Raw genomic sequence first — 144,179 nt, forward strand, 5'->3', positions numbered from 1 at the left:
CTTGTACCAGACTGAACCAGACCACCTCACCCTCCCCTGATCCAGACCCCCCCTTACCCTCCCCCTCCCCTGTCCCAGACTGTCCCAGACCCCCCTCACCCTCCCCTGTCACAGACTGACCCAGACTCCTCCCTCACCCTCCCCTGACCCAGACCCCACCTCTCCCTCCCTTGTCCCAAACTGACCCAGACCACCCCCCTCACCCTCCTCTGTCCCAGACTGGCCCAGACCCCCTCACCCTCCCCTGTCCCAGACTGTCCCAGACCCCCCCCCACCCCCTCAGCCCCTCACCGTCCCCTGTCCCAGACTGACCCAGACACCCCCTCACCCTTCCCTGTCCCAGACTGACCCAGACCGCACCCCACACCATCCCCTGTCCCAGACTGACCCAGCCCCCCCCCTCACCCTCCCCTGACCGAGACGCCCTCACCCTCCCCTGTCCCAGAGTGACCCAGGCCACTCTCACCCTTCCCTGACCCAGACCCACCTCACCCTCCCCTGTCCCAGACTGAACCAGAACCCCCTCACCTACCCCTGACCCAGACCCCTCCGCCCCTGTCCCAGACTGACGCTGATCCCCCCCTCGCCCTCCCTTGTCCCAGACTGAACCAGACCCCCTCACCTCCCCTGACCCAGACCCCCCCTCACCCTCCCCCTCCCCTGTCCCAGACTGACCGAGACCACCCCGCTCACCCTCCCCTGTCACAGACTGACCCAGACTCCTCCCACACCCTCCCCTGACCCAGACCACACCTCTCCCTCCCTTGTCCCAAACTGTACCAGACCACCCCCCTCACCCTCCCCTGTCCCAGACTGACCCAGACCCCCTCACCCTCCCCTGTCCCAGATTTTCCCGACCCCCCCCCCAACCCCCACCCCTCAGCCCCTCACCATCCCCGGTCCCAGACTGACCCAGACCGCCCCTCGCCCTCCCCTGTACCAGACTGATCCAGACCACCTCTCGCCCTCCCCTGTCCCAGACTGACCCAGACCCCCCTCACACTTCCTTGACCCAGACCCCCATCACCCTTCCCTGTCCCAGACTGACCCAGACCACACCCTCACCCTCCCCTAAACCAAACTGACCCAGACCGCACCCCACACCATCCCCTGTCCCAGACTGACCCAGCCACCCCTCACAACTTCCCCTGTCCCAGACTGACCCAGAACCCCCTCCCCCTCCCCTGTCCCAGACTGACCCAGAATCCTTCCTCTCTCTCCCCTGTCCCAGACTGACCCAGACCACCCCCCTCACCCTCCCCTGTCCCAGACTGACCCTGACCTCCTCAACCTTCCCTGTCCCAGACTTATCCAGACCCCCACCCCCTCACCCTTCACTGACCCAGACCCCCTCACCCCTTCACCGTCCCCTGTCCCAGACTGAAGCAGACCCTCCTCTGTCCCAGACTGACCCAGACCACCCCCCTCAGCCTTCCCTGTCCCAGACTGGGACACGGGAGGGTGAGGGGCGTTCAGTCCAGGACAGGGGAGGGAGTGGGGGGGTCTGGGTCAGGGAAGGGTGAGAGGGGTCTGGGTCAGTCTGGGACAGGGGAGGGGGAGGGTGGTCTGAGTCAGTCTGGGACACGGGAGGATGAGGGGGGGTCAGTCCAGGACAGGTGCGGGAGAGGGGCGGTCTGGGTCAGGGAAGGGTGAGAGAGGCCTGGGTCAGTCTGGGACAGGGGAGGTTGAGGGGGGTCTGGGTCAGTCTGGGACAGGGGAGGGTGAGAGGGTGGGGTGTCAGTCTGGGACAGGGGAGGGTGAGGGGTTCTGGGTCCCAGACCCCCCCTCACCCTTCACTGTCCCAGACTGTCCCAGAACCTCCCCCCTCAGCCCCTCACCGTCCCCTGTCCCAGACTGACCCAGACCCCCCCTCACCCTCCCCAGTCCCAGACTGATCCAGACACCCCCTCACCATCACCTGTCCCAGACTGGCCCAGACCCCCCTCACCCTCCCGTGTCCCAGACTGATCCAGACACCCCTCATACTTCCTTGACCCAGAACCCCATCACACTCCCCTGTCCCAGACTGACCCAGACCCCACCCTCACCTAAACTAAACTGACCCAGACCGCACCCCACACCCTCCCCTGTCCCAGACTGACCCAAACCCCCGCCCCCTCACCCTTCACTGTCCCAGACTGACCCAGACCCCCTCACCCCTTCACCGTCTCCTGTCCCAGACTGACGCAGACCCCCCTCCTCACCCTCCCCTGTCCCAGATTGACCCAGACCACCTCGCACCATCCCCTGTCCCAGACCCCCCTCACCCCCCCTGACCCAGACCTACCCAGAGCCCCCTCACCATCCCCTGTCCCAGACTGACCCAGAACCCCTGTCATCCTCGTCTGTCCCAGACTGACCCAGACCCTACCTCAGTCTCCCCTGTCCCAGACTGACCCAGACCCCCCCTCCTCATCCTCCGCTGTCCCAGACTGAACCAGAACCCCCCTCACCCTCGACTGACCCAGACCCCAGCTCACCCTTCCCTGTCCCAGACTGACCCAGAAACCCTCGTCCTCCCCTGTCCCAGACTGACCCAGACCCCCCTCTCACTTCCTTGACCCAGACCCCCATCACCCTCCCTTGTCCCAGACTGACCCAGACCACACCCTCACCCTCCCCTAAACCAAACTGACCCGGACCGCACCCCACACCATCTCCTGTCCCAGACCCACCTCACCCTCCCCTGTCCCAGACTGACCCAGAACCCCCTCACCTACCCCTGACCCAGACCACTCCGCCCCTGTCCCAGACTGACGCTGACCCCCCCGCGCCCTCCCCTGTCCTAGACTGACCCAGACCCTAACTCATTCTCCCCTGTCCCAAACTGACCCAGACCACCCCCCTCACCCTCCCTTGTCCCAGACTGAACCAGACCCCCCTCACGCTCCCCTGACCCAGACTGACCGAGACCACCCCGCTCACCCTCTCCTTTCCCAGACTGACACAGACCACCCCCGTCACCCTCACCCTCCCCTGTCCCAGACCCCCCTCACCCTCCCTTGTCCCAAACTGACCCAGACCACCACCCTCACTCTCCCCTGTCCCAGACTGACCCAGACCCCCTCACCCTCCCCTGTCCCAGACTGTCCCAGAACCCCCCCCACCCCCTCAGCCCCTCACCGTCCCCTGTCCCAGACTGACCCAGACCACTCCTCGCCCTCCCCTGTACCAGACTGATCCAGAACCCCCTCACCATCCCCTGTCCCAGACTGACCCAGCCCCCCCCCCACCCTCCCCTGTCCCAGACTGACCCAGAATCTTTCCTCTCTCTCCCCTGTCCCAGACTGATCCAGACCACCCCCCTCACCGTCCCCTGTCCCAGACTGAAGCAGACCCTCCCCTGTCCCAGACTGACTCAGACCACCCTCCTCCTCCCCTGTCCCAAACTGACCCAGACCAACCCCCTCACCCTCCCCTGTCCCAGACTGACCCAGACCCCACCTCACCCTTCACTGTCCCAGACCCACTCACCGTCCCCTGTCCCAGACTGACCCAGACCCCCCCTCACCCTCCCCTGTCCCAGACTGATCCAGACACCCCTTCACCATCACCTGTCCCAGACTGACCCAGACCCCCCCCTCACCCTCCCCCTCACCCTCCCCTGTCCCAGACTGACCCAGACCCCCCTCACCCTCCCCTGTCCCAGACTGACCCGGACCCCCCTCACACTTCCTTGACCCAGATCTCCATCACACTCCCGTGTCCCAGACTGACCCAGACCCCACCCTCACCTAAACCAAACTGACCCAGACCGCACCCCACACCATCCCCTGTCCCAGACTGACCCAGAGCCCCTCACCCTCCCCTGTCCCAGATTGACCCAGAACCCCATCCCCCTCCCCTGTCCCAGACTGACCCAGACCGCCCCCCCTCACCCTCCCCTGTCCTCCCCTCACCCTCCCCTGTCCCAGATTGACCCAGACCACCTTGCACCATCCCCTGTCCCAGACCCCCCTCACCCCCCCCTGTCCCAGACTGACCCAGAGCCCCCTCACCATCCCCTGTCCCAGAATGATCCAGAACCCCTCTCACCCTCCCCTGTCCCAGACTGACCCAGACCCTACCTCACTCTCCCCTGTCCCAGACTGACCCAGAACCCCCCTCACCCTCCCCTGTCCCAGACTGACCCAAACTTTCCCACTCACCCTTCCCTGTCCCAGACTGACCCAGACCCCCTCCCCTCACCCTCCCCTGTCCCAGACTGACCCAGACCCCCCCCCCTCATCCTCCGCTGTCCTAGACTGAACCAGAACCCCCCTCACCCTCCCCTGACCCAGACTGAACCAGACCCCCCTCACACTCCCCTGTCCCAGACTGACCCAGACCCCACCTCACTCTCCGCTGTCCCAGACTTACCCAGACCTCCCTCACCCTCCCCTGTCCCAGACTGACCCCCCCACCTTTCCCTGTCCCAGAATGACCCCTCCCCTCACCCTCCCCTGTCCCAGACTGAACCAAACCTCCTCCGAGATCGAACAAATTTTCGTTTAATAGCCGAATGTCTTAACCAATTGCACCACAGACACATACTGAATTATCCTCAAATCCACATGCTGAAAGAAGATATGATCGAGCTACAACTCAGATCATAGTGAGCAAGATAGCAGCTGTCCATATCTGTTTATTTATTCCAATTAACTTAGCATTCATTGTGGGAATGTGCATCATCATCACCATCATAGGCAGTCCCTGGAAACGAGGATGACTTGCTTCCACGCTGAAAAGGGAACATGCTAATGGTTGGTGTAAGAAAATGCGTTAAATAAATTGACCAGAACTCCCGTCTTCCGCTATTAGAATGGTTCATCAACCAATCAACATGGTATCAGGTTTACTCACAAATGTTGGAATCTTCCCATGAGTTATTTTGTTACTGTATTTATTCTGCACTGTAGAGATCAGATATACACATGCTTGCTTCACTGGATGCCCTGGGAACCAGTCATTCTAGAGCCCAGACCAATGATGGGACGTTGCTCTTTCTGCTCGAAATGGAGTTCAGTAACACACGGACTGGCAACAGCGAACCACAGAACTGCATTGGAGCCTCGACCCATCCTGCTCTGTCTGGGTCTCAGTATCACACTGGGTGATAGAGTAACATACCACAGGTGGGGATGGAGCCTGGGCTTTCCCTAATCTGTGTGGCACTCATAGCACACCGCGTGCAATAAAATAACATACATAAGGATGAGGAATGAACCTGAACACATTGTGTTGTGTGGGTCTCAGTACCACACTGGGTGAGATGTGCAAACTCTCCACACAAGCTGAGCCCCTGGGACGGAGCCAGCAGCTGCCTTCCTGCAATAACAGACAGGGAGGAGAGACTGAGGTTGTCGTTTCACATTTTGAAGCTGATCTATCAGGTGATTCCTCAGCTGTGAATCCCCCAGCAGAGAATTCATGGAGTGTTTGATATACATGAGATTCACCATCAGTATGGGAAAATCTCTCCTTGATTCGTGACTCTTGTCTCTCTTCAGCATCTCGCTGCGAAAGACTGAACTTGATATAATTTCAACTTGGCTCGAGGTCAGTGCGGCTTTGGCCCGTCTCCCCTTCATAACACATCAGTGCCGAGAAAACAAGAGAGAATTTTGCTGACATTTTGTGTTCTATAACTTTTCTGTCCAGCACCATGAGCTCTCCCCTGGTGAGCCAGCTTTGTATCTTTATGAACACGTCAGCAGAACTTTAACACAACCTGAACTCCGAGATCTGGTCGGGACACATTGCCCCGAAGTGAGGACTGGGTGGAAGGGACAATGCCTCCCGGCGTTCGATAAAAGAACGTTTTGGTTCGTTTGCTGTCAGGCCGAAATAGCTCAATTGGGAGAGTGTTCGATTGTCCCTAGTTCAATCCCGGGTTTCGGCGGTTTCGGCAGTTTCTGGTCATTTTGTGTTCCCTACATTTTAAAGGGAGAGGCTCGTTTTGCATCTAGAATGTGCTTGAATGAGGTGCTGTTCAGTGGTGATAACTTTTAGACTGAATTGTGTTGGAATCATGAGCTCTTTTTCTGTGACTTTCTATTTACACTCTGCCCAGTTTTGTACATGAACACTGATCAATGTTTAGACGATGTGATGTATTCAATGTTTGCGCAGTAACTCTGTCACCCAATGTGAGCTGGAAACACTGGGTTGGTATGCATCTATAATACACTTTGAGGCCGTTTAACTTAGTTGGTTAGATTGCGGTGCTAATAATGGCAAGGTCACGCTTTCAATCTGGGCAGGGCCATTGGAATGTGTTATATATGCAATCCTTGCAACCAGCGTTCTACTGCCACCAGTGGACACATCCGTTGCAGTCCTAAGGGATCCCAGCATCCCTTGGGAGCACTGCATATAAACAGGTCTCCCATGCTGTGCCAGCACTCTGGAATCAGAAAAACGAGACTAAGATCACACTTACTCAAGTCTACAGTACTCAGTCACTTTTCTTTATTTGAGACATAAAAACTGGCGATGAGTAATAGTTAATGAACCATCACGTGAAAATGCAGAGAACTGTTGGTATCCTGGAGAAATTCTCAGAAGGTGATGATTGGGAAGCCTTCATGGAGCGACTCGACCAATACTTCGTTGCCAACGAGTTGGAAAGGAATGAGAACACAGCGAAACGAAGGATAATCCTCCTCACCGTCTGTGGGGCAGCACCTCATGGCCTCATGAAGAATCTTCTTGTTCTGGTGAAACCAGCAACCAAAAAGTATGAAGAACTGAGTACGCTGGTCTGGAAGCACCTAAATTCGAAGGAAAGCGTTCTGAAGACAAGGTTTTATACATGTCAACGGTCTGAAGGACAGGAAGTGGCGAGTGACGTCGCCGAACTAAGGCGCCTTGCAGGACATTGCGAATTCAGTGGATTCCTGGAGCAAATGCAAAGAGACATTTTTGTGTTTGGCATTGGCCATGAGGTTATCCTTCACAAACCATTGCCTGTTGAAACACCGAACCTGAGCAAAGCCATAACGATAGCCCAGGCATTTATGTCCACCAGCGTTAACACCAAACAACTTTTGCAACATAAAGGTGCATCGGCCAGTACTGTACATAAAGTAACACCATTTTCAGGCAGGAATGCATATGTCAGAACGTACACGCCTGTAGCCTGCACGACGGCAGATGACTCAGAGTCTGCCATCAAGTGTGAATGTAAGGCAATTAACTCCTTGTTGGCACTGCGGAGGTGATCATCGAGCCCATCAATGCTGCTTCAAACACTATGCGTGCAAAGGCTGTGGAACAATGGGACACCTCCAGCGAATGTGCAAACGAGCTGCAAACCCTGCAAACCATCACGGTGCAGAGGAAGACTGATCCATGGCAGATCAAAGTGAACTAGAGACTCAAACCGAGGAGGCAGAAGTGTACAGGATACATACCTTCACTACAAAATGTCCACCAATCATGGAAAAGTTGAACTTAATGGAATTCCAGTATCCATGGAATTGGACACAGGTGCTAGTCAGACTATCATGAGCAAAAAGGCCTTCGAGAGGCTGTGGTGCAACAAGGCACAAAGGCCCAAGCTGAGCCATATTCATACCAAGCTGAGAACTTACACTAAAGAGCTGATCCCTGTAATTGGCAGTGCAGCAGTAAAAGTCTCCTATGATGGAGCGGTGCATGAACTACTCCTATGGATTGTACCAGGAGGTGGTCCCGCACTGTTTGGCAAAAGCTGGCTGTGAAAAATCCACTGGATCAGGGACAACATGCGAGCGCTTTCATCCATCGACGATGCCTCATGTGCCCATGTTTTGAACAAGTTCCCATCATTGTTTGAGCCAGGCATCGTAAATTTCTCTGGGGCCCAGGTGCAAATCCATTTGGTCCCGGTACATGACCCATCCACCACAAGGCACCTGTGGCACATTACATGATGCGAGAGAAAGTGGAGATCGAGCTGGATAGGCTGCAACGAGAATGCATTATCATGCCAACTGAGATCAACGAGTGGGCCAGTCCGATTATTTCGGTTCTCAAGGGCGATGGCATGGTCAGAATCTGTAGGGACTAGAAAGTAACAATTAACCATTTTTCGCTGCAGGACCAGTACCCGCTACCAAAGGCAGATGACCTATTTGCAACGCTGGCAGGAGGGAACTTGATCACCAAGTTGGACCTGACCTCGGCCTACATGACGCAGGAGCTGGCAGAATCTTCGAAAGGCCTCACCTGCATCAACATGCACAAAGATCTGTTCATCTACAATAGATGCCTATTTGGGATTTGATCAGCCGTGGTGATTTTTCAAAGGAACATGAAGTGTCTGCTAATATCGGTTATACGCACCGTGGTTTTCCAGGACGACATATTGATCACATGTCGGGACACCATCGAACACTTGAATAACCTGGAGAAGGTTCTAAGTCAGCTAGATCGCGTGAGACTCAGGTTGAAATGCTCAAAGTATGTTTTCCTGGCGCCAGAGTTCGAGTTCGTGGGGAGAAGAATCACGGCAGACTGCATCAGACCCACCGATGCCAAGGCGGAGGCCAACAAGAATGCACCAAGACCACAGAATGTGATGGAGCAGCGGTCATTCCTGGGACTCAATTATTTTGGTCATTTCCTACCCAGTTTAAGCACTTTGCTAGAATCTCTACTTGTGTTGCTACACAAGGGAGATGACTGGGTTTGGGGGAAATCACAAGAGATGTCTTTTGAGTGTCCCAGGGTAAGGGGGAGCTGAGGTTGAATGTCCTCGGGAGGGTCGAGAGGAGCTGAGGTTGAGTGTCCCGGGGGGAGAGGGAGCTGAAGGGGATTGTCCCGGGAGGAGAGGGAGCTGAGGGTGAGTGTCCCGGGGGGAGAGGGAGCTGAGGGTGAGTGTCCCGGGGGGGGAGAGGGAGCTGAAGGGGATTGTCCCGGGGGGAGAGGGAGCTGAGGGTGAGTGTCCCGTGGGGAGAGGGAGCTGAGGGTGAGTGTCCCGTGGGGAGAGGGAGCTGAGGGTGAGTGTCCCGTGGGGAGAGGGAGCTGAGGGTGAGTGTCTCATGGGGAGAGGGAGCTGAGGGTGAGTGTCCCGTGGGAAGAGGGAGCTGAGGGTGAGTGTCCTGTGGGGAGAGGGAGCTGAGGGTGAGTGTCCCAGGGGGAGAGGGAGCTGAGGGTGAGTGTCCCGGGGGGAGAGGGAGCTGAGGGTGAGTGTCCTGGGCGGCAAGGGAGCTGAGGGTGAGTGTCCCGGGGGGAGAGGGAGCTGAGGGTGTGTGTCCCGGGGGGAGAGGGAGCTGAGGGTGAGTGTCCCGGGGGGGAGAGGGAGCTGAGGGTGTGTGTCCCGGGGGGAGAGGGAGCTGAGGGTGAGTGTCACAGGGGCAGAGGAGATGGAGCTGAGCATGAGTGTCCCGCCGCATGTGGGGGATGTGGGTCGAGTGAGCTAAGGGTGAGTGTCCCTGGGGGTGGAGAGAGGGGGCTGAGGGTGAATGTCCTGGGGAGAGAGGGAGCTGAGAGTGAGTGTCCCAGGGGAGAAGGAGCTGAGGGTGAGTGTCCCATATTACTTTTAATAATAAAATCACACATTCATGTACAGCACCAGCGGAAAAGACAGAGTACAAACACAGCATCAGGTTTACACTTTGTATCAGTGTCTCCATATTACGCTCAGTAACAGTGCCACACCTTCACATATTGCACCAGAGAGAAACAGAGACATTATCAGTTTACACTTTCAACAGTGTTTCCACATCACGCTAAATAACAGTATCCCGCCTGTCGAGGAAATATTTAGCTTAAATTAACTCAGGCGGAGACTTTCAGAAGTGCACTTCGAGAGAAAGAATTTATTTTAAAAAGCAAGATATCTTGGAGAGCCTGCTTGGACCGTACCAAGGCAAAAACTCTGCCGTACAGGCAAATTGTCCCTATCTTTGTACAGAAATTGAATACAGAAATATAAAAGGAATCTTATTCATTAGTCCCGCGAGTACAAAGGTTGTCTCGGGAGGTACACACTCTATCTATCCTTGCATAGTTTCTCTCTGTTCACAGTCTGATAAGCAAAGACAAAAGGAGACTCCCTTTTAATACCAGATGGTCATTTAATTGCATCTCTAAGTTTCAAGGCTAAAAAAGCGTGGCTATTTTTCTAGTCCTATTATTATTTCTTTAAGCATAGCAAAAACTGAATTTAACCCTTCCCTTTTCCATAAGCCATAGATTCATAGATCCTTTCTTCCACAATTCCCTCCTTGTTGATCTTTTTATTGTTTTAGATCAACACAATTTCCTGTATTCTCTTCTTGAGCAAAAGGGGGTGTATACCCTTCAGGATAGGGTCGCATTTGGAGATAATCGTCTTCATCTAAGCAACTTAACCTCCCTTTCATGCATACACCTTTTCTTTCTATTAATTACAGGGGGTAAGGGTTCAATCTTGTGCATAGACAGATATTTTTCTACATTTTGCCACTGCCCAAAGGTATAAGTTCTTTTTACTTCAGGATCATACAGGGTGTAGACTCTTCTCACGCATTTATTAATTGGGGGTTTATACAAAATTCCATCCAGATAGACAGGTTTATATCCTGTCACACAGATCTCATTCTGTCCTATTTCCGTTATATCAGTGTCATTTGTTAGCTTTAATTCCCATTTACATACTCCAATGGAGTGCTGCAGTGAGCATGGTTCGTGTATGGCGGTCTGATAGGGACATACCATTCCGAATGGCCACCTAGCACATCCCCTCTGGTGATGTGTCATATTCGTCTCATCGACCCAATCTCCTTTAAATTCTGGGTACCAGAAGTTCTGTCCAAACAGCTGGGGCATTACTTGGAACTGACACCAAATTTCTTTTCCTGTTATACTTACTATCTCTCCAGTAACGTTACATCCTTTTGAATTACAACTGGTATATCTTTTTTGAGGGCTAATGGTTAAATTAAGAAGCTTATCTCTTTTGTTAATTTCCAGCAACCTTTTCCATGTGTTAGCATGGAAGGATAATATCTTCCTTTCTAACTTGGCTCTTAATAGCTGTCTGATCATTTCTTTAAACAGGCAATGGGTGTACTTGTTTACTCTCTCTTGTTCTTTCATTAGGTTCTCTATTTCCTTCTCTATCCCTTCATTCTGTTGCCAGGTCATTTCATTTATGACGTAACCTGATATCTGTAATTGCTGTAATCCTTCATCCCAAGCATTTCTGATCTTTATATCTTCCCCTACCAGTCCTCCGACGGCCTGGATTTTATTTTGTAGGGCCTCAATATCCATAGTGTTTAATGCTCCTATTCCTGCTCCCACTCCACCTAACACAGTCTCTAATACATCCCGTTTCTTTCTTTGGGGTCTTTCTTTTTCAAAAGATACCTTAACACTGGTTGTGTGGCAACCATCTTCTTTCTTTGGGGGATATTTAATTCGTATTGTTAGATTTAATACACCTGGGGATCTTATCACTGGGATGCAAGTGGTCAGTATCCTTTTTAGATGTCCCGGGTCCCGGTCTTCTGGGTGGTCGGATTCTTTTACTGACCATTTTACCACAAATGGGTCTCCTCCATTCATGCACAACATCCGCTGCCCTTCTACCATACTTGTATATGAATAACGGAGGAAGTCTTTTCTCCCTTCCGGTCCTCCTATGTACCCCCATCTCTTGTTTTTCCCTGTGCTCCCGGTACACTTCATCCACACATCGGCCTGGTTTTCTATGAACAACTGATACCCTTTCCCCAATATAAATTGAAACTCCCCTCTTTCTTCCTTCATTCTACATGCCTCACATTTCCCTTCCATACTCTTCCTTCTTTTAGGACTTCTTCTTCCTGCCGGGAGTTCCCTGTCGCTAAAATGATCAGTATACCTAACGTCCATTTATAATTCTTCCAAGAGTCCCTTCCCATCTTCCCTTTCTTGTTTGTTTCTATACAACTCTTGAATTAAGTCATTACAATAACAACACGTTCACACGATAGTAACAGCGACCCAAATAATAAAGGCCCAAACTGGCACACAAATGAGCTCTGACATCCGTCCGTGAATTTTGGGCAATATTTTCAAGTCCAAATTTAGTACAAGAGCAGGTAAAGTTCTTCAGCGAGAAGATGGCTGTTTTCTTAGTCGGGCGACCGTAGTATGTCCTGGTTCAATGCCTTTTCCTTCGGCTGTAATTCGTCGGGGAAATAATATTTACAGCGGGTCGCATGCACCCAGTTCGGGTGCTTTTCCAACTTTAAAGCGGTTCGTGTTGTGAGAATTATCTGATACGGTCCTTTCCACCTAGGAGAAAAAGATTCTTTATTTAATGTTTTTACTAACACTTGATCTCCAGGTCTGAAAGGGTGCATATTTCCTTCCGACGGGGGCACCTGTGTCTGCTTTATTTGTTCATGCAGACTTCTTGCTATTTCACACATGGCCTGAGCATACTTTAGTGATTTGTCATCATTCCAAATTAATGCTATTTTTTCATCTGCCAGTGGTGGTTTTACGCCAGTAGGCATTAGTCTTCCCAATAAGGCTTCATGTGGTGTTAAATCAGTGTTTCGGTTTTTCTGGTTTCTCATTGTATACAATACTAATGGTAAGGCTTCTGGCCACTTCAGTCCAGTCTCCTGACATACCTTGGTAAGGGTAGATTTTATTATCCCATTTACTCTTTCTACCATTCCCGAGGACTGTGGCTGATATGGTATATGTAACTTCCACTGGAACCCTAACGCTTCTGCAAGGTTTTGCACTATTTTTTCGGTGAAGTGGGTTCCCCTGTCACTGTTGATTCCCATAGGTATCCCATATCTTGGTACTATTTCTTTAAATAGAATTTTTACTACTGTTCGGGCATCGTCTTTCCAAGTGGCGTACGCTTCTACCCACCTTGTGAACATGTCTACTATGACTAATAGATACTTAAGACCTGATACTGGAGGCATGTGGACAAAGTCAATTTGCAAATTTTCAAAGGGCATACTTGGTTGGGGTAGATGATCATATCCAGCAGGTGTTTTACCTCTGTTATTTTGTTGACAAATTTGGCATATCCTAGCAACTTTCTCAATTACTACTGTTATTCCTGGTGCATACCACTGTGCATTAATAGCATGTATCATCCCTCCTTTGCCCATGTGTGCTAGGCGAGACAGGGGCAAAAATAGAGATCTAGGGCAAACAGTTCGCCCATCAGGGTGATACCAAATGTCGTTTTTAGAAAACAACCCTGGTTTTCCCAAGTTCTTCCTTCCTGCATGGTAACTTGTTGTTGGGCTGTTTTAAGTTGTTGGATGTCAAGTACCTGTGGAGGGGAGACTGAGACTGCTTGAAGGCAGTCTGCCGGTGCCGAAGCGGCCTGTTTGGCTGCCTCGTCAGCCCTCCTATTTCCTACTGATACTTCATCCTCACCGGTTGTGTGAGCTGCACATTTGATAATGGCTACCATACTTGGCAACTGAATGGCAGCTAATAGATTAAGCACCAGTTGAGAGTGCTTAATATGCTTTCCACCAGAGGTGATAAAGCCTCTGTTTTTCCACAGTTGTCCAAAATCATGGACCACACCGAATGCATATCTAGAATCAGTATAGATATTAGCAGTATGATCTTTAGCTATTATACAAGCTCGAGTGAGGGCAAACAATTCAGCAGCCTGAGCCGAGGTTCCAGGAGGCAGGGCGAATGCTTCAACAGTTTCGTGGGGGTTTACAATAGCATAGCCTGCCAAAAACAAATCATCCGACGGCCTATGTGATGATCCATTCGTGTGGAGAATAAGATCAGGATTTTCCATGGGCTCTGTGAGCAAATCTGGTCTTGGTAAGGTGGCTACTTCCACCATTAACAGACAATCATGCTGGTCTGGATCCTCTACTTCTTTAGTAGGAAGAAAGGTGGCTGGGTTCACTACCGGTGCACATCGAAAGGTATAGTTAGGGTGTGACAGCAGTAATACTTCATAACCTGTTCTTCGAGACGCTGTAAAGTGTTGTGTGGCAGCTGAATTAAAAAGTAATAACACAGCATGGGCTGTAATGACAGTACATGGATGATCCAAAACAATTTCCCCCTCCATGTTCTTGGGTTAGTACTACTGTTGCAAATCCTTCTTTCTCATTCACATGCATCTGAAAAGGTTTACCATAATTCAGAAGTCCCAACGCCGGAGCATTAGTAATGGCTTTCTTTAACTGTTTAAATGCCTCCTCTCTCTCTGGGCACCACTCCACCTTGGGTGGGGCATTATTCAGGGCAGCTGATCTTAGGACCGCATCCCATTCTCGATCAGGGATCCATTCTTTCTGGTCCTAACTGCCTCTGCCCTCGAGATATGTGAAAACCCAGGTACTGGACTTGAGTCTGACAAAATTGTAACTTTGGTAACGACACTCGGTGCCCTCTTTCACATAGGTGCTGTAACAGTTTTAGGGAGTCTTGCATGCACCTGTATCCGTGGCTAGAAGCCACAAGCAAATCGTCCGCATACTGCAGCAGTACAGACTGGTCCGATAATGAACAGTCTTCGAGGTCTCTTTTTACTGCTGCTGCATATACTGCGGGGCTTTCGGTGTATCCTTGGGGCAACCTGGTCCATGTGTACTGCTGCTTCTTGTGGGTGAAAGCAAACAGATACTGACTCTCTTGATTTAACGGGATAGAGAAAAAAGCTGAACACAGGTCTATTACAGTAAAGACAGTTGCTGTTGGTGGGATAGCAGATAGTATAATGTTGGTGTCCGGTACCACAGGGGTAATAGGGACTACTATCTTATTAATAGCTCTCAGATCTTGCACAAATCTCCATTCATTCGGCCTATTAACCTTTGGTATGGGCAGTATCGGAGTGTTACACGGGCTCTGTGTCTTTTCTAAAACTCCTTGTTCCAACAATGCAGAAATGACTGGCTCTATCCCATTTTCTGCCTCTGGAGGCAGTCTGTACTGCCTAATGCTTGATAACACGGCGTTCTTTATCAATTGTACCCGATGGGGTACTGCAGAATGTACCTTCCCAACATGATTCTTATGCTTTGCCCAAAGTTCCGAAGATACTTGATTCAATGCCATTGGCAGCTTAGGGTTTGGTTGTTCCGGGGGTTGCTGTTTTTCAAAAGTGGAGGCATGATTTTTACCTTTCCACTGGAGAATCCCCCTGTTGTGGGTGATAAAGTCTATCTGAACATTTTGCAATTTTATTACTGCCCAAGGTTGATAGCCGTGTTGCTGTTTTTCTCTTTCTATTCCTACAATCATCGGACCCATATCTTTAGGTTTCGCTGGCGGTTTTACAGCCAAGGTCAGATGGGGTGTCGAGTTCGCTTCTCTAAACCGCTGTTGCTGTAAGGGTGTCAAATCGATGGCTACCCCCAATCCTTCTGGTCCAAAATAAATGCGGGGCGTAGCTTCTACTATTTCTTCTTTATCTAAAAAGGATTGTACCAAACACTGGTAAGTTTCAGCTTTTTGGCGAGTGTACCAGGCTGTACAGTGAAGCTGAACTGCCTCAAAGCTTGTCAAAATTATATACATCAATTCTTCAGTATTAGAGTCAAATTTAGCTTTTAAGTTTTGTATAACTTCATGTATCAAGGGGGAATAGAAGTTGCCAATCAATTGCCAACAATAGAGGGCAGCCTTTTCTTTGTTATCCTCCCTTTCCTCTTCTTTAATCCCATTAAAGAACTGATGAATATTATTTGGAGGGAGCTCCATGTACATTCCTTCCTTTGTGCAATAAATTGTGGCTCCTAGTTTGCACAAAGTCTGTCTTCCCAATAAAGGGAGCGGTGTCGTTTTAGAGACTATCAAAGTCTCATCATTAACTGATTGTCCTTCAATTATCAATTTGGTAGGTTCAGATAAAAATTATTTCATGGGGATACCGGCCACACCCATACTTAAGACGGTGGTGTTGCTTACAGGTAATCCCACAGAGGATGGTACAGAAGACATAGTAGCACCGGTATCCACCAGGAACTTCACATAAGTGTCTCCTACTTTTACTACTGCCAGAGGGTTTTCTTCTATGTCTGCCGATAAGCGGAGGGCTGGCGCCTATACCACTAAGCCTCAGGGGCATCCCTATGCTGATTATTCTGTGCCTGTCCTCGTCCCTTTTGCTGATTTACTGACCTGCTGTTTTAGCCTTATTTTCCTTATAGGTAAATAGTCCCTCTCTATCCATGTTAGCCAGTACTGTAACTGTCTCTTTCCAACTTTTTCCTTGCCAGTCCAAAACCTTTATTTTGTATGTTCTTGCTTATTGTGGCAACATACAATTTAACAAGGTTTGCACTGCCAAAGGTTCATCTTTTACCCCTTGCCAAGAGGACCCATATGCTGCCTGCAGTAATAATTTCACATCTCCGGGGAGGGGGTTATAAATGGTACAGGTTTGCTCAAGCCAGTTGTGAAAGGCTACTGGCTTCTTAGCAGGATTAGGGGCGGCTGATATTTTTTTTTAAAAACAATTCTCCATATAATCTTTATCCCAAGTGGGGTCCCCTGTCCCATTTTTGGTGGTCTGTCTCCATTCCTCAATTAAGGACAATTTAAAACTTCCTCCATATGGCCAATCCCCATCAGACCAACCGTACAAATCGCTACTAAACGTTACCGCGTATCTGTCGTCTACTGTTTCTTTAATTACAGTTTCCGCCAGCGAGCCGGGCGGCACAATGGGATCTCCTACCTTCTCTCGTTGCTTTACTACCTTACGGATTCTTTTCTCGGTCTTAGGATGTACTTTCATTCTTTCAGTTGAGAGGTCGTCCTTCTTTCCTTTTCTAGGAACTGGGCGCGAGCGCCCTGCTCGACTAGAGCCGTTTCCCATTCTTCCGGGTGCAACGTCTCGCGATCTTTTCTGAAATGAGAGTTAGGACAATTCTACAAAATATACAATAATTTACAAAGCGCTCACCGGTGTTCTCTTTTCTGCTCAGCTCGGGGTCTCCTTTTGCCTTTTTGTTATTTTAGCTTCTTAGCGGTAGCTACCCTATGCCTCACCCCCTCGGGGATCTCGGCGGCCCGTCCCCCTTTCAGCTAGGACGGCCTAGGCACCTTCCTCCTTTCAGCTAGGAAGGTCCTTAAAATTCCTCTTTTCTCTTTAAAAGTTAAATTTAGTTCTTTTGGATCTCGTTTTTTTTTAAGAGATCCTGCCGGACTACGCCAGAATCTGTCGAGGAAATATTTAGCTTAAATTAACTCAGTCGGAGACTTTCAGAACTGCACTTCGAGAGAAAGAATTTATTTTAAAAAGCAAGATATCTTGGAGAGCCTGCTTGGACCGTACCAAGGCAAAAACTCTGCCGTACAGGCAAATTGTCCCTATCTTTATACAGAAATTGAATACAGAAATATAAAAGGAATCTTATTCATTAGTCCCGCGAGTACAAAGGTCGTCTCGGGAGGTACACACTCTATCTATCCTTGCATAGTTTCTCTCTGTTCACAGTCTGATAAGCAAAGGCAAAAGGAGACTCCCTTTTAATACCAGATGGTCATTTAATTGCATCTCTAAGTTTCAAGGCTAAAAAAGCGTGGCTATTTTTCTAGTCCTATTATTTCTTTAAGCATAGCAAAAACTGAATTTAACCCTTCCCTTTTCCATAAGCCATAGATTCATAGATCCTTTCTTCCACACCGCCTGTCAACCAGTACAAGAGAGAGCGGATAGCAACAGAGAGAGGGGAGAGGGCTGAGCGAGGGACAGGAGCGTGCGAGGCTGGGCGGTGAGACACAGAAAGACATGCACAGTATCAGTTCCAGACTGACCTGTGAAGTCCCGATTTATCCTGAAAGTTCCCATTGGAGAGACAGAAGATGCAGTCTCCTCTCTCACTGATATTGTACCAGAGATAGACACATTATTAATCCCACACTGCGGGACAGTGTCAGAGAGAGAGAGATACAACGGCCCACATTTAACCCTGGCTTGCCCGTTGTAATCTCTGTAATCCTGCAGCTCAGGGCCGTTCGGTATTAGTCTCAGTGACCGAGTGTTTTACTCCAATTAAACTGATCTCGGACTGTTTCTGTCAGATATTAACTCCTGCACGGTCCCAGCAAACACTCCCACTCCCTCGTCCCTCCGATATTTTTCCAGGATTGCTTTGTGAAGACGGGCTCATGGAGAGAAACACCCTGCACGGAATGATCCTATATTGAGCATCTCCAAGGGACAATGCTCCCAGCTTTAATCATTCTCTGTCCTTTCCCCCCAGGCCCAGTTCCTTTGCTCAGATTCTGGGGAAAGTGCACTTTGAGTTTTACATTCTGAATTAGTGCAGAGAGCTGCGCATGTGCGGGTAAGCCCCGCCCCCTATGTCGATTTCCAGAAGCAGAAGAGAACATGCGCCCTCCCCTCCCCCAGCCCTGCCTGTGATCGCCATTCACTCAGTGAGCGGAAGAAGATGGTTTAAAACAGCCGGGAACGGAGACACCGCGGCCCCGGGGTAAGGTAGCGAGCAGCAGCCTCCTTACAGCAGCGCAGCGCTTTGGGAGTTTGTGCACAGATGGGCTCAGAGATCGGCATTGAGTCCGGGGGGAGTTCAGGGGGAGTCGGGGGCTGTGTGTAAGGGGCAGAGTGGATCAAGAACCAGTGTCAGTGCGTAGTGTGAGTGGGGGAAGGGAGAGGCCATTCTCGGGCTGTGTGTTACAGTGGGTAAGGGAGACAGAATGGGCAGAATCTGCTATTTACAATCATTGCTGCTTTCTCTCTCCAAACCAGTAGTGAACCTTCCTGGTTTAGTTCTGTCCGGAGCTGTGTGTAAGAGGCAGTGAAACAGGAACTAGTTCCTGAACATGATGTGAGTGGGGGAAGGGAGAGGCCATTCTCGGGCTGTGTGTGGACAGTGTCAGGTAACAGAGAAAGTAAATCACCTCGCTCTTTCAAATCATTGCTGCTTTTTCCCCCCAACTAGTAGTGAATGATCCTGATTCAGTTCCAATCTCACCGTGTCTGTTGTTCTTGGGCAGTGAGCAGTGGGAACACAGCCTGACAGTGAGGATGTGGGGAGTTTCACAAAGTGCATCTATTGCAGGCAGCAGGAGAGGAGTGTGGGAGGGGAAGGGGGCTGATGTTCGTTGCCTTACCCCGGGGCCACGGCATCTCCATTTCTGGCTCTTTTAAACCATCTTCTTCCGCTCACTGAGTGAGTAGAAACATAGAAAATAGCCTGCTGTAAGGAGGCTGCAGGAGTAGGCCATGCCGTCCTTCGAGCCTGCACCGCCGTTCAATAAGATCATAGCTGATCATTCACCTCAGTACCCTTTCCTGCTTTCTCTCTGTACCCCGTGATCCCTTTAGCCGTAAGGGCCATATCTAACTCCCTATTGACTATATCCAATGAACTGACATCAACAACTCTCTGTGGTCGGGAATTCCGCAGGTTAACAAATCTCTGAGTGAAGAAGTTTCTCCTCATCTCAGTCTGAAATGGCTTACCCCTTATCCTTGTCCTCTGGTTCTGGGCTTCCCCAACATCGGGAACATTCTTGCTGCATCTAACCTGTCTAGTGCCATCAGAATTTTATATGTTTCCATGAGATCCCCTCTGATCCTTTTAAACTCCAGTGAATACAGACCCAGTCGACCCAGTCTCTCCTCATATGTCAGTGCTGGCGATCACAGGCAGAGCTGGGGGAGGGGAGGGTGCATGCACTCCTCTGCTCACTGCGAATTGATTCAAGGGGCGGGGCTGAACCGCGCATGCGCAGCTCTCTGCAATAATTCAGCCTGCAAAAATCAAACTGCACTTTTCCCAGAATTTGAGCAAAGGAACTGGGCCTGGCCAGGGGGCGGCATGGGGAAGGACAAAGAATGATTACATCCTAGGATCTTAAAGAAGTGGCTGTAGGGATAGTGGATACATTGGTTGTAATTTAGCAAAATTGCCTGGATTCTGGGGCAGTCCTAAGAGATTGAAAAACTGGAAATGTAAAGGCCCTATTTTAAAAAGGAGGCAGACAAAAAGCAGGAAACTGTAGACCAGTTAGCCTAATTTCTGTCATTGGGAAAATGCTGGAGTCCATTATTAAGGAAGCAGTAGTGGGACATTTGGAAAAGCATAATTCAATCCAGCAAAGTCAGCATGGTGTAATGAAAGGGAAACATGTTTGCCAAATTTGTTTTTTGAGGATGTAACGAGCAGGGTGGATAAGTGGGATCCAGTGGATGTGGTGTATTTGGATTATTTCCAGAAGGCATTCGATAAGGTGCCACATAAAAGGTTACTGCACAAGGTAAAAGCTCATGAGCTTGGGGGTAATCTATTAGCTTGGAGAGAGGATTGGCTAAATAACAGAAAACAGAGAGTCGGGATAAATGGATCATTTTCTGGTTGGCAAACAGTGACAGTGGGGTGCCGCAGGGATCAGCGCTGGGTCCTCAACTATTTATAATCGATATTAATGAATTCAATGAAGGGACCGAGTGTAATGTAGCCAAGTTTACTGATACAAAGATGGGTGTGAGAGCAAACTATGAAAAGGACACAATTAATCTGCAAAAGGATAAAGACAGGCTAAGTGAATGGGCAAAAATTTGGCAGGTGGAGTAAATTGTGGGAAAATGTGAGGTTATTCATTTTGGCAGAAATAATAAAAAAATTAATTATAATTTATATGGAGAAAAATGGCAAAGTTTTGCAGTAAAGAGAGACTTGGGCATCCTTGTGCATGAGACAAAAAGTTATTATGCAGGTAAAGCAAGTATTCTGGAAGGCAAATGGAATGTTGGCCTTTATTGCAAGGGGGATAGAGTATAAAAACAGAGAAATCCTGCGACAACTGTACAGGGTATTGGTGAGGTCACACCTGGAGTACTGCATTCAGTTTTGGTCTCCGTATTTAAGGAAAAATAGACTTGAATTGGAGACTGTTCAGAGCATGTTCACTAGATTGATTCCGGATATGAGGGGGATGACTTATGAGGAAAGGTTGAGGAGGTTGGGCCTATACACATTGGAGTTCAGAAAAATAAGAGGTGATCTTATTGAAATAAGATAATGAGGGGCTCGACAGGTGGATGCAGCGAGGATATTTCCACTCGTAGGGGAAACTAAAACTAGGGGACATAGTCTTAGAATAAGGGAACTCCCATTAAAAACTGATATGAGGAGAAATTTCTTCTGAGTCTTGTAAATCTATGGAATTCTCTGCACAGAGCGCTATGGAGGCTGGGTCATTGAATATAATTTAGGGCAGAGATAGACAGATTTTTGAGTGACAAGGGAGTAAAGGGTTATGGGGAGCTGGCAGGGAAGTGGAGCTGAGTCCATGAGATTAGCCATGATCTTATTGAATGGTGGAGCAGACTCGAGGGGCCACATGGCCTACTCCTGCTCCTATTTCTTCTGTTAACTGAACCCAATCAGAGTCGGCACCTTCAGTGGATAATGTAGAGGGGAACCAGAGAGTGCGGAATTGAACCCAGCCAGTGTCAGCAACTTCAGGGGAGGGGAACCAGTGAGTGTAGAACTGAACCCAGTGAGTGTAGAACTGAACCCAGTCAGAGTCAGCACCTTCAGGGGAGGGGAACCAGTGAGTGTGGAACTGAACACAGCCACTGTTAGTGATGAAAATTAGGAGGTGAGGACAAGCTGTGTTCAGACAAGCGACGTGTTTGAATTTCAGGACAGGGAGGTGAACAATATATGAGGTGGGGATTTTCAGATTTGCAGGAACAAGAGAGGAAATAATATTCCATAGAATCTAGAATTGTCTGTTCTGAATTTCTGTCCTGGACTTGCAGTAATGATTTTTGTAAACTCCTTTTCCAGGGCATTCGAATGGTAGGATTTGCAGACGGGGAACTCAAACAAAACATCACATCAAGCTCTGACAGAATCACTCAACTCCTCAGGACCTGAATATCATCAGCCTTTGAATGTAGAAGGTGAAAAGTTTGTCTGTTCTGTCTGTGGGAACAGATTTCAAACATCAGTGTGACTGGAAAAGCACCGAGACACACACACCCGAGTGAGAGTGTTCCAGTGCACAGACTGTGGAAAGAGCTTTAAGCAGTTTCACAGCCTGAAAAAACATCGTAAGATTGACAGCGGGAAACATAGAAAATAGGTGCAGGAGTAGGCCATTCGGCCCTTCTAGCCTGCACCGTATACGTGTTCTGTGTGTGGACGTGGCATCAACTGACCATCCAACCTGGAGAGACACAAGGACACCTGCACCATGGAGAAACTGGTGGAATGTGGGGACTGTGGGAAGGGCTTCAATTCCCCCTCTGAGCTGGAAGTTCATCGGCGCAGTCACACTGGGGAGAGGCCATTCACCTGCTCTGAGTGTGGGAAGGGATTCAGTTTTTCAACCAGCCTGCTGCTACACCAGCGAGTTCACACTGGGGAGAGGCCATTCATCTGCTCTGAGTGTGGGAAGGGATTCACTCTTTCATCCCGTCTATTGGAACACCAGCGAGTTCACACTGGGGAGAGGCCGTACACCTGCTCTGAGTGTGGGAAGGGATTCAGTCGGTCATCTAACCTGCAGGATCACCAGCGAGTTCACACTGGGGAGAGGCCATTCACCTGCTCTGAGTGTGGGAAGGGATTCACTCGATCAACCCACCTTGTAACACACCAGCAAGTTCACACTGGGGAGAGGCCATTCACCTGCTCTCAGTGTGGGAAGGGATTCTCTACCTCATCCCACCTTCGAATTCACCAGCGAGTTCACACTGGGGATAGGCCGTTCATCTGCTCTGAGTGTGGGAAGGGATTTATTACCTCATCCCACCTGCTGCTACACCAGCGAGTTCACACTGGGGAGAGGCCATTCACCTGCTCTGAGTGTGGGAAGGGATTCACTGTGTCATCTCGTCTGTTGGACCACCAGCGAGTTCACACTGGGGAGAGGCCGTTCACCTGCTCGGAGTGTGGGATGAGATTCACTGTATCGTCCAGTCTACTGTCCCACCAGCGAGTTCACACTGGGGAGAGGCCGTTCACCTGCTCCGTGTGTGGGAAGGGATTCACTCATTCATCCAACCTGCTGACACACCAGCGAGTTCACAAGTGACTGCAGGTTTTGGATTCTGCTGTTATCCCAGACTGAATCGTGTCTATTCTGACAGTTGGGCTTTCTTTCCGCTCATATTGATTCCCCCAATAACTGGGCTAGAGTTAAATATTCTGCATATTTGACCAATTATTCAACGGGAAAAGGGTGAGTTAAAAAATAATGCTGATTGTGTTTGCATCCATAATTCACCTTTTAAAAAATCATAAGAAATAGGAGCAGGAGTGGGCCATTGGCCACTCAAACGTGTTCTGCCATTTAATAAGATCATGGCTGATCTGATCATGAGCATAGCTCCACTTTCCTGCCCGCTCCCCATAACCCTTCACTCCCTTATCGTACAAAAATCTGGCTACCTCCACCTTAAATATATTCAATGACCCAGGCTCCACAGCTCCCTGGGGTAGAGAATTCCAAGGATAATCTGAGAGAAGAAATTTCTCCTCATCTCAGTTCTGAATTGGAAACCGCTTATTCCTAAACTGTTCCCCCAGGTCTAGATTCCCTATGAGTGGAAACATCCTCTCTGCATCTAACTTGTCGAGCCCCCTCAGTATCATATGTTTCAATACGATCATCTCTTCTTATTCTAAACTCCAATGAGTATAGGCCCAACCTGCTCAACTTTTCTTCATGTCAACTCCTCCATCTCAGGAATCAAACTAGTGAAGCTTCTATGTACTGTCTCCAATGCAAGTATATCCCTCCTTAAAAAAGATCAAAATTGGATGCAGTACTCGAGGTGTGGTCTCAGAAATACCCTGTGCAGTTGTAGCAGGACTTCTCTGCTTTTATACTCCATCCCCCTTTCAATAAAGGCCAACATTTATTTTGCCTTTATAATTATTGCTGTACCTGCATATTAACTTTTTGTGTTTCATGCACAAGGACATCCAGGTCGCTCTGTACTTCAGCATTTTGTAATATTTCTCCTTTTAAATAAGATTTTATTTTTATTTTTCCTGCCAAAGTGGATAACCTCACACTTTTCCACATTATACTCCATCTTCCAAATGTTTGCACACTCACTTAGCCTGTCTACATCCCTTTCCAGATTCTTTGTGCCCTCCTCACAACTTGCTTTCCCACCAATCTTTGTATCATCAGAAAACTTGGCTACATCACACTCTGTCCCTTCATCCAAGGCATCAATATAGATTGTAAATAGTTGAGATCCAGCACCGACCCCTGCAGCAACCCCCTAGTTGCTGTTTGACAACCGGAAAATGACCCATTTGTCCGACTCTGTTGTCTGTTAGTTAGCCCACCCTCTATCCATGCTAATATATTACCCATGACCACTTAAGCTCTTAACTTGTGCAGTAACCTGTTACGTGACACCTTATCAAATGCCTTCTGGAAATCCAAATACACCACATCCACTTGTTCCTCCTTATACACCCTGCTCATTATATCCTCAAAAGAACTCCAGCAAATTTGTCAAACATGATTTACCTTTCATACAGCCAAGCTGGCTCTTCTTGTCTGTATTATGCTTTTCCTTGGAGAAGCCCCCAGACCCCAGAGCTTTGGCCCACAGACCCTGGGACACTGGTTCATCACATAGTGGGGTTGATCCCTCTGCCCCCCGCCCCCAGACCCTCCAGCTTTGGCTGACAGAACCGGACATTGAGTCTCCACATGGGGGAGTGATCCCCCTGCACCTCCCCTGCAGACCCCAGGGTTTTGGCCGACAGACCTGGGACGTTGGGTTTCCACACGGGGAAACCGATCCCTCTGCTCCCCAGACACGCGAGAGTCCCCTCACCCTCCCCTGTCCCAGACTTCCCCAGACACCCCTCACCCTCCCCTGTCCCAGACTGACCCAGACACCCCTCATCCTCCCCTGTCCCAGACACCCCTCACCCTCCCCTGTCCCAGACTGATCCAGACACCCCTCACCCTCCCCTGTCCCAGACTGACCCAGACCTCCCTCACTGTTGAAGAAAGCAATCCATGTCCTAGGTTAAAGGAAGGGTTAAGTTCGCTTTTGCTGATTCTGTAGAATTCACGGAGCTAGAGAAAATTACCGAAACTTATCTGCCTCAATGAACAGAATGTTGTATATACATGACTATCTGGTGTTTACCGAAACTTATCTGCTTCAATGAACAGAATGTTGTATATACATGACTATCTGGTGTTTACCGAAACTTATCAGCCTCAAAGAACAGAATGTTGTATATACATGACTGTCTGGTCTTTGCATGAGTTTCCAGATACCTTGTTTATCAGCATAGGGACAGAGAGAAACTATGCAAGAAACAGATAAAGTGTGCCTACCGGGGTGAACTTTGTACTCACAGTTTCGTATGAATAATGCTCATGTATAATAGATACAATGACCTTTGTACTCATGAAATGTATGAATAATGTTTATGTGTGGCGAGTTGCAGATAAAATTCCTGTTTCAACTGTATAAAGATAGAGCGAATTTGCCTGTAAAATTCAGAGTTCTGCCTTGGTGTGGACTAAGCAGGCTCTCCGAGATATCTCGTTAGTTTTAGAAATAAAATTCTCTCGAAGCGCAACTCTGAACGCCTCCACCTGAGTTAATTTAACTTAGAAATTTCCTCAACAGTTTCTGGCGTAGTCGGCAGGATCTCTGATAACGAGATCCAAAAGAACTAAATTTAACTTTTAAAGAGAAAAGAGGAATTTTAAAGTACCTTCCTAGCTGAAAGGAGGAAGGTGCCTGGGCAGTCCTAGTTAAAAAGAAGGACGAGCCGCCAAAAATCCCCAGGGGAGGGGTTGAAGCATAAGGTAGCTACCGTAAAGAAGCTAAAGTAACGAAAAGGCAAAAGGAGACCCTGAGCTGAGCAGAAAAGAGAACACCGGTGAGCGCTTTGTAAAATACTGTATATTTTGTAGGCGTGTCCTAAACTCTCATTTCAGAAAGGATCGTGGGACATAACACCCGGATGAATGGGAAACGGCTCTAGTCGAGCAGGGCGCTCGTGCCCAGCTCCTAGAAAAGGAAAGAAAGACGATCCCTCGACTGAAAAAATGAAATTAGATCCTCAAACCGAGAAGAGAATCCGTAAGGTAGTAAAGCAACGAGAGAAGGTAGGAGATCCCATTGTGCCGCCCGGCTCGCCGGCGGACACTGTAATTAAAGAAACAGGAGACGACAGATACGCGGTAACGTTTAGCAGCGATTTGTATGGTTGGTCTGATGGGGATTGGCCATATGGAGGAAGTTTTAAGTTATCCTTGATAGAGGAATGGAGAAAAGTAACCAAAGAAGGAGGGGGAGATCCTACTTGGGATAAGGACTACATGGAAAACTGTTTTAAAAAAAAAAAATGGACAGAGGTTGCCAAAAGGCATCAACCCCCCAAAAGTAAACCAAAAGAAAAAGGAAAAGGTGAAAAACCTCCCTCTTACAGCCCTCCGGGTTTTCCTATCCCCTCAGCACCAGCAGTAGGACTTTACCCCCGTATAGAACCCCCAAAACAAGATAGTTGGCAGGAAATTATAGAAATAATCGCTGCCCATAGAAATCAAGCTCCGAGGGAACTAGCAGCCCCTCCGGATCAGCCACCTAATGGAGGACCCGGTGGAGGAGATCCGGGAGCATCAGGATCAGGGGAAGCCGAAGCAGTAGAGGGAGGGGTAGCAAACCAGGACACAGGGATGAGAGGTCCTCACCAAACAAGGCAACAAACGGCAAAAGAAGCCGACGACTCTACTTCCCAAACCCCTGTCGGCCAAAGTCCTAGGATAATGGTAGGAACTACAGCAGTCCTGAAACCCTGGTCTCCCGGAGAAGCCAGAGATATGATCTTGGCCGCCCCGAATCCGGTAAAAAGACCAATAGCTTTTCACAACTGGCTTGAGCAGACATGTACAATTTACAATCCACTCCCAGGAGATGTTAACTTATTATTGCAAGCGGCCTATGGGTCTTCCTGGCAGGGGGTAAAAGATATGTTCCCTATACTCGCCGGCGAAAACAGAGATTGGCGAAAAAATGATGAGGAAGAAGGAAATAAGTCCCGGGAACATTGGTTGCAACACAGGGGCAAGGATGCCATATTAAAGGGAGCTAAAAAGCACGGAGATATAGGGGAAGTCACCCGCTGCTTGCAGAAGGCGGAAGAATCAATGATAGACTTCGCAGGCAGATGGAGAAATAGTTGGGACGAACATGCAGGAATACCAATGGATCAAAATGAACCTTTGGCAGTACAAACCTTGTTAAATTGTATGTTGCCACAACACGCGAGAACCTATAAAATAAAGGTTTTGGACTGACAAGGAAAAAGTTGGAAAGAGACAATTACAGTACGAGCTAATATGGATAGGGAGGGACTATTCACCTATAAAGACAATAAGGCCAAAACGACAGGTCAATACTATCAGCAAAAAGAAAGAGGGTACACACAGAATAATAAAGGAGGGTTTGGGGGACAAGGACGTGGAAGGGGAAGAGGACAGTGGCCCCAACGAAATCGATCCCAAGATGAGTGTAGAAATTGCGGAAGAAAAGGGCATTGGGCTCGTGATTGCAAGTGCCCCCCGAAACAGGGTGGGGGATTGAAAGGGGGTTTCCCCGAACCTCCACCTCCCTTGGCCCCTCAGTTTTCATTCTCTAACCCCAACCCGCACCAATCAGCATAGGGATGCCCCGGAGGCTTAGTGGTACAAGCGGCAGCCCTCCGCTTATCAGCAGACATAGAAGAAAACCCTCTAGCAGTAGTAAAAGTGGGAAACACTTATGTGAAGTTCCTGGTGGATACTGGTGCTACGATGTCTTCTGTACCACCCTCTGTGGGATTACCCGTGAGCAACACCACCGTCTTAAGTATGGGCGTGGCCGGTATCCCCATGAAAGAATTTTTATCTGAACCTACCAGATTGATCATTGAAGGACAACAAGTTAATGACGAGGCTTTGATAGTCTCTAAAACAACACCTGTCCCTTTATTGGGAAGGCAGACTTTATGCAAACTAGGTGCCACAATTTATTGTACACAGGAGGGAATGTTCATGGAACTCACACCTAATAAAATCCATCAGTTCCTCAAGGGGATTGAGGGAGAAAAGAGGGAAGATAACGAAGAAAAGGCTACCCTCTATTATTGGCAGTTGAATGGCAACTCCTATTCCCCTTTGATACATGAAATTATCCAAAACTTAAAAACTAAATTCGACTCTAATACCGAAGAATTGATGTATATAATTTTGACAAGCTTTGAGGCAGTTCAGCTTCACTGTACAACCTGGTACACTCGACAAAAAGCTGAAACTTACCAGTGCTTAATACAGCCCTTTCTAAATAATAGAAGCTACACCCTGCATTTATTTCGGACCAGAAGGATTGGGGGTAGCCATCGATTTGACACCCTTACAGCAGAAGCGGTTTAAAGAAGAGAACCCGACACCCCATCTGACATTGGCTGTAAAACCGCCAGCGAAACCCAAAGATATGGGTCCGATGATTGTAGAAATTGAAAAGGAGAAACAACAACCAGGCTATCGACCTTGGGCAGTAATAGAATTACAGAATGTTCAGATAGAATTCATCACCCGCACCAGGGGGATTCTCTGGTGGAAAGGTAAAAGTTATGCCTCCACTTTAAAAAAAAACAGCAACCCCCGGAACAACCAAGCCCTAAGCTGCCAATGACATTGAATCAAGTATCTTCGGAACTTTGGGCAAAACATAAGAATCATGTTGGGCAAGTACACTCTGCAGTACCCCATCGGGTACAATTGATAAAGAACGCCGTGTTACCAAGCATTAAGCAGTACAGACGGCCTCCAGAGGCAGAAGATGGGATAAAGCCAGTCATTTCTGCATTGTTGGAACAAGGAGTTCTAGAAAAGACACAGAGCCCGTGTAACACTCCGATACTGCCCATACCAAAGGTTAATAGGCCGAATGAGTGGAGATTTGTGCAAGATCTGAGAGCTTTAACAAGATAGTAGTCCCTATCACCCCTGTGGTGCTGGACACCAACATTATACTATCTGCTATCCCACCAACAGCAACTGTCTTTACGGTGGTAGATCTGTGTTCAGCCTTTTTCTCCATCCCACTAAGTCAGGAGAGTCAGTACCTGTTTGCCTTCACCTACAAGAAACAGCAGTACACCTGGACCAGGTTGCCCCAAGGGTATACAGAAAGCCCCGCCGTATATGCAGCAGCAGTAAAGAGAGACCTCGAAGACTACCTTATCAGACCAGTCCGTACTGCTGCAGTATGCGGACGACTTGCTTGTGGCTTCCAGCCACGGATATAGGTGTATGCAAGACTCCCTGAAACTATTACAACAACTGTGTGAAAGAGGGCACTGAGTGTCGTTACAAAAGTTACAATTTTATCAGACTCGAGTCCAGTACCTGGGTTTTATCATATCTCATGAGCAAAGGCAGCTAGGACCAGAAAGAATTCAGATAATTCAAAGTGCCACCATACCTAAGAAGGATATCTTGTCATTTTTGGGGATGGTTGGGTACTGTAGACAATGGATCCCTGATTATCGGGAATGGGATGCAGTCCTAAGATCAGCTGCTCTAAATGATGCCCCACCCAAGGTGGAATGGACCCCTGAGAGAGAAGAAGCATTTAAACAGTTAAAGAAAGCGATCACTAATGCCCCGGCGTTGGGACTTCCGAATTATGGAAAACCTTTTCAAATGTATGTGAATAAAAAAAGAAGGATTTGTAACAGCCGTACTGACCCAAGAACACGGTGGGGGAAATAGACCAGTGGCTTATTATTCGGTTTTGCTGCCTCCAGTAGTAAGGGGAATGCCAGCATATCTACGTGCTGTAGCTGCTACCGCGGTGATGGTGGAGAAGTCGGTACCTATTGTTTTGGACAATCCATGTACTGTCATAACAGCCCACACTGTGTTATTACTGTTGAATTCCGCTGCCACACAACACTTTACAGCATCTAGAAGAACAGGTTATGAAGTATTACTACTGTCACACCCTAATTACACCTTTCGGCGCGCACCGGTAGTAAACCCAGCCACTTTCCTTCCTACTACTGATATAGAAGATCCAGACCAGCATGATTGTCTATTAACAGTGCAAGTAGCCACCTTACCAAGACCAGACTTGCTCACAGAACCTACGGACAATCCTGATCTCATTCTGTATACAGATGGATCATCGTACAGGCCGTCAGATGATTTACTTTTGGCAGGCTATGCAATTGTAAACCCCCATGAAACGGTTGAAGCATTTGCCCTGCCTCCCGGAACCTCGGCTCAGGCTGCTGAATTGTTTGCCCTCACTGGAGCTTGTATAATAGCTAAAGATCAAACTGCTAATATCTATACTGATTCTAGGTATGCATTTGGTGTGGTCCATGATTTTGGGCAACTATGGAAAAACAGAGGCTTTATCACCTCTGGAGGAAAGCATATTAAGCACTCTCAACTGGTGCTTAATCTATTAGATGCCATTCAGTTGCCAAGTAAGGTAGCCGTTATCAAATGTGCAGCTCACACAACCGGTGAGGATGAAGTATCAGTAGGAAATAGGAGGGCTGACGAGGCAGCCAAACAGGCCGCTTCGGCACAGGCAAACTGCCTTCAAGCAGTCTCAGTCTCCCTTCCACAGACACTTGACATCCAACAACTTAAAACAGCCCAACAACAAGTTACTATGCAGGAAAGAAAACCAGGGTTGTTTTCTGAGAAACGACATTTGGTATCACCCTGATGGGCGAACTGTTTGCCCTAGATCTCTATTCTTGCCCCTGTCTCGCCTAGCACACGGTCAGGCTCACATGGGCAAAGGAGGGATGATGCATGCTATTAATGCACAGTGGTATGCACCAGGAATAACAGTAGTAATTGAGAAAGTTGCTAGAACATGCCAAATTTGTCAACAAAATAACAGGTAAAACACCTGCTGAATATGATCATCTACCCGAACCTAGTATGCCCTTTGAAAATTTGCAAATTGATTTTGTCCACATGCCTCCAGTATCATGTTTTAAGTACCTATTGGTGATAATAGACATGTTCACAAGGTGGGTAGAAGCATACGCCATGAAGAGAGACGATGCCCGAACAGTAGTAAAGATTCTATTTAAAGAAATAGTACCAAGATATGGGATACCTATGGGAATCAATAGTGACAGGGGAACACACTTCACAGGAAAGATAGTGCAAAATCTTGCAGAAGCATTAGGTTTCCAGTGGAAGTTACATATACCATATCAACCACAGTCCTCGGGAATGGTAGAGAGAGCGAATGGGATAATAAAATCTACCCTCACCAAGGTATGTCAGGAAACAGGATTAAAATGGCCAGATGCCTTACCATTGGTACTGTATACAATGAGAAACCAAAGAAACCGAAATACTGGTTTGACACCACATGAAGCCTTGTTGGGAAGACCAATGCCTAATGGCGTAAAACCACCATTGTTGGCTGAAAAAATAGCATTAATTTGGAATGATGAAAAATCACTAAAGTATTCTCAGGCCATGTGTGAAATAGCAAGGAGTCTGCATGAACAAATAAAGCAGACACAGGTGCCCCCGTCGGAAGGAAATATGCACCCTTTTAGGCCTGGAGATCAAGTGTTGGTAAAAACATTAAATAAAGAATCCTTTTCTCCTAGGTGGAAAGGACCGTATCAGATAATTCTCACAACACGAACCGCTTTGAAGTTGGAAAAGCATCCAAATTGGGTGCATGCAACCCGTTGTAAATATTATTTTCCTGACGAAATACAGACAAAAGAAAAGGCATTGAAGCAGGACGTACTACGATTGCCTGACTGAGAAAAAGGCCATCTTCTCGCTGAAGAACTGTACCTGCTCTTGTATTAAATATTTGGACTTGAAAGTACTGCCCAAAAGTTCAGGAACGGATTGTAACGACTTAATTCAAGAGTGGTATAGAAACAAACAAGAAAGGGAAGATGGGAAGGGACTCTTGGAAAAATTATAAATGGATGTTAGGTATACTGATCATTTTAGCGACAGGGAACTCCCGGCAGGAGGAAGAGGTCCTAAAAGAAGGAAGAGTATGGAAGGGAAATATGGTATGGGAAAGCAGTAATAGTGCAAGGTGGCAAGGCAATTTTATATGCCCAGTAGGCCAAAGTTGTAAAGTAGGGAATTTTACGGCACGATGTGAGGCATGCGGAATGAAGGAAGAAAGAGGGGAATTCCAGTTTATATTGGGGAAAGGGTATCAGTTGTTCATAGAATACCAGGCCGATGTGTGGATGAAGTGTACCCGGAGCACAGGAAAAAACAAGAGATGGGGGTACATAGGAGGGCCAGATGAGAGAAAAGACTTCCTCCGTTATTCATTTACAAGTATGTTAGATGGGCAGCGGATGTTATGCATGAATGGAGGAGACCCATTTGTGGTAAAATGGTCAGTAAAAGAATCCGGCCACCCAGAAGACCGGGACCCGGGACATCTAAAAAGGATACTGACCACTTGCATCCCAGTGATAAGATCCCCAGGTGTATTAAATCTAACAATACGAATTAAATATCCCCCAAAGAAAGAAGATGGTTGCCACACAACCAGTGTTAAGGTATCTTTTGAAAAAGAAAGACCCAAAAGGAAGAAACGGGATGTATTAGAGACTGTGTTAGGTGGAGTGGGAGCAGGAATAGGAGCATTAAACACTATGGATATTGAGGCCCTACAAAATAAAATCCAGGCCGTCGGAGGACTGGTAGGGGAAGATATAAAGATCAGAAATGCCTGGGATGAAGGATTACAGCAATTACAGATATCAGGTTACGTCATAAATGAAATAACCTGGGAACAGAATGAAGGGATAGAGAAGGAAATAGAGAACCTATTGAAAGAACAACAGGGAGTAAACAAGTACACCCATTGCCTGTTTAAAGAAATGACCAGACAGCTATTAAGAGCCGAGTTAGAAAGGAAGATATTATCCTTCCATGCTAACACATGGGAAAGGTTGCTGGAAATTAACAAAAGGGATAAGCTTCTTAATTTAACCATTAACCCTCAAAAAAGATATACCAGTTGTAATTCAAAAGGATGTAACGTTACTATGGAGATAGTAAGTAAGACACGAAAAGAAATTTGGTGTCAGTTCCAAGTAATGCCCCAGCTGTTTGGACAGAACTTCTGGTACCCAGAATTTAAAGGAGATTGGGTCGATGAGAAGAATATGACACATCACCAGAGGGGATGTGCTAGGTGGCCATTTGGAATGGTATGTCCCTATCAGACCGCCATACACGAACCATGCTCACTGCAGCACTCCATTGGAGTATGTAAATGGGAATTAAAGCCAACAAATGACACTGAAATTGCAGAAATGAAATCTGTGTGACAGGAAGCAAATCTGTCTATCTGGATGGAATTCTATATAGGCCCCCCATTAATACATGCATGAGAGGAGTATACACCTTGTATGACCCTGAAGAAAAAAGAACTTATACCTTTGGGCAGTGGCAAAATGTAGAAAAATACCTGTGTGTGCATAGGATTGACCCCCCACCCCCTATAATTAATTTGACCAGACTGCACAATTTGATACGTAATGACAAGCAAATTGAGGAAGCTCTGTCTAAACGAGGCAGAGACATCCACCAATTCAGAATCGAAATGGCTTACAGGAAGGGACAACTAGTAAGAATCACAGATGAAGTCACCTCCTTAACAGTACACCACTGGTGGGATGTGTTTTACGGATGGTCCCCCAGAGCCTCAGCCGTATTGAAACTGGCCATACACCCCATAGTAATCTTGGGTGCAGTTATGCTTGCGTTGTTGATAATCATTTGTGCAATGTGGATGAAATTGAAAATATTAATTGGTCAAGTAATGGACCTAGTATCCCTCGTGGAAAGAAAAAGTGTGTTCATAAAAGAAAGGTTAAATCGCATAGTAGAAAATATAGATGATTACGACGAGGAAAAATGCCTTGAAATGCGACCCTACCCTGAAGGGTATGAACCCCCTTTTAAACATGAAAAGAATATGAAACCGTGTTGATCTGGAAAAGATCAACAAGGAGGGAGTTGTAGAAGAAAACAATCCATGTCCTAGGTTAAAGGAAGGGTTAAGTTCGCTTTTGCTGATTCTGTAGAATTCACGGAGCTAGAGAAAATTACCGAAACTTATCAGCCTCAAAGAACAGAATGTTGTATATACATGACTATCTGGTGTTTACCGAAACTTATCAGCCTCAAAGAACAGAATGTTGTATATACATGACTGTCTGGTCTTTGCATGAGTTTCCAGATACCTTGTTTATCAGCATAGGGACAGAGAGAAACTATGCAAGAAACAGATAAAGTGTGCCTACCGGGGTGAACTTTGTACTCACAGTTTCGTATGAATAATGCTCATGTATCATAGATACAGTGTTTATGTGTGGCGAGTTGCAGATAAAATTCCTGTTTCAACTGTATAAAGATAAAGCGAAGTTGCTTGTAAAATTCTAAGTTCTGCCTTGGTGTGGACTAAGCAGGCTCTCCGAGATATCTTGTTAGTTTTAGAAATAAACTTCTCTTGAAGCGCAACTCTGAACGCCTCCGCCTGAGTTAATTTAACTTAGAAATTTCCTCAACACCGACCCCCCCTCACCCTCCCCTGACCCAGACTGACCCAGACTCCCACTTCTCCCACCCCTGTCCCAGAATTACCCAGACTCCCACTTCTCCCTCCCCTGACCCAGACCCCCCTCACCCTCCCCTGTCCCAGACTTACCCAGACCCCCCCTTCTCCCACCCCTGTCCCAGACTTACCCAGACTCCCACTTCTCCCACCCCTGACCCAGACTTACCCAGACTCCCACTTCTCCCACCCCTGACCCAGACCCCACCTCACCCTCCCCTGTCCCAGACTGACCCAGACTCCCACTTCTCCCACCCCTGACCCAGACTGACCCAGACTCCCACTTCTCCCACCCCTGACCCAGACTCCCACTTCTCCCACCCCTGACCCAGACTGACCCAGACCCCACCTCACCCTCCCCTGACCCATCTCCCACTTCTCCCACCCCTGACCCAGACTGACCCAGACTCCCACTTCTCCCTCCCCTGTCCCAGACTGACCCAGACTCCCACTTCTCCCTCCCCTGACCCAGACTCCCACTTCTCCCTCCCCTGTCCCAGACTGACCCAGACCCCACCTCACCCTCCCCTGTCCCAGACTTACCCAGACTCCCACTTCTCCCTCCCCTGACCCAGACCCCCCCTTCACCCTCCCCTGTCCCAGACTTACCCAGACTCCCACTTCTCCCTCCCCTGACCCAGACCCCCCCTCACTCTCCCCTGTCCCAGACTGACCCAGACCCCCCCTCACCCTCCCCTGTCCCAGACTGACCCAGACCCCCCCTCACCCTCCCCTGTCCCAGACTGACCCAGACTCCCCCCTCACCATCCCCTGTCCGGGACTGACCCTCCCCTGTCCCAGATTGAACCCCCCCCCCCCTCACCCTCCCCTGTCCCAGACTGAACCACCCACCTCACCCTCCCCTGTCCCAGACTGACCCCCTGCCCTCAGCTTCCCCTATCCCAGACTGACACAGACTCCCCCACCCCCTCACCGTCCCCTGTCCCAGACTGACCCAGAACCCCCCTCACCGTCCCCTGACCAGACCACCCCTCACCCTCCCCTGTCAGAGACTGACCCTGACCCCCCCTCTCATCTTCACTGTCCCAGACCCCCCCCCTCACCCTCCCTTGTCCCAGACTGACCCAGACACCACCTCACCATCCCTTGTCCCAGACTGACCCAGATCCAACCTCCCCTGTCACAGACTGACCCCCCACCCCCTCACCCTCCCCTGTCCCAGACTGAACCCATACCCCCTCACCCTCCCCTGTCCCAGACATGACCCAGACCCCCCTCACGCTCTCCTGTCCCAGACTGACCCAGACCCCACTCACCCTCCTCTGTCCCAGACTGACCCAGAACCCCACTCACCCTCCCCTGTCCCAGACTGACCCAGACCCCCTCACTCTCCCCTGTCCCATACTGACCCAGACACCGCATCCCCACCCCCACCTCTGTCCCAGACTGACCCCCACATCACCCTCCCCTGTCCCAGACTGACCCCTCCCTCACTCTCCCCTGTCCCAGACTGACCCCCCACTTACCCTCCCATGTCCCAGACTGACCCAGACACTACCTCTCCCTCCCCTGTCACAGACTGACCAAGACCCCCCCTCACCCTCCCCTGACGCAGACCCCCCCCCATCACCCTTCACTGTCCCAGACTCAGCCGGACCCACCCTCACACTCCCCTGTCCCAAACTGACCCAGACCACCCCTCATCACTCTTCCCCTGTCCCAGACTGACCCAGAGCCCCCCCTCACCCTCCCCTGTCCGAGACTGATCTAGACCTCCCCTTCTTACCCACCCCTGTCCCAGACTGACACACCCCCCTCAACCTCCCCTGTCCCAAACTGACCCAGACTCCCCCCTCTCCCTTCACTGTCCCAGACTGACCCAGACCCCCCCCTCACTCTCCCCTGTCCCAGACTGACACAGAACCCTCCTCACCCTCCGCTGTCCCAGACTGACCCAGACAGCGCACCCCCACCCCCTGCCCTGTCCCAGACTGACCGAGACTCACCCCTCACCCTCCCCTGTCCCAGACTGACCCAGACCCCCCCCTCACTCTCCACTGTCCCAGACTGAACCGCCCCCCTCACCCTCCACTGACCCAGACCCATCTCTCACTCCCCTGTCCCAGACTGACGCAGACACCCACCTCACCCGACCCTGTCCCAGAGTGACCCAAAAACAGCCCTCACCCTCCCCTGTCCCCACCCCTCACCCTCCCCTGTCCCAGGCTGACCCAGACCCCCCTATCCCTCCCCTGTCCCAGGCTGACACAGACCCCTCTCTCCCTCCCCTGTCCCAGACTGACACAGACACCTCCTTCCCTGTCCCAGACTGATGCACACCCCCCCCTCAACCTCCCCTGACCCAGAGAGCCCTCACCCTTCCCTGACCCAGACAGACCCAGACCCCCCCCTCACCCTTCACTGACCCAGACCTCCCCACGCTCTCACCGTCCCCTGTCCCATACTGACCCAGAACCCCCTCACCCTCCCCTGTCCAAGACTGACCCAGACCCCTCCTCCCCTGTCCCAGGCTGACGCAGACACCCCCTCATCCTCCCCGTCCCAGACTGACCCAGACCCTACCTCACCCTCCCCTGTCACAGACTGACCAAGACCCCCCCTCACCCTCCCCTGTCCCAGATTGATCCAGACCCCTCCTCCCCTGTCCCAGACTGACGCAGACCTCCCCTCAGCCTCCCCTGTCCCAGACTGACCCAGACCCCTCTCACTCTGCCCTGTCCCAGACTGACCCAGACACCGCTCCCCCACCCCTGTCCGAGACTGACCCCCCCCCCCCTCCCACACACTCCCCTGTCCCAGACTGACGCCCCCCCTCACTCTCCCCTGTCCCAGACTGACCCAGTCTCCCCCCTCACCCTTCACTGACCCAGACCCACCCATCCCCTCACCCTCCACTATCCCAGACTGAACCCCCCCTCACCCTCCCGTGTCCCAGACTGACCCAGAACCCCCTCTCCCTCACCTGTCCCAGACTGACCCAAACCACCCCCCTCACCGTCCCCTGTCCCAGACTGACCCACACCCACCCTCACCCTCCCCTGTCCCAGACTGACCCAGACTACCCCTCCTCACCCTCCCCTGTCCCAGACTGACCCAGACCACCCCCTCAGCCTCCACTGTCCCAGACTGAACCCCCGCTCACCCTCATGTGTCGCAGACTGACCCAGACCCCCCTAACCGTCCCCTGTCCCAGACTGACCCAGACCCCCCCCTCACCCTCCCCCTCACCCTCCCCTGTCCCAGACTGATCCAGGCCCACCGTCACCCTCCCCTGTCCCACACTGACCCAGACGCCCCCACCCCCTCACATTCCCCTGTCCCAGACTCACCCGGACCCACCCTCACAATCCCCTGTCCCAAACTGACCAAGACCACCCCTCATCACCCTCCCCTATCCCAGACTGACCCAGACCCCCCCCCTCTCCCTCCCATGTCCTAGACTGACCCAGACACGCACCCCCACCCCCTGCCCTGTCCCAGTCTTACCCAGACCGCACTCACCCTCCCCTGTCCCCCCATCCTCACCCTCTCCTGTCCCAGGCTGACACAGATCCCCCTCTCCCTCCCCTGTACCAGACTGACCCAGACCCCCCTCACCATCCCCTGTCCCAGACTGACCCAGAACCCCCCTCACCCTCCCCTGTCCCAGACTGACACAGACCCCCCCTCACCCTCCCCTGTCCCAGACTGACCCCCCCCCTCACCCTCCCCTGTCCCAGACTGACCCAGACCCACCTCACCCTTCCCTGACCCAGACTGACCCCCCGCCCTCAGCCTCCCCTATCCCAGACTGACACAGACTCCCCCACCCCCTCACCGTCCCCTGTCCCAGACTGACCCAGACCCCCCCTCAAACTCCCCTGTCCCAGACTGACCCAGAGACCCCTCACCCTTCCCTGACCCAGAGACCCCCTCACACTCCCCTGTCCCAGACAGACCCAGACCCCCCCTCACCTTCACTGACCCAGACCACCCCACGCACTCACCCTCCCCTGTCCCAGACTGACCCAGACCCCTCCTCCTGTGGAAGAAAGTAACCAGCCGCTTTCACAGTATAAGAAGGGGTTAAATTCCTTTCTGTAAATTGAGTTTGCTTCTTTGCTGAGACAGCAGAATCCAGCAAAGCCAGAAAATACTTAATGTTCCTTAAATTACAGAAAAGAACAGATAACATGAAGGCTGTACATCTGGTATTTGTATATGATAAGATACCCCCATGGCCTGGAGGCAGACAGATTTCTCAACTATGCAGGAACTGATAAGAGGGGCTTTTCATAATGATCTTGCTGACCCTCAGAAGAAATGATAAATGTCCCCGAATAGATAAAGTCATGCTTTTCGAACTGACCTTTGTGCCCTGTTTAGAATTAGTAATGTTTATGAATAATGAGGTTATCAATTGTATGAGATAAAATTCCTTTGTTTCTGTATAAAGATAGAATGAGTTTTCTGTAGAATTCAGAGTATTGCCTTGGTAACGACCAAGCAGCTCTCCGAGATATCTCGCGTGTAAAATAAAGAATCTCTTGAAGCAAGACTCTGAAATCTCCGCTTGAGTTAATTTAACTTAGAAATTTCCTCGACACCTCCCCTGTCCCAGGCTGACGCAGACACCCTCTCATCCTCCCCTGTTCCAGATTTACCCAAACCCCCCCCTCACCCTCCCCTGTCCCAGACTGAACCCCCCCTCACCCTCCCGTGTCCCAGACTGACCCAGACAACCCCTCTCACCGTCCCCTGTCCCAGACTGACCCAGACCCACCCTCATCCTCCCCTGTCCCAGACTGACCCAGACCACCCCTCCTCACCCTCCCCTGTCCCAGACTGACCCAGACCACCCTCTCAGCATCCACTGCCCCAGACTGAAACCCCCCTCACCCTCACGTGTCCCAGTCCCCCCTAACCGTCCCCTGACCCAGACTCCCCCCTCACCCTCCCCTGTCCCAGACTGACCCAGACGCCCCCACCCCCTCACATTCCCCTGTCCCAGACTCACCCGGACCCACCCTCACACTCCCCTGTCCCAAACTGACCCAGACCACACCTCATCACCCTCCCCTGTCCCAGACTGACCCAGACCCCCCCCTCACCCTCCCCTGTCCCAGACTGACCTAGACCACCCCTTCTTACCCACCCCTGTCCCAGACTGACACACCCCCCTCAGCCTCCCCTGTCCCAGATTGACCCAGACCCCTCATCCTCCCCTGTCCCAGACTGACCCAGACTCCCCCACCCCCTCACCGTCCTCTGTCTCAGACTGACCCAGACTCCCCCCTCTCCCTTCACTGTCCCAGACTGACACAGACCCCACTCACCCTCTCCTGTCCCAGACTGACCCAGAACCCCCCTCACCCTCCACTGTCCCAGACTGACCCAAACCTTCCCCCTCAGCCTCCCCATACCCAAACTGACGCAGACCCCTCCTCACCCTCCGCTGTCCCAGACTGACCCAGACAGCGCACCCCCAACCCCTGCCCTGTCCCAGTCTTACCCAGACCCCCCTCACCGTCCCCTGTCCCAGACTGAACCCCCCCCTTACCCTTCACTGACCCAGACCCATCTCTCACTCCCCTGTCCCAGACTGACCCAGACACCCCCCTCACCCGACCCTGTCCCAGAGTGACCCAAAAACCGCCCTCACCCTCCCCTGTCCCCCTCCCCCCATCACCCTCCCCTGTCCCAGGCTGACCCAGAACCCCTTCACCCTCCCCTGTACCGGACTGACCCAGACCCCCCTCACCATCCCCTGTCCCAGACTGACCCAGAACCCCCCTCACCCTCCCCTGTCCCAGACTGACCCCCCGCCCTCAGCCTCCCCTATCCCAGACTGACACAGACTCCCCCACCCGCTCACCGTCCCCTGTCCCAGACTGACCCAGACCCCCCCTCAACCTCCCCTGTCCCAGACTGACCCAGAGACCCCTCACCCTTCCCTGACCCAGAGACCCCATCACACTCCCCTTTCCCAGACAGACCCAGACTCCCCCCTCACCCTTCACTGTCCCAGACTGACCCAGACCTCCCCACGCCCTCACTGTCCCCTGTCCCAGATCCCCCTCACCCCCCCCCGTCCCAGACTGACCCAGACCCCTCCTCCCCTGTCCCAGGCTGACGCAGACACCCCCTCATCCTCCCCCTCATCCTCCCCTGTTCCAGATTTACCCAAACCCCCCCCCTCAACCTCCCCTGTCCCAGAGTGACACAGACCCTACCTCACCCTCCCCTGTCACAGACTGACCAAGACCCTCCCTGTCCCAGATTGACCCAGACCCCTCCTCCCCTGTCCCAGAATGATCCAGACCCCTCTCACACTCTCCTGTCCTAGACTGACCCAGACACCGTTCCCCCACCCCTGTCCCAGACTGACCCCACCCCTCCCACACACTCCCCTGTCCCAGACTGACCCCCCCATCACCCTCCCCTGTCCCAGACTGACCCAGACCCCTCTCACATTCTCCTGTCCCAGACTGACCCAGACACCCCTCACACTCCCCTGTCCCAGACTGACCCAGAACCTCTTCACTTTCCCCTGTCCCAGAGTGACCCAGACCCCCCCCATCACGCTACCCTGTCCCAGAGTGACCCAGAAGCCGATCTCAACCCTCCCCTGCCCCCCCTCACCCTCCCCTGTCCCAGACTGACACAGATCCCCCCCTACTCACCCTCCCCTGTCCCAGACTGACCCCCCCACCCCTCATCCTCCCCTGTCCCACACTGACCCAGACTCCCCTCACTCTCCCCTGTCCCAGAATGACCCAGACCCCCCCTCACCCTTCCTTGACCCAGACCCCCCCTCACCCTCCCCTGTCCCAGACTGACCCAGACACCACCACCCCCTCACCGTCCACTGTCCCAGACTGACCCAGTCTCCCCACTCACCCTTCACTGTCCCAGACTGAACCCCCCCTCACCCTCCCGTGTCCCAGACTGACCCAGAACCCCCTCTCCCTCACCTGTCCCAGACTGACCCAGACCCACCCACCCCCCTCACCCTCCACTATCCTAGATTGAACCCCCCCTCACCCTCCCGTGTCCCAGACTGACCCAGAACCCCCTCTCCCTCACCTGTCCCAGACTGACCCAGACTACCCCACTCACCCTCCCCTGTCCCAGACTGACCCAGACCCACCCTCACCCTCCCCTGTCCCAGACTGACCCAGACCCACCCTCACCCTCCCCTGTCCCAGACTGACCCAGACCCACCCTCACCCTTCCCTGTCCCAGATTGACCCAGACCACCCCCTCAGCCTCCACTGTCCCAAACTGAACCCCCGCTCACCCTCACGTGTCCCAGACTGACCCAGACCCCCCTAACCGTCCCCTGTCCCAGACTGACCCAGACTCCCCGCTCACCCTTCACTGTCGCAGACTGACCCAGACCCCCCTCACCCTCCCCTGTCCCAAACTGACCCAGAACACCCCCCCTCACTCTCCCCTGTCCCAGACTGACCTAGACCACCCCTTCTTACCCTCCCCTGTCCCAGACTGACCTAGACCACCCGTTCTTACCCTCCCCTGTCCCAGACTGACCTAGACCACCCCTTCTTACCCTCCCCTGTCCCAGACTGACACACCCCCCCGTCACCCTCCCCTGTCCCAGATTGACCCAGACCCCCCCACCCCCTCACCGTCCCCTGTCTCAGACTGACCCAGACTCCCCCCTCTCCCTTCACTGTCCCAGACTGACCCAGATACCCCCTCACTCTCCCCTGTCCCAGACTGACCCAGAACCCCCCTCACCCTCCACTGTCCCAGACTGACCCAAACCTTCCCCCTCCGCCTCCCCATACCCAGACCCCTCCTCACCCTCCGCTGACCCACACTGAACGCCCCCCTCACCCTCCACTGACTCAGACCCATCTCTCACTCCCCTGTCCCAGACTGACCCAGACACCCACCTCACCCAACCCTGTCCCAGAGTGACCCAAAAACCGCCCTCACCCTCCCCTGTCCACCCCTCCTCACCCTCCCCTGTCCCAGGCTGACCCAGACCCCCCTCTCCCTCCCCTGTCCCAGACTGACACAGACCCCCCCACCACCTCACCGTCTCCTGTCCTAGACTGATCCAGACTCCCCCCACCCCCTGCCCTGTCCCAGTCTTAACCAGACCCCACTCACCGTCCCCTGTCCCAGACTGACACAGACTCACCCCTCACCCTCCCCTGTCCCAGAATGACCCAGACCACCCCTCACTCTCCACTGTCCCAGACTGAACGCCCCCCCTCACCCTCCACTGACCCAGACCCATCTCTCACTCCCCTGTGCCAGACTGACCCAGAACCCCCCTCACCCTCCCAGTCCCAGACTGATCCAGAACCCCCCTCACCCTCCCAGTCCCAGACTGACACAGACCCCCCCCCCCGTCACCCTCCCCTGTCCCAGACTGACCCCCCCCCCTCACCCTCCTCTGACCCAGACCCACCTCACCCTTCCCTGACCCAGACCCCCCCATCTCCCTCCCCTGTCCCAGACTGACCCAGACCACACACCTCACCCTCCCCTGTCCCAGACTGTCCCCCGCCCTCAGCCTCCCCTATCCCAGACTGACACAGACTCCCCCACCCTCTCACCGTCCCCTGTCCCAGACTGACCCAGACCCCACCTCACCTTCCCCTGTCCCAGACTGACCCAGAGACCCCTCACCCTTCCCTGACCCAGAGACCCCCTCACACTCCCCTGTCCCAGACTGACCCAGACCCCCCTCACCCACCCCTGTCCCAGACTGACCCAGACCCCTCCTCCCCTGTCCCAGGCTGACTCAGACACCCCCTCATCCTCCCCTGTCCCAGATTTACCCAGACCCCCACCTCACCCTCCCCTGTCACAGACTGACCAAGAACCCCCCCTCACCCTCCCCTGTCCCAGATTGACACAGACCCCTCCTCCCCTGTCCCAGACTGACACAGACCTCCCCTCAGCCTCCCCTGTCCCAGACTGACCCAGACCCCTCTCACTCTGCCCTGACCCAGACACCGCTCCGCCATCCCTGTCCCAGACTGACCCCCCCCTCCCACACACTCCCCTGTCCCAGACTGACCCCCCCACTCACTCCTCCCCTGACCCAGACTGAACACCCCCTCACCCTCCCTTGTCCCAGACTGACCCAGACCCCCCTCCCCCTCCCCTGTCCCAGATTGACCCAGACAACCCCTCTCCCTCCCTTGTTCCAGACTGACCAAGACCACCCCACCTCACCCTCCCCTGTCCCAGACTGACACAGACCCCCCCCCTCATCTTCACTGTCCCAGAGTGATCCAACCACCGCACCCCTCACCGTCCCCTGTCCCAGACTGACCCAGTCCGCCCCTCACCCTCACTTGTCACAAATTGACCCAGACCCACCCTCACCCTCCCCTGCCCCAGACTGACCCCCCACCCCCTCACCCTCCCCTGTCCCAGACTGAGCCCCCACCCCCTCACCCTCTCTTGTCCCAGACATGACCCAGACACCCCTCACGTTCCCCTGTCCCAGACTGACCCAGACCCCCCTCACCCACCCCTGTACCAGACTGACCCAGACCCCACTCACCCTCCCCTGTCCCAGACTGACCCAGAACCCCTCTCACCCTCCCCTGTCGCACACTGACCCAGACCACCCCCCTCACCCTCCCCTGTCGCAGACTGACCCAGACTCCCCCTCACCCTCCACTGTCCCAGACTGACCCAAACCTTCCCCCTCAGCCTCCCCTGTCCCAGACTGACCCAGACCCCCCTCATTCTCCCCTGTCCCATACTGACCCAGACACCGCACCCCCACCCCCAACTCTGTCCCAGACTGAACCCCCCTCACCCTCCCCTGTCCCAGACTGACCCCTCCCTCACTCTCCCCTGTCCCAGAGTGACCCCCCACTTACCCACCCCTGTCCCAGACTGAACCCCCACTCACCCTCCCGTGTCCCAGACTGACCCAGACCCTACCTCACCCTCCCCTGTCCCAGACTGACCCAGACCCGCCCCTCACCCGACCCTGTCCCTGATTGACCCAGACCCCCCTCACTCTCCCCTGTCCCAGACTGACCCAGATCCTCCCCCTCACCCGACCACGTCCCTGATTGACCCAGACCTCCCACTCACGCTCCCCTGTCCCAGACTGACCCAGACCCCCCCATTCACCCTCCCCTGTCCCAGACTGTCCCCCCCTCACCCTCCCCTGTCCCAGACTGAACCCAGTCCACCCCCCTCACCCTCCCCTGTCCCAGACTGAACCCACACCCCCTCACCCTCCCCTGTCCCAGACTGAACCCACACCCCCCTCACCCTCCCCTGTCCCAGACTGAACTCACACCCCCTCACCCTCCCCTGTCCCAGACTGACCCAGATCCACCCTCACCCTCCCCTGTCCCAGACTGACCACCCCCCTCCCACACACTCCCGTGTCCCAGACTGACCCCCCCACTCACCCCCCCCCGACCCAGACTGAACATCCCCTCACCCTCCCTTGTCCCAGACCCCCCTCCCCCTCCCCTGTCCCAGATTGACCCAGACAACCCCTCTCCCTCCCTTGTTCCAGACTGACCGAGACCAATCCCACCTCACCCTCCCCTGTCCCAGACTGACGCAGACCCCCTCCTCATCTTCACTGTCCCAGAGTGATCCAGACCACCGCACCCCCTCACCGTCCCCTGTCCCAGACTGACCCAGACCGCCCCTCACCCTCACTTGTCCCAGACTGATCCAGACCCACCCTCACCCTCCCCTGTCTCAGACTGACCCCCCACCCCCTCACCCTCCCCTGTCCCAGACGGAGCACCCACCCCCTCACCCTCCCCTGTCCTAGACATGACCCAGACACCCCTCACGCTCCCCTGTCCAAGACTGACCCAGAACCCCCTCACCCGCCCCTGTACCAGACTGACCCAGACCCCACTCACCCTCCCCTGTCCCAGACTGACCTAGAACCCCACTCACCCTCCCCTGTCGCAGACTGACCCAGACTCCCCCTCACCCTCCACTGTCCCAGACTGACCCAAACCTTCCCCCTCAACCTCGACTGACCCAGACCCCCTTCACTCTCCCCTGTCCCATACTGACCCAGGCACCGCACCCCCACCCCCAACTCTGTCCCAGACTGAACCCCCCTCACCCTCCCCTGTCCCAGACTGACCCCTCCCTCACTCTCCACTCTCCCCTGTCCCAGACTGACCCCCCACTTACTCACCCCTGTCCCAGACTGAACCCCCACTCACCCTCCCGTGTCCCAGACTGACCCAGACCCTACCTCACCCTCCCCTGTCCCAGACTTACCCAGACCCCCTTCACCGTCCCCTGACCAAGACTCACCCTTCACCCTCCCCTGTCCCAGACTGACCCAGACCCCCCCATCAGCCAACCCTGTCCCAGAGTGACCCAGAAACCGCCCTCACCCTCCCCTGTCCCCCCCTCACCCTCCCCTGTTCCAGACTGACACAGACTCCCCCCTCATCCTCCCCTGTCCCAGACTGACCCAGACACCCCACTCATGCTCCCCTGTCCCAGACTGACCCAGACCCCCCATTCACCCTCCCCTGTCCCAGACTGATCCCCCCTCACCCTCCCCTGTCCCAGACTGACACAGAACCCCCCACCCCCTCACCGTCCTCTGAATCAGACTCCCCACTCACCCTTCACTGTCCCAGACTGACCCAGACCCACCCACCCCCTCACCGTCCTCTGTCCCAGAATGACCCCCCAGCCTCTCACCCTCCCCTGTCCCAGACTGACCCAGACCACCCCCTTCACCCTCCACTGTCCCAGACTGAACCCCCCCCTCACCCTCCCCTGTACCAGACTGACCCAGATCCACCCTCACCCTCCCCTGTCCCAGACTGACCCCGAGACCCCTCACGCTTCCCTGACCCAGACCCCCCTCACCTATCCCAGACTGACCCAGATCCCCCTCACCCTCCCTTGTCGCAGACTGACCCAGACCCCTCTCACCGTCCCCTGTCCCAGACTGACCCAGACCACCCACCTCACCCTCCCCTGTCCCAGACTGACCCTCCGCCCTCAGCCTCTCCTGTCCCAGACTGACCCAGACCCCCCCTCAATCTCCCCTGTCCCAGACTGACCCAGAGACCCCTCACCCTTCCCTGACCCAGAGACACCCTCACACTCCCCTGTCCCAGACAGACCCAGACCCCCCTCACCCTTCACTGTCCCAGACAGACCCAGACCCCCCTCACCCTTCACTGTCCCAGACTGACCCAGACCTCCCCACGCCCTCACCGTCCCCTGTCCCAGACTGACCCAGACGACTCCTCCCCTGTCCCAGGCTGACGCAGACACCCCCTCATCCTCCCCTGTCCCAGATTTCCCCAGACCCTACCTCACCTCCCCTGTCACAGACTGACCAAGACCCCCCCCTCACCCTCACCTGTCCCAGACTGACCCAGACCCCTCCTCCCCTGTCCCAGACTGACCCAGACTCACCCTTCACCCTCCCCTGTCCCAGACTGACCCAGACCTCCCTCACCCTCCCCTGTCCCAGACAGACCCTCCCCTCACCCTGCCCTGACCCAGACCCTACCTCACCCTCCCCTGTCCCAGACTGACCCAGACCCCCCTCACCCGCCTCTGTCCCAGACTGACGCAGACTTCCCCTCAGCCTCCCCTGTCCCAGACTGACCCAGATCCCTCTCACTCTGCCCTGTCCCAGACTGACCCAGACACCGCTCCCCCACCCCTGTCCCAGACTGACATCCCCCTCCCACACACTCCCCTGTCCCAGACTGAACACCCCCCCACTCACCCGTCCCCTGACCCAGACTGAACACCCCCTCACCCTCCCTTGTCCCAGACTGACCCAGACCCCCCTCCCCCTCCCCTGTCCCAGATTGACCCAGACAACCCCTCTCCCTCCCTTGTTCCAGACTGACCGAGACCACCCCACCTCACCCTCCCCTGTCCCAGACTGACACAGACCCCCCCTCATCTTCACTAACCCAGAGTGATCCAGACCACCGCAACCCCTCACCGTCCCCTGTCCCAGACTGACCCAGACCGCCCCTCACCCTCACTTGTCCCAGACTGACCCAGACCCACCCTCACCCTCCCCTGTCCCAGACTGACCCCCCACCCCCTCACCCTCCCCTGTCCCAGACTGACCCAGACCCACGCTCACGCTCCCCTGTCCCAGACTGACCCAGAACCCGCTCACCCACTCCTGTACCAGACTGACCCAGACTCCCCCTCACCCTCCACTGTCCCAGACTGACCCAAACCTTCCCCCTCAACCTCGACTGACCCAGACCCCCTTCACTCTCCCCTGTCCCATACTGACCCAGGCACCGCACCCCCACCCCCAACTCTGTCCCAGACTGAACCCCCCTCACCCTCCCCTGTCCCAGACTGACCCCTCCCTCACTCTCCACTCTCCCCTGTCCCAGACTGACCCCCCACTTACTCACCCCTGTCCCAGACTGAACCCCCACTCACCCTCCCGTGTCCCAGACTGACCCAGACCCTACCTCACCCTCCCCTGTCCCAGACTTACCCAGACCCCCTTCACCGTCCCCTGACCCAGACTCACCCTTCACCCTCCCCTGTCCCAGACTGACCCAGACCCCCCCATCAGCCAACCCTGTCCCAGAGTGACCCAGAAACCGCCCTCACCCTCCCCTGTCCCCCCCTCACCCTCCCCTGTTCCAGACTGACACAGACTCCCCCCTCATCCTCCCCTGTCCCAGACTGACCCAGACACCCCACTCATGCTCCCCTGTCCCAGACTGACCCAGACCCCCCATTCACCCTCCCCTGTCCCAGACTGATCCCCCCTCACCCTCCCCTGTCTCAGACTGACACAGAACTCCCCAACCCCTCACCGTCCTCTGACCCAGACTCCCCACTCACCCTTCACTGTCCCAGACTGACCCAGACCCACCCACCCCCTCACCGTCCCCTGTCCCAGAATGACCCCCCAGCCTCTCACCCTCCCCTGTCCCAGACTGACCCAGACCACCCCCTTCACCCTCCACTTTCCCAGACTGAACCCCCCCCTCACCCTCCCCTGTACCAGACTGACCCAGATCCACCCTCACCCTCCCCTGTCCCAGACTGACCCCGAGACCCCTCACGCTTCCCTGACCCAGACCCCCCTCACCTATCCCAGACTGACCCAGATCCCCCTCACCCTCCCTTGTCGCAGACTGACCCAGACCCCTCTCACCGTCCCCTGTCCCAGACTGACCCAGACCACCCACCTCACCCTCCCCTGTCCCAGACTGACCCTCCGCCCTCAGCCTCTCCTGTCCCAGACTGACCCAGACCCCCCCTCAATCTCCCCTGTCCCAGACTGACCCAGAGACCCCTCACCCTTCCCTGACCCAGAGACACCCTCACACTCCCCTGTCCCAGACAGACCCAGACCCCCCTCACCCTTCACTGTCCCAGACAGACCCAGACCCCCCTCACCCTTCACTGTCCCAGACTGACCCAGACCTCCCCACGCCCTCACCGTCCCCTGTCCCAGGCTGACGCAGACACCCCCTCATCCTCCCCTGTCCCAGATTTCCCCAGACCCTACCTCACCTCCCCTGTCACAGACTGACCAAGACCCCCCCTTCACCCTCACCTGTCCCAGACTGACCCAGACCCCTCCTCCCCTGTCCCAGACTGACCCAGACTCACCCTTCACCCTCCCCTGTCCCAGACTGACCCAGACCTCCCTCACCCTCCCCTGTCCCAGACAGACCCTCCCCTCACCCTGCCCTGACCCAGACACTACCTCACCCTCCCCTGTCCCAGACTGACCCAGACCCCCCTCACCCGCCTCTGTCCCAGACTGACGCAGACTTCCCCTCAGCCTCCCCTGTCCCAGACTGACCCAGATCCCTCTCACTCTGCCCTGTCCCAGACTGACCCAGACACCGCTCCCCCACCCCTGTCCCAGACTGACATCCCCCTCCCACACACTCCCCTGTCCCAGACTGAACACCCCCCCACTCACCCGTCCCCTGACCCAGACTGAACACCCCCTCACCCTCCCTTGTCCCAGACTGACCCAGACCCCCCTCCCCCTCCCCTGTCCCAGATTGACCCAGACAACCCCTCTCCCTCCCTTGTTCCAGACTGACCGAGACCACCCCACCTCACCCTCCCCTGTCCCAGACTGACACAGACCCCCCCTCATCTTCACTAACCCAGAGTGATCCAGACCACCGCAACCCCTCACCGTCCCCTGTCCCAGACTGACCCAGACCGCCCCTCACCCTCACTTGTCCCAGACTGACCCAGACCCACCCTCACCCTCCCCTGTCCCAGACTGACCCCCCACCCCCTCACCCTCCCCTGTCCCAGACTGACCCAGACCCACCCTCACGCTCCCCTGTCCCAGACTGACCCAGAACCCGCTCACCCACTCCTGTACCAGACTGACCCAGACCCCACTCACCCTCCCCTGTCGCAGACTGACCCAGACCACCCCCCTCACCCTCCCCTGTCGCAGACTGACCCAGACTCCCCCTCACGCTCCACTGTCCCAGACTGACCCAGACCCCTCTCACAATCTCCTGTCCCAGAGTGACCCAGAAACCTCCCTCACCGTCCACTGTTCCAGACTGACACAGACCACCCCCCACTCACCCTCCCCTCTCACAGACTGACCCAGACTCCCCCTCATCCTCCTCTGTCCCAGACTGACCCAAACACCCCACTCACGCTCCCCTGTCCCAGACTGACCCAGACCCCCCACTCAGCTTCCCCTGTCCCAGACTGACCCCCCCTCACCCACCCCTGTCCCAGACTGACCCAGACCCCCCCTCAACCTTCACTGTCCCAGACTGACCCAGACATCTCCACGCCCTCACCGTCCCCTGTCCCAGACTGACCCAGACCCTACCTCACCCTCCCCTGTCACAGACTGACCAAGAACCCCCCCTCACCCTCACCTGTCCCAGATTGACACAGACCTCCCCTCAGCCTCCCCTGTCCCAGACTGACCCAGACCCCTCTCACTCTGCCCTGTCCCAGACTGACCCCCCCACTCACCCTCCCCTGTCCCAGACTGACCCAGACCACCCCCCTCACCCCCAACTCTGTCCCAGACTGAACCCCCCTCACCCTCCCCTGTCCCAGACTGACCCCTCCCTCACTCTCCCCTGTCCCAGACTGACCCCCCACTTACCCACCCCTGTCCCAGACTGAACCCCCACTCACCCTCCCGTGTCCCAGACTGACCCAGACACTGCACCACCACACACTGCGCTGTCCCAGACTTACCCAGACCCCCTTCACCGTCCCCTGTCCCAGACTGACCCAGACTCACCCTTCACCCTCCCCTGTCCCAGACTGACCCAGACCCCCCTCACCCTCCCCTGTCCCAGACAGACCCTCCCCTCACCCTCCCCTGACCCAGACCCTACCTCACCCTCCCCTGTCACAGACTGACCAAGACCCCCCCTCACCGTCCCCTGTCCCAGATTGACCCAGACCCCTCCTCCCCTGTCCCAGACTGACGCAGACCTCCCCTCAGCTTCCCCTGTCCCAGACTGACCCAGACTCACCCTTCACCATCCCCTGTCCCAGACTGACCCAGACCCCCCTCACCCTCCCCTGTCCCAGACAGACCCTCCCCTCACCCTGCCCTGACCCAGACCCTACCTCACCCTCCCCTGTCCCAGACTGACCCAGACCCCCCTCACCCGCCTCTGTCCCTGATTGACCCAGACCCCCACTCACTCTCCCCTGTCCCAGACTTACCCAGACCCCCTCACCGTCCCCTTACCCAGAATGACCCCCCACCCCCTCACCCTCCCCTCCCAGACTGACCCAGACCACCCCCCTCACCCTCCCCTGTCCCATACTGACCCAGACACCCTCTCCCTCACCTGTCCCAGACTGACACAGACCACCCCCCTCACCCTCACCTGTCCCAGATTGACCCAGACTCCTCCTCCCCTGTCCCAGACTGACGCAGACCCCTCTCACTCTGCCCTGTCCCAGACTGACCCAGACACCGCTCCCCCACCCCTGTCCCAGACTGACAACCCCCTCCCACACACTCCCCTGTCCCAGACTGACCCCCCCACTCACCCGTCCCCTGACCCAGACCTCCCCACGCCCTCACCGTCCCCTGTCCCAGACTGACCCAGACCCTACCTCACCCTCCCCTGTCACAGACTGACCAAGAACCCCGCTCACCCTCACCTGTCCCAGATTGACCCAGACTCCTCCTCCCCTGTCCCAGACTGACACAGACCTCCCCTCAGCCTCCCCTGTCCCAGACTGACCCAGACCCCTCTCACTCTGCCCTGTCCCAGACTGACCCAGACACCGCTCCCCCACCCCTTTCCCAGACTGACAACCCCCTCCCACACACTCCCCTGTCCCAGACTGACCCCCCCACTCACCCGTCCCCTGACCCAGACTGAACACCCCATCACCCTCCCTTGTCCCAGACTGACCCAGACACCCCTTCCCCTCCCCTGTCCCAGATTGACCCAGACAACCCCTCTCCCTCCCTTGTTCCAGACTGACCGACACCACCCCACCTCACCCTCCCCTGTCCCAGACTGACACAAACCCCCCCTCATCTTCACTGACCCAGAGTGATCCAGACCACCGCAACCCCTCACCGTCCCCTGTCCCAGACTGACCCAGACCGCCCCTCACCCTCACTTGTCCCAGACTGACCCAGACCCACCTTCACCCTCCCCTGTCCCAGACTGACCCCCCACCCCCTCACCCTCCCCTGTCCCAGACTGACCCAGACCACCCCAACTCTCCCTTCCCTGTCCCAGACTGACCCAGACCACCCACCTCACCCTCCCCTGTCCCAGACTAATCCCTCGCCCTAGCCTCCCCTATCCCAGACTGACACAGACTCCCCTATCCCTTCACCGTCTCCTGTCCCAGGCTGACGCAGACACCCCCTCATCCTCCCCTGTCCCAGATTTACCCAGACCCGCCCCTCAACATCCCCTGTCCCAGACTGACCCAGACCCTACCTCACCCTCCCCTGTCACAGACTGACCCAGTCCCCCCTCACCCTCCCCTGTCCCAGACTGACCCAGACCTTACCTCACCCTCCCCTGTCCCAGACTGACCCAGACACCGCTCCCCCACCCCTGTCCCAGACTGACACCCCCATCCCACACACTCCCCTGTCCCAGACTGACCCCCCCACTCACGCGTCCCCTGACCCAGACTGATCACCCCCTCGCCCTCCCTTGTCCCAGACTGACCCAGACCCCCCTCCACCTCCCCTGTCCCAGATTGACCCAGACAACCCCTCTCCCTCCCTTGTTCCAGACTGACCGACACCACCCCACCTCACCCTCCCCTGTCCCAGACTGACACAGACCCCCCCTCATCTTCACTGACCCAGAGTGATCCAGACCACCGCAACCCCTCACCGTCCCCTGTCCCAGACTGACCCAGACCGCCCCTCACCCTCACTTGTCCCAGACTGACCCAGACCCACCCTCACCCTCCCCTGTCCCAGACTGACCCCCCCACCCCCTCACCCTCCCCTGTCCCAGACATGACACAGACACCCCTCACGCTCCCCTGTCCCAGACTGACCCAGAACCCGCTCACCCACCCCTGTACCAGACTGACCCAGACCCCACTCACCCTCCCCTGTCCCAGACTGACCCAGACCACCCCCCTCACCCTCCCCTGTCGCAGACTGACCCAGACTCCCCCTCACCCTCCACTGTCCCAGACTGACCCAGACCCCTCTCTCAATCTCCTGTCCCAGACTGACCCAGACACCCCTCACCCTCCCCTGTCCCAGACTGACTCAGCCCCTCTTCACCTTCCCCTGTCCCAGAGTGTCCCAGAAACCCCCCTCACCCTCCACTGTTCCAGACTGACACAGACCACCCCCCACTCACCCTCCCCTGTCACAGACTGACCCAGACTCCCCCTCATCCTCCCCTGTCCCAGACTGACCCAGACACCCCACTCACGCTCCCCTGTCCCAGACTGACCCAGACCCCCCACTCAGCTTCCCCTGTCCCAGACTGACCCCCCCTCACCCTCCCCTGTCCCAGACTGACTCAGCCCCTCTTCACCTTCCCCTGTCCCAGAGTGTCCCAGAAACCCCCCTCACCCTCCACTGTTCCAGACTGACACAGACCACCCCCCACTCCTCCTCCCCTGTCCCAGACTGACACAGACCTCCCCTCAGCCTCCCCTGTCCCAGACTGACCCAGACCCCTCTCACTCTGCCCTGTCCCAGACTGACCCAGACACCGCTCCCCCACCCCTTTCCCAGACTGACAACCCCCTCCCACACACTCCCCTGTCCCAGACTGACCCCCCCACTCACCCGTCCCCTGACCCAGACTGAACACCCCATCACCCTCCCTTGTCCCAGACTGACCCAGACACCCCTTCCCCTCCCCTGTCCCAGATTGACCCAGACAACCCCTCTCCCTCCCTTGTTCCAGACTGACCGACACCACCCCACCTCACCCTCCCCTGTCCCAGACTGACACAGACCCCCCCTCATCTTCACTGACCCAGAGTGATCCAGACCACCGCAACCCCTCACCGTCCCCTGTCCCAGACTGACCCAGACCGCCCCTCACCCTCACTTGTCCCAGACTGACCCAGACCCACCTTCACCCTCCCCTGTCCCAGACTGACCCCCCACCCCCTCACCCTCCCCTGTCCCAGACTGACCCAGACCACCCCAACTCTCCCTTCCCTGTCCCAGACTGACCCAGACCACCCACCTCACCCTCCCCTGTCCCAGACTAATCCCTCGCCCTAGCCTCCCCTATCCCAGACTGACACAGACTCCCCTATCCCTTCACCGTCTCCTGTCCCAGGCTGACGCAGACACCCCCTCATCCTCCCCTGTCCCAGATTTACCCAGACCCGCCCCTCAACATCCCCTGTCCCAGACTGACCCAGACCCTACCTCACCCTCCCCTGTCACAGACTGACCCAGTCCCCCCTCACCCTCCCCTGTCCCAGACTGACCCAGACCTTACCTCACCCTCCCCTGTCCCAGACTGACCCAGACACCGCTCCCCCACCCCTGTCCCAGACTGACACCCCCATCCCACACACTCCCCTGTCCCAGACTGACCCCCCCACTCACGCGTCCCCTGACCCAGACTGATCACCCCCTCGCCCTCCCTTGTCCCAGACTGACCCAGACCCCCCTCCACCTCCCCTGTCCCAGATTGACCCAGACAACCCCTCTCCCTCCCTTGTTCCAGACTGACCGACACCACCCCACCTCACCCTCCCCTGTCCCAGACTGACACAGACCCCCCCTCATCTTCACTGACCCAGAGTGATCCAGACCACCGCAACCCCTCACCGTCCCCTGTCCCAGACTGACCCAGACCGCCCCTCACCCTCACTTGTCCCAGACTGACCCAGACCCACCCTCACCCTCCCCTGTCCCAGACTGACCCCCCCACCCCCTCACCCTCCCCTGTCCCAGACATGACACAGACACCCCTCACGCTCCCCTGTCCCAGACTGACCCAGAACCCGCTCACCCACCCCTGTACCAGACTGACCCAGACCCCACTCACCCTCCCCTGTCCCAGACTGACCCAGACCACCCCCCTCACCCTCCCCTGTCGCAGACTGACCCAGACTCCCCCTCACCCTCCACTGTCCCAGACTGACCCAGACCCCTCTCTCAATCTCCTGTCCCAGACTGACCCAGACACCCCTCACCCTCCCCTGTCCCAGACTGACTCAGCCCCTCTTCACCTTCCCCTGTCCCAGAGTGTCCCAGAAACCCCCCTCACCCTCCACTGTTCCAGACTGACACAGACCACCCCCCACTCACCCTCCCCTGTCACAGACTGACCCAGACTCCCCCTCATCCTCCCCTGTCCCAGACTGACCCAGACACCCCACTCACGCTCCCCTGTCCCAGACTGACCCAGACCCCCCACTCAGCTTCCCCTGTCCCAGACTGACCCCCCCTCACCCTCCCCTGTCCCAGACTGACTCAGCCCCTCTTCACCTTCCCCTGTCCCAGAGTGTCCCAGAAACCCCCCTCACCCTCCACTGTTCCAGACTGACACAGACCACCCCCCACTCCTCCTCCCCTGTCCCAGACTGACACAGACCTCCCCTCAGCCTCCCCTGTCCCAGACTGACCCAGACCCCTCTCACTCTGCCCTGTCCCAGACTGACCCAGACACCGCTCCCCCACCCCTTTCCCAGACTGACAACCCCCTCCCACACACTCCCCTGTCCCAGACTGACCCCCCCACTCACCCGTCCCCTGACCCAGACTGAACACCCCATCACCCTCCCTTGTCCCAGACTGACCCAGACACCCCTTCCCCTCCCCTGTCCCAGATTGACCCAGACAACCCCTCTCCCTCCCTTGTTCCAGACTGACCGACACCACCCCACCTCACCCTCCCCTGTCCCAGACTGACACAGACCCCCCCTCATCTTCACTGACCCAGAGTGATCCAGACCACCGCAACCCCTCACCGTCCCCTGTCCCAGACTGACCCAGACCGCCCCTCACCCTCACTTGTCCCAGACTGACCCAGACCCACCTTCACCCTCCCCTGTCCCAGACTGACCCCCCACCCCCTCACCCTCCCCTGTCCCAGACTGACCCAGACCACCCCAACTCTCCCTTCCCTGTCCCAGACTGACCCAGACCACCCACCTCACCCTCCCCTGTCCCAGACTAATCCCTCGCCCTAGCCTCCCCTATCCCAGACTGACACAGACTCCCCTATCCCTTCACCGTCTCCTGTCCCAGGCTGACGCAGACACCCCCTCATCCTCCCCTGTCCCAGATTTACCCAGACCCGCCCCTCAACATCCCCTGTCCCAGACTGACCCAGACCCTACCTCACCCTCCCCTGTCACAGACTGACCCAGTCCCCCCTCACCCTCCCCTGTCCCAGACTGACCCAGACCTTACCTCACCCTCCCCTGTCCCAGACTGACCCAGACACCGCTCCCCCACCCCTGTCCCAGACTGACACCCCCATCCCACACACTCCCCTGTCCCAGACTGACCCCCCCACTCACGCGTCCCCTGACCCAGACTGATCACCCCCTCGCCCTCCCTTGTCCCAGACTGACCCAGACCCCCCTCCACCTCCCCTGTCCCAGATTGACCCAGACAACCCCTCTCCCTCCCTTGTTCCAGACTGACCGACACCACCCCACCTCACCCTCCCCTGACACAGACCCCCCCTCATCTTCACTGACCCAGAGTGATCCAGACCACCGCAACCCCTCACCGTCCCCTGTCCCAGACTGACCCAGACCGCCCCTCACCCTCACTTGTCCCAGACTGACCCAGACCCACCCTCACCCTCCCCTGTCCCAGACTGACCCCCCCACCCCCTCACCCTCCCCTGTCCCAGACATGACACAGACACCCCTCACGCTCCCCTGTCCCAGACTGACCCAGAACCCGCTCACCCACCCCTGTACCAGACTGACCCAGACCCCACTCACCCTCCCCTGTCCCAGACTGACCCAGACCACCCCCCTCACCCTCCCCTGTCGCAGACTGACCCAGACTCCCCCTCACCCTCCACTGTCCCAGACTGACCCAGACCCCTCTCTCAATCTCCTGTCCCAGACTGACCCAGACACCCCTCACCCTCCCCTGTCCCAGACTGACTCAGCCCCTCTTCACCTTCCCCTGTCCCAGAGTGTCCCAGAAACCCCCCTCACCCTCCACTGTTCCAGACTGACACAGACCACCCCCCACTCACCCTCCCCTGTCACAGACTGACCCAGACTCCCCCTCATCCTCCCCTGTCCCAGACTGACCCAGACACCCCACTCACGCTCCCCTGTCCCAGACTGACCCAGACCCCCCACTCAGCTTCCCCTGTCCCAGACTGACCCCCCCTCACCCTCCCCTGTCCCAGACTGACCCAGACCACCCCCACCCCCTCACCGTCCCCTGTCCCAGACAGACCCAGACCCCCCCTCACCCTTCACTGTCCCAGACTGACACAGACCTCCCCACGCCCTCACCGTCCCCTGTCCCAGACTGACCCAGACCCTACCTCACCCTCCCCTGTCACAGACTGACCAAGAACCCCCCCTCACCCTCACCTGTCCCAGATTGACACAGACCTCCCCTCAGCCTCCCCTGTCCCAGACTGACCCAGACCCCTCTCACTCTGCCCTGTCCCAGACTGACCCAGACACCGCTCCCCCACCCCTGTCCCAGACTGACACCCCCGTCCCACACACTCCCCTGTCCCAGACTGACCCCCCCACTCACCCTCCCTTGTCCCAGACTGACCCAGACCCCCCTCCACCTCCCCTGTCCCAGATTGACCCAGACAACCCCTCTCCCTCCCTTGTTCCAGACTGACCGAGACCACCCCACCTCACCCTCCCCTGTCCCAGACTGATACAGACCGCCCCTCATCTTCACTGACCCAGAGTGATCCAGACCACCGCAACCCCTCACCGTCCCCTGTCCCAGACTGACCCAGGCCGCCCCTCACCCTCACTTGTCCCAGACTGACCCAGACCACCCTCACCCTCCCCTGTCCCAGACTGACCCCCCACCCCCTCACCCTCCCCTGTCCCAGACTGAGCCCCCACCCCCTCAACCTCCCCTGTTCCAGACATGACACAGACACCCCTCACGCTCCACTGTCCCAGACTGACCCAGACCCCCCTCACCCACCCCTGTACCAGACTGACCCAGACCCCACTCACCCTCCCCTGTCCCAGACTGACCCAGACCACCCCCCTCACCCTCCCCTGTCGCAGACTGACCCAGACTCCCCCTCACCCTCCACTGTCCCAGACTGACCCAAACCTTCCCCCTCAGCCTGCCCTGTCCCAGACTGAACAAGACCCCCCTAACTCTCCCCTGTCCCATACTGACCCAGACACCGCACCCCCACCCCCAACTCTGTCCCAGACTGAACCCCCCTCACCCTCCCCTGTCCCAGACTGACCCCTCCCTCACTCTCCCCTGTCCCAGACTGACCCCCCACTTACCCACCCCTGTCCCAGACTGAACCCCCACTCACCTTCCCGTGTCCCAGACTGACCCAGACCCTACCTCACCCTCCCCTGTCCCAGAATGACCCAGAACCCCCTCACCCGCCCCTGTCCCTGATTGACCCAGACCCCCCTCACTCTCCCCTGTCCCAGACTGACCCAGACACTGCACCACCACCCACTGCCCTGTCCCAGACTTACCCAGACCCCCTTCACCGTCCCCTGTCCCAGACTGACCCAGACTCACCCTTCACCCTCCCCTGTCCCAGACTGACCCAGACCCCCCTCACCCTCCCCTGTCCCAGACAGTCCCTCCCCTCACCCTCCCCTGACCCAGACCCTACCTCACCCTCCCCTGTCACAGACTGACCAAGACCCCCCCCTCACCGTCCCCTGTCCCAGATTGACCCAGACCCCTCCTCCCCTGTCCCAGACTGACGCAGACCTCCCCTCAGCTTCCCCTGTCCCAGACTGATACAGACCATCCTCACTCTCCCCTGTCCCAGACTGGCCCCTCCCTCACTCTCCCCTGTCCCAGACTGACCCTCCACTTACCCACCCCTGTCCCAGACTGACCCAGACCCTACCTCACCCTCCCCTGTCCCAGACTGACCCAGACCCCCCCTCACCCGCCTCTGTCCCTGATTCACCCAGATCCCCACTCACTCTCCCCTGTCCCAGAATTACCCAGACCCCCTCACCGTCCCCTTAGTCAGAATGACCCCCCACCCTCTCACCCTCCCCTGTCCCAGACTGACCCAGACCACCACCCTCACCCTCCCCTGTCGCAGACTGACCAAGACTCCCCCTCACCCTCCACTGTCCCAGACTGACCCAAACCTTCCCCCTCAGCCTCCCCTGTCCCAGACTGACCCAGACCGCCCTCACTCTCCCCTGTCCCATACTGACCCAGACACCCCCTCTCCCTCACCTGTCCCAGACTGACCCAGACCACCCCCCTCACCCTCACCTGTCCCAGATTGACCCAGACTCCTCCTCCCCTGTCCCAGACTGACGCAGACCCCTCTCACTCTGCCCTGTCACAGACTGACCCAGACACCGCTCCCCCACCCCTGTCCCAGACTGACACCCCCCTCCCACACACTCCCCTGTCCCAGACTGACCACCCCACTCACCCGTCCCCTGACCCAGACCACCCCACACCCTCACCGTCCCCTGTCCCAGACTGACCCAAACCCTACCTCACCCTCCCCTGTCACAGACTGACCCAGACTCCCCACTCACGCTCCCCTGTCCCAGACTGACCCAGACCTCCCACTCAGCTTCCCCTGTCCCAGACTGACCCTCCCCTGTCCCAGACTGACCCAGACCCCCCCACCCCCTCACCGTCCCCTGTCCCAGACTGACCCAGTCTCCCCACTCACCCTTCACTGTCCCAGACTGACCCAGTCTCCCCACTCACCCTTCACTGTCCCAGACTGACGCAGACCTCCCCTCAGCTTCCCCTGTCCCAGACTGATCCAGACCACCCTCACTCTCCCCTGTCTCAGACTGACCCCTCCCTCACTCTCCCCTGTCCCAGACTGACCCTCCACTTACCCACCCCTGTCCCAGACTGACCCAGACCCTACCTCACCCTCCCCTGTCCCAGACTGACCCAGACCCCCCCTCACCCGCCTCTGTCCCTGATTGACCCAGACCCCCACTCACTCACCCCTGTCCCAGACTTACCCAGACCCCCTTCACCGTCCCCTGTCCCAGACTGACCCAGACTCACCCTTCACACTCACCTGTCCCAGACTTACCCAGACCCCCTTCACCGTCCCCTGTCCCAGACTGACCCAGTCTCCCCACTCACCCTTCACTGTCCCAGACTGACCCAGACCCACCCACCCCCTCACCGTCCCCTGTCCCAGACTGACCCAGACTACCCCCTCACCCTCCCCTGTCCCAGACTGACCCAGACCACCTCCCTCACCCTCCCCTGTCGCAGACTGACCCAGACTCCCCCTCACCCTCCACTGTCCCAGACTGACCCAAACCTTCCCCCTCAGCCTCCCCTGTCCCAGACTGACCCAGACCGCCCTCACTCTCCCCTGTCCCATACTGACCCAGACACCCCCTCTCCCTCACCTGTCCCAGACTGACCCAGACCACCCCAACTCTCCCTTCCCTGTCCCAGACTGACCCAGACACCGCTCCCCCACCCCTGTCCCAGACTGACTCCCCCCTCCCACACACTCCCCTGTCCCAGACTGACGCCCCCACTCACCCGTCCCCTGACCCAGACTGAACACCCCCTCACCCTCCCTTGTCCCAGACTGACCCAGACCCCCCTCCCCCTCCCCTGTCCCAGATTGACCCAGACAACCCCTCTCCCTCCCTTGTTCCAGACTGACCGAGACCACCCCACCTCACCCTCCCCTGTCCCAGACTGACACAGACCCCCCCTCATCTTCACTGACCCAGAGTGATCCAGACCACCGCAACCCCTCACCGTCCCCTGTCCCAGACTGACCCAGACCGCCCCTCACCCTCACTTGTCCCAGACTGACCCAGACCCACCCTCACCCTCCCCTGTCCCAGACTGACCCCCCCACCCCCTCACCCTCCCCTGTCCCAGACATGACACAGACACCCCTCACGCTCCCCTGTCCCAGACTGACCCAGAACCCGCTCACCCACCCCTGTACCAGACTGACCCAGACCCCACTCACCCTCCCCTGTCCCAGACTGACCCAGACCACCCCCCTCACCCTCCCCTGTCGCAGACTGACCCAGACTCCCCCTCACCCTCCACTGTCCCAGACTGACCCAGACCCCTCTCTCAATCTCCTGTCCCAGACTGACCCTGACACCCCTCACCCTCCCCTGTCCCAGACTGACTCAGCCCCTCTTCACCTTCCCCTGTCCCAGAGTGACCCAGAAACCCCCCTCACCCTCCACTGTTCCAGACTGACACAGACCACCCCCCACTCACCCTCCCCTGTCACAGACTGACCCAGACTCCCCCTCATCCTCCCCTGTCCCAGACTGACCCAGACACCCCACTCACGCTCCCCTGTCCCAGACTGACCCAGACCCCCCACTCCGCTTCCCCTGTCCCAGACTGACCCCCCCTCACCCTCCCCTGTCCCAGACTGACCCAGACCACCCCCACCCCCTCACCGTCCCCTGTCCCAGACAGACCCAGACCCCCCCTCACCCTTCACTGTCCCAGACTGACCCAGACCTCCCCACGCCCTCACCGTCCCCTGTCCCAGACTGACCCAGACCCTACCTCACCGTCCCCTGTCCCAGACTGACCCAGACTACCCCCTCACCCTCCCCTGTCCCAGACTGACCCAGACCACCTCCCTCACCCTCCCCTGTCGCAGACTGACCCAGACTCCCCCTCACCCTCCACTGTCCCAGACTGACCCAAACCTTCCCCCTCAGCCTCCCCTGTCCCAGACTGACCCAGACCGCCCTCACTCTCCCCTGTCCCATACTGACCCAGACACCCCCTCTCCCTCACCTGTCCCAGACTGACCCAGACCACCCCAACTCTCCCTTCCCTGTCCCAGACTGACCCAGACCACCCCCCTCACCCTCCCCTGTCGCAGACTGACCCAGACACCGCTCCCCCACCCCTGTCCCAGACTGACTCCCCCCTCCCACACACTCCCCTGTCCCAGACTGACCCCCCCATTCACCCGTCCCCTGACCCAGACTGAACACCCCCTCACCCTCCCTTGTCCCAGACTGACCCAGACCCCCCCTCCCCCTCCCCTGTCCCAGATTGACCCAGACAACCCCTCTCCCTCCCTTGTTCCAGACTGACCGAGACCACCCCACCTCACCCTCCCCTGTCCCAGACTGACACAGACCCCCCCTCATCTTCACTGACCCAGAGTGATCCAGACTACCGCAACCCCTCACCGTCCCCTGTCCCAGACTGACCCAGACCGCCCCTCACCCTCACTTGTCCCAGACTGACCCAGACCCACCCTCACCCTCCCCTGTCCCAGACTGACCCCCCACCCCCTCACCCTCCCCTGTCCCAGACATGACACAGACACCCCTCACGCTCCCCTGTCCCAGACTGACCCAGAACCCGCTCACCCACCTCTGTACCAGACTGACCCAGACCCCACTCACCCTCCCCTGTCCCAGACTGACCCAGACCACCCCCCTCACCCTCCCCTGTCGCAGACTGACCCAGACTCCCCCTCACCCTCCACTGTCCCAGACTGACCCAGACCCCTCTCTCAATCTCCTGTCCCAGACTGACCCAGACACCCCTCACCCTCCCCTGTCCCAGACTGACTCAGCCCCTCTTCACCTTCCCCTGTCCCAGAGTGACCCAGAAACCCCCCTCACCCTCCACTGTTCCAGACTGACACAGACCACCCCCCACTCACCCTCCCCTGTCACAGACTGACCCAGACTCCCCCTCATCCTCCCCTGTCCCAGACTGACCCAGACACCCCACTCACGCTCCCCTGTCCCAGACTGACCCAGACCCCCCACTCCGCTTACCCTGTCCCAGACTGACCCCCCCTCACCCTCCCCTGTCCCAGACTGACCCAGACCACCCCCACCCCCTCACCGCCCCCTGTCCCAGACAGACCCAGACCCCCCCTCACCCTTCACTGTCCCAGACTGACCCAGACCTCCCCACGCCCTCACCGTCCCCTGTCCCAGACTGACCCAGACCCTACCTCACCCTCCCCTGTCACAGACTGACCAAGAACCCCCCCTCACCCTCACCTGTCCCAGATTGACACAGACCTCCCCTCAGCCTCCCCTGTCCCAGACTGACCCAGACCCCTCTCACTCTGCCCTGTCCCAGACTGACCCAGACACCGCTCCCCCACCACTGTCCCAGACTGACACCCCCCTCCCACACACTCCCCTGTCCCAGACTGACCCCCCCACTCACCCTCCCTTGTCCCAGACTGACCCAGACCCCCCTCCACCTCCCCTGTCCCAGAATGACCCAGACAACCCCTCTCCCTCCCTTGTTCCAGACTGACCGAGACCACCCCACCTCACCCTCCCCTGTCCCAGACTGACCCAGACCGCCCCTCACCCTCACCCTCACTTGTCCCAGACTGACCCAGACCCACCCTCACCCTCCCCTGTCCCAGACTGACCCCCCACCCCCTCACCCTCCCCTGTCCCAGACAGAGCCCCCACCCCCTCAACCTCCCCTGTTCCAGACATGACACAGACACCCCTCACGCTCCCCTGTCCCAGACTGACCCAGACCCCCCTCACCCACCCCTGTACCAGACTGACCCAGACCCCACTCACCCTCCCCTGTCCCAGACTGACCCAGACCACCCCCCTCACCCTCCCCTGTCGCAGACTGACCCAGACTCCCCCTCACCCTCCACTGTCCCAGACTGACCCAAACCTTCCCCCTCAGCCTGCCCTGTCCCAGACTGACCCAGATCCCCCTCACTCTCCCCTGTCCCATACTAACCCAGACACCGCACCCCCACCCCCAACTCTGTCCCAGACTGAACCCCCCTCACCCTCCCCTGTCCCAGACTGACCCAAACCTTCCCCCTCAGCCTCCCCTGTCCCAGACTGACCCAAACCGCCCTCACTCTCCCCTGTCCCATACTGACCCAGACACCCCCTCTCCCTCACCTGTCCCAGACTGACCCAGACCACCCCAACTCTCCCTTCCCTGTCCCAGACTGACCCAGACCACCCCCCTCACCCTCCTCTGTCGCAGACTGACCCAGACACCGCTCCCCCACCCCTGTCCCAGACTGACACCCCCCTCCCACACACTCCCCTGTCCCAGACTGACCCCCCCACTCACCCGTCCCCTGACCCAGACTGAAAACCCCCTCACCCTCCCTTGTCCCAGACTGACCCAGAACCCCCTCCCCCTCCCCTGTCCCAGATTGACCCAGACAACGCCTCTCCCTCCCTTGTTCCAGACTGACCGAGACCACCCCACCTCACCCTCCCCTGTCCCAGACTGACACAGAACCCCCCTCATCTTCACTGACCCAGAGTGATCCAGACCACCGCAACCCCTCACCGTCCCCTGTCCCAGACTGACCCAGACCGCCCCTCACCCTCACTTGTCCCAGACTGACCCAGACCGCCCCTCACCCTCCCCTGTCCCAGACTGACCCCCCCACCCCCTCACCCTCCCCTGTCCCAGACATGACACAGACACCCCTCACGCTCCCCTGTCCCAGACTGACCCAGAACCCGCTCACCCACCCCTGTACCAGACTGACCCAGACCCCACTCACCCTCCCCTGTCCCAGACTGACCCAGACCACCCCCCTCACCCTCCCCTGTCGCAGACTGACCCAGACTCCCCCTCACCCTCCACTGTCCCAGACTGACCCAGACCCCTCTCTCAATCTCCTGTCCCAGACTGACCCAGACACCCCTCACCCTCCCCTGTCCCAGACTGACTCAGCCCCTCTTCACCTTCCCCTGTCCCAGAGTGACCCAGAAACCCCCCTCACCCTCCACTGTTCCAGACTGACACAGACCACCCCCCACTCACCCTCCCCTGTCACAGACTGGCCCAGACTCCCCCTCATCCTCCCCTGTCCCAGACTGACCCAGACACCCCACTCACGCTCCCCTGTCCCAGACTGACCCAGACCCCCCACTCAGCTTCCCCTGTCCCAGACTGACCCCCCCTCACCCTCCCCTGTCCCAGACTGACCCAGACCACCCCCACCCCCTCACCGTCCCCTGTCCCAGACAGACCCAGACCCCCCCCTCACCCTTCACTGTCCCAGACTGACCCAGACCTCCCCACGCCCTCACCGTCCCTTGTCCCAGACTGACCCAGACCCTACCACACCCTCCCCTGTCACAGACTGACCAAGAACCCCCCCTCACCCTCACCTGTCCCAGATTGACAAAGACCTCCCCTCAGCCTCCCCTGTCCCAGACTGACCCAGACCCCTCTCACTCTGCCCTGTCCCAGACTGACCCAGACACCGCTCCCCCACCCCTGTCCCAGACTGACACCCCCCTCCCACACACTCCCCTGTCGCAGACTGACCCCCCCACTCACCCTCCCTTGTCCCAGACTGACCCAGACCCCCCTCCACCTCCCCTGTCCCAGATTGACCCAGACAACCCCTCTCCCTCCCTTGTTCCAGACTGACCGAGACCACCCCACCTCACCCTCCCCTGTCCCAGACTGACACAGACCCCCCCTCATCTTCACTGACCCAGAGTGATCCAGACCACCGCAACCCCTCACCGTCCCCTGTCCCAGACTGACCCAGACCGCCCCTCACCCTCACCCTCACTTGTCCCAGACTGACCCAGACCCACCCTCACCCTCCCCTGTCCCAGACTGACCCCCCACCCCCTCACCCTCCCCTGTCCCAGACAGAGCCCCCACCCCCTCAACCTCCCCTGTTCCAGACATGACACAGACACCCCTCACGCTCCCCTGTCCCAGACTGACCCAGACCCCCCTCACCCACCCCTGTACCAGACTGACCCAGACCCCACTCACCCTCCCCTGTCCCAGACTGACCCAGACCACCCCCCCTCACCCTCCCCTGTCGCAGACTGTCCCAGACTCCCCCTCACCCTCCACTGTCCCAGACTGACCCAAACCTTCCCCCTCAGCCTGCCCTGTCCCAGACTGACCCAGATCCGCCTCACTCTCCCCTGTCCCATACTGACCCAGACACCGCACCCCCACCCCCAACTCTGTCCCAGGCTGAACCCCCCTCACCCTCCCCTGTCCCTGACTGACCCCTCCCTCACTCTCCCCTGTCCCAGACTGACCCCCCACTTACCCACCCCTGTCCCAGACTGAACCCCCACTCACCTTCCCGTGTCCCAGACTGACCCAGACCCTACCTCACCCTCCCCTGTCCCAGACTGACCCAGACCCCCCTCACCCGCCCCTGTCCCTGATTGACCCAGACCCCCCTCACTCTCCCCTGTCCCAGACTGACCCAGACACTGCACCACCACCCACTGCCCTGTCCCAGACTTACCCAGACCCCCTTCACCGTCCCCTGTCCCAGACTGACCCAGACTCACCCTTCACCCTCCCCTGTCCCAGACTGACCCAGACTCCCCTCACCCTCCCCTGTCACAGACTGACCAAGACCCCCCCTCACCGTCCCCTGTCCCAGATTGACCCAGACCCCTCCTCCCCTGTCCCAGACTGACGCAGACCTCCCCTCAGCTTCCCCTGTCCCAGACTGATGCAGACCACCCTCACTCTCCCCTGTCCCAGACTGGCCCCTCCCTCACTCTCCCCTGTCCCAGACTGACCCTCCACTTACCCACCCCTGTCCCAGACTGACCCAAACCCTACCTCACCCTCCCCTGTCCCAGACTGACCCAGACCCCCGCTCACCCGCCTCTGTCCCTGATTCACCCAGACCCCCACTCACTCTCCCCTGTCCCAGACTTACCCAGACCCCCTCACCGTCCCCTTACCCAGAATGACCCCCCACCCTCTCACCCTCCCCTGTCCCAGACTGACCCAGACCACCCCCCTCACCCTCCCCTGTCGCAGACTGACCAAGACACCCCCTCTCCCTCACCTGTCCCAGACTGACCCAGACCACCCCCCTCACCCTCACCTGTCCCAGATTGACCCAGACTCCTCCTCCCCTGTCCCAGACTGACGCAGACCCCTCTCACTCTGCCCTGTCCCAGACTGACCCAGACCCCGCTCCCCCACCCCTGTCCCAGACTGACACCCCCCTCCCACACACTCCCCTGTCCCAGACTGACCACCCCACTCACCCGTCCCCTGACCCAGACCTGCCCACGCCCTCACCGTCCCCTGTCCCAGACTGACCCAGACCCTACCTCACCCTCCCCTGTCACAGACTGACCCAGTCTCCCCCTCATCCTCCCCTGTCCCAGACTGACCCAGACCCCCCACTCATGCTCCCCTGTCCCAGACTGACCCAGACCCCCCACTCAGCTTCCCCTGTCCCAGACTGACTCTCCCCTGTCCCAGACTGACCCAGACCCCCCCACCCCCTCACCGTCCCCTGTCCCAGACTGACCCAGTCTCCCCACTCACCCTTCCCTGTCCCAGACTGACCCAGTCTCCCCACTCACCGTTCACTGTCCCAGACTGACGCAGAACTCCCCTCAGCTTCCCCTGTCCCAGACTGATCCAGACCACCCTCACTCTCCCCTGTCCCAGACTGGCCCCTCCCTCACTCTCCCCTGTCCCAGACTGACCCTCCACTTACCCACCCCTGTCCCAGACTGACCCAGACCCTACCTCACCCTCCCCTGTCCCAGACTGACCCAGACACCCCCTCACCCGCCTCTGTCCCTGATTGACCCAGACCCCCACTCACTCACCCCTGTCCCAGACTTACCCAGACCCCCTTCACCGTCCCCTGTCCCAGACTGACCCAGACTCACCCTTCACACTCACCTGTCCCAGACTTACCCAGACCCCCTTCACCGTCCCCTGTCCCAGACTGACCCAGACTCACCCTTCACACTCACCTGTCCCAGACTTACCCAGACCCCCTTCACCGTCCCCTGTCCCAGACTGACCCAGTCTCCCCACTCACCCTTCACTGTCCCAGACTGACCCAGACCCACCCACCCCCTCACCGTCCCCTGTCCCAGACTGACCCAGACCACCCCCTCACCCTCCCCTGTCCCAGACTGACCCAAACCTTCCCCCTCAGCCTCCCCTGTCCCAGACTGACCCAGACCGCCCTCACTCTCCCCTGTCCCATACTGACCGAGACACCCCCTCTCCCTCACCTGTCCCAGACTGACCCAGACCACCCCAACTCTCCCTTCCCTGTCCCAGACTGACCCAGACCACCCCCCTCACCCTCCTCTGTCGCAGACTGACCCAGACACCGCTCCCCCACCCCTGTCCCAGACTGACACCCCCCTCCCACACACTCCCCTGTCCCAGACTGACCCCCCCACTCACCCGTCCCCTGACCCAGACTGAACACCCCCTCACCCTCCCTTGTCCCAGACTGACCCAGAACCCCCTCCCCCTCCCCTGTCCCAGATTGACCCAGACAACGCCTCTCCCTCCCTTGTTCCAGACTGACCGAGACCACCCCACCTCACCCTCCCCTGTCCCAGACTGACACAGAACCCCCCTCATCTTCACTGACCCAGAGTGATCCAGACCACCGCAACCCCTCACCGTCCCCTGTCCCAGACTGACCCAGACCGCCCCTCACCCTCACTTGTCCCAGACTGACCCAGACCGCCCCTCACCCTCCCCTGTCCCAGACTGACCCCACCACCCCCTCACCCTCCCCTGTCCCAGACATGACACAGACACCCCTCACGCTCCCCTGTCCCAGACTGACCCAGAACCCGCTCACCCACCCCTGTACCAGACTGACCCAGACCCCACTCACCCTCCCCTGTCCCAGACTGACCCAGACCACCCCCCTCACCCTCCCCTGTCGCAGACTGACCCAGACTCCCCCTCACCCTCCACTGTCCCAGACTGACCCAGACCCCTCTCTCAATCTCCTGACCCAGACACCCCTCACCCTCCCCTGTCCCAGACTGACTCAGCCCCTCTTCACCTTCCCCTGTCCCAGAGTGACCCAGAAACCCCCCTCACCCTCCACTGTTCCAGACTGACACAGACCACCCCCCACTCACCCTCCCCTGTCACAGACTGACCCAGACTCCCCCTCATCCTCCCCTGTCCCAGACTGACCCAGACACCCCACTCACGCTCCCCTGTCCCAGACTGACCCAGACCCCCCACTCAGCTTCCCCTGTCCCAGACTGACCCCCCCTCACCCTCCCCTGTCCCAGACTGACCCAGACCACCCCCACCCCCTCACCGTCCCCTGTCCCAGACAGACCCAGACCCCCCCCTCACCCTTCACTGTCCCAGACTGACCCAGACCTCCCCACGCCCTCACCGTCCCTTGTCCCAGACTGACCCAGACCCTACCTCACCCTCCCCTGTCACAGACTGACCAAGAACCCCCCCTCACCCTCACCTGTCCCAGATTGACAAAGACCTCCCCTCAGCCTCCCCTGTCCCAGACTGACCCAGACCCCTCTCACTCTGCCCTGTCCCAGACTGACCCAGACACCGCTCCCCCACCCCTGTCCCAGACTGACACCCCCCTCCCACACACTCCCCTGTCCCAGACTGACCCCCCCACTCACCCTCCCTTGTCCCAGACTGACCCAGACCCCCCTCCACCTCCCCTGTCCCAGATTGACCCAGACAACCCCTCTCCCTCCCTTGTTCCAGACTGACCGAGACCACCCCACCTCACCCTCCCCTGTCCCAGACTGACACAGACCCCCCCTCATCTTCACTGACCCAGAGTGATCCAGACCACCGCAACCCCTCACCGTCCCCTGTCCCAGACTGACCCAGACCGCCCCTCACCCTCCCCTGTCCCAGACTGACCCAAACCCCCCTCACCCACCCCTGTACCAGACTGACCCAGACCCCACTCACCCTCCCTGTCCCAGACTGACCCAGACCACCCCCCTCACCCTCCCCTGTCGCAGACTGACCCAGACTCCCCCTCACCCTTCACTGTCCCAGACTGACCCAAACCTTCCCCCTCAGCCTGCCCTGTCCCAGACTGACCCAGACCCCCCTCACTCTCCCCTGTCCCATACTGACCCAGACACCGCACCCCCACCCCCAACACTGTCCCAGACTGAACCCCCCTCACCCTCCCCTGTCCCAGACTGACCCCTCCCTCACTCTCCCCTGTCCCAGACTGACCCCCCACTTACCCACCCCTGTCCCAGACTGAACCCCCACTCACCTTCCCGTGTCCCAGACTGACCCAGACCCTACCTCACCCTCCCCTGTCCCAGACTGACCCAGACCCCCCTCACCCGCCCCTGTCTCTGATTGACCCAGACCCCCCTCACTCTCCCCTGTCCCAGACTGACCCAGACACTGCACCACCACCCACTGCCCTGTCCCAGACTTACCCAGACCCCCTTCACCGTCCCCTGTCCCAGACTGACCCAGACTCACCCTTCACCCTCCCCTGTCCCAGACTGACCCAGACCCCCCTCACCCTCCCCTGTCACAGACTGACCAAGACCCCCCCTCACCGTCCCCTGTCCCAGATTGACCCAGACCCCTCCTCCCCTGTCCCAGACTGACGCAGACTCCTCTCAGCTTCCCCTGTCCCAGACTGATACAGACCACCCTCACTCTCCCCTGTCCCAGACTGGCCCCTCCCTCACTCTCCCCTGTCCCAGACTGACCCTCCACTTACCCACCCCTGTCCCAGACTGACCCAGACCCTACCTCACCCTCCCCTGTCCCAGACTGACCCAGACCCCCCCTCACCCGCCTCTGTCCCTGATTCACCCAGACCCCCACTCATTCTCCCCTTTCCCAGACTTACCCAGACCCCCTCACCGTCCCCTTACCCAGAATGACCACCCACCCTCTCACCCTCCCCTGTCCCAGACTGACCCAGACCACCCCCCTCACCCTCCCCTGTCGCAGACTGACCAAGACTCCCCCTCACCCTCCACTGTCCCAGACTGACCCAAACCTTCCCCCTCAGCCTCCCCTGTCCCAGACTGACCCAGACCGCCCTCACTCTCCCCTGTCCCATACTGACCCAGACACCCCCTCTCCCTCACCTGTCCCAGACTGACCCAGACCACGCCCCTCACCCTCACCTGTCCCAGATTGACCCAGACTCCTCCTCCCCTGTCCCAGACTGACGCAGACCCCTCTCACTCTGCCCTGTCCCAGACTGACCCAGACACCGCTCCCCCACCCCTGTCCCAGACTGACACCCCCCTCCCACACACTCCCCTGTCCCAGACAAACCACCCCACTCACCCGTCCCCTGACCCAGACCTCCCCACGCCCTCACCGTCCCCTGTCCCAGACTGACCCAGACCCTACCTCACCCTCCCCTGTCACAGACTGACCCAGACTCCCCCTCATCCTCCCCTGTCCCAGACTGACCCAGACCCCCCACTCACGCTCCCCTGTCCCAGACTGACCCAGACCCCCCACTCAGCTTCCCCTGTCCCAGACTGACCCTCCCCTGTCCCAGACTGACCCAGACCCCCCCACCCCCTCACCGTCCCCTGTCCCAGACTGACACAGTCTCCCCACTCACCCTTCACTGTCCCAGACTGACCCAGTCTCCCCACTCACCCTTCACTGTCCCAGACTGACGCAGACCTCCCCTCAGCTTCCCCTGTCCCAGACTGATCCAGACCACCCTCACTCTCCCCTGTCTCAGACTGACCCCTCCCTCACTCTCCCCTGTCCCAGACTGACCCTCCACTTACCCACCCCTGTCCCAGACTGACCCAGACCCTACCTCACCCTCCCCTGTCCCAGACTGACCCAGACACCCCCTCACCCGCCTCTGTCCCTGATTGACCCAGACCCCCACTCATTCACCCCTGTCCCAGACTTACCCAGACCCCCTTCACCGTCCCCTGTCCCAGACTGACCCAGACTCACCCTTCACACTCACCTGTCCCAGACTTACCCAGACCCCCTTCACCGTCCCCTGTCCCAGACTGACCCAGACTCACCCTTCACACTCACCTGTCCCAGACTTACCCAGACCCCCTTCACCGTCCCCTGTCCCAGACTGACCCAGTCTCCCCACTCACCCTTCACTGTCCCAGACTGACCCAGACCCACCCACCCCCTCACCGTCCCCTGTCCCAGACTGACCCAGACTACCCCCTCACCCTCCCCTGTCCCAGACTGACCCAGACCACCTCCCTCACCCTCCCCTGTCGCAGACTGACCCAGACTCCCCCTCACCCTCCACTGTCCCAGACTGACCCAAACCTTCCCCCTCAGCCTCCCCTGTCCCAGACTGACCCAGACCGCCCTCACTCTCCCCTGTCCCAACTGACCCAGACACCCCCTCTCCCTCACCTGTCCCAGACTGACCCAGACCACCCCAACTCTCCCTTCCCTGTCCCAGACTGACCCAGACCACCCCCCTCACCCCCCTCACCCTCCCCTGTCGCAGACTGACCCAGACACCGCTCCCCCACCCCTGTCCCAGACTGACTCCCCCCTCCCACACACTCCCCTTTCCCAGACTGACCCTCCCACTCACCCGTCCCCTGACCCAGACTGAACACCCCCTCACCCTCCCTTGTCCCAGACTGACCCAGAGCCCCCTCCCCCTCCCCTGTCACAGATTGACCCAGACAACCCCTCTCCCTCCCTTGTTCCAGACTGACCGAGATCACCCCACCTCACCCTCCCCTGTCCCAGACTGACACAGACCCCCCCTCATCTTCACTGACCCAGAGTGATCCAGACCACCGCAACCCCTCACCGTCCCCTGTCCCAGACTGACCCAGACCGCCCCTCACCCTCACTTGTCCCAGACTGACCCAGACCCACCCTCACCCTCCCCTGTCCCAGACTGACCCCCCCACCCCCTCACCCTCCCCTGGCCCAGACATGACACAGACACCCCTCACGCTCCCCTGTCCCAGACTGACCCAGAACCCGCTCACCCACCCCTGTACCAGACTGACCCAGACCCCACTCACCCTCCCCTGTCCCAGACTGACCCAGACCACCCCCCTCACCCTCCCCTGTCGCAGACTGACCCAGACTCCCCCTCACCCTCCACTGTCCCAGACTGACCCAGACCCCTCTCTCAATCTCCTGTCCCAGACTGACCCAGACACCCCTCACCCTCCCCTGTCCCAGACTGACTCAGCCCCTCTTCACCTTCCCCTGTCCCAGACTGACCCAGACTCACCCTTCACCCTCCCCTGTCCCAGACTGACCCAGACCCCCCTCACCCTCCCCTGTCCCAGACAGTCCCTCCCCTCACCCTCCCCTGACCCAGACCCTACCTCACCCTCCCCTGTCACAGACTGACCAAGATCCCCCCTCACCGTCCCCTGTCCCAGATTGACCCAGACCCCTCCTCCCCTGTCCCAGACTGACGCAGACCTCCCCTCAGCTTCCCCTGTCCCAGACTGATCCAGACCACCCCCACTCTCCCCCGTCCCAGATTGGCCCCTCCCTCACTCTCCCCTGTCCCAGACTGACCCTCCACTTACCCACCCCTGTCCCAGACTGACCCAGACCCTACCTCACCCTCCCCTGTCCCAGACTGACCCAGACACCCCTCACCCGCCTCTGTCCCTGATTCACCCAGACCCCCACTCACTCTCCCCTGTCCCAGACATACCCAGACCCCCTCACCGTCCCCTTACCCAGAATGACCCCCCCACCCTCTCACCCTCCCCTGTCCCAGACTGACCCAGACCACCCCCCTCACCCTCCCCTGTCGCAGACTGACCAAGACTCCCCCTCACCCTCCACTGTCCCAGACTGACCCAAACCTTCCCCCTCAGCCTCCCCTGTCCCAGACTGACCCAGACCGCCCTCACTCTCCCCTGTCCCATACTGACCCAGACACCCCCTCTCCCTCACCTGTCCCAGACTGACCCAGACCACCCCCCTCACCCTCACCTGTCCCAGATTGACCCAGACTCCTCCTCCCCTGTCCCAGACTGACGCAGACCCCTCTCACTCTGCCCTGTCCCAGACTGACCGAGACACCGCTCCCCCACCCCTGTCCCAGACTGACACCCCCCTCCCACACACTCCCCTGTCCCAGACTGACCACCCCACTCTCCCGTCCCCTGACCCAGACCTCCCCACGCCCTCACCGTCCCCTGTTCCAGACTGACCCAGACCCTACCTCACCCTCCCCTGTCACAGACTGACCAAGAAACCCCCCTCACCCTCACCTGTCCCAGATTGACCCAGACTCCTCCTCCCCTGTCCCAGACTGACACAGACCTCCCCTCAGCCTCCCCTGTCCCAGACTGACCCAGACCCCTCTCACTCTGCCCTGTAACAGACTGACCCAGACACCGCTCCCCCACCCCTGTCCCAGACTGACACCCCCCTCCCACACACTCCCCTGTCCCAGACTGACCCCCCCACTCACCCATCCCCTGACCCAGACTGAACACCCCCTCACCCTCCCTTGTCCCAGACTGACCCAGACCCCCCTCCCCCTCCCCTGTCCCAGATTGACCCAGACAACCCCTCTCCCTCCCTTGTTCCAGACAGACCGAGACCACCCCACCTCACCCTCCCCTTTCCCAGACTGACACAGACGCCCCCTCATCTTCACTGACCCAGAGTGATCCAGACCACCCCAACCCCTCACCGTCCCCTGTCCCAGACTGACCAGACCGCCCCTCACCCTCACTTGTCCCAGACTGACCCAGACCCACCCTCACCCTCCCCTGTCCCAGACTGACCCCCCACCCCCTCACCCTCCCCTGTCCCAGACTGACCCAGACCCACCCTCACGCTCCCCTGTCCCAGATTTACCCAGACCCCCCCCTCACCCTCCCCTGTCCCAGACTGACCCAGACCCTACCTCACCCTCTCCTGTCACAGACTGACCAAGACCCCCCCTCACCGTCCCCTGTCCCAGATTGACCCAGACCCCTCCTCCCCTGTCCCAGACTGACGCAGACCTTCCCTCAGCTTCCCCTGTCCCAGACTGATCCAGACCACCCTCACTCTCCCCTGTCCCAGACTGGCCCCTCCCTCACTCTCTCCTGTCCCAGACTGACCCTCCACTTACCCACCCCTGTCCCAGACTGACCCAGACCCTACCTCACCCTCCCCTGTCCCAGACTGACCCAGACCCTACCTCACCCGCCTCTGTCCCTGATTGACCCAGACCGACCCTCACTCTCCCCTGTCCCAGACTTACCCAGACCCCCTTCACCGTCCCCTGTCCCAGACTGACCCAGACTCACCCTTCACACTCACCTGTCCCAGACTGACCCAGACCCCCCTCACCCTCCCCTGTCCCAAACTGACCCCCCCCCCTCACCCTCCCCTGTCCCAGACTGACCCAGACCCCTCTCACAATCTCCTGTCCCAGACTGACCCAGACACCCCTCAACCTCCCCTGTCCCAGACTGACTCAGCCCCTCTTCACCTTCCCCTGTCCCAGACTGACCCAGACCCCCCCATCACCCAACCCTGTCCCAGAGTGACCCAGAAACCGCCCTCACCCTCCCCTGTCCCCCCCCTCACCCTCCCCTGTTCCAGACTGACACAGACCACCCCCCACTCACCCTCCCCTGTCCCAGACTGACCCCCTCCCTCACCCTCCCCTGTCACAGACTGACCCAGACTCCCCCTCATCCTCCCCTGTCCCAGACTGACCCAGACCCCCCACTCAGCTTCCCCTGTCCCAGACTGACCCCCCCTCACCCTCCCCTGTCCCAGACTGACCCAGACCCCCCACCCCCTCACTGTCCCAGACTGTCCCTGACTGACCCAGTCTCCCCACTCACCCTTCACTGTCCCAGACTGACCCAGTCTCCCCACTCACCCTTCACTGTCCCAGACTGACCCAGACCCACCCACCCCCTCACCGTCCCCTTACCCAGAATGACCCCCCACCCCCTCACCCTCCCCTGTCCCAGACTGACCCAGACCACCCCCCTCACCCTCCCCTGTCGCAGACTGACCCAGACTCCCCCTCACCCTCCACTGTCCCAGACTGACCCAAACCTTCACCCTCAGCCTCCTCTGTCCCAGACTGACCCAGACCGCCCTCACTCACCCCTGTCCCAGACTGACCCAGACAACCCACCTCAACCTCCCCTGTCCCAGACTAATCCCTCGCCCTAGCCTCCCCTATCCCAGACTGACACAGATTCCCCTATCCCCTCACCGTCCCCTGTCCCAGGCTGACGCAGACACCCCCTCATCCTCCCCTGTCCCAGATTTACCCAGACCCCCCCCTCACCCTCCCCTGTCCCAGACTGACCCAGACCCAACCTCACCCCCCCCTGTCCCAGATTTACCCAGACCCCCCCCTCACCCTCCCCTGTCCCAGACTGACCCAGACCCAACCTCACCCTCCCCTGTCACAGACTGACCAAGACCCCCCTCACCGTCCCCTGTCCCAGATTGACCCAGACTCCTCCTCCCCTGTCCCAGACTGACGCAGACCTCCCCTCAGCTTCCCCTGTCCCAGACTGATCCAGACCATATCCACTCTCCCCTGTCCCAGACTGGCCCCTCCCTCACTCTCTCCTGTCCCAGACTGACCCTCCACTTACCCACCCCTGTCCCAGACTGATCCAGACCCTACCTCACCCTCCCCTGTCCCAGACTGACCCAGACCCCCCCTCACCCGCCTCTGTCCCTGATTGACCCAGACCCACCCTCACTCTCCCCTGTCCCAGACTTACCCAGACCCCCTTCACCGTCCCCTGTCCCAGACTGACCCAGACTCACCCTTCACACTCACCTGTCCCAGACTGACCCAGACCCCCTCACCCTCCCCTGTCCCAGACTGACCGCCCGCCCCCCTCTCCCTCCCCTGTCCCAGACTGACCCAGAAACCCCTCTCCCTCCCCTGTCCCAGACTGACACAGACCCAACCTCCCCTGTCCCAGACTGACCCCCAACCCCCTCACCCTCCCCTGTCCCAGACTGAACCCACACCCCCTCACCCTCCCCTGTCCCAGACATGACCCAGACCCCCCTCACTCTCCCCTGTCCCAGACTGACCCCCCACTTACCCTCCCGTGTCCCAGACTGACCTAGACCCTACATCACCCTCCCCTGTCCCAGACTGACCCAGAAACCCCCTCACCCGCTCCTGTCCCTGATTGACCCAGACCCCCTCACTCTCCCCTGTCCCAGACCGACCCAGACACCGCACCACCACCCCCTGCCCTTTCCCAGACTTACCCAAACCCACCTCACCGTCCCCTGACCCAGACTCACCCTTCACCCTCCCCTGTCCCAGACTGACCCCCCCCTCACCCTCCCCTGTCCCAGACTGACCCAGACCCCTCTCACACTCTCCTGTCCCAGACTGACCCAGACACCCCTCACCCTCACCTGTCCCAGACTGACCCAGAATCTCTTCACCATCCCCTGTCCCAGAGTGACCCAGACCGCCCCTCACCCTCCCCTGTCCCAGAGTGACCCAGAAACTGCCCTCACCCTCCCCTGTCCCCCCCCCTCACGCTCCCCTGTTCCAGACTGACACAGAACCCCCCCACTCACCCTCCCCTGTCCCAGACTGACCCCCTCCCTCAGCCTCCCCTGTCACAGACTGACCCAGACTCCCCACTCACCCTCCCCTGTCCCAGACTGACACAGACCCCCCACTCACACTCTCCTGTCCCAGACTGAACCCCCCCCCTCACCCTCCCCTGTCCCAGACTGAACCCCCCCCCCTCACCCTCCCCTGTCCCAGACTGACCCAGACCCACCCACCCCCTCACCGTCCCCTGTCCCAGAATGAGCCCCCACCCCCTCACCCTCCCCTGTCCCAGACTGACCCAGACGCTCCTCACCCTCCCCTTTCCCAGACTAACGCCCCTCACCCTCTCCTGTCCCAGACTGACCCCCCATCCCCTCACCCTCCCCTGTCCCAGACTGACCCTGACGCTCCTCACACTCCCCTGTCCCAGACTGAACCCCCCCTCACCCTTCACTGTCCCAGACTGACCCAGACATCCCCCCCCGACCGTCCCCTGTCCCAGACTGACCCAGACCCTCCCTCACCCTCCACTGTCCCATACTGACCCAGACCCCCCCCCTCAACATCCCCTGTCCCAGACGGACCCAAACTCCACCTCACCCTCCCCTGTCCCAGACTGACCCAGACCCCCCCCTCACCCTCCCCTGTCCCAGACTGACCCAGACCCACCATCACCCTCCCCTGTCCCAGACTGACCCAGACCAACCCTCCTCACCCACCCCTCTCCCAGACTGACTCACACCACCCCCCGCTCCCTCCAATGTCCCAGACTGATCCCCCCCCTCACCCTCCCCTGTCCCAGAGTGACCCAGATCCTCTTCACCTTCCCCTATCCCAGACTGACCCAGACCACCCCCCTCACCCTCCACTGTCCCAGACTGACCCCCCCCACCCTCCCCTGTCCCAGACTGACCCAGACCCCCCCAACCCTTTCCTGACCCAGACCACCCTCACTCTCCCCTGTCCCAGACTGACCCAGACCCCCCCACCCCCTCACTGTCCCCTGTCCCAAACTGACCCAGTCTCCCCACTCACCCTTCACTGTCCCAGACTGACCCAGAACCACCCACCCCCTCACCGTCCCCTGTCCCAGAATGACCCCCCACCCCCTCACCCTCCCCTGTCCCAGACTGACCCAGACCACCCCCCTCACCCTCCCCTGTCCCAGACTGAACCCCCCCTCACCCTCTCCTGTCCCAGACTGACCCCCCATCCCCTCACCCTCCCCTGTCTCAGACTGACCCTGACGCTCCTCACACTGCCCTGTCCCAGACCGAACCCCCCCCTCACCCTTCACTGTACCAGACTGACCCAGACATCCCTCCCCCCCCCACCGTCCCCTGACCCAGACCCTCCCTCACCCTCCACTGTCCCATACTGACCCAGACCCCCCCCCCTCAACATCCCCTGTCCCATACGGACCCAAACTCCACCTCACCCTCCCCTGTCCCAGACTGAACCAGACCACCCCTCACCCTCCCCTGTCCCAGACTGACCCAGACCCCCCCCTCACCCTCCCCTGTCCCAGACTGACCCAGACCCCCCCTCACCCACCCCTGTCCCAGACGGACCCAGACCCCCCCCTCACCCTCCCCTGTCCCAGACTGACCCAGACCCACCATCACACTCCCCTGTCCCAGACTGACCCAGACCAACCCTCCTCACCCACCCCTCTCCCAGACTGACTCAGACCACCCCCCGCACCCTCCACTGTCCCAGACTGACCCCCCCCTCACCCTCCCCTGTCCCAGACTGACCCAGATCCTCTTCACCTTCCCCTATCCCAGACTGACCCAGACCACCCCCCTCACCCTCCACTGTCCCAGAATGACCCCCCCCCCCACCCTCCCCTGTCCCAGACTGACCCAGACCCCCCCTCACCCTTTCCTGACCCAGACCACCCTCACTCTCCACTGTCCCAGACTGACCCAGACAGCGCACCACCACACCCTACCCTGTCCCAGACTGACCCAGACTCACCCTTCACCCTCACCTCTCCTTGACTGACCCAGACCGCCCCTCACCCTCCACTGTCCCAGACTGACCCAGACCCCCCTCACACTCTCCTGTCCCAGACTGACCCAGACACCCCTCACCCTGCCCTGACTCAGACCCTCTTCACCTTCCCCTGTCCCAGACTGACCCAGACACCCCATCACCCAACCCTGTCCCAGAGTGACCCAGAAACCGCCCTCACCCTCCCCTGTCCCCCACTCACCCTCCCCTGTCCCAGACTGACACAGACCCCCCCCACTCACCCGCCCCTGTCCCAGACTTGACCCTCTCCCTCACCCTCCCCTGTCCCAGACTGACCCAGAATCCCCCCTCATCCTCCCCTGTCCCATACTGACCCAGACCCCCCACTCACCCTCCCCTGTCCCAGACTGACCCAGACCTCCCACTCACCCTCCCCTGTCCCAGACTGACCCCACCCTCACCCTCCCCTGTCCCAGACTGACCCAGGCCCCCCCACCCCCTCACCGTCCCCTGTCCCAGACTGACCCAGTCTCCCCACTCACCCTTCACTGTCCCAGACTGACCCAGACCCACCCACGCCCTCATCGTCCCCTGTCCCAGAATGACCCCCCACACCCTCGCCCCCCCCTGTCCCAGACTGACCCAGACCACCCCCCTCACCCTCCACTGTCCCAGACTGAACCCCCCCTCACCCTCCCGTGACCCAGACTGACCCAGAACCCCCTCTCCCTCCCCTGTCCCAGACTGACCAAGAACACCCCCCTCACCCTCCACTGTCCCAGACTGAACCAAACCTTCCCGCTCTGCCTCCCCATACCCAGACTGAGCCAGACTCACCATCACCCTCCCCTGTCCCAGACTGACCCAGACCACCCCCCTCACCCTCCCCTGTCCCAGACTGACCCAGACGCTCCTCACCCACCCCTTTCCAAGACTGACCCCCCCTCTCCCTCCCCTGTCCCAGACTGACCCAGACCACCCCCCTCAAACTCCCCTGTCCCAGACTGACCCAGACCCCCCCTCACCCTCCCTTGTCCCAGACTGACACAGACCCCCCTCCCTCTCCCATGTCCCAGATTGACCCAGACAATCCCTCTCCCTCCCTTGTTCCAGATTGACCGACACCACCCCCCCCTCACCCTCCCTATCCCAGACTGACACAGACCACCCCCTCATCTTCACAATCCCAGACTGATCCAGACCACCCCACCCCCTCACCCTCCCCTGTCCCAGACTGACCCAGACCCCCCCTCACCCTCCCCTGTCCCAGACTGACGCAGACACCCCTCACCCTCCACTGTCCCAGACTGACCCAAACTTTCCCCCTCAGCCTCCCCTGTCCCAGACTGACCCAGAACCCCCCCCACCCTCCCCTGCCCCAGACCCCCCTCACCCTCCCCTGTCCCAGACTGACCCAGATCCCCCCTCACCGTCCCCTGTCCCAGACTGACCCAGACTCCCCTCACCCACCCCTCTCCCAGACTGACTCAGACCCCCCCCCTCACCCTCCCCTGTCGCCCCCTGTCCCAGACTGCCCACCCCCTCACCCTCCCCTGTCCCAGACTGACCCAGACCCCCCCTCACCCTCCACTGTCCCAGCCTGACCCAAACTTTCCCCCACACCCTCCCCTGCCCCAGACCCCCCTCACTCTGCCCTGTCCCAGACTGACCCAGACACTGCACACCCACCCCAACCTCTGTCCCAGACTGACCCCCCCCCTCACCCTCCCCTGTCCCAGACTGACACCCCCCTCACCCTCCCCTGTCCCAGATTGGCCCCCCACTCACCCTCCCCTGTCCCAGACTGAACCCCCATTCTCCCACCCGTGTCCCTGACTGACCGAGACCCTACCTCAACCTCCCCTGTCCCAGACTGACCCAAAACCTCCCCCTCACCCTCACCTGTCCCAGACTGACCCAGTCCCCTCTCACCCGCCCCTGTCTCAGACTGACCCAGACAACCCACCTCACCCTCCACTGTCCCAGACTGAAGCCCTCCTCACCCTCCCATATCTCAGACTGACCCAGAAACCCCTCTCCCTCCCCTGTCCCAGACTGACCCAGACCACCCCCCTCACCCTCCCCTGTCCCAGACTGACCACCCCCCCACACCCTCCCCTGTCCCAGACTGACCCAGATGCCCCTACCCCCTCACCGTCCCCTGTCCCAGACTGACCCAGACCCCCCCTCACCCTCCCCTGTCCCAGAATGAACCCCCACCCCTTGTCCCAGAATGAACCCCCACCCCCTCACCCTCCCCCGCCCCAGACTGACTTAGACCACCTCTCCTCACCGTCCCCTGTCCCAGACTGACCCAGACACCCCCTCACCCTCCCCTGTCCCTGACTGACCCAGACCCACCCTCACCCTCCCCTGTCCCAGACTGACCCCCCCATCCCCTCACCCTCCCCTGTCCCTGACTGACCCAGACGCTCCTCACCCTCCCCTATCCCAGACTGACCCAGACCACCCCTCCTCACCCTCCCCTGTCCCAGACTGACCCAGACCACACCCCTCACAGTCCACTGTCCCAGACTGAACCCCCCCTCATTCCCATGTCCCAGACTGACGCAGACCCCCCCTCTCCCTCCCCTGTGCCAGACTGACCCAGACCACCCCCCTCACCCTCCCCTGTCCCAGACTGACCACCCCCCTCACCCTCCCCTGTCCCAGACTGACCCAGACGCCCCCACCCCCTCACCGTCCCCTGTCCCAGACTGACCCAGAACCCCCCTCACCCTCCCCCGCCCCAGACTGACCCAGACCACCACTCATTACCCTGCACTGACCCAGACACCCACCTCATCCTCCCCTGTCCTAGACTGACCCAGACTCTCCTCACCCTTCCCTGTCCCAGACTGACCCCCCATCCCCTCACCCTCCCCTGTCCCAGACTGACCCAGACCCTCATCACCCTCCCCTGTCCCAGACTGACCCAGACCACCCCCCCTCACCCTCCCCTGTTCCAGACTGACCCAGACCCGCCCTCACCCTCCCCTGTCCCAGACTGACCCAGACGCCCCCTCACCCTCCCCTGTCCCATACTGACCCAGACCCCCCTCACCCTCCCCTGTCCCAGACTGACGCGGTCCCTCCTCACCCTTCCCTGACCCAGATCACCCCTCATCCTCCCCTGTCGCAGACTGACCCAGACCCCCCCACCTCCCTCATCCTCCTCTGTCCCAGATTTACCCAGACATCCCCTCACCCTCCCCTGTCCCAGACTGACCCAGACTCACCCTTCACCGTCCCCTGTTCCAGACTGACCCAGACCCTACCTCACCCTCCCCTGTCACAGACTGACCAAGACACCCCCTCACCGTCCCCTGTCCCAGATTGACCCAGACCCCTCCTCCCCTGTCCCAGACTGACGCAGACACCCCTCACCCTCCACTGTCCCAGACTGACCCAAACTTTCCCCCTCAGCCTCCCCTGTCCCAGACTGACCCAGAACCCCCCCCACCCTCCCCTGCCCCAGACCCCCCTCACCCTCCCCTGTCCCAGACTGACCCAGACCCCCCCTCACCGTCCCCTGTCCCAGACTGACCCAGACTCCCCTCACCCACCCCTCTCCCAGACTGACTCAGACCCCCCCCCCTCACCGTCCCCTGTCCCAGACTGACCCAGACTCCCCTCACCCACCCCTCTCCCAGACTGACTCAGACCCCCCCCCTCACCGTCCCCTGTCCCAGACTGACCCAGACTCCCCTCACCCTCCCCTGTCCCAGACTGACCCAGACCACCTCTCCTCACCCTCCCCTGTCCCAGACTGACCCAGACGCTCCTCACCCTCCCCTGTCCCAGAAGGACCCCCCACCCTCTCACCTTCCCCTGTCCCAGACTGACCCAGACCACCCCTCCTCACAGTCCACTGACCCAGACCCACCCTCACCCTCCCCTGTCCCAGACTGACCCAGACCCACCCTCATCCTCCCCTGTCCCAGACTGACCCAGACCACCCCTCCTCACCCTCCCCTGTCCCAGACTGACCCCCCTCCCACACCCTCCCCAGTCCCAGACTGACACCCCCACTCATCCCCCCCGACCCAGACTGAACCCCCCCTCACCCTCCCTTGTCCCAGACTGACCCAGACCCCCCTCCCCCTCCCCTGTCCCAGATTGACCCAGACAACCCCTCTCCCTCCCTTGTTCCAGATTGACCGACACCACCCCCCCCTCACCCCTCCCTATCGCAGACTGACACAGACCCCCCCCTCATCTTCACAATCCCAGACTGATCCAGACCACCCCACCCCCTCACCCTCCCCTGTCCCAGACTGACCCAGACCCCCCCTCACCCTCCCCTGTCCCAGACTGACGCAGACACCCCTCACCCTCCACTGTCCCAGACTGACCCAAACTTTCCCCCTCAGCCTCCCCTGTCCCAGACTGACCCAGAACCCCCCCCACCCTCCCCTGCCCCAGACCACCCTCACCCTCCCCTGTCCCAGACTGACCCAGACCCCCCCTCACCGTCCCCTGTCCCAGACTGACCCAGACTCCCCTCACCCACCCCTCTCCCAGACTGACTCAGACCCCCCCCGTCACCGTCCCCTGTCCCAGACTGACCCAGACTCCCCTCACCCACCCCTCTCCCAGACTGACTCAGACCCCCCCCTCACCCTCCCCTGTCGCCCCCTGTCCCAGACTGCCCACCCCCTCACCCTCCCCTGTCCCAGACTGACCCAGACCCACCCTCACCCTCCACTGTCCCAGACTGACCCAAACTTTCCCCCACACCCTCCCCTGCCCCAGACCCCCCTCACTCTCCCCTGTCCCAGACTGACCCAGACACTGCACACCCACCCCAACCTCTGTCCCAGACTGACCCCCCCCCCACACCCTCCCCTCTCCCAGACTGACCCCCCCCCCCCCTCACCCTCCCCTGTCCCAGACTGACACCCCCCTCACCATCCCCTGTCCCAGACTGGCCCCCCACTCACCCTCCCCTGTCCCAGACTGAACCCCCATTCTCCCACCCGTGTCCCAGACTGACCGAGACCCTACCTCAACCTCCCCTGTCCCAGACTGACCCAAAACTTCCCCCTCACCCTCACCTGTCCCAGACTGACCCAGTCCCCTCTCACCCGCCCCTGTCCCAGACTGACCCAGACAACCCACCTCACCCTCCACTGTCCCAGACTGACCACCCCCCCACACCCTCCCCTGTCCCAGACTGACCCAGATGCCCCTACCCCCTCACCGTCCCCTGTCCCAGACTGACCCAGACCCCCCTCACCCTTCCCTGTCCTAGAATGAACCCCCACCCCCTCACCCTCACCCGCCCCAGACTGACCCAGACCACCTCTCCTCACCGTCCCCTGTCCCAGACTGACCCAGACGCTCCTCACCCTCCCCTGTCCCAGAAGGACCCCCCACCCTCTCACCTTCCCCTGTCCCAGACTGACCCAGACCACCCCTCCTCACAGTCCACTGACCCAGACCCACCCTCACCCTCCCCTGTCCCAGACTGACCCAGACCCACCCTCATCCTCCCCTGTCCCAGACTGACCCAGACCACCCCTCCTCACCCTCCCCTGTCCCAGACTGACCCCCCTCCCACACCCTCCCCAGTCCCAGACTGACCCCCCCACTCATCCCCCCCGACCCAGACTGAACCCCCCCTCACCCTCCCTTGTCCCAGACTGACCCAGACCCCCCTCCCCCTCCCCTGTCCCAGATTGACCCAGACATCCCCTCTCCCTCCCTTGTTCCAGATTGACCGACACCACCCCCCCCTCACCCCTCCCTATCGCAGACTGACACAGAACCCCCCCTCATCTTCACAATCCCAGTCTGATCCAGACCACCCCACCCCCTCACCCTCCCCTGTCCCAGACTGACCCAGACCCCCCCTCACCCTCCCCTGTCCCAGACTGACGCAGACACCCCTCACCCTCCACTGTCCCAGACTGACCCAAACTTTCCCCCTCAGCCTCCCCTGTCCCAGACTGACCCAGAACCCCCCCCACCCTCCCCTGCCCCAGACCCCCCTCACCCTCCCCTGTCCCAGACTGACCCAGACCCCCCCTCACCGTCCCCTGTCCCAGACTGACCCAGACTCCCCTCACCCACCCCTCTCCCAGACTGACTCAGACCCCCCCCCTCACCGTCCCCTGTCCCAGACTGACCCAGACTCCCCTCACCCACCCCTCTCCCAGACTGACTCAGACCCCCCCCTCACCCTCCCCTGTCGCCCCCTGTCCCAGACTGCCCACCCCCTCACCCTCCCCTGTCCCAGACTGACCCAGACCCACCCTCACCCTCCACTGTCCCAGACTGACCCAAACTTTCCCCCACACCCTCCCCTGCCCCAGACCCCCCTCACTCTCCCCTGTCCCAGACTGACCCAGACACTGCACACCCACCCCAACCTCTGTCCCAGACTGACCCCCCCCCCCACACCCTCCCCTCTCCCAGACTGACCCCCCCCCCCCCTCACCCTCCCCTGTCCCAGACTGACACCCCCCTCACCATCCCCTGTCCCAGACTGGCCCCCCACTCACCCTCCCCTGTCCCAGACTGAACCCCCATTCTCCCACCCGTGTCCCAGACTGACCGAGACCCTACCTCAACCTCCCCTGTCCCAGACTGACCCAAAACTTCCCCCTCACCCTCACCTGTCCCAGACTGACCCAGTCCCCTCTCACCCGCCCCTGTCCCAGACTGACCCAGACAACCCACCTCACCCTCCACTGTCCCAGACTGACCACCCCCCCACACCCTCCCCTGTCCCAGACTGACCCAGATGCCCCTACCCCCTCACCGTCCCCTGTCCCAGACTGACCCAGACCCCCCTCACCCTTCCCTGTCCTAGAATGAACCCCCACCCCCTCACCCTCACCCGCCCCAGACTGACCCAGACCACCTCTCCTCACCGTCCCCTGTCCCAGACTGACCCAGACACCCCCTCACCCTCCCCTGTCCCAGGCTCAACCGGACCCACCCTCACCCTCCCCGTCCCAAACTGACCCAGACCACCCCTCATCATCCTCCCCTGTCCCAGACTGACCCAAACCCCTCACGCTCCCCTGTCCCAGACTGACCCAGACCCCGCCACCCACTCACCGTCCCGTCTCTGACTGACCCAGACGCCCCCCTCTCCCTTCACTGTCCCAGATTGACCCAGACCCTCCCCACCCCCTCACCGTCCCCTGTCCCAGACTGTACATGACCCCCACCTCACCCACCTCTGACCCAGACCCGCCGTCACCATCCCCTGTCCCAGACTGACCCAGACCACACCTCACCCTCCCCTGTCCCAGACTGACGCAGACCCTCCTCACCCTTCCCTGACCCAGACCACCCCTCATCCTGCCCTGTCCCAGACTGACCCAGACACCCCCCTCCCTCATCATCCTCTGTCCCAGACTTATCCAGACACCCCCTCACCCTCCCCTGTGCCAGACTGACCCAGACCCACCCTCACCCTCCCCTGTCCCAGACTGACCCCCCATCCCGTCACCCTCCCCTGTCCCTGACTGACCCAGACGCTCCTCACCCTCCCCTGTCCCAGACTGAACCCACCGTCACCCTTCACTGTCCCAGACTGACCCAGACCCCCCCACCCCCTCATCCTCCCCTGTCCCTGACTGACCCAGACGCTCCTCACCCTCCCCTATCCCAGACTGACCCAGACCACACCCCTCACACTCCACTGTACCAGACTGAACCCCCCCTCACCTTCCCATGTCCCAGACTGACCCAGAACCCCCTCTCCCTCCCCTGTGCCAGACTGACCCAGACCACCCCCCTCACCCTCCCTGTCCCAGACTGACCACCCCCCCTCACCCTCCCCCGCCCCAGACTGACCCAGACCACCCCTCATTACCCTGCACTGACCCAGACACCCACCTCACCCTCCCCTGTCCTAGACTGACCCAGACTCCCCTCACCCTTCCCTGTCCCAGACTGACCCCCCATCCCCTCACCCTCCCCTGTCCCAGACTGACCCAGACCCTCATCACCCTCCCCTGTCCCAGACTGACCCAGACCACCCCCCCTCACCCTCCCCTGTCCCAGACTGTACATGACCCACCCTCACCCTCCCCTGTCCCAGACTGACCTAGACCCGCCCTCACCCTCCCCTGACCCAGACGCCCCCTCCCCCTCCCCTGTCCCATACTGACCCAGACACCCTTCACCCTCCCCTGTCCCAGACTGACGCGGTCCCTCCTCACCCTTCCCTGACCCAGATCACCCCTCATCCTCCCCTGTCGCAGACTGACCCAGACCCCCCCACCTCCCTCATCCTCCTCTGTCCCAGATTTACCCAGACACCCCCTCACCCTCCCCTGTCCCAGACTGACCCAGATACCCCTCACCCTCCCCTGTTCCAGACTGACCCAGACCCTCCTCACCCACCCCTTTCCCAGCCAGCCCCCCCCCCTCACCCTCTCCTGACCCAGACTGACTCCCCATCCCCTCACCCTCCCCTGTCCCAGACTGACCCAGACACTCCTCACCCGCCCCTGTCCCAGACTGAACGCCCCTCACCCTTCACTGTCCCAGGCTTACCCAGAACCCTCTCCACCCCCTCACCGTCCCCGGTCCCAGACTGACCCAGATCCTTCCTCACCCTCCCCTGTCCCATACTGACCCAGACCCCCACTCACTCTCCCCTGTCCCAGACTGACCCAGATCCCCCCTCACCCTCCCCTGTCCCAGACTGATCCAGACCCCCCTCACCCACCCCTCTCCCAGACTGACTCAGACCCCCCCTCACCCTCTCCTGTCGCCCCCTGTCCCAGACTGCCCACCCCCTCACCCTCCCCTGTCCCAGACTGACCCAGACCCCCCCTCACCCTCCCCTGTCCCAGACTGACCCAGACCCCCCTCACCCTACACTGTCCCAGACTGACCCAAACTTTCCCCCTCAGCCTCCCCTGTCCCAGACTGACCCAGAACCCCCCCTAACCTCCCCTGCCCCAGACCCCCATCACTTTCCCCTGTCCCAGACTGACCCAGACACCGCACACCCACCCCAACCTCTGTCCCAGACTGACCCCCCCCTCACCCTCCCCTGTCCCAGACTGACCCCCCCCCCCTCACCCTCCCCTGTCCCAGACTGACACCCCCCTCACCCTCCCCTGTCCCAGACTGGCCCCCCACTCACCCTCCCCTGTCCTAGACTGAACCCCCATTCACCCTCCCGTGTCCCAGACTGACCCAGACCCTACCTCACCCTCCCCTGTCCCAGACTGACCCAAAACTTCCCCCTCACCCTCACCTGTCCCAGACTGACGCAGACCCCCCCTCACCCGCCCCTGTCCCTGATTGACCCAGACCCCCCTCACTCTCCCCTGTCCCAGACTGACACAGACACCACACCCCCACCCCCTGCCCTGTCCCAGACTTACCCAGACCCCCCTCACCCTCCCCTGTCCCAGACTGACCCTGACCCCCCCTTACCCTCCCCTGTCCCAGACTGACCCAGACCCTCTTCATCTTCCCCTGTCCCAGACTGACCCAGACCCCCCCACTCACCGTATACTGTCCCAGAGTGACCCAGAAACTGCCCTCACCCTCCCCTGCCCCCCCCTCAACCTCCCCTGTACCAGGCTAACCCAGACACCCCTCTCCCTCCCCTGTCCCAGACTGACCCAGACCACCCCCCTCAAACTCCCCTGTCCCAGACTGACCCAGACCGCCTCTCACCCTCCCCTGTCCCAGAATGACCCCCCACCCTCTCACCCTCCCCTGTCCCAGACTGACCCAGACCACCCCTCCTCACAGTCTACTGACCCAGACCCACCCTCACCCTCCCCTGTCCCAAACTGACCCAGATAACCCCTCATCACCCTCCCATGTCCCAGACTGACCCACCCCCTCACCATCCCCCGTCCCAGACTCCCCCCTCTCCCTTCACTGTCCAAGACTGACCCAGACCCCCCCACCTTCTCACCGTCCCCTGTCCCAGACTAATCCAGATGCACCCTCACCATCCCCTGTCCCAGACTGACCCAGACACCCCCTCACCCTCCCCTGTCCCAAACTGACCCAGACCCTCCGTCACCCTCCCCTGACGCAGACCCCCCTCACCCTTCCCTGACCCAGACCACCTCTCATTCTCCCCTGTCCCAGACTGACCCAGACCCCCCCCTCCCTCGCCCTTCACTGTCCCAGACTGACCCAGACCCCCCCACCCCCTCTCCGTCCCCTGTCCCAGGCTGACCCAGACCCTCCCTCACACTCCTCTGTCCCAGACTGACCCAGACCTCCCTCACCCACCCCTGTCCCAGACTGACCCAACACCTCCCTCACTCTCCCCTGTCCCAGACTGTCCCAGACCCCCCCTCACCCTCCCCTGTCCCAGACGCCCCCTCACCCTCGCCTGTCCCAGACTGACCCAGACACCCCCTCACCCTCGCCTGTCCCAGACTGACCCTCACCCTCCCCTGTCCCAGACTGACCCAAACCTCCCCCCTCATCCTCCCCTGACCCAGATCCCCCTCACCCTCCCCTGTTCCAGACTGACCCAGACTTTCCCTCCCCTGTCCCAGACTGACCCAGACACCCCCTCACCGTCCCCTGTCCCAGACTGACACAGACCCCCCCTCACCGTCCCCTGTCCCAGACTGACACAGACCCCCCCTCACCCTCCCCTGTCCCAGACTGACCCAGACCTCCCTCACCCTCCCCTGTCCCAGACTGACCCAGAACCACTCACCCTTCACTGTCCCAGCCTGACCCAGACCCCCCCAACCCCTCACCGTCCCCTGTCCCTGACTGACCCAGAACCCCCCCCTCACCCTCCACTGTTGCAGACTGACCAAGACCCCCCCCACTCACCATCCCGTGTGCCAGACTGACCCAGAACCCCCGCACACTCCCCTCACCCTCCCCTGTCTCAGACTGACTCAGACTCCCCCCTCACACTCACCTGTCCCTGACTGACCCTCCCCCTTCCCCTCCCCTGTCCCAGACTGATGCAGACCCCCCCTCACCCTCCCCTGTCCCAGACTGACCCAGACCCACCCCACACCCTCCCCTGTCCCAGACCCCCGCTCACCCTCCACTGTCCCAGACTGACCCAGACCTCCCTCACTCTCCCCTGTCCCAGATTGACACCCCCCCTCACCCTCCCCTGTTCCAGACGCCCCCTCACCTTCGCCTGTCCCAGACTGACCCAGACACCCCCTCACCCTCGCCTGTCCCAGACTGACCCAAACCTCCCCCCTCATCCTCCCCTGACCCAGATCCCGCTCACCCTCCCCTGTTCCAGACTGACCCAGACTTTCCCTCCCCTGTCCCAGACTGACCCAGACACCCCCTCACCGTCCCCTGTCCCAGACTGACACAGACCCCCCCTCACCGTCCCCTGTCCCAGACTGACACAGACCCCCCCTCACCCTCCCCTGTCCCAGACTGACCCAGACCTCCCTCACCCTCCCCTGTCCCAGGCTGACCCAGACCCGACCTCACCCTCCCCTGTCCCAGACTGACCCAGACCTCCCTCACCCTCCCCTGTCCCAGACTGACCCAGACCCGACCTCACCCTCCCCTGTCCCAGACTGACCCAGACCTCCCTCACCCTCCCCTGTCCCAGACTGACCCCCCCACCTTTCCCTGTCCCAGAATGACCCCTCCCCTCACCCTCCCCTGTCCCAGACTGAACCAAACCTCCTCCGAGATCCAACAAACTTTCGTTTAATAGCCGAATGTCTTAACCAATTGCACCACAGACACATACTGAATTATCCTCAAATCCACATGCTGAAAGAAGATATGACCGAGCTCCAACTTCAGATCACAGTGAGGAAGATAGCAGCTGTCCCTATCTGTTTATTTATTTATTCCAATTAACATAGCATTCATTGTGGGAACGTGCATCATCATCACCCTCATTGGCATTCCCTGAAAACGAGGATGACTTGCTTCCACGCTGGAAAGCGAACATGCAAATTGTTGGTGTAAGAAAATACCTGAAACAAATTGACCAGAACTCCCGTGTTCCGCTATTAGAATGGTTCATCAACCAATCAACATGGTATTAGTTTACTCACAAATGTTGGAATCTTCGCATGAGTTATTTTGTTACTGTATTTATTCTGCACTGTAGAGATCAGATATACACATGCTTGCTTCACTGGATGCCCTGGGAACCAGTCATTCTAGAGCCCAGGCCAATGATGGGACGTTGCTCTTTCTGCTCGAAATGGAGATCAGTAACACACGGACTGGCAACAGCGAACCACAGAACTGCATTGGAGCCTCGACCCATCCTGCTCTGTCTGGGTCTCAGTATCACACTGGGTGATAGAGTAACATACCACAGGTGGGGATGGAGCCTGGGCTTTCCCTAATCTGTGTGGCACTCATAGCACACCGCGTGCAATAAAATAACATACATAAGGACGAGGAATGAACCTGAACACATTGTGTTGTGTGGGTCTCAGTACCACACTGGGTGAGATGTGCAAACTCTCCACACAAGCTGAGCCCCTGGGACGGAGCCAGCAGCTGCCTCCCTGCAATAACAGACAGGGAGGAGAGACTGAGGTTGTCGTTTCACATTTTGAAGCTGATCTATCAGGTGATTCCTCAGCTGTGAATCCCCCAGCAGAGAATTCATGGGGTGTTTGATATACATGAGATTCACCATCAGTATGGGAAAATCTCTCCTTGATTCGTGACTCTTGTCTCTCTTCAGCATCTTGCTGCTAAAGACTGAACTTGATATAATTTCAACTTGGCTCGAGGTCAGTGCGGCTTAGTGTGACTTTGGCCCGTCTCCCCTTCATAACACATCAGTGCCGAGAAAACAAGGGAATTTTGCTGACATTTTGTGTTCTATAACTTTTCTGTCCATCACCATGAGCTCTCCCCTGGTGAGCCAGCTTTGTATCTTTATGAACACGTCAGCAGAACTTTAACACAACCTGAATCCGAGATCTCTCCGGGACACATTGCCCCGAAGTGAGGACTGGGTGGAAGGGACAATGCCTCCCGGCGTTCGATAAAAGAACGTTTTGGTTCGTTTGCTGTCAGGCCGAAATAGCTCAATTGGGAGAGTGTTAGATTGTCCCTAGTTCAATCCCGGGTTTCGGCAGTTTCTGGTCATTTTGTGTTCCCTACATTTTAAAGGGAGAGGCTCGTTTTGCATCTAGAATGTGCTTGAATGAGGTGCTGTTCAGTGGTGATAACTTTTAGACTGAATTGTGTTGGAATCATGAGCTCTTTTTCTGTGACTTTCTATTTACACTCTGCCCAGTTTTGTACATGAACACTGATCAATGTTTAGACGATGTGATGTATTCAATGTTTGCGCAGTAACTCTGTCACCCAATGTGAGCTGGAAACACTGGGTTGGTATGCATCTATAATACACTTTGAGGCCGTTTAACTTAGTTGGTTAGATTGCGGTGCTAATAATGGCAAGGTCACGCTTTCAATCTGGGCAGGGCCATTGGAATGTGTTATATATGCAATCCTTGCAACCAGCGTTCTACTGCCACCAGTGGACACATCCGTTGCAGTCCTAAGGGATCCCAGCATCCCTTGGGAGCACTGCATATAAACAGGTCTCCCATGCTGTGCCAGCACTCTGGAATCAGAAAAACGAGACTAAGATCACACTTACTCAAGTCTACAGTACTCAGTCACTTTTCTTTATATGAGACATAAAAACTGGCGATGAGTAATAGATAATGAACCATCACGTGAAAATGCAGAGAACTGTTGGTATCCTGGAGAAATTCTCAGAAGGTGATGATTGGGAAGCCTTCATGGAGCGACTCGACCAATACTTCGTTGCCAACGAGTTGGAAAGGAATGAGAACACAGCGAAACGAAGGATAATCCTCCTCACCGTCTGTGGGGCAGCACCTCATGGCCTCATGAAGAATCTTCTTATTCTGGTGAAACCAGCAACCAAAAAGTATGAAGAACTGAGTACGCTGGTCCGGGAGCACCTAAATCTGAAGGAGGGCGTTCTGAAGACAAGGTATTGATTTTATACATGTCAACGGTCTGAAGGGCAGGAAGTGGCGAGTGACGTCACCGAACTAAGGCGCCTTGCAGGACATTGCGAATTCAGTGGATTCCTGGAGCAAATGCAAAGAGACATTTTTGTGTTTGGCATTGGCCATGAGGTTATCCTTCACAAACCATTGCCTGTTGAAACACCGAACCTGAGCAAAGCCCTAACGATAGCCCAGGCATTTATGTCCACCAGCGTTAACACCAAACAAATTTTGCAACATAAAGGTGCATCGGCCAGTACTGTACATAAAGTAACACCATTTTCAGGCAGGAATGCATATGTCAGAACGTACACGCCTGTAGCCTGCACGACGGCAGATGACTGAGTCTGCCATCAAGTGTGAATGTAAGGCAATTAACTCCTTGTTGGCACTGCGGAGGTGATCATCGAGCCCATCAATGCTGCTTCAAACACTATGCGTGCAAAGGCTGTGGAACAATGGGACACCTGCAGCCAATGTGCAAACGAGCTGCAAACCCTGCACACCATCATGTTGCAGAGGAAGACTGATCCATGGCAGATCAAAGTGAACTAGAGACTCAAACCGAGGAGGCAGAAGTGTACAGGGTACATACTTTCACTACAAAATGTCCACCAATCATGGAAAAGTTGAACTTAATGGAATTCCAGTATCCATGGAATTGGACACAGGTGCGAGTCAGACTATCATGAGCAAAAAGGCCTTCGAGAGGCTGTGGTGCAACAAGGCACAAAGGCCCAAGCTGAGCCATATTCATACCAAGCTGAGAACTTACACTAAAGAGCTGATCCCTGTAATTGGCAGTGCAGCAGTAAAAGTCTCCTATGATGGAGCGGTGCATGAACTACTCCTATGGATTGTACCAGGAGGTGGTCCCGCACTGTTTGGCAAAAGCTGGCTGTGAAAAATCCACTGGATCAGGGACAACATGCGAGCGCTTTCATCCATCGACGATGCCTCATGTGCCCATGTTTTGAACAAGTTCCCATCATTGTTTGAGCCAGGCATCGTAAATTTCTCTGGGGCCCAGGTGCAAATCCACTTGGTCCCGGTACACTACCCATCCACCACAAGGCACCTGTGGCACATTACATGATGCGAGAGAAAGTGGAGATCGAGCTGGATAGGCTGCAACGAAAATGCATTATCATGCCAACTGAGGTCAACGAGTGGGCCAGTCCGATTATTTTGGTTCTCAAGGGCGATGGCACGGTCAGAATTTGTGCGGACTAGAAAGTAACGAGTAACCATTTTTCGCTGCAGGACCAGTACCCGCTACCAAAGGCAGATGACCTATTTGCAACGCTGGCAGGAGGGAACATGATCACCAAGTTGGACCTGACCTCGGCCTACATGACGCAGGAGCTGGCAGAATCTTCGAAAGGCCTCACCTGCATCAACATGCACAAAGATCTGTTCATCTACAATAGAAGCCCATTTGGGATTCGATCAGCCATGGCGATTTTTCAAAGGAACATGAAGAGTCTGCTAATATCGATTATACGCACCGTGGTTTTCCAGGACGACATATTGATCACAGGTCGGGACACCATCGAACACTTGAATAACCTGGAGAAGGTTCTAAGTCAGCTAGATCGCGTGAGACTCAGGTTGAAATGCTCAAAGTATGTTTTCCTGGTGCCAGAGTTCGAGTTCTTGGGGAGAAGAATCACGGCAGATTGCATCAGACCCACCGATGCCAAGGCGGAGGGAAACAAGAATGCACCGACACCACAGAATGTGATGGAGCAGCGGTCATTCCTGGGACTCAATTATTTTAGTCATTTCCTACCTAGTTTAAGCACTTTGCTAGAACCTCTACTTGTGTTGTTACACAAAGGAGATGACTGGGTTTGGGGGAAATCAGAAGATACGTCTTTTGAGTGTCCCGGGGTAAGGGGGAGCTGAAGGGGATTGTCGCGCAGGGAGGTGGAGCTGAGGGTAAGTGTCCAGGGGGGAGAGGGAGCTGAGGGTGAGTGTCCCGGGGGGAGAGGGAGCTGAGGGTGTGTGTCCCGGGGGGAGAGGGAGCTGAGGTTGAGTGTCCCGGGGGGAGAGGGAGCTGAGGTTGAGTGTCCCGGGGGGAGAGGGAGCTGAGGTTGAGTGTCCCGGGGGGAGAGGGAGCTGAGGTTGAGTGTCCCAGGGGGAGAGGGAGATGGAGCTGAGGGTGAGTGTCACAGGGGAGGAGGAGATGGAGATGAGCATGAGTGTCCCACCGCATGTGGGGGGTGGGGGTAGAGTGAGCTGAGGGCGAGTGTCCCTGGGGGTGGAGAGAGGGGGCTGAGGGTGAATGCCCCGTGGGGGAGAGAGAGCTGAGGCGGAGTGTCCCAGGGGATGGGGAGAGGGAGCTGAGGGTGAGTGTCCCATCTTGCGCTTAATAATAAAATCACACATTCATGTCCAGCGCCAGTGGAAAAGACAGAGTACAGACACAGTATCAGGTTTACACTTTGTATCAGTGTCTCCATATTACGCTCAGTAACAGTGCCACACCTTTACATATTGCACCAGAGAGAAACAGAGACATTATCAGTTTGCACCTCCAACAGTGTTTCCACATCACGCTAAATAACAGTATCCCGCCTTTCAATCAGTACAAGAGAGAGCGGATAGTAACAGAGAGAGGGGAGAGGGCTGAGCGAGGGACAGGAGAGTGCGAGGCTGGGCGGTGAGACACAGAAAGACATGCACAGTATCATTTCCAGCCTGGCCTGTGAAGTCCCGATTTATCCTGAAAGTTCCCATTGGAGAGACAGAAGATGCAGTCTCCTCTCTCACTAATATTGTACCAGAGACAGACACATTATTAATCCCACACTGCGGGACAGTGTCAGAGAGTGAGTGATACAACGGCCCACATTTAACCCTGGCTTGCCCGTTGTAATCTCTGCAATCCGTTCGGTATTAGTCTCAATGATCGAGTGTTTTACTCTAATTAAACTGATCTCGGACTGTTTTTGTCAGATATTAACTCCTGCACGGTCCCAGCAAACACTCCCACTCCCTCGTCCCTCCGATATTTTTCCAGGATTGCTTTGTGAAGACGGACTCATGGAGAGAAACACCCTGCACGGAATGATCCCATATTGAGCATCTCCAAGGGACAATGCTCCCAGCTTTAATCATTCTCTCTCCTTTCCCCCCAGGCCCAGTTCCTTTGCTCAGATTCTGGGGAAAGTGCACTTTGAGTTTTACATTCTGAATTAGTGCAGAGAGCTGCGCATGTGCGGGTAAGCCCCGCCCCCTATGTCGATTTCCAGAAGCAGAAGAGAACATGCGCCCTCCCCTCCCCCAGCCCTGCCTGTGATCGCCATTCACTCAGTGAGCGGAAGAAGATGGTTTAAAACAGCCGGGAACGGAGATACCGCGGCCCCGGGGTAAGGTAGCGAGCAGCAGCCTCCTTACAGCAGCGCAGCGCTTTGGGAGTGTGTCCACAATTGGGCTCAGAGATCGGCATTGAGTCCGGGGGGAGTTCAGGGGGAGTCGGGGCTGTGTGTAAGGGGCAGAGTGGATCAAGAACCAGTGTCAGTGCGTAGTGTGAGTGGGGGAAGGGAGAGGCCATTCTCGGGCTGTGTGTTACAGTGGGTAAGGGAGACAGAATGGGCAGAATCTGCTATTTACAATCATTGCTGCTTTCTCTCTCCAAACCAGTAGTGAACCTTCCTGGTTTAGTTCTGTCCGGAGCTGTGTGTAAGAGGCAGTGAAACAGGAACTAGTTCCTGAACATGATGTGAGTGGGGGAAGGGAGAGGCCATTCTCGGGCTGTGTGTGGACAGTGTGTGTCCTGGGTAAGGGAGACAGAATGGGCAGAATCTGCTATTTATAATCATTGCTGCTTTCTCTCTCCAAACCAGTAGTGAACCTTCCTGGTTTAGTTTTGTCGGGAGCTGTGTGTAAGAGGTAGTGAAACAGAAACTAGTTCCTGAACATGATGTGAGTGGGGGAAGGGAGAGGCCATTCTCGGGCTGTGTGTGGACAGTGTCAGGTAACAGAGAAAGTAAATCACCTCGCTCTTTCAAATCATTGCTGTTTTTTCCCCCCAACTAGTAGTGAATGATCCTGATTCAGTTCCAATCTCACCGTGTCTATTGTTCTTGGACAGTGAGCAGTGGGAACACAGCCTGACCGTGAGGATGTGGGGAGTTTCACAAAGTGTATCTATTGCAGGCACCAGGAGAGGAGTGTGGGAGGGGGCCTTATCCCGGTGCCGCGACATCGCCATTCCTGGCTCTTTTAAACCATCTTCTTCCGCTCACTGAGTGAATAGAAACATAGAAAATAGCCTGCTGTAAGGAGGCTGCAGGAGTAGGCCATTCGGCCCTTCGAGCCTGCACCACCATTCAATAAGATCATGGCTGATCATTCATCTCAGTACCCATTTCCTGCTTTCTCTCCATACCCCTTGATCCCTTTAGCCGGGGGGCCATATGTTACACCTCTTGACTATATCCAATGAACTGGCATCAACAACTCTCTGCGGTAGGGAATTCCACAGGTTAACAACTCTCTGAGTGAAGAAGTTTCTCCTCATCTCAGTCCGAAATGGCTTACCCCTTATCCTTAGACTGTGTCCTCTGGTTCTGGCCTTCCCCAACATCGGGAACATTCTTCCTGCATCTATTCTGTCCAACGCCATCAGAATGTTATATGTTTCTCTGAGATCCCCTCTGATCCTTCTAACCTCCTGTGAATACAGGCCCAGTCGACCCAGTCTCTTCTCATATGTCAGTCCTGGCGATCACAGGCAGGGCTGGGGAGGGGAGTGTGCATGCGCTCCTCTGCTCACTGCGAATTGACTCAAGGGGCAGGGCTAAACTACACATGTGCAAATCTCTGCAATAATTCAGCCTGCAAAAATCAAAGTGCACTTTTCGCAGAATTTGAGCAAAGGAACTGGGCCTGACGGGAAAGGACAGAGAATGATTACATCCTCATTTCTTAAAGAAGTGTCTGCAGGGATAGTGGATAGATTGGGTGTAATTTAGCAAAATTCCCTGGATTCTGGTAGTACGAAGAGATTGTAAAACCGCCAACGTAACGGCCCTATTTTGAAAAGGAGGCACACAAAAAACAGGAAACTATAGACCAGTTAGCCTAATTTCTGTCATTGGGAAAATGCTGGAGTCCATTATTAAGGAAGCAGTAGCAGGACATTTTGAAAAGCATGGTTAAATGAAAGGGAAACATGTTTGCCAAATTTGGTTTTGAGGATGTAACGAGCAGCGTGGATAAGTGGGATCCAGTGGATGTGGTGTACTTAGATTATTTCCAGAAGGCATTCGATAAGGTGCCACATAAAAGCTTACTGAGAAGATAAAAGCTCATGGGGTTGGGTGTAATCTATTAGCATGGAGAGCGGATTGGCTAAATAACAGAAAACAAAGAGTCGGTATAAATGGATCATTTTCTGGTTGGCAAACAGTAACAGTGGGGTGCCGCAGGGATCAGTGTTGGGTCCTCAACTATTTATAATCTATATTAATGAATTCAATGAAGGGACCAAGTGTAATGTAGCCAAGTTTACTGATACAAAGATGGGTGGGAGAGCAAACTATGAAAAGGACACAATTAATCTGCAAAAGGATAAAGACAGGCTAAGTGAGTGGGCAAAAATTTGGCAGGTGGAGTAAATTGTGGGAAAATGTGAGGTTATTCACTTTGGCAGAAATAAAAGAAAAATTAATTATAATTTAAATGGAGAAAAATTGCAAAGTGTTGCAGTGAAGAGAGACCTGGGGGTCCTTGTGCATGAAACACAAACAGTTAGTATGCAGGTACAGCAAGTAATCAGGAAGACAAATGGAATGTTGGCCTTTATTGCAAGGGGGATAGAGTATAAAAACAGAGAAATCCTGCTACAACTGTACAGGGTATTGGTGAGGTCACACCTGGAGTACTGCATACAGTTTTGCTCTCTGTATTTAAGGAAAAATAGACTTGAATTGGAGACTGTTCAGAGCATGTTCACTCGATTGATTCCGGATATGAGGGGGATGACTTATGAGGAAAGGTTGGCCTATACACATTGGAGTTCAGAAAAATAAGAGGTGATCTTATTGAAATAAGATAATGAGGAGGCTCGACAGGTGGATGCAGCGAGGATATTTCCACTCATAGGGGAAAGTAAAACTAGGGGACATAGTCTTACAATAAGGGGTCATCCATTAAAAACTGATATGAGGAGAAATTTCTTCTGAGGGTTGTAAATATATGGAATTCTCTGCCACAGAGTGCTATGGAGGCTGGGTCATTGAATATAATGTAAGGCAGAGATAGACAGATTTTTGAGCGATAAGGGTGTAAAGGGTTATGGGGAGCTGGCAGGGAAGTGGAGCTGAGTCCATGAGATTAGCCATGATCTTATTGAATGGTGGAGCAGACTCGAGGGGCCACATGGCCTACTCCTGCTCCTATTTCTTATGTTAACTGAAACTAGGCAGAGTCGGCACCTTCAGTGGATAATACAGAGGGGAACCAGAGAGTGCGGAATTGAACCCAGCCAGAGTCAGCACCTGCAGGGGAGGAGAGGGAGGGGAACCACTTAGTGTAGAACTTAACCCAGCCAGTGTCAGCACCTGCAGGGGAGGAGAGGGAGGGGAACCGGTGAGTGTAAAACTGAACCCAGCCAGAGTCAAACCTTCAGGGGAGGGGGAACCACTGAGTGTAAAACTGAACCAAGCCAGAGTCAGCACCTTCAGGGGAGGGGAACAAGTGAGTGTAGAACTGAACCAAGCCAGAGTCAGCATCTTCAGGGGAGGGGAACTAGTGAGTATAAAACTGAACACAGCCAGAGTCAAACCTTCAGGGGAGGGGAACCAGTGAGTGTAAAACTGAACCAAGCCAGAGTCAGCAACTTCAGGAAAGGAGAGGGAAGGGAACCAGTGAGTGTAGAAATGAACCCAGGCAGAGTCAGCATCTTCAGGGGAGGAGAACCAGTGAGTGTAGAACTGAACCCAGGCAGAGTCAGAACCTTCAATGGAGGAGAGGGAGGGGAACCAGTGAGTGTAAAACTGAACCCAGCCACCGTCAGTGATGAAAATTGGGAGGTGAGGACAAGCTGTGTTCAGACGAGCGATGTGTTTAAATTTCAGGACAGGGAGGGGGAAGAATATATGGGGTAGGGATTTTCGGATTTGCAGGAACGAGAGAGGAAATAATGTTCCATACAATCTAGAATTGTCTGTTCTGAATTTCTGTCCTGTACTTGCCCTAATGATTTTTGTAAACTCCTTTTCCAGGGCATTCGAATGGTAGGATTTGCAGATGGGAAATTCAAACCAAACATCACTTCAAGATCTGACAGAATCACTCGATTCCTCAGGACCTGAATATCATCGGCCTTTGAATGTAGAAGGAGAAAAGTTTGTCTGTTCTGTCTGTGGTAACAGATTTCAAACATCCGTGTGACTGGAAAAGCACCGAGACACCCGAGTGAGAGTGTTCCAGTGCACAGACTGTGGAAAGAGCTTCAAGCAGTTTCACAGCCTGAAGAAAACATCGTAGCATTGACAGCGGGAAGAAACCGTACACGTGTTCTGTGTGTGGACGTGGCTTCAACTGATCATCCAACCTGGAGAGACACAAGGACACCTGCACCATGGAGAAACTGGTGGAATGTGGGGACTGTGGGAAGGGATTCAATTCCCCCTCTGAGCTGGAAGTTCATCGGCGCAGTCACACTGGGGAGAGGCCATTCACCTGCTCTGAGTGTGGGAAGGGATTCACTCGGTCATCCACCCTGGTGACACACCAGCGAAGTCACACTGGGGAGAGGCCATTCACCTGCTCTGAGTGTGGAAAGGGATTCACTCTCTCATCCCGCCTGCTGAGACACCAGCAGGTTCACTCTAGGGAGAAACCATTCAACTGCTCTGAGTGTGGGAAGGGATTCAGTTTGTCATCCAGCCTGCTGCAACACCAGCGAATTCACACCGGGGAGAAGCCATTCACCTGCTCTGAGTGTGGGAAGGGATTCATTACCTCATCCCACCTGCTGCTACACCAGCGAGTTCACACTGGGGAGAGGCCATTCACCTGCTCTGAGTGTGGGAAGGGATTCACTGTGTCATCCCGTTTGTTGGAACACCAGCGAGTTCACACTGGGGAAAGACCGTACACCTGCTCTGAGTGTGGGAAGGGATTCAGTCGGTCATCTAACCTGCTGGATCACCAGCGAGTTCACACTGGGGAGAGGCCGTTCACCTGCTCTGAGTGTGGGAAGGGATTCACTCGATCAACCCACCTTGTAACTCACCAGCAAGTACACACTGGGGAGAGGCCATTCACCTGCTCTGAGTGTGGGAAGGGATTCTCTACCTCATCCCACCTTCGAATTCACCAGCGAGTTCACACTGGGGATAGGCCGTTCATCTGCTCTGAGTGTGGGAAGGGATTCATTACCTCATCCCACCTACTGCTACACCAGCGAGTTCACACTGGGGAGAGGCCATTCACCTGCTCTGAGTGTGGGAAGGGATTCACTGTGTCATCCCGTCTGTTGGACCACCAGCGAGTTCATACTGGGGAGAGGCCATTCACCTGCTCTGAGTGTGGGAAGGGATTCACTGTGTCATCCCATCTGTTGGAACACCAGCGAGTTCACACTGGGGAGAGGCCATTCACCTGCTCTGAGTGTGGGATGAGATTCACTCATTCATCCAACCTGCTGACACACCAGCGAGTTCACAAGTGACTGCAGGTTTTGGATTCTGCTGTTATCCCAGACTGAATCGTGTCTATTCTGAGAGTTAGACTTTCTTTCTGCTGATATTGATTCCCCCTATCACTGGGCTGGAGTTTAATATTCTGCATATTTGACCAATTATTCAACAGGAAAAGGGTGAGATAAAAAATAATGCTGATATATCCATAATTCACCCTTTAAAAAAACATAAGAAATAGGAGCAGGAGCAGGCTATTGGCCACTCGAACCTCAACTGCCATTTAATACGATCATGACTGATCTGATCATGAGCATAGCTCCACTTTCCTGCCCGCTCCCCATAACCCTTCACTCCCTTATCATACAAATATCTGGCTACCTCCACCTTAAATATATTCAATGACCCAGCCTTCACAGCTCCCTGGGGTAGACAATTCCAAGGATTTACTCTGAGAGAAGAAATTTCTCCTCATCTCAGTTCTGAATCGGCAACCACTTATTCCTAAACTGTCCACCCAGGTCTAGATTCCCTACAAGTGGAATCATCCTCTCTGCATCGAACATATCGAGCCCCCTCAGTATCATATGTTTCAATAAGATCACCTCTTATTATTCTAAACTCCAATGAGTATCGGCCCAACCTGCTCAACCTTTCTTCATGTCAACTCCTCCATCTCAGGAATCAAACAAGTGAAGCTTCCCTGTACTGTCTTCAATGCAAGTATACCCCTCCTTATATAAGATCAAAATTGGATGCAGTACTCGAGATGTGGTCTCAGAAATACCCTGTGCAGTTGTAACAGGACTTCTCTGCTTTTGTACTCCATCCCCCTTTCAATAAAGGCCAACATTTATTTTGCCTTTATAATTATTGCTGTACCTGAATATTAACTTTTTGTGTTTCATGCACAAGGACATCCAGGTCACTCTGTACTTCAGCATTTTGCAATATCTCTCCTTTAAAATAATACATTTTATTTTTATTTTTCCTGCCAAAGTGGATAACCTCACACTTTCCCAAATTATACTCAATCTTCCAAATGTTTGCACACTCACTTAGCCTGTCTACATTCCTTTCCAGATTATTTGTGTCCTCCTCACAACTTGCTTTCCCAACAATCTTTGTATCATCAGAAAACTTGGCTACATTACACTCTGTCCCTTCATCCAAGGCATCAATATAGATTGTAAATAGTTGAGATCCCAGCACCGATCCCTGCAGCAACCCACTGGTTGCAGTTTCACAATCGGAAAATGACCCATTTGTCCGACTCTGTTGTCTGTTAGTTAGCCCACCCTCTATCCATGCTAATATATTACCCATGACCCCCAAGCTCTTACCTTGTGCAGCAACCTGTTATGTGACACCTTATTGAATGTGTTCTGGAAATCCAAATATTCCACGTCCACTTGTTCCCCCTTATACAACCTGCTCAGCATATCCTCAAAGAACTCCAGCAAATTTGTCAAACATGATTTACCTCTCATACACCCAAACTGACTCTGCTTGTCTGTATTATGTTTTTCCTTGGAGAAGCCCCCAGCTTTGGCCCACAGACCCGGGACACTGGGTCATTACACGGGGGGAGTGATCCCTCTGCAGCTCCCCCCCCCCACCCCCCAAGATCCCAGAGTTTTGGCCCACAGACACTGGGACACTGGATCATCACACAGGGATTTCAATCCCTCTGCCCCCCCCTGCCCTCGACCCTCCAGCTTTAGCCAACAGACCTCAGATATTGGGTTTCCACACGGGAGGAGCAATAACTCTGCCTGGCCCCCGCAGACCCCAGAGCTTTGATCGACAGACCTGGAACACTGGTTCATCACACAGTGGGGAAGTTCCGTCTGCCCCCCCTCTCCAGACCTCCAAGCTTTGGCCGACAAACCCTGGATACTGGGTCATCACACGGGGGGAGAGATCCCTCTGCCCCTCAGAGTCCCCTCAAAGTCCCCTGTCCCTGACTGACCCAGTCCCCTCCGTCACCCTCCCCTGTCCCAGACTGACCCAGATCTCCCTCACCCTCCCCTGTCCCAGACTTACCCAGACCCCCCTCACCCTTCCCTGTCCCAGACACCCCTCACCCTCCCCTGTCCCAGACTGACCCAGAACCCCCTCACTCTCCCCGTCCCAGACTGACCCAACCTCCTCACCCTCACCTGTCCCAGACTGACCCAGATCCTCCTGACCCTCCCCTGTCCCAGCCTGAACCAGACACTCCCTCACCTTCCCCTGACCCAGACCCCCCTCACCCTTCCCTGTTCCAGACCGACCCATCCCCACCCTCACCCTCCCTTGTCCCGGACTGAACCAGACACCCCCTCACCCTCCCCTGTCCCAGACTGAACCAACACCCTCCCCTGTCCCAGACTGAACCAACCCCCAGCGCTCACCCTCGCCTGTCCCAGACTGACCCAGCACCCCTCCCACCCTCCCCTGACCCAGACCCCCCTCACCCTCCCCTGTCCCAGACTGACCCAGACCCCCCCTCGCCCTCCCCTGTCCCAGACTGACTCAGATTCCCCTCACCTGACCCAGACCCCCCTCACCCTCCCCTGACCCAGACCCCCCTCTCACCCTCCCCTGTCCCAGACCCCCCCCCCTCACCCTCCTCTGTCCCAGACCCCCCCCCTCACCCTCCTCTGTCCCAGACACCCTCCCCCTCCCCTGTCCCAGATTCCCCTCACCTTCCCATGTCGCAGATTGCCCCAGACCCCCCTCACCCTTCCTTGTCCCAGACTGAACCAATCCCCCCTCACCCTCCCCTGTCCCGGACTGAACCAGATCTCCTCCGAGATCCAACAAACTTTCATTTAATAGCCGAATGTCCTAACCAATTGCACCACAGAGAGATACTGAATTATCCTCTGAAAGAGGATGTGACCGAGCTATAACTTCAGATCACAGTGAGCAAGATAGCAGCTGTCCCTATCTGTTTACTTATTCAAATTAACATAGCATTCATTGTGGGAACATGAATCATCATCATCATAGGCAATCCCTCGAACCGAGGATGACATGCTTCCACGCCGAAAAGGGAACATGCAAATGGTTGGTGTAAGAAAATGTGTCAAACAAATTGATCAGTAATCCCGCATTGAGCAAGTAAAATGGTTCATCAACCAATTAACATGGTATCTGGGTTACTCACAACTGTTGGAATCTTCCCACGAGTTATTTTGTTATTGTATTTATTCTGTACTGTGGAGATCAGATATACACGTGGGTGCTTCACTGGATCTCCTGGGAACCAGACATGCTCGAGCACAGGCCAATGATGGGACCCTGCTCTTTCTGCTCGATATGGGGATCAGTAACACACAGACTGGCAACAGCGAACCACAGACCTGTAATGGAGCCTCGACCCATCCTGCTCTGTGCGGTGCTCAGTTCCACACCGTGTGATAGTGTAACATACCACAAATGGGGCTGGAGCCTGGGCTTTTCCTGCTCTATGTGGGTCTCAGTACCACACTGGGTGATAGAGTAACATACCACAGGTGGGGATGGAGTCTGGGCATTCCCTGCTCTGGGTGGCACTCATAGCACACCACATGCAATAAAATAACATACGTAAGGCCGAGGAATGAACCTGAACATATTGTGTTGTGTGGGTCTCAGTACCACACCGGGTGAGATGTGCAAACTCTCCACACAAGCTGAGCCCCTGGGACAGAGCCAGCAGCTGCCTCCCTGCAATAACGGACAGGGAGGAGAGACTGAGGTTGTCGTTTCACATTTTTGAGCTGATTTATCAGGTGATTCCTCAGCTGTGAATCCCCCAGAATTCATGGAGTGTTTGATATACGTGACGTTCAACATCAATATCGGAAAACCTCTCCATGATTCGCAACTCTTATCTCTCTTCAGCATCTCGCTGCTAAAGACTGAACTTGACATAATTTCACCTTGGCTCGAGGTCAGTGCGGCTCAGTGTGACTTCAGCCCGTTTCCCCTTCATAACACATCAGTGCTGAGAAAACAAGAGAGAATTTTGCTGACATTTTGTGTTCTGTAACTTTTCTGTCCAGCACCATGAGCTCTCCCCTGGTGAGCCAGCTTTGTATCTTTATGAACACGTCAGCAGAACTTTAACACAACCTGAACTTCGAGATCTGGTCAAGACACATTGCCCCGAAGTGAGTTCTGAGTGGGCAGGACAATGCCTCCCGGCGTTAGATAAAAGAATGTTTTGGTTCATTTGCTGTCAGGCCGAAATAGTTCAATTGGTACAGTGTTCGATTGTCCCTGGTTCAATCCCGTGTTTCGGCACTTCCTGCTTATTTTGTGTTCCCTTCATTTTAAGGGGAGTGACTCGTTTTGCATCGGGAAAGTGTTTGAGGGAGGGTCAGTTCAGATGTGATAAGTTTTAGAATGAATTTTATTGGAAACATGAGCTCTTTTTCTGTTATTTTCTATTTACACTCTGCCCAGTTTTGTATATGAATATGAACAACGTTTATGTGATGTGATGTATTCTGTATTTGTGTAGTGACTCTTGTCACGCAGTGTGAGCTGGAAACACAATCCTCCCAGGCCGAGCTGGTATGCATCTATAAAATACTTTGGGGCCGTTTAGCTCAGTTGGTTAGATTGTGGTGCAACTAACGCCAAGGTCGTGCTTTCGATCCCGGCAGAGCCAATGGAATGTGTTTTGTATGCAACCCGTGTAACCAGCATTCTACCGCCACCAGAGGGTGCACCTGTTGGAGTCACAAGGGATCCCAGCATCCCTTGGGGAGCACTGCATATGAACAGGCCTCCCATGGTGTGCCAGCACTCTGGAGTCAAAATAAAGAGACTAAGGTCAGACTTACTCAAGTCTACTGTTCTCTGTCACATTGCTTTATTTGAGACATAACAACTGGCGACGAGTAATAGATAACGAATGATCACACGAAAATGCAGACAACTGTTGATATCCTGGAGAAATTTTCAGGTGGTGATGATTGGGAAGCCTGTGGGGAGTGACTCAAGCAATACTTTGTGGCCAATGAGCTGGAAGGGAATGAAAACACTATCAAATGAAGGGCAATCCTCCTCACCATCTCGGGGCAATAACATATGGCCTCATGAAGAATCTACTTGCTCCAGTGAAACCAATAACCAAATCATATGAAGAACTGTGTATGCTTGTCTGGGAGCACCTAAATCTGAAGGAGAGCATTCTGATGGCAAGGTATCGATTTTATACATGTCAACGGTCTGAAGGCCAGGAAGTGGTGAGTTACATCACCGAACAAAGATGCCTTGCAGTACATTACGAATACGGTGGATTCCTGAAGCAAATGCTAAGAGACCTTTTTTTGCTTGGCATTGGACATGAGGTTATCCTTCACAAACTATTGACTGTTGAAATACCGAACCTGAGCAAAGCCATAACAATAGCCCAGGCATTTATGTCCACCAGCGATAACACCAAACAAATTTTGCAGCATAAAGATGCATCGGCAAGTACTGTACACAAAGTAATGTCATGTTCAGGCAGGAATGCATATGGCAGAATGTACATGCCTGTAGCTGCACGACCTCAGATGACTCAGAGTCCACCATCAAGTGTGAATGCGAGGCAATTAGCACCTTGTTGGCGCTGCGGTGGTGATCATCGAGCCCATCAATGCTGCTTCAAATACTATGCATGCAAAGGCTCTGGAACAATGGGACTCCTCCAATGAATGTGCAGACGAGCTGCAAACCCTGCAAACTACCATGTTGCAGAGGAAGACCGATCCATGGCAGATTAAACTGAACTAGAGACTCGAACCGAGGAGACAGAAGTGTGCAGGGTACACACCTTCACCACGAAATGTCCACTGATCATGTTAAAAGTTGAACTGAACGGATGTCCAGTATCCATGGAATTGGACACGGGTCTGAGTCAGTCTATCATGAGCAAAAAGGCCTTTGAGAGGCTGTGGTGCAACAAGGCACAAAGACCCAAACTGAGCCCTATTCATACCAAGCTGAGAATTTACATTAAAGAGCTGATCCCTGTAATTGGCAGTGCAGCAGTAAAAAAGCAGTGATGGAGCGTTGCACAAACTACCACTATAGATTGTACCAGGAGATGGTCCCACACTGTTCAGCAGAAGCTGGCTGGGAAAAATCTACAGGAACTGGGATGACATCTGAATGCTTTTATCCGTCGACGACGCCTCATGTGCCCAGGTTTTGAACAAGTTCCCATTGTTGTTTGAGTCAGGCATCGGAAATTTCTCTGGGGTGAAGGTGCAGATCCAAATGGTGCAGCTACACAACCCTTCCACCACAAGGCACGTATGGTGCCATACATGATGCTAGAGAATTTGGAGATCGAGTTGTACAGGCTGTAACGAGAGGGCATCATCGCGCAAGTCGAGTTCAACAAGTGGGTCAGTCCAATTGTTCTGGTTCTCAAGGGCAATGACACATTGAGAAATTGTGGGGACTATAAAGTAACGATTAACAGTTTTTTGCTGCAGTACCAGTACCCGCTACCCAAGGAAGATGATCTATTTACTTCTCTGGCAGGATGGAAGATATTCAGCAAGTTGGACCTGACCTCGACCCACATGACGCAGGAGCTGGTGCAATCTTCGAAAGGCATCACCTGCATCAACACGCACAAATGTATGTTCATCTACAATAGATGCCCATTTGGGATTCGATCGGCCGCGGTTATTTTGCAAAGGAACATGGAGAGTCTGCTGAAGTCGGTTCCGCGCACCGTGGCTTTCCAGGACGATGTATTGATCAGAGATCGGGACACCATCGAACACATGCAGAACCTGGAAGAGGTTCTAAGTCGGCTAGATCGTGGGGGACTTAGGTTGAAATGCTCGAAGTGTGTTTTCCTGGTGCCACAGGTCGAGTTCTTCGGGAGAAGAATTGTGGCAGACGGCATCAGACCCACCTACGCAAAGACAGAGGCCATCAAGAACATGCCGAGACCACAGAACATGATGGAGCAGCGGTCATTCCTGGGACTTCTCAATTATTTTGGTAATTTCCTACCCGGGTTAAGTATCTTGCTAGAACCTCTACATGTGTTGCTATGCAAGGGAGATGACTGGGTATAGGGGAAATCACAAGAGACTGCTTTTGGGAAAGCCAGAAATCTGTTATGTTCCAACAAACTAATTGTTCTGTATGACCCATATAAATGTTTAGTGCTAGCGTACGGGGTCGGGTGTGTGTTACAACAAGCAAACAAATCAGGAACATTGAAACCGGTTGCTTATGCATCCAAGGGTTTGTCCAATGCCGAAAGGGCTACAGCATGATTGAAAAAGAAGCTCTGGCATGTGTTTACGGGCTGAAAAAAATGTACCAGTATCTGTTTGGGCTTAAGTTCGAGTTAGAAACTGACCATGAGCCGCTCATATCGCTATTCTCACAGAGCAAAGGGATTAATACCAATGCCTTTGCTCACATCCAAAGATGGGCGCTCACGCTGTCTGCATATAACTATGTAATTCACCACCAGCCAGGCACAGAGTACTGCTCTGATGTTATCAGTCGGCTACCATTCCCCACCACTGGGGTGGAAATGGTACAGCCTGCAGAATTGCTCTTGGTGATGGATGCATTTGAAAACGAAAAGTCACCCGTTACAGCCCACCAGATCAGGACCTGGACTAGGCAGGATCCTTTACTATCCCTTGTAAAAAAAAAAAAACTGTGTCCTCCATGGAAGCTAGTCCAGCGTTGCAGCGGGCAAAGACAAAATGTCCATACAGGCAGACTGTCTTTTGTGGGGTAATTGCGTGCTTTTGCCTGAGAAAGTCAGGGAAATGTTCATACGTGACCTACACAGTACCTACACAGGCATAGTAATGATGAAAGTTATAGCCAAATGCCATGTGTGGTGGCCTGGCATCGACTCAGATTTGGAGCCTTGCATGCGCCAATGCAACACTTGCTATCAACTGAGCAATGCACCCAGGAAGGCACTTCTAAGTTTGTGGTCATGGCCCTCCAAACCTTGGTCTCGGTTCCACGTTGACTTCGCTGGCCCAATTCTAGGCAAAATGTTTTTGGTTGTTGTGGATGCTTTTCTAAAATGGATTGAGAGTGTAATACTGTCCGTAAGCACGTTCACTGCCAACATCAAAAGCCGACGAGCCATGTTTGCCATGCACGGCCTGCTTGATGTCCTTGTCAGCGTCAATGGGCCGTGCTTCACCAGTGCTGAATTTAAGGAATTCATTACCTGCAATGGGATCAAGCATGTCTCATCTGCCCCGTTCAAGCCCGCATCCAATGACCAGGCAGAACGGGCAGTCCAAACCATCAAGCAAAACGTGTTGGAAGGCTCCTTGCAGACCCGTCTGTCCTCTGTCCTGCTCAGCTACCACACAAGACCCTACTCACTCACCGAGGTTCCCCCTGCCAAACTGCTCACGAAGAGGGCTCTCAAATCAAACCTCTTTCCAGTCCACCCTGATCTGCTTGATCATGTCGAGGGCAGGCGGCATCAACAAAACATGATTGTGCAAATTTGTCACGCGATATTGAAGTCAATTACCCTGTATTTGTACACAACTATGGACATGGTCCCAAATGGCTTGCTGACACTGTCGTAGCCAAAGAAGGGAGTAGGGTGTTTGTGGTCAAACTTGCTAAATGGACTAACTTGCAGAAAGCATTTGGACCAAACCAAACTGCGATTCACTGACTGCCACGAGCAACCTGAAGAGGTCACCACCAACTTCGACCCTCCGATACACACACAAGTGGCAAACAACATCACGGTTGACCATGAAGCTGAACTCATCATCCCCAGCAACCCAGTAAGGCCAGCTGCGCAGCAGTCCATCGAAGGCTCAACCAACTCACCTGTACCTGTGTTTGTACCGAGACGATTGGAGCAAGGAAGAAAGGCTGCGTTGGTCAGCTTGCTATCAAAATATTTGCAGCAGCTTCCCTCGTGGTCGCGCGGTAAAGATTTGACGCGCTCAGCGCCGTGGCCCAGATTTGATTCACGGTCAGGGAACTGTGTGTTTTGGGCTGTTTGAACTGCAAGATAAATGGCTGCTCCAGAACAACTTTACAGCTCACCATGCTGCTGCTGCCCCAAACATTTGTTGCAGAGATACAAAATATACATCCGTGCCTGCTGTTTGAAAGTCAGCAGTGAATGACTAGAGCTCTCTCAAAATTGCTGATTGACACTGCAAATGTTGCCAACATTTAACTGCAAGTTAAATCACGGTTATCCATCATCATTATAGACAGTCCCTCGGAATCGAGGAAGACTTGCTTCCACTCTTAAAGTGAGTCCTCAGGTGGCTGAACAGTCCAATATGAGAACTACAATCCCTGTCACAGGTGGGACAGGTTTGCCACACGCTCTTTCCGCTGTCTGCGCTTGTTTTCTGCACGCACTCACCGATGAGACCTGAGGCGCTAAGCGGCCTCCCGCATGCACTTCCTCCATTTGGGCGGTCTTTGGCCAAGCGCTCCCAGGTGTCAGTGGGGATGTTGCACTTTATCAGGGAGGGTTTTAGGGTGTCCCTGTAACGTTTCCTCTGCATACCTTTGGCTCTTTTCGGTGAAGGAGTTCCGAGTAGAGCGCTTCCTTTGGGAGTCTAGTGTCTGGCATGCGGACAATGTGACCCGCCCAGCGGAGCTGATCGAGTGTGATCAGTGTTTCAATGCTGGGGATGTTGGCGTGGTCTAGGACGTAATGTTGATGCATCTCTACCCCAAAGGGATTTGTAGGATCTTGCGGAAATATCGTTGGTGGTATTTCTTCAGCGACTTGAAGTGTCTTCAGTACATGGTCCATTTTGCTGAGCCATACACGCTTATCATTAGTATTCCATGTACCTTCTTGCTCTGCATCATCCTAGCTTATCATAGCACGGCTATCAGTCAATTCACTGCCATATGGAAAAATGCATCATTTCAGACTGACCAACGTGTGCAAGACTGTAATCAGAGAGTGCCTGGGCCATGGCCAGTGATAGCTTATCCTGGGCATTAAGATAGTGTACATTGGTTTACTGTGTGCCTATGTTTAGGTTTCACAGGAGATTCCCCGGCTCTGTATTCGTCCAGTGTTTGATGAAAACGAGAATCAACATCAGTATCAGAAAATCTCTCCTTGATTCGCCACTCTTATCTCTCTTCAGCATCTCGCTGCTTAGGTCTGAACCTGTTATAATTTCACCGTGGCTCAGGGTGAGTGCGGCTCAGTGGTGACTTCGGCCCGTCTCCCTTTCACAACCCAGCGGGGCCGAGAAAATAACATTTTATGTTCTGTAAATTTGAATAAACAGTCCAATGCTTTTCACTCTGTCTTTGTGAGATCTCGCCTGGTGTGCAAGCTTTTTATCTTTATAAACACTTTAGCAGAACATTAAATCAACACATATGGAACTAGAATTGCTGATAGTGTAAGTTTTGCCAAGGTTTGCCAACATTTAACCGCAGTGTGAGAACAATCTCGGTTATCATTAGTCGTCCATGTAGTTTCTTGGGCTGTATCACCCAAAAAAATTTGCTTATCACAGCACGGCTATCAGTCAATTCATTGCCAGTGCAGAAAAATGCAACATTTTGAACTTAGCAACGTGTACAAGACAGAATCAGAGAGTGCCGGGGCCGTGGGCAGTGATAACTTAACCCCAGCATTAAGATTTTCAGTATCATTATACATTGCATTAACACAACCTGAGCTCCGAGATCTGGTCGGGACCCATTGCCCCGAAGTGAGGACTGAGTGAGAGGGGCAATCCCTCCCGGGGTTAGGTTTTATTTCAAAAAGATGTGAGAAAGTTTTGGCTGGTTTGCTGTCGTGCCGAAATAGCTCAGTTGGGAAAGGTTAGACTGAAGATTTAAAGGTCCCTGGTTCAGTCCCGGGTTTTGGAACTTTCTGGTCATTGTGTGTTCCCTTCAGTTTCAGCAGAAAAGCTGTTTTTTATCCGGACAGTGCTTGAGGGAGGGGCTGTTCTGTGGTTGCGTGATAACAATTGTTAGTAATGATTTCTTTAGATTCCGTGCTCATTGTCTGTTACTTTCTATTTACACCCTGCCCAGTTTGTTATATGAACAGTGAACAATGTTTAAGCGATGTGATTTGTTCAATGTTTGTGAGCTGATGATGTTCCCTTCCCCCCTCAAAGTGCTCTGCACCCACTGAGTCATGTTCTTTATCCTGGCACCAGGCAGGCAACACACCAAGCATGACTCACGTTTGCCGTTACAGAAACTCTCTGACTATCAAATCCCCAATGACCTCAGCTTGGGTTACTTTTTAATTTCAAAACCCAAGTACTGCGACTCCTGGAAATCGGAAATGAAATCACAACATTTTGCATACGCTCAGTCGCTCAAGCAGCATCTGTGGAATGATTTCTGACAAAGGGGTTGTGATTAAGTATCATCGACTTGAAGCGTTAACAATGCAACCCAGATACTGTCCGCTATTGTAATCACAGATCCCCAGTCTGTGGGTATTGAAACCGAGGCGGATACCACGCATCAATCGGAAAGTTAAATTGTTGCTGTTATTCTTGTTAGCAAGTCACAACAGTTAACTGCAATAAAACACATCCAATTATTTAAGAAAAAGAATATATTTTACAGTTAATAAAGCGAGCAAGTTCCAAAATGGATTCAATCCGCAAAAGGGTTAATCTGCGCCGTTTCATTTTTGTTGAGGTCTCAGCATCAGCTGTGCCCCAGTGAATGGCACGAGTGGTTAGGATTCAGCAATCTATCTTCCGCGGCACTGGTTCGATGCCCGATCAGGGATTTATTAAATTGAAATGAAGTGAAGCGAATTATTTAATTACATAAACCTGGGAGAAAGATGATTGATTGTTATAATCCCCTTTGACAACTGGTAAGTTTCTGTTTCAGACTGAGGGAAGTGCATGAGAACAGAAAGACTGTGAAACTTGAAACAGATTTTGTGCTTTGCAATGATTCTGGGGCACTCTCCTTATTCCACTGTTTGTGGAGATTAACAAATGGCGCTGTTTCTGGAGCTCATTATTCCTCCTTTTTTCTGGAGCTGCTAGTTCCACTGTTTCTGGAGATCCCAATTTATTCTGTTTCGGTAACTCCCCAAATACTGAACTAAACGTCACTGTTTCTGGAGCTCCGAAATACCCCCTGTATCAGGAGCTGCTAATTCCACTGCTGCAGCAACTAATTCTACTGGTTCTGGAGTTCTCTCCTAAATTCCGTGTATCTGGAGCCCGCTACTAATTTTTAAGTTTCTGGAGCCCTCTCCTATTTCCCCTGTTCCTAGTTCCTCCTATTATTCCACATTTTTCTGGTGAGCCTAACTCCCCCATTTCATGAAGTCCTATTTCCCCTCTTTCCTAAACTTCTAATTAATCTTCTTTCAGGAGCTCTAAATTACCCTTTCTCTGGAATTCATAATTGCCCTGTTACTGGAGCGTCTACTTCCACTGTTTCTGGAGCCCGTACTTCCACCATGATTGGAGCTCCAGTTCCTCTTTTTCTGGAGCTCCCAATTCCCTGTTTTCTGGCCCACCTAATTCCCCTTTTTCTGATGCTCATAATTCCCAGTTTTCATGAGCACCGAATTCCCCCTGTTTCTAGAGTTCCTAATTACCAATTTTCTTGAGCACATATTAATCTTATTTCTGAAGAGATCTCCTAATTTACGTGTTTCAGAATCACTCGCCTAATTCCCATGTTGATGGTGCCCTCCCCTAATTCCTGTTTCTGGAGATCCAAATTCCCTTGTTTATGGGGATACAAATTCCCTTGTTTATGGGGATACAAATTCCCTTGGTAGTGAACACAGAACCCCTCTTTTCTGGAACTTCTATTTCTACTGTTGTTGGAGCTACTAATTCTTCTGTTTCTGGAACTAATTCTTTATTATGAATCTAATTCCTCTGTTCCTGGTGCACCTAACTCCATTGTTTCTGTAGCTTCTAATTCCCGTGTTTCTAGAGCACCTGAGTCCCCAGTTTCTGGTTCTCCTAATCCGCTCTTTCTGGATAAAAATCCCCTTGTTTCTGGAGCTAATTCGACTATTTCAGGAGCTAATTCCCCTGTTTCTGGAGCTCCTAATTCCAGTGTTTCTGGAGCTAATATTTTCATTGTTTCTTGCGCTCCAAATTCCCTTGTTTCTTGAGCTCTTTCGTAATTCCGCTGCTTCTGGAGATCTCTTCTAATTCTGCTGTTTCTGGAGCTCGTGAATCCCTTGTTTTCATAGCTCCCAAATTAACCGTATTCAGGATCCCCTAATTTCAATGTTTCTGGAATTATCTCCTAATCCCTATGTTTCTGTAGCTCCAATTCCCCTGTTTCAGGAGCTCCTAATTACCCTGTTTATGCTGTGCTCTCCTAATTTCCTTGCAGCACGAATACCTAATACCTCTGTTCTGGAGCCCTCACTTAATTCCCTTGTTGATGGTACTCTCTCCATTTACCCTGTTTTTGTAGCTCCTAATTCCCAGTTTCTGGTGCCCACTCCGAATTCCACCATTTTCTGAAGATTCTCGTTTCGATATTTCACGGATTCCTAATTTCTCTGTCTCTGGTGTCTTAATTCATGTTTTATGTAGATGCTAGTTCCCCTGTTTCTGGCGCTCTTAATTATTTCTGTTTCAGTGCAGTATAATTCCGTGGTTCATTGTGCCCTCTCCTAATTCCCCTTGTTTCTGGCGCCACTACTAATTCTGCCTTTTTCTCTATATCCTAACTCTGCTGTTTCAGAAGCTCCTCATTCTGCTGCCTCTGGTGGTCTGTATTCCCCATTTATGCAGCTATTAGTTTCGCTGTTTCTGGTGCTCGAAATTCCTGTTTTTATGCAGTTCTCTAGATCCCCATTATTGCTGTTCCAGGAGATCCTAATACAGCTGTTTCAGTAATTCCTAATTCCTCTTTTTATTGTGCTGCTAATTCACCTGTTTAATGAGATACATTTACCCAATTACTGAAACTGCTCACTGCACTACTTCTGGACGTCCTACGCTCCTGGATTATAAGTGACCTTCCATAATATTTTTCTGGAGATCTGAATTACTCCTGTATCAGAAGCTGCTGATTATGCTGCTGCAGCAGGAACTAATTCCACTCGTTCTAGAGCTCACTACTAAATTCCTTGTTTCTGTAGCCCTCTACTAATTTCCGACTTTCTGCAGCTTTCTCCTAATTCTCCTAATCCTAGTGCCCCCTCCTAATTCCCCATTTGTCTGGTGTTCCTAATTCCCTACTTCAGTCGGTCATAATTCTGGAGATTTTGATTCCACCTGTTTCAGGAGATCCTATTTACCGTTTATCAGGAATTCCTAATTGCCCTGTTTCTGGAGCATTGAATTCTACTGTTTCTGGAGCTTCCAATCCACGCTATCTGGAGCTTCTAATTCTGTTTGGAGATACAATACCACAGTTTCTAGAGAGCCAATCCCCCTGTTTCTGGTGCTACTAATTCCCCTTTTTTTTCTGAAGCCCGGAATAACCCTGCTTCTGGAGATTCTAATTCCCAGTTTGCTTGTGTACCAAATTCCCCTGATTCTGGAACTCCTAATTCCCAATATTCTTGGGCACATAATTCTCGTGTTTCTAGAGCTCCTAACTCACAGTTTTCTTGAGCACCGAACTGACCCTTTTTTGAAGATCTCTCCTAATTTCCATGTGCCATGATCGCTCGCGATTTCCCATGTTGATAGTGCCCTCTTCTAATTGATCTATTTATACAGCTAATTTCCATGTTTCTGGAGCTCCTAATTACCTTGTTTCCGGAGATCCAAATTTACTTGTCCTTGAGCTTCTAATTCCCCTGTTTGTGGACCTCCGAATTCCCACTGTTCTGGAACTCTGATTTCAATGGTTGTTGGTGCTCCAACTTCTTCTGTGTCTGGAGATCCTAATTTACCAGTGTCTGGAGCCTATTCGCCTGCTTCTGGAGCTAATTCCCCTGTTTTTGGAGCCAGCTAATTCCCTGTTTCTTGCTCTCCGAATTCCCCTGTTTCTGGAGAATTTTCCTAATTCCGCTGCTTCTGCAGATCTCTTCTAATTAATTTATTTCTGGAGCTCCTAATTCCCCTGTTTCTGGAGCTCCAGTTCCCGCTCTTTCTGGATCTAATTCCACAGTTTCTGGACCATATTCCCCTGTTTCTGCATTTCCTAATTCCCATGTTCCTGGAGCTAATAATTTTCCTGTTTCTTACACTCCAAATTCCCCAGTTCCTGGAGTTCTTTTGTAATTCCGCTGCTTCTGGAGATCTCTTCCAATTCCGCAGTTTTTGCTAGCTCCCAATTTATCCTTTTCCAGGATCTACTAATTTCACAGTTGCTAGAGCTCTCTCCTAAATCCCCTGTTTCACGAGATCACTCCTAATTCCTCTGTTTTTGTAGCTCCAAATTTTCGTTTCAGGAGTTTATAATTGCCCTGTATATGGTGCGCACTCCGAGTTTCCCTGCAGCATGAACAACTAATTCCCCTGTTCTGGAGCCCTCTCCTAATTCCCATGGTGATGGTGCCCTCTCCTGAACCAGTGGAATTTGGAGCTCCTGAAACAGGAGAGTTAGGAGGTGCAGAAAAAGGTGAATTAGGAGAGATCTCCTGAAACCACGGAATTACGAGAGAGATCCAGAAACAGTTAAACTAAGAGATCCTGGAACACGTTAACCTGTTTTTTGAGTTTCTAATCCACCTGTTTCTGGATCTCCTCATTCAGTGTTTATTGCACTTCCAATTCCCCTGTTTCTGGAGCTCTTTCGTTATACCACTGCTTCTGGAGATCACTTCTAATGTCTCTTATTCTGGAGCTCATGATTCCTTTGTTTTTGATGCTCCCAATTTCCCATGTTTCAGGATCTCTTAGTGTCACTGTTTCTGGATCTCTCTCGTAATTCCGCTGTCTCAGGTGATTTCTCCTAATTCACCTTTTGCTGAAGGTATTAATTCCACAAGTCCAGGAGCTCGTAATTCATCTGTCTCTGGTGCACTTATTTCCCTGTTTGTGGAGCTGCTGGTTCCCCTGTTGATGCTGCTGGTAAACCTCCTGTTTGAGAAGCTTCTATTTGCTCTTTGTCTGTTGCTTCTAATTCCGCTATTTCTGGTGCTCCGAATTGTCCTATTGATCATGCCGCCTCATCAGTCAGTGATCAGATAGCGGGGTCAGTGTGTGGGATCAGGGGTTTGTCAGTGGGGTAATGGTTAATTGAGTGAGGTCAGTGAGTAGGGTTTAGTGAGTATGGGCAGTAAGTGGAGTCCGGGGTCACAGAGTGGGGTCAGAGAATGGGATCAGTGTGTAGTGTCAGGGGTCAGTGAGTGGGGTCAGGGGTCAGTGAGTGGGTTCAGAGAGTACATTCAAGGGTAATTGATATTTGTCCGAGACTGGAGTAAGGAGTCAGTGAGTGGGGTCAGGGATCAGCGAGTGGTGTCGGGGTTCAGTTATTGGGGTCAGAGCGTGGGGTCAGTGATTGGGGTCAGTGAGGGGGCTCAGTGAGTGGGGTCAGTGGATGGACTCAGTGAGTGGGCTCAGTGAGTGGGGTCAGTGAGGGGGCTCAGTGAGTGGGCTCAGTGAGTGGGGTCAGTGAGTGGGGACAGTGAGGGGGCTCAGTGAGTGGGGTCAGTGGGTGGACTCAGTGAGTGGGCTCAGTGAGTGGGTTCAGTGAGTGAGCTCAGTGAGTGGGGTCAGTGAGTGGGCTCAGTGAGTGGGGTCAGTGAGTGGGCTCAGTGAGTGGCGTCAGTGAGTGGGCTCAGTGAGTGGCGTCAGTGAGTGGGCTCAGTGAGTGGGTTCAGTAAGTGGGCTCAGTGAGTGTGGACAGTGAGTGGGGTCAGTGAGTGGGCTCAGGGTCAGTAATGGGCACAGTGGGTGGGGTGAGTGAGTTGTTTTGGTGAGTGTACTCAGTGAGCGGGCTGAGAGAGTGGGATCAGAATTCATACAGTGAGCCCAGAGATTGGGGTCAGTGAATGGGGTCAGGGGACAGAAATTGGTGTCAGTGAGTTTGGTCAGGGGGCGGAAATTGCTCTCAGATTTCAGAGACTGGGGTCAGGGTTCAGAAAGTGGATTCAGCGGTCAGTACGTCGGCTCAACGAGTGGGGTCAGAGGTCAAAGATTGTGGTCAGAGTTCAGAAATTGGGTAAGAGAGTGGGTTTCGAGCTCAGTGAGTCGGTTCAGGGGTCAGTAAGTGGGGTCAAGGTCAGTGAATGGGGTCATTGAGTGGGGTCAGAGAATGGGGTCAGAGGTCAGAGATTGGCAAAAGTGAGTGGTGCAAGTGGTGAGAAAGTGCGATCCTGCTTCAGCGAGTGGAGTCAGCAGTCATAAATTGGTGTTAGGGACAGAAAGTGGGGTCAGAGATTGAGTTCAGCGGTCAGAGAATTGGCTCAGGCGTCAGAGAGTGATATAAAGAGTCATTGAGTGGGGTCAGGGATTAGAGAGTGGGTTCAGAGATTGTGGTCAGGTCAGAGAGTGGGCTCAGTAAGTTGGGTCAGGAAGTGTGATCAGAGAGTGGTGTCAGCAGCAATTAGTGTGATCAGGGGTGAGTGATTGTGGTCAGAGAGTGTGGTCAGTGGGTGGGATTGGAGTTCAGTGAGTCAGGCCAGAGATTGGGTTCAGGGGTCAGTGAGTGGGCTCTGGGTCAGCATGTGGGGTAAGTGAGTGCGGTTGGTGAATGGGGTCAGGGGTAAAAGAGAGGGATCATTGAGTGTAGTCAGTGGGCCAGTGAGTGAGTTCAGGTGTCAGTGAGTGGGGTAAGGGATCAGAAAGTGCAGTCAGCTGTCCAAGATTGGTGTCAGGTGTCACAAATTGGTGTCGGGGTCAGAAAGTGGGGTCAGATAGTAGCGTCAGAGGTGAGAGCGTGGAGTCAATTGTCAGAGATTGCAATCAGGGGTCAGAGAATGGGGTTAGCTGTCAAAGATTGAGGTAAGGAGTCAGAGAGTGGGGTCAGGTATCAGAGAGTAGGGTCAGAGTGTGGGGTAAAGGGGCAGTAAGTGGGGTTAGATATTGAGTTCAGAGAGGGCGTCAGCAAGTGAGGTGAGGGGTCAGGGAGTAGGGTCAAGGATCACTGATTGGGGTCAGTGAGTTGGGTCAGTAAGTCGGGTCAGAGAGTGGAGTCATGGGTCAGTGAGTGGGGTCAGGAGTCAGTGATTGCTGTCAGTGAGTGGCATCATTGGACAGTGATTGGGGTTATGAGCCAGCGAGTGGGGTCAGGGTTCAGAGAGTGTGGTCAGGAGTCAGAGAGTGGGGTCAGGGGTCAGAGAGTGGTCCATGTTGATTTTGCTCTCTCGTAATTATCCTCTTTATTGAGCTCCTAATTTATTGTTTCTGGATCCCCGTGGGGTCAGTGAGTGGGGTCAGTGAGTGGGCTCAGTGAGTGGGCTTAGAGAGTGTGCTTATTGAGTGGGGTCAGGGGTCAGTGAGCGGGCTCAGTGAGTGGAGTCAGTGAGTGGGCTCAGTAAGTGGGGTCAGTGAGTGGGTTCAGGGGTCACTGAGTGGGGTCAAGTGTCAGTGAATGGTGTCAGGGGTAGGTGATTGGAGTCAGGGGTTAGTGAGTGGTGTCAGGTATCAGTGAATGGCATCAGGGGTCAGTGATGGCGTCAAAGGTCAGTGCGTTTGGTTCAGTGTTCAGAAAGTCGCGTCAGTGGTCAGTGAGTGGGGTCAGTGGTAGGTGAGTGGGGTCAGTGGTCAGTGAGTGGGGTCTATGGTCAGTGCGTTTGGTTCAGGGTTCAGAGAGTCGCGTCAGTGGTCAGTGAGTGGGGTTAGTGGTAGGTAAGTAGGGTCAGTGGTCAGTGAGTGGGGTCAGGTTTCAATTAGCGCGTTCAGATGTCTCTGAGTGGGGTCAGGGGTCAGTGAATGGTGTCAGGGGTAGGTGAGTGGGTTCAGATGTCAGTGAGTGGGGTCTATGATCAGTGAGTGGTGCCAGGCATCAGTGACGGGAGTCAGAGGTCGGTGCGTGGTGTCAGGGGTCGGAGTAGTGCCAGAGAGTGGGGTCAAGGGTCAGTGTGTGGGTACAGTGAGTGCAATCCGGGGTCAGTATGTTGGCTCTGTGAGTGGGCTCAGAGAGTGGGATCAGAAGTCATATAGTGAGGTGAGAGATTGGGGTCAGTGAGTGTGGTCAGGGTTCAGAAAGTGCAGTCAGGTTTCAGAGATTATGGCCAGGGGTCAGATATTGGGTAAGAGTGTGGAGTCAGGGCTCAGTGAGTCGGGTCACAGATTGCGGTCATAGAAACATAGAAAATAGGTGCAGGAGTAGGCCATTCGGTCCTTCGAGCCTGCACAACCATTCAATATGATCATGGCTGATCATGCAACTTCAGTACCCCATTACTGCTTTCTCTCCATTCTTTCTGATCTCTCTAGCCGTAAGGGCCACATCTAACTCCCTTTTGAATATATCTAATGAACTGGCCTCAACAACTTTCTGTGGTAGAGAATTCCACAGGTTCACAATTCGCTGAGTGAAGAAGTTTCTCCTCATCTCAGTCCTAAATGGCTTACCCCTTATCCTTAGACAGTGACCCCTGGTTCTGGCCTTCCCCAACATCGGGAAAATTCTTCCTGCATCTAAACTGTCCAATCCCGTCAGAATTGTATATGTTTCTATGAGATCCCCTCTCATTCTTCTAAATTCCAGTGAATATAAGCCTAGTCGATCCAGTCTTCCTTTATATGTCAGTCCCGCCATCCCGCAAATCAGTCTGGTGAACCGTCGCTGCACTCCCTCAATAGCAAGAATGTCCTTCCTCAGATGAGTACACCAGAACTGCACACAATACTCAAGGTGCGGTCTCACCAAGGCCCTGTACAACTGCAGTAAGACCTCTCTACTCCTATACTCAAATCCCCTCGCTATGAAGGCCAGCATGCCATTTACTGCCTGCTGTACCTGCATGCCTAGCTTCAATGACTGATGTACCATGACACCCAGGTCTGGTTGCACCTCCCGTTTTAATAATCTATCATCATTCAGATAATAATCTGCCTTCCTGTTTTAGCCACCAAAGTGGATAACCTCACACTGGGATAAATGGGTCCTTTTCATGGGATAAATGGGGGTCCTTTTCAGGTTGGAAATCGGTGGTTAGTGGTGTGCCACAGAGATCGGTGCTGGGACCACAACTGTTTACAATATACATAGATGACCTGGAGGAGGGGACAGAGTGTAGTGTAACAAAATTTGCAGATGACACAAAGATTAGTGGGGAAGCGGGTTGTGTGGAGGACACAGAGAGGCTGCAAATAGATTTAGATAGGTTTAAGCGAATGGGCTAAGGTTTGGCAGATGGAATACAATGTAGGAAAATGTGAGGTCATCCACCTTGGAAAAAAAACAGTAAAAGGGAATATTATTTGAATGAGGAGAAATTACAACATGCTGCGGTGCAGAGGGACTTGGGGGTCCTTGTGCATGAATCCCAAAAAGTTAGTTTGCAGGTACAGCAGGTAATCAGGAAGGCGAATGGAATGTTGGCCTTCATTGCAAGAGGGATGGAGTACAAAAGCAGGGAGGTCCTGCTGCAACTGTACAGGGTATTGGCGAGGCCGCACCTGGAGTACTGCGTGCAGTTTTGGTCACTTTACTTAAGGAAGGATATACTGGCTTTGGAGGGGGTATAGAGACGATTCACGAGGCTGATTCCGGAGATGAGGGGGTTACCTTATGATGATAGATTGTGTAGACTGGGTCTTTACTCGTTGGAGTTCAGAAGGATGAGGGGTGATCTTATAGAAACATTTAAAATAATGAAAGGGATAGACAAGATAGAGGCAGAGAGGTTGTTTCCACTAGTTGGGGGAGACTAGAACTAGGGGGCACAGCCTCAAAATACGGGGGAGCCAATTTAAAACCGAGTTGAGAAGGAATTTCTTCTCCAAGAGGGTTGTGAATCTGTGGAATTCTCTGCCCAGGGAAGCAGTTGAGGCTAGCTCATTGAATGTATTCAAATCACAGATAGATAAATTTTTAAGCAATAAGGGAAATAAGGGGTAAGGGGAGCGGGAGTGTAAGTGGAGCTGAGTCCACGGCCAGATCAGCCATGATCTTTTTGAATGGCGGAGCAGGCTCGAGGGGCTAGATGGCCTACTCCTGTTCCTAATTCTTATGTTCTTATGTTCTTATGTTATCCACATTATACTGCATCTGCCATGCATTTGCCCATTCGCCTAACCTGCCCAAGACCCCTGCAGCCTACTAGCATCATCCTTGCAGCTCTATTGCCACCCAGCTTAGTCCTATCTGCAAACTTGGAGATATTACATTCAGTTCTTTCGTCTAAATGATTAATGTATATTGTAAATAGATGGGGTCCCAGCACTGAACCCTGCGGCATCCCATTAGTCACTGTCTGCCATTCTGAAAAGGACCCGTTTATTCCCACTCTTTGCTTCCTGTCTGCCAACCAGTTCTCTAGCTACGCCAATACATTACCCTCAATACCATGTGCCTTAATTTTTCACACTAATCTCTTGTGTGGCACCTTGTCAAAAGCCTTTTGAAAGTCCAGTACACCACATCCACTGGTTCTCCATTATCCACTCTTCTAGCTCCATCCTCAAAAAACTCTAGAAGATTTGTCAAGCATGATTTCCCTTTCATAAATCCATGCTGACTTGGACCAACTTGTTACTGCTTTCCAAATGCACTGCTATTAAATCATTAATAATTGATTCCAGCATTTTCCCCACTACCGATGTCAGGCTAACCAGTCTTTAATTCCCTGTTGTCTCTCTCCCATCTTTTCTTAAAAAGTGGGGTTAGATTAGCTGCCCTCCAATCCATAGGAACTGAACCTGAGTCCATGGAATGTTGCAAAATGACCACCAATGCATCTACTATTTCTAGGGCCACTTCCTTAAGATGCAGACTATCGGGCACTGGGGATTTATCAGCCTTCCATCCCTTCAAATTCCCTAACATCATTTCCTAACTAATATGGATTTCCCTCGGTTCCCCTTTCTCGCGGAACCCTCGGTCCCCTGGTATGTTCGTGGGTTTATTCGTGTCTTCCTCAGTGAAGACAGAACCAAAGTATTTGTTCAATTGGTCTGCCATTTCCTTGTTCCCCATTATAGAAGCATAGAAACATAGAAAATAGGTGCAGGAGTAGGCCTGCACCGCCATTCAATAAGATCATGGCTGATCATTCCCTCAGTACCCCTTTCCCGCTTTCTCTCCGCCCCTTAGCTGTAAGGGCCATATCTATCTCCCTCTTGAATATATCCAATTTCTCTCCACAGATGCTGTGGGACCTACTTTCTCTACCTGGGTACTCCTCCAAAAACAAACGTAATATCCCCATTTTGGGGACTAAGTTATTATTTACAGTTATTAGAGAAATCTGGAACTAGGAAAGTAAAATAAGAGCAGTAACTGGATCAGTTTCAACTACAGTCCACATAGGGAATAGCTGGGTGCTGATAGCGAGCAAACACGTTGGAGTATAAAAACTCACGTTATTTAAAGTCAGGGCGAAGTAATCAGATAACATATGGGTAGCAATATTCTAAATAAATCTGTGGGATTTGCAAACACCCTGAGTGCTCAGCCTCCCGATTCTCCGAAAGATTACCGGAACAAATGTTAGTGTGGATAGAACATTGCCTCAATGTAGAAGAACAAAATTTGTTCCCATCACTTTTAAAAGGATTAAATATCACTGTAATTTGTCAGCAACAACTCTAACCTTAATCACACAGGTTTACAGAGCAATGCATTGTGAGTTTGTGCAGACACAACATGAATCCCTTAATTTGACTGCAAGGGATCTACATTAGTCTTCACTAATCTTTTTTTCTTCACATATCTATAGAATCCTTTGCAGTCAGTTTTTATGTTCCCTGTAAGCTTACTCTCATAATCTATTTTCCCCGTCCTAATTAAACCCTTAGCCCTTCTCTGCTGAATTCTAAATTTCTCCCAGTCCTCAGGGTTGCTGCGTCTTCTGGCCAATTTATATACCTCTTCCTTGGATTTAACACTTTCCCTAATTTCCCTTGTTAGCCAAGGTTGAGCCACCTTCTCTTTTTTTATTTCTTACTCCACACAGGGATGTACAATTGTTGTCGATCATCCATGTGATATTTAAGTTTCAGCCATTGCCTATCCACCGTCAACCCTTTCAGTATCATTCTCCAGTCTATCCTAGCCAATTCATGTCTCATACTGTCGAAGTTTCCGTTCTTTAAGTTCAGGATCCTAGTCTTTGAATTAAGCGTGTCAGTCTCCATCTTAATGAAGAATTCTACCATATTATGATCACTCTTCCCAGGGGGCCCCGCACGACCAGATTGCTAATTAATCCTCTCTCGTTACACAAGACCGAGTGTAGGATGGAGTGCTCTCTAGTTGGTTCCTCGACATTTTGGTCCAGAAAACCATCCCTTATATACTCCAGGAAATCCTCCTCCACAGTATCGCTACCAGTTTGGTTAGCCCAAACAATGTGCAGATTAAAGTCACCCATGATAACTACTGTACCCTTATTGCACGCGTCCCTAATTTACTGTTTAATGCTGTCCCCAGCCTCACTACTACTGTTTATTGGTCTGTACACAACTCCCACTAATGTTTTATGCCCTTTGGTGTTTTGACGCGCTATCCATATAGATTCCACATCATCCAAGCTAATGTCCTTCCTTACTATTGCGTTAATCTCCTCTTTAACAAGTAACGCTACCCACCTCATTTTCCTTCCTGTGTGTCCTTCCTGAATATTGAATATCCCTGGATGTTGAGGTCCCAGCCTTGGATAACTCGGAGCCTCGTCTCCGTAATCGCAGTTACTTCATATCGATTAACAGCTATCTGCGCAGTCAATTCACCCACCTTATTACGAATGCACTCGGAGCCTTCAGGCTTGTTTTTTTTTTAGCAATCTTTATCCTTTTAGAATTATGCTGTAATGTGGCCCTTTATATTTTTGCCGTTGATTTCTCTGCCCTCCACTCTTGCTTTTCACTTTCCTGTCTTTTGCTTCTGACCCCTTTTTACTTCACTCTGCCTCCCTGCATAGATTCCCATTCCACTGTCTTTTTAGTTTAAACCCTCCCAACAGCACTAGCAAACACTCTACCTAGGACATCGGTTCCAGTCCTATCCAGGTGCAGACCGTCCAGTTAGTACTGGTCCCACCACCGCAGAACCGCTTCTAATGTCCATGGAATTTGAATCCCTCTCCTTTGCACCATTCCTCAAGCAATGTATTCTTCTGAGCTATCCTGCTACTGCTACACTGACTAGCACGTGGCACTGGTAGCAAGAGGGAGCTGAGGGTGAGTGTCCCGGGGGAGAGAGAGCTGAGGGTCAGTGTCCAGGCTGTGGGGGAGAGGGAGCAGAGGGTGTGTGTCCTTGGGGGGGGGGGGCGGTGAGGAAGCTGAGTGTGAGTGTCCCCGGGGGGAGAGGCAGCTGAGGTTGAGTGTCCCGGGGGGAAAGGGAGCTGAGAGTGTGTGTCCCAGGGGGAGAGCGAGCTGAGGGTGAGTGTCCCGGGGGAGAGGGAGCTGAGAGTGTGTGTCCCGTGGGGAAAGGGAGCTGAGGGTCAATGTCGCGACAAGAGAAAGAGCTGAGAGTGAGTGTCCCAGGGGGAGAGGAAGTTGAGGGTGAGTGTCCCGAGGGGAGAGGAAGCTGAGGGTGTGTGTCCAGGTGTGGAGAGGGAGATGAGGGTGAGTGTCGTGGGGGAGAGGAAGCTGAGGGTGAGTGTCCCGAGGGCAGAGGGAGCTGAGGGTGAGTGTCCCATGGGGGGAGAGGGAGCTGAGGGTGAGAATCCCGATGGGAGAGGAGCTAAGGATGAGTTTCCCTGCGGGCGGGGTGGGGGGATGTGGAGAGAGAGCTGACTGAGAGTGTCTCGGGGGAGAACGGGAGCTGAGAATGAGTGTACCGGGGGGAAGAGGGAACTGAGGCTGTGTCCTGGGGGAGAGGGAGCTGAGAGTGAGTGTCCGGGGGAAGTGGGAGCTGAGGGTGTGTGTCCCGGGGTAGAGGGAGCTGAGGGTGAGTGTCCAGAGGAAGTGGGAGCTGAGGGTGTGTGTCCTGGGGGAGAGGGAGCTGAGGGGGAGTCCCGGGGTGGGGGGGGGAGCTGAGTGTGTGTGTCCCGGCGGCGGGGAGATGGAGCTGAGGGTGATTGTCATGGGGAGAGAGGGAGCTGAGGTTGAGTGTCCCGGGGGGAGAGGGAGCTGAGGGTGAGTGTCCCTGGGGGAAGAGGGAGAGGGAGCTGAAGGTGACTGTCCAATGGGGGAAGAGGGTGCTGAGGGCGAGTGTCCCGGAATGGGTGGAGAAGTAGCTGTGGGTGAGTTTCCCGGAGGTTGAAGGAGCTGAGAGTGAGTGTCTCGGAGGTGGGGGAGGGGGGTGGGGCGGGGAGAGTGCTGAGTGTGAGGATCCCTGGGGGAATGGGAGCTGAGTCTGAATGTCCCGAGCGAGAGGGAGCCGAGGGTGACTGACCCGGGGGCAGGAGTGGGAGCGGAGGGTGAGTGCCTCGGGTGGGGAGAAGGAGCAGAGAACCAATGTCCCGAAGAGAGAGGGAGCTGAGGGTGAGTGTACCGGGGGAGAGGGAGCTGAGGGCGAGTGTCCCAGGAGGCGAGGGAGCTGAGGTTGTGTGTCCCGGGTGAGAGGAGACTGAGGGTCAATGTCCCGGAGGGAGAGGGAGCTGAGTGTGAGTGTTCCGGAGGGGGGAAACTGAGTTCAGGGCGAGTGTCTTGATAGGAGAGGGAGCTAAGTGTTCGTGTCATGTCTTCAACTGTCATTGTAACCCATGTATAAGCTGACTAAGTTTTATATCTTGAGAACACTGACCACAGGGGGTGAACTTTTGGGAGACACTCCTAACCTGGACTTTCCGGTATAAAAGGGGAAGCTCCACCCACCGTCTGCCTCTTGAGGTCTTGGTAGTAAAGGTCACAGAGTGATATTTTCTCAAGTATGGGCCTCGTGTGCATTTATACTATATGGTAAGGTCATATTATTGGCGATGAGAAACTGGGATTTAAACCACGCGAGCATGGCCACTAGCAACACAGAAGAGAGGTATTGTGTTGGTGATGATTGAGACAACTTTATTGATAGACTACAGCAAAGTTTTGTCACTAAGGAATGGTTGGGACAGGATTCGGCCGACAAATGCAGGGCTCATCTCCTGATGGTTTGTGGATCCAGAATGTACTCCGTGATGAAGGACCTTCTAGCGCCAGAGAAGACGGCGGGCAAGACGTTTGAAGAGCTCAGTAAGTTGATCGGGGACACATTAAACTGCCAAGGTGCATGCACATGCCAAGACACGGGTATTACATGCACCAGCGGCGAGAAGGGCAAAGCGTTCCAGACTTCGTGGCAGATCTCAGGCGAATGGTGAGCCTATGTAAGTTCCCAGATGCACGCAGAGCGGAAATGCTGCGAGACCTTTTTATTGAGGGCATTGGGCATGCTGGGGTTTTCAGGAAACTGATTGAGACCAAAGATTTGACCTTGGAAGCGGCGGCTATGATAGCCCAGACAATTATCTCAGGGGAAGAAGAGACCAGAATGATTTATGGCAAAAATCTTGGCTCAAATGCGGTAAATGACCAGGGAGTCAATACTGTTGACGCGGCACACAGTTCTCTAGGCAGACAAGGGCAATCGGACATGCCCCAGCATGCAGTCAAACCCAAAGGGGGAATACAACAGAGACAATGGCTAGCTGAATGGCAATGGACAATGCGGCCAGTAATGGGGCCATCAACACCTGTTAATGGAGCGCTTAAGGACAGTCACAGAGAGAGTTAGAGACGATCGACTGGTAATGGACCTTTTGTTTCCAGCAACGTGGCCTCCAGCTCATGCTGGAGGTGTGGAGGCAAACACCCAGCCAGAGCTTGCAAGTATCAGCAATATACCTGCAGAAATTGCAATGTCAGCGGTCACTTGGCGCGTATTAGCAGGAAGCAGCCAAGTTGATGTACGAGGAGGACAGGCCCGATATAAGCCCTGCGAGGCCAAATGAATACTGGGGGAAATCGCTGGAAGCTGAAGTTCAGCGAGTTCATGTAGAGCACATATACAGTTCAAAAACCAGGACGCCATCGATATTGATGAAAGTGCTCCTCAATGGCATCCCAGTATTAATGGAGCTAGACACGGTGGCCAGCCAGTCCCTGATGAGTATCAAACAGTTCGAAAGGTTGTGGGTGTCCAAGGCCAGGAGGCCAAAATTATTGCCGATTGACGCACTGCTACGGACATATACAAAGGAGATAATTCCGGTGCTAGGCAGCGCCATGGTAGTCGTGACCCACAAAGATTCGGAGAACAGGTTGCCACTCTGGATTGTCCCGGGGGACAGTCCGCACTACTGGGGAGGAGTTGGCTTGCTGTCATGAACGGGAAATGGGGCGATGTCAATGCAATTTCTTCTGTGGAGCGAGTATCATGCTCACACGTCTTGGACAAATTTGGCTCACTATTTCAACCCGGCATCAGCATTTTCAAGGGGAACAAGGTAGTGATTCACATAAACCCGGACGCCAGGCCAGTACACCACAAGGCCAGAGTTGTGCCGTATATCATGCAGGAAAAGGTAGAATGCGAATTTGACCGCCTGCTGAGGGAAGGCATCATCTCGCCAGTCGAATTCAGTTACTGGGCGAGGCCGATCGTGCCTGTGCTCAAGGCGGATGGGTCGGTCAGGATATGTGGCGATTACAAGGCCACCATCAATCGGGTGTCACTCCAAGACCAGTACCTGTTACCGAGAGCGGAGGACCTCTTTGTGACGCTATCCGGTGGAAAACTTTTTTCAAAATTGGTCCTGACCTCAGCTTACATGACCCAGGAGCTGGCGAGTGAGTCAAAGAAGCTGACCATCATCACGACACACAAGGGGTTGTTTGAGTACAACAGATGTCCCTTCAGGATTCGTTCGGCCACCGCGATCTTTCAGCTAAATATGGAAAGCCTCCTCAAGTCGATTCCAAGGACGGTGGTTTTTCAGGACGACATCCTCATCACGGGTCGCAATACTGAAGAACACCTCCACAACCTGGAGGAGGTGCTACCCAGACTGGACCAGATAGGGCTGCGACTGAAAAAGGCGAAGTGTGTCTTCTTAGCCCCAGAGATAGAATTCCTGCGGAGGAGGGTAACAGCAGATGGGATCAGACCCACTGCGTCCAAAACGGAAGCGAAACAGAGAACACCCAGACTCCGTAACACGACGGAGCTGCGTTCGTTCCTGGGGCTCCTGAACTATTTTGGCAACTTCCTTCCCAAATTGAGCACGCTGTTAGAGCCGCTACATGTGCTCCTATGCAAAGGTCGCGATTGGGTCTGGGGGGACAGCCAGGAAAGGGCTTTTGATAGAGCACGCAATTTGTTATGCTCCAACAAACTGTTAACGTTATATGACCCGTGTAAGAAACTAGTTTTAACATGCGATGCATCGTCCTATGGGGTCGCGTTTGTGTTGCAGCATGTGAATGCCAATGGTTAGTTATAGCCGGTAGCTTATGCCACAAGAATTCTTTCTCCGGCAGAAAGGGGCTACGGGATGGTAGAAAAGGAAGCACTATCATGTATATGTGCAGTAAAAAAAGATGCACCAGTACCTGTTTGGCAGGAATTTTTGAGCTGCAGACAGATCACAAACCCCTAATGACCCTTTTGGCCGACAACAAGGCCATAAATGCGAATGCTTCAGTCTGCATACAGAGGTGGGCACTCACGGTAGCCGCCTATGATGACACAATTCGGCACAGACCGGGCACTGAAAACTGTGCCGATGCATTCAGCAGGCTACCACAAGCTATCACTGAGGGGGCAACTGAGCATGATGCTGAAATGGTCATCGCTTTGAAGCTTTCGAAAGCGACGGCTCACCTGTGACAGTCCGTCAGATTAAAGTCTGGACGAATAAAGACCCACTACTGTCTTTAGTTAAGAAATGTGTCCTGAATGGGGACTGGGCAGCCACGTACGGGGCATGCCCTGAGGAATTTAAACCATTTCATAGGTGCAAGGATGAACTCTCGATTCAGGTCGATTGCCTACTGTGGGGAAACCGATTGTCATGCCCCAGATGGGCAGAGAGGTGTTTATCAGAGAACTCCACAATGAGCACCCGGGCATTGTCATGATGAAGGCAATTGCCAGGTCACACGTTTGGTGGCCAGGGATAGATGCAGACCTGGAACTTTGTGTTCGCAGGTGCAACACATGTGCTCAGCTGGGCAATGCGTCCAGGGAAGCCCCCCCTTTAGCCCCTGGTCCTGGCCGGCCAAGCCATAGTCATGCATCCATGTGGACTACGCAGGTCCTTTCATGGGAAAAATGTTTTTGGTTGTACTAGACGCCTCCAAATGGATTGAGTGTGCTATTTTAAATTCAAGCACATCCTCTGCCACCGTAGAAAGTCTACGGGCAATGTTCGCCGCCCATGGTCTACCAGATGTCTTGATCAGTGGACTGTGCTTCACAAGTACTGAATTCCAGGACTTCATGGCAGGCAATGGAATCAACCATGTCAGAACGGCACCGTTCAAGCCGGCCTCAAACGACCAGGCGGAACGAGCAGTGCAGATAATCAAACAGGGGATGCTCAGAATCCAAGGGGGATCCCTACAAAGCCGCTTATCACGCCTCCTTTTGGCCAATAGACCCGACCACACTCGCTCACAGGGGTTCCACCCGCAGAGCTGCTAATGAAAAGGACGCTCAAAACCAGGTTATCCCTTATACACCCTACTATGAAAGAAGTTGTTGAGAGCAGGCATCAGTCATAATGTGACTACCATGACAGGAATGCGAGGGCGCGATGTATTGATGTCAATGACCCTGTTTTTGTCCTTAGTTACGCTGCAGGGCCCAAATGTCTTGCAGGCACTGTGATTGCCAAAGAGGGGAATAGGATCCTGATAGTTAAACTTACCAATGGACAAATCTGCTGCAAACACGTGGATCAAACTAAAAGGAGGTTCAGCAACCCCATAGTAAAAGCAGAGGAAGCACATGACGTAGAGTTTACTCCACCACAGGTTACCAAACACCGGAACCAAGTGGAGGAGAGCCCAGTCACTGTGGGCAGTCCGGACAGGCCTGAGGCACTGTAAACAGCAGACACTCAGGCCAGCGCCCAACAACCGGAGCCCCAACTCAGGCGCTCTACAAGGGAGCGTAAACCACCAGAGAGACTTAAATTGTGATCCCAATAAGACTTTGGGGGGGCGGTGATATCATGTGTTCAACTGTTATTGTAACCCATGTATAAGCAGACCTAAGTTGTACACCTTGAGAACATTGACCACAGGGGGCGAACTTCTGGGAGACACACCTAACCTGGACTTTCAGGTATAAAAGGGGAAGCTCCACCCACCTTCATCACTTGAGGTCTTCGTAATAAAGGTAACTGGTCACAGAATGATCTTCTCTCAAGTATGTGCCTCGTGTGCATTTATACTGTATAGTAAGGACATATTAGTGAGGTCCCGGGGGGAGAGGAAGCTGAGGGCGAGTGTCCCGGGGGGAGAGGAAGCTGATGATGAGTGTCCCGGGTGGAGAGGGAGCTGAGGGTCGTTGTCCCGGGGGGGAGAGTGAGCTGAGGGTGCGTGCCTCGGGGTTGGGGGAGAGGGAGCTGAAGTTGATTGTCCCGGGGGAGTGGGAGCTGAGGATGAGTTTGCCGGGGGATTGAGAGAGAGCTGAGTGTGAGTGTCCCTGGGGGAGGTGTGGTGTCGGGGTCGGGGTAGCTGAGGCTTAGTGTCCCGGGTGGAGAGGGAGCTGAGGATGAGTGTCCCGGGTGGACAGGGAGCTGAGGTGAGTGTCCCAGGGTGAGAGGGAGCTAAGTGTGAGTGTCCCGGGGGGGCGGGGGGATGTGAGAGCTAGCTGAGGGTTAGTGTCAAGGGGTGTGAGAGGGAGCTGAGTGTGTGTGGCGCAGGGGGAGAAGGAGTTGAGGGTGAGAGTCCCGGGAAATGGAAGCTGAGGGTGAATGTCCCGAGTGGAGAAGGAGCTGAGGCTGAGTGTCCGGGGCAGCGGGGCTGAGCGGGAGTGTCCTGGCCGAGGGGGGGGCAGCTGAGGGCGAGTGTTCCGATGGAAGAGGAAGCTGAGGGTGAGTGCCCCAGAGCCAGAGAGCAAGCTGAGGGTGTGTGTCCCGGGGGAGAGGGAGCTGAGTGCGAGTGTCCCGGGGGGAGAGGGAGCTGAGGGTGAGTTCCCCAGGGGGTTGAGAAGGAGCTGACGATGAGTGACCAGGGAAGTGGCAGCTGAGGGTGAGTGTCCAGCGGGAGGGGGCGAGGGGGCGAGGGAGCTGAGGGTGAATGTCCCGGGGGGAGAGGGAGCTGAAGGTGAGTTTCCCAGGGGGAAAGGGAGCTGAGGGTGAATGTCCTGGGAGGAGAGGGAGCTGAGGGTGAGTGTTCCGGAGGAGAGGTAGCTGAGGTTGAGTGCCCCGGGGTGAGAAGGAGCTGAGTGTGAATATTCTGGAGGTGTGAGAGGTATCTGAGGGTGCGTGGCCCAGGGGGAGAAGGAGTTGTGGGTGAGAGTCCCGGGGAAAGGGAGCTGAGGGTGAATGTCCCGAGTGAAGAGGTAGCTGAGGGTTAGTGTCAGGAGGGGAGAGAGAACTGAGGGTGAGTATCCCAGTGGGTGAGTGAGCTGAGGGTGAGTGTCCCGGGAGAGAGGGAGCTGAATGGTATGAACACGGCGGTGTAGAGGGAGCTGATGTTGACTGTCCTGGGAGCAGCGGGAACTGAGGGTGTGTATCTAGGGGAAGAGGGAGCTGAGGGTGCGTGTCCTGGAGGAGAGGTAGCCGAGGGTGCGTGGCCCAGGGGGAGAAGGAGTTGAGGGTGAGAGGCCCGGAGAGATGGAGCTGAAGGTGAATGTCCCGAGTGAAGAAGTAGCTGAGGGTGAGTGTACCTGGGGGAGAGGGAGCTGAAGTTGAGTGTCCTGGGTGGAGAGGGAGCTGAGGGTGAGTGTCCCGGGGAGAGAGGGAGCTGAGAGTGAGTGTACCGGGGAGAGAGGGAGATGAGGGTGAGTGTACCAGGGGGAGGGGGAGCTGAGGCTGTGTCCTGGGGGAGAGCGAGTTGAGGAAGAGTGTCACGGCGGGGTGGCGAACTAAGGCCGAGTGTTCTGATGGGAGAGGGAGCTGAGTGTGAGTGTCCCGGAGGCAGAGAGGGAGTGGAGGCTGTGTTTCTCAGGGGGAGAGGGAGCTGAGTGTGTGTCCCGGGGGGAGAGGGAGCTGAACGTGTGTCCCGGGGTGGAGAGGGAGCTGAGGGTGAGTGACCTGGGGTGAGAGAGAGTAGAGGGTGCCGGTCCCGGGGTGAGAGGGAGTAGAGGGTGCCGGTACCGGGGGGAGAGGGTGAAGAGGGTGAGTGTCCCGGGGGGGGCGGGGGGAGGGACCTGAGTGTGTTTGTCCGGGAACATAAAAACTGACTGCAAAAGCTTCTATAGATATGCGAAGAGAAAAAGATTAGTGAAGACAAACGTAGGTCCCTTGCAGTCGGATTCAGGTGAATTTATAATGGGGAACAAAGAAATGGCAGACCAGTTGAACAAATACTCTGTTTCTGTTTTCAAAAAGAAAAATACAAATAACCTTCCAGAAGTAGCAGCGGCAAATTGTGTTATGGAAATTGATGGGATTGAAGGCAGATAAATCCCCGGGGCCTGATAGTCCGCATCCCAGAATACTTAAGGAAGTGGCCTTAGAAATAGTGGATGCATTGGTGATCATTTTCCAACAGGGAAATCATGCTTGACAAATCTGGAATTTTTTGAGGATGTAACTAGTAGAGTGGATAAGGGAGAACCAGTCGATGTGGTGTATTTGGACTTTCAAAGGGCTCTTGACAAGGTCCCACACAAGAGATTGATGTGCAAAATCAAAGCACATGGTATTGGGGGTAATGTGCTGACGTGGATAGAACTGGTTGGCAGACAGGAAGCAGAGAGCCGGGATAAACGGGTCCTTTTCAGAATGGCAGGCAGTGACTAGTGGAGTGCCGCAGGGCTCAGTGCTGGGATCCCAGCTCTTCAAAATATACATTAATGATTTGGACGAAGAAATTTGAGTGTAATATCTCCAATTTGCAGATCACACTTAACCGGGTGGCGGTGTGAGCTGTGAAGAGGACGCTAAAAGGCTGCAAGTTGACTTGGACAGGTTAGGTGAGTGGGCAAATGGATGGCAGATGCAGTATAATGTGGATAAATGTGAGATTATCCATTTTGGCGGCAAAAACACGAAGGCAGAATATTATCTGAATGGTGGCAGATTAGGAAAAGAGTAGGTACAACGAGACTTGGGTGTCACGCCTCATCAGTCATTGAAAGTTGGCATACAGGTTCAGCAAGTGGTGAAGAAGGCAAATGGTATGTTGGGCTCCATAGCTAGCGGATTTGAGTATAGGAGCAGGGTGGTCTTACTGCAGTTGTACAGGGCCATGGTGAGGCCTCAGCTGGAATATTGTGTTCAGTTTTGGTCTCCTAATCTGAGGAAGGACGCTCTTGCTATTGAGGGAGTGCAGCGAAGGTTCACCAGACTGATTCCAGGGATGGCAAAACTGACATATGAGGAGAGACTGGATCAACAGGGCCTTTATACACTGGAGGTTAGAAGGATGAGAGGGGATCTCATAGAAACATATAAGTTTCTCACGGGACTGGTCAAGTTTAATGCGGGAAGAATTTTCCTGATGTTGGGGAAGTCCAGAACCAGAGGACACAGTCTTAGGATAGGGGGTAGGCCATTTAGGACTGAGATATGGAGAAACTTCTTCACTCAGAGAGTTGTTAACCTGTGGAATTTCCTGCCGCAGAGAGTTGTTGATGCCAATTGATTGGATATATTCAAGAGGGAGTTAGATATGGCCCTTGGGGCTAAGGGTACATGGGGTATGGAGAGAAAGCAGGAAAAGGGTACTGAGGGAATGATCAGCCATGATCTTATTCAATGGTGGTGCAGGCTCGAAGGGCCGAGTGGCCTACTCCTGCACCTATTTTTTATGTTTCTATGTTTCTATGTCCGGGAAGGGGAGAGGGAGCTGAGGGTGTTTGTCCCGGGAGTGGGGGAGAAGAAGTTCAAGGAATGTGTCCCGGGGGAGAGGGAGCTGCGGGTGATTGTCCCCGGGGGTAGAGAGAGCTGAGGGTGAGTATTCCAGACGGAGACGGAGCTGAGAGTGAATTTCCCGGGGTGGGGAGAGGGAGCTGAGGGCGAGTGCCCCGGGGCTGGGGGAGAGGGAGCTGAGGGTGAGTGTCCTGGGTGGGAGAGGGAGCTGAGGGTAAGTGTTCTGTGGAAGAGGAAGCAATGGGTGAGGGTCCCAGGGGGAGTGCGAGCAGAGGATGTGTGTCCCGGGTCTGGGGGGTGGGGAGCTGAAGGCGAGTGTCCTGCAGGGGGGAGCGGGGCGAGGTGAGGGCGAGTGTCCCGATGGGAGCGGGAGCTGAGGGTGAGTGTCCCGGGGGGAAAGGCATCTGAGGCCGTGTGTCCAAGGGGAATTCGGAGCTGAGGGTGAGTGTCCCGGGGGGAGAGGCATCTGAGGCCGTGTGTCCAAGGGGAATTCAGAGCTGAGGGTGAGAGTCCCGGGGGAGAGAGAGCTCAGGGCGAGTGCCCCGAGGGGAAAGGGAGCTGAGGTAGAGTTTCCCGCAGGGGGATAGGGAGCAGAGGGGGAGCATCCAGTGGGGAGAGGGAGCTGAGGGTGAGTGTCCCGGGAGGAGAGGGAGCTGAGGATATATGCCGTGGGGAGGGAGTTGTGAGTGAGTTTCCCGGGGTGCGGGAGAAGGAGCTGAGGGTGAGTGTCCTGCGGGGAGAGGGAAATGAGGGTGAGTGTCCACGGGGTGAGGGAGCTGAGGGTGAGTGTCTAAGGAGGAGAGGAAGCTGAGTGTGAGTGTCACGGGTGGAGAGGGAGCTGAGGGCGAGTGTCCCGACAGGGCTGAGAGGGAGCAGAGGGTGAGTGTCCCACGGGGAGGGAGCTGAGGGTGAGTGTCCGGGTGGGGAGGAGAGGGAGCTGAGGCTGTGTGTTGTGGGGCGAGTGGGAGCTTAGTGTACTGTCCCAGGGGGAAGAGGGAGGTGAGGGTTCATGTCCCGGGGGGAGAGAGAGCTGAGGATGTGTCCCGTGGGGAGGGAATTGAAAGTGAGTCTCCCGGCGTGCGGGGAGAGGGAGCTGAGGGTGAGTGTCCTGAGGGAGAGGCAGCTGAGGGTGAGTTTCCCGGGGGAGAGGGAGCTAAGGGTGAGTGTGCCAGGGGGAGAGGGTTCGGAGGGTGAGTGTCCAGGGATGGTGGAGGTGGGGTGGGGGGAACGGGGTGGGAGAGGGAGCTGAGTGTGTGTGTGTCCCGAGGGGAGAGGGAGTTAAGGATGAGTGTTCCGACGTGTGAGGGAGCTGAGTGTGTGTCCCGGGGGGAGAGGGAGTTGAGGGTGAGCATCACGGGGGGAGAGGGAGCTGACGGTGAGTGTCCCGGGGAGAAGGAGCTGAGGGCGAGTGTCCCGTGGGAAGGGAGCTGAGGGTGAGTGTCCCGGGGAGAAGGAGCTGAGGGTGAGGGTCCATGCGGGAGGGGGAAGGGAGAGGGGGCTGAGGGTGAGTGTCCTGGGAGGAAAGGGAGCTGAAGGTTAGTGTCGTGAGGGAGAGGGAGTGGAGGGTGAGTGTCCATGGGTGGGGAGGGAGAGGGAGCTGAGTATGAGTGTCATGGGGCGAAAGGGAGCTGAGTGTGAGTGTCGCAGGGGAGAGGGAGCTGAGTGTGAGTGACACGGGGGAAGGAGCTGAGTGTGAGTGTACCGGGGGGAGGGAGCTGAGGGTGAGTGTCCCAGGGTGAGGGAGTTGAAGGTGAGTGTCCCGGGGCTGAGGGAGCTGTAAGTGAGTGTTCTGGGGGGACAGGAAGCTGATGGTGAGTGTCCAGGGTGTAGCGGGAGTTGAGGGTGAGTGTCCCGGGGCTGAGGGAGCTGAGGTGAGTGTCCCGGGGCTGAGGGAGCTGAGGGTGAGTGTCCCGGCGCGGAGGGAGCGGGAACTGAGGATGAGTGTCCCAGAGGCGGTCGAGGGCGGATGGGGGAGAAGGAATTGAAGGCGAGTGTCCCGGGGTGAGAGGCCATTGAGTGTGAGTGTCCCAGGGGGAGAGAGGGAGCTGAGGTTTATTGTCTCGGGGGGGTGGGGGGGAGGGGGGCTGAGGGCGAGTGTTCCGGGGGAAGCAGGAGTTGAATGTGAGTGTCCCGGGGCGCGGTGGTTGAGCGAGCTGAGGGCAATTTTTCTGGGGGGAGAGGAAGCTGAGGGTGGATGTCCCGTGGTGAGGGAGTGAGGGTGAGTGTCCCGGGGGGAGAGGAAGCTGAGGGTGAATGTCCCGTGGTGAGGAAGCTGAGGGTGAATGTCCCGTGGTGAGGGAGCTGAGGGTGAGTTTCCCACGGGGAGAGGGAGCGGAAGGCGACTGTGCCGGGGGCGAGAGGGAATTGAGGGTGGGTGCCCCAGGGGGAGGAGAGGGAGCTGAGGGAGAGTCCCGGGGGGAGAGGGAGCTGAGGGTGAGTGTCACGGGGGTAATGGGAGCTGAGGGTGAGTGACGTGAGGGAGAGGGAGCCGAGGGTGAGTGTCGCGGGGGAATGGGAGCTTCGGGTGAGTGACACGGGAGCAGGGAGAGGGAACTGAGCTTGAGTGTCCCGGGGGTGAAGTGTGGAAATGAATTTTTAAAGTTGCATTGCGCTGTTTTTTTGTACCCTTTTTGTCATAAAACAAAGTGACGTCTTGGCCCTGCTAGAAACTTCTGCAACAGAAAGTCTGTTTGCATAAACATACTAACCCTGACTGAAACTCCTGATAGCTGATTAATAGCCACCAGACAACATTAAGCCTGTCCTGCTGGGATAAGTACCACCCATTGTGCTCCCCTGTATTAGCAATAGTCTGTCGCTATACCAGACCTTGGAAGGGCTGGATAAAGGTTGTAAAGATGCAGCACCAATTCACCTTCTAAGAGATAATCAAATTACCAGCCATTATCTCTTGTACAGAACTCATCCATAATATGCAAGAAGCCAAGTACCCAATCAACCACTCTGGAAATCATGGGACCAAATAACTGCCAGGAAACTGGACAAACCTAAACAATGCAAAGCCAGAGGTAGCACATTATCACACCCTAATCGAGTTATCGCTGATTGGCCCACCAAAAACACTGACAAAGGAGACAATTGGGAAACATGTCAAGACAAGGATGTGGTAATCATTAACTCTTTATCTGTTTTCGCTGACTGCAAAGGCAGAACCAATACACAGGATGGAACCATAACTTGTTTTTTTTATTGTGAAACTGTACCATATTGGAAGTCATCGCGTAGCCTTTGACTGAGTGAGACTCTTCCTTGCTGCAAGTAAAACTTATTAAAGGAACACTTACCGGAGCTGATTGTGTTGGAGTCGTATATAGAGAGTCGAGATTTCGACAGTTACTTCTTGGAGGTTCCACCGAGATCACTTACTGTCTACTCAGTGAGTAAACGGATGCCGGCATAGTGCCTCTTCAGTGAAGGGCTTCACTGGCCAGAATAAGGTGAGCCTTTTGCTCGCAAAAGGTCTCTTTGCTGTTGAATCGCATATGTAATCTGTTGTCCAGAGTGGAAGTACTGCGATCTACGAGACTCGACATTTAAGAGCTAAGTTATTTTTGTAATCATTTCCTTCTCAGCTTGTAGGCAGAAGGGATCTGATCCTGAAAATATCTGATCTTCAAACAGCCCAGGGAGATTTTCATTAGGAAAAGGTAAAAAGAGCGCTATCGATCGATGATCCTTGTGTGTTAGAATCAGGGTCCTTGTCTGATAGGACCATAAATTAAGACGTTCTTGTGTGATAGGATCAGGGTCCTTGTGTGATAGGAACCATAAATTAAGATGATCCTTGTGTGATAGGATCAGGGTCCTTGTGTGATAGGACCATAAATTAAAGTTATCCTTGTTTGATAGGATAATACAAGGCCCTAAAGGAAAGTTCCTTGTGTGATAGAACTGCCTTAGAAGGAACAGGGTCCTTGTGTGATAGGATCCAGGTCCGTGTGTGATAGGACCATAAATTTATTAAGATAAGTTAAGTACTCGTTCTGTAGTGGCGTACAACGCAGACTGAGAATTGACTATTTGTTTAGATAGAGTTTAAGGCTGTGATATGTACACCCGCGTGAATGTTGATTGTCCTAGTTGTCTTTGTTATACTGTTGTGTTCAATACTTTTGTGCGACATTGCAATTAGAGAAATGGGAAGAGTCACTAGGGAAAATTATGATTTGGAAAAACAAGGATTGATTGAGAAAAGAAACAGTAACTGATTGATCAACTATGGTTGGTTCGTGTCAGCATATCTCACACACCCAGACTGAGCCCGAATTAAGAGGTTTTTCACGCCACGTGACAGCCAGGAGAAGTGGATGTAGAGAACTCGGTTGACCGAAAGGATTGTGAGATCAGAAACTGTGAAAAATCTTAATCATCCAGAATGGGGGCTGGAGCAAGTAACACACCACCAAAGGGCACACCAGCCTAATTTATGCTCCAGAATTGTGGTCAGTCTTCAATTGACCACCTAAAAAAAGTGGGTAAAATGGACTAAGGTTGAAAACAGGCCATTCCACCCGATGGTTCATTTAATTTAGAGAGAATAACATGTCTAGAGGAGTGTCCCTTATAGACAGAGACCCAGGTAGAAGAGGTAAAAAGAAAGTAATAGAAAAGGCCTGGGTTCCGATTCTTTGAGCCCACATAAAATTAACAGAGGCAGTAAATCAATATGTAAGAAATGGAAAAAAAAACTGATAGTGACTATCTTAAGTGACGTATGGATCAAAAAATAGAGCTGGCCAAACAATAAGCTTTGTTGAGTGAAGAGATGTTGTGGATGTCTGTCTTTGAATGAGAGTGCTTGTATGACTTTTGACTGTGGAATATTTGAGGTGGGAATTAATGAATTGTTCATATGTCTGAAAGCCTGTTTCAGAAAGTGGTGAAGCTGTCTGCTGTTTTAGCTCTACCCACTTTTTCGGAGAGAGTGAAAGTTTTTTTTAACCCTTTGTAGTGTTGTCCTGTATGTGGGAAGTTTTAAGAAAGTGTGAACCTAGAATTGAATTACATTTTAAGTTAGAAACGCAGGTGTGGATTTATTCGGATGATAAGTTGCGGAGGTAGGAAATGCACAAAGGATAGGTTTGTTGAGCAAAAGATTAAAAAATGCGTAGTCTTGTTGGTTTAAAAAAAATCAATTTTGACACACTCACTTGTCAAAAGAAAACATGTAATCATTGATTACATTGGGTTGAAAGACAATAAATTTAGTCTAGTAATGAGATAAAAACGGAGGAGGGAATGTGTAATGCCTTTTTAAAAAAAGCCTGTGTGGGTCTCTCGAGGCTGGGGAATGACACCCCCATTTTCCTTTGTGTAAAACCTTGACACGAAAGCTTCTAGCTCAGTAAAAAGAGTTTTAAATAAAAGATTAGCAGTACAATATTTAAATTGGGATTTTGAGATATTTCAGGTGATTCTCCATGATAAACATTTCGGTTGTATTGGAAAATCTTGGGTTTGGAAGCCTTTTTAATAAAATTACACAACTACTGCGTTAGAAGCTGAAGCTTAAAAGATGTAATTTATGAGACACTGTATCATAAAATTGAAGTTACAGAGCAAAAGATTGGAGCTTTTGGTGTTCAGCTTCTAAAACAGAAGTTGGGCACACAATTATAAAACAAGTACTTTGCATTCTGTGATCTGTGAATCACTATAAGCATAAATGAGAAGTCCGTGTCACAGACCGATTTTTCCGGTTCAGAAGCCCAATAGTGACCTACGAGCTGTGAATGAATCTGTATTCCCAAATTATCCGGTGGTGCCCAATCCTGCGACTATACTTACCAGTATCCGGCAAACTCAACGTATTATACGGTGATTGATCTATGTTCGGCATTTATCTCAATACCCATTCACCCAACATTCCAATTCCTGTTTGCATTCACGTATAAAGGACGCCAATATACGTGGACAAGACTCCCACAGGGATTTACCGAAAGTCCTACTATATTGTCACAATGCTTAAAGAAGAATCTGGAAGATGTAATTTTACCAGCAAGTTCTACACTTGTGCAGTATGTCGATGACTTACTGCTCGCCTCACCCTCCAAATTCGTCTGCGAAACACATACGCTTGTGTTATTAAAAGCCCTGGCCTCGAAAAGACACAAAGTGTCAAAGGCGAAGTTACAATTTGTCTCAGAAAGGGTTCAGTATCTAGGACACAAATTGGTCAGAGATACGAGACAATTGACACAAGACAGAGTAAAAGCAATCTGCTCTGCTCCACTACCAATAACCAAGAGAGAAATGAAACATTTTCTCGGCATATTGCAGGCAATGGGTTGTGAATTATTCCGAGATCGTTAGACTATTGTTAGACATGTCCATGCCCTCACTACCAGAAACATTGATTTGGAATGAAGTATCCCGGAATGCTTTCCCGAATCTTAAACATTCCCTCACTTCAGCATCAGCCTTGGGATTACCAGATTACACTAAGCCATTCAACTTATTTGTTCATCACAAGTCGGGTTTTGCGCAATCTGTTTTGACTCAGTTTTATGGGGACAGGCAGCTACCGATAGCGTATTTCAGTATGCAACTGGATCCAGTGGCATGTGGACTACCAGGATGTCTTCCTTCTTTGGCAGCAGCTTATTATGCTGGACAACAGGCTCAGACAATAACTCTAAATCATCAAACCGTTTTATACATCCCACACTCTGTCGAGATTTTACTTATTAAATGTGCCACCCAACACCTAACCTCCGCAAGAACCACTAAATATGAAGTTGAACTGTCATCAAATCCGAACCTTATCATTAAAAGATGTACTACCTTAAATCCAGCCACTCTACTCCCCACGGAAGAAGACGGTGAACCCATTCATGTGAAATGGTAACCGAATTAGTGACTAAACCACATATCAATTTAACAGATGTACCAACGTGTAACCCTGATCTAGTGTACTATGTTGACGGATCAGCCTTATGAAATGATAGGGGCCAACCTAAAGCGGCTTATGCAATTGTAACCCAGTTTAATGTTGTCGAAACAGCCTCTCTTCCAGACTCCTTTTCAGCCCAACAAGCCGAATTGTTTGTGTTAACTCGAGCCGTATTCTGACTGAACGACAAAGAGTTAATGTCTACACTGATTCCAGGTATGCTTTTGGAGTAACACGTGACTATGGACAAATTTGGAAAATTCGCGGGTTCCTGACTTCTTCAGGAACCACTATCAAGAATGCCGAACAAGTAGAAAATCTTCTGCAAGCCATTCAATGTCCCCTAAAACTCGCCATTATCACATGCCAAGCACATACAGGCCAGTTGAATGAGATAGCACTTGGAAACGCCAGAGGTGATAATGCAGCTAAGTCAGCACCTCTGTCAAAATGGGGGATGCAGGTATCATTGTTTCCACTAAGGAAAAATAATTGCTCAGACCCGCCACCCACTATTAATGACGTGCTGGCCTTTCAGACACAGGCCAGTACGGAGGAGGTGGTGACCTGGACGAAGGATCAATGTTATAAAATCCAGAAGGAATATGGGTTCACCATGACGGCCGCGTGGTGGCCCCTAGATCCTTACTTCAATGGATTGCCCGATGTGTTCATACATTCACACATGCGGGCAAAGGGGGATTGGCAGATTATATTTTGGCAACTTGGTATGCACCAGGTATTTCGGCAATTGCAAAACAAATCTGTGAAAATTGTGTTACCTGTCAGACAATGAATCCGGGTAAGACGGAAAAAGTAGAATCTGCCTCCCACCCAAATCCAATGGGGCCTTTTGTACATTTACAAATGGATTTTATTGAATTAACTATGTGTGTGGGATTCAAGTATGTATTAGTTATTGTAGATGTGTTCTCTAGATGGATTGAAGCCTTTCCATGTAAAAAGGCCGATGCCACTACTGTTGCTAAATTTTTGTTAAAATAAATCGTACCGTGCTTCGGAATCCCTGCTAAGCTTTCTAGTGATAACGGGTCACATTTCAGGGGAACTGTTATAAAAGAAATGTGTAAAGCTTTACAGATCAACCAACGTTTTAATTGCAGTTATCATCCACAATCAGCTAGACTTGTTGAAATATATAATGGAATGTTTAAAAATAAGCTGGCAAAATTATGTAATGACACTGGAATAAAATGGGTAGAACTGCTGCCCTTAGCCTTGATGGTAATGCGATCTGCAACCAACAGAACAACAGGCCTGTCACCGCATGAGAT

At 54.9% G+C, this 144,179-nt stretch overlaps 2 protein-coding genes across 5 annotated transcripts; both read left to right on the plus strand.

The window, feature by feature from the left end:
* Positions 1–18,281: 18,281 nt before the first annotated feature.
* Positions 18,282–102,896, plus strand: LOC139273344 (zinc finger protein 432-like). 3 transcript variants are annotated; one of them, XM_070890172.1, is made up of 2 exons: positions 18,282–18,395; positions 100,619–102,896. In XM_070890172.1, exon 2 carries the CDS (start codon positions 100,978–100,980, stop codon positions 102,070–102,072), a length of 1,095 nt encoding a protein of 364 aa, XP_070746273.1. In that variant the 5' UTR covers positions 18,282–18,395; positions 100,619–100,977; the 3' UTR covers positions 102,073–102,896. The 3 variants fall into 3 exon arrangements, with proteins under 3 accessions (XP_070746273.1, XP_070746271.1, XP_070746272.1); XM_070890170.1 differs by lacking the exon at positions 18,282–18,395 and adding an exon at positions 96,647–96,757; XM_070890171.1 differs by lacking the exon at positions 18,282–18,395 and adding an exon at positions 96,917–97,859.
* LOC139273345 (zinc finger protein 432-like) lies at positions 18,511–39,086 on the plus strand. 2 transcript variants are annotated; one of them, XM_070890173.1, is made up of 2 exons: positions 18,511–18,813; positions 21,723–39,086. In XM_070890173.1, exon 2 carries the CDS (start codon positions 22,132–22,134, stop codon positions 22,972–22,974), a length of 843 nt encoding a protein of 280 aa, XP_070746274.1. In that variant the 5' UTR covers positions 18,511–18,813; positions 21,723–22,131; the 3' UTR covers positions 22,975–39,086. The 2 variants fall into 2 exon arrangements, with proteins under 2 accessions (XP_070746274.1, XP_070746275.1); XM_070890174.1 differs by having other exon boundaries at positions 18,511–18,801.
* Positions 102,897–144,179: the final 41,283 nt, after the last annotated feature.

Source organism: Pristiophorus japonicus, chromosome 9, assembly GCF_044704955.1.
Source record: "Pristiophorus japonicus isolate sPriJap1 chromosome 9, sPriJap1.hap1, whole genome shotgun sequence".
NCBI lineage: Eukaryota > Metazoa > Chordata > Chondrichthyes > Pristiophoridae > Pristiophorus > Pristiophorus japonicus.

Excerpts from the sequence above, each read along its gene's own strand:
- LOC139273345 (XM_070890173.1), top strand. The coding sequence starts at position 22,132 with ATGGAGAAACTGGTGGAATGTGGGGACTGTGGGAAGGGCTTCAATTCC.
- LOC139273344 (XM_070890172.1), top strand. The coding sequence starts at position 100,978 with ATGGAGAAACTGGTGGAATGTGGGGACTGTGGGAAGGGATTCAATTCC.